The sequence below is a fragment of the Protopterus annectens genome, chromosome 1.part1, assembly GCF_019279795.1.
Source record: "Protopterus annectens isolate FY-2018-M chromosome 1.part1, PAN1.0, whole genome shotgun sequence".
Classification (NCBI taxonomy): Eukaryota; Metazoa; Chordata; order Ceratodontiformes; family Protopteridae; genus Protopterus; species Protopterus annectens.
In genome coordinates, this window is record NC_056726.1 from 1,314,218,504 (window position 1) to 1,314,362,682 (window position 144,179).

Here is a 144,179-nt window from a genome sequence, read left to right on the forward strand (position 1 = left end):
GTTGTGCCCCCCATCCTGTGTAGAAATGTAGAAATAGTCAGGTGTGACCCCCCCAATCCTGTGTAGAAATGTAGTAACAGTCAGGTGTGCCCCCTTCCCCAATCCTGTGTAGAAATGTAGAAACAGTCATGTGTACCTCCCAACCCTACTTAGACATGTAGTAACAGTCAGGTGTGTCCCCCATCCTATATAGAAATGTAGTACTGGTCTGGTGTGTCCCCAATCCTATGTACATACGTTGCAATAGTCAGATGTGCCCCCCCCCCATATCCTATGTAGTAGACATGTAGTAACAGTCAGGTGTGCCCCCCAATCCTATGTAGAAATGTAGTAACATGTTTGTGTAGGTATAATGCCAGTGCAGCACAGATGCCCAGAGGTGGCCAAGGTAGCAGGATAGATTGTAACATGCATACAATTTGCAGGTATGTGTGTGTTAGGTTGGTGTGTGTTTCATATTGTGTGAGAGTGGTCAGTATGTATGCATGTTGAGGTATGACCTTGTGGCCATTGCCAAGTATTGCTGATAACAGGGCCAAGTCTTCACAACTGCAGTGCCAAAGACAATTTCCACCAGTATAACACATGCTAGCAGTAAGCCAGTGTAAATGTATGGTGGTAATATGTGTCACCATCTGAAAGATTGGCATGTTTTTTGGGCCAGCAGTACACAGGGGAAAGTACCCCAGACATACAGTATATAATGTGTAACTGTGAAATGGACACACCCTTGGAATTGTACATAGAGGTATGACTCACATTATCTGGGCCTGTATTAGGTTATACCGGTGTCGTCTGCCCGAACACTTGCAGATCACAAAGGTGGTAGGACTAATGTAATGGGAAACAGCTGATGTACCTGCCATTTCAGCATAACTGGAATGCCCCATGCATATCTGTGCATCAGATGCAAGTAGTGTCCGTAGCACACATGCACTCAGCTTACCCAAACACCACCCACAGGTACCTCTCTGGTCATATCCCTGCTGTTGGGAATGGGTACAATATGACCCCCACCTGTATATGGCAATAGCTTAAGAATGCAGCATGCAGTGCAGGTGTTCCATGTAGGTGTGTCCCTAGCTGTAGGTAGCACCCTGCCAGCATCCACACCACCTGATCAATGCTGATAGAAAGTACTGGCATGAACACCTAGCACACCTACCCTGTTACCCCAGGGGAATATACTGTATGGCGGTCTGGGACTGTAGGACTGACAAATGCAATGGCCTGCCATGGCCCGCATCATCACCAGATAGCCTATAGGCTTCTGCCAAAGGCCTTTGTCTCACATGTACTGCCAATGCATGTTATGTCATGGACACCCAAATAACAACATAACAAACTCCACATAAGCCATATTCAAGGCCATGTGAACAAACCACAGTAACATGTCCACCATGTCCCACTGCATGAACTGTGGACCAACACCAAAAAACAGCTGTGATAAGGTGATAACCGTAGGGAAAGTATCAGAGAATGTATGCATAATGTATGGAAGAGGATAGAATAATGGGGGGGGGGGGGGTGGGAGCATGGGCAGCATGGAATGTGCAAGGTCCGACACACAGCTGTGTGCACACACTATTCCTGGCTGCAAACACATAAATGGGTGGCTACAAACCTGCCCATACACCACAATAGGGGTAATGTCCTGACTCATGGCCCCTGCCTCTGGGTAACCTGTGTGAATCTGTACAGCTGTGATGTATTGCCACAGCAAGATAAGGCCATACTGTCATGTTGATGGATGAACACATATGGGATCCTCTGCCAGCACTATACCAAGGTGCTGAACCTGATACACAGACCCAGCAGCAAGTATCTGCAGCTCCCCCTCCAGAATGGCATAACTTTCCATGAATATGTAGGTGTCTGCCACAATACCGGACACAGCTGCATTCAGCCTTGTTCCCCAGGACATCACTGTGAGCAAGAATGTCCACCTGACAGTACTTTAGGACATAAAACATCACAGAGTATAACAGTACACATGTCTGAATATCTCTGCTAACACCAGTACCATGTAGCAGAAGTAGCACAGACACAATCACTTACAGTACACACTATCCCTTGCACAGTTTGTCCCCTTATTACCAAATGATCTATGGATACCCTGCAGACACAGTTTGCTACCTGTAGGTGTACAGCACAAAGGTCTGCACTGGAGTACAAACTTCCTGGAATGGATTCACACATTCAATACAGAACGGCATAGTGGGCATGCTCACACACAGAAATGAAGGCAATGTCAGACAACAACATATTGAAAGGTCATACTGGGCCATGCTCACAAACTTAAACAAATGAAGCCCACATCTGCAAACAACAGTGGAAAATACATATCTGACAGTTGCAGATGTTAGTGCATACTCTCCTCAGTATGCACCAGTCATGCTTTGTACATACATTGGATAGGAATACAGACATATATCCAAGGACAACACAGTATAATAAGCTAAATGTAGACATACATAGATATGTGGAAGAGAGTGACTGTGACAAAGAGCCAGCCATCATGAGGCCTGTCCCACTCAACACACAGCCAAATGACTACAACCACAGGATGTGTAAATCTCACTCACTGTAGAAAGTATCCACTGGTATCCATCAGCATTACAGACTATGTGGTGCAAGTGCTAGCTGTGCAACATGACTGTACAAGGCAGTCATCATCTAGCAGCTGTATACATGTACCTGTGGAATATAATCCTGCGTGTGCCTGCATGTGGTGTGTTAACCTCTAGATGAATTGGTTATGGCCCATGCACACATACTGCCCTCACCATAGCCCTACTATGACAAACCTGCTGATGTCATCCACTTTGAAATACACCTTTGGGAATGGCATAGCCCAGTAATCTCTCTGGTGCATCTTAAAACTTTGTAATGCTGTAGTGTGATACACTAGTTAGGTAGGAGTTCTAATCCCAGACATGGCAACTGTGTGTGTGTGTGTGTGTGTGTGTGTGTGTGTGTGTGTGTGTGTGTGTCTGTGTGTGTGTGTCTGTGTGTGTGTGCCTCTGCCTGTGGAGGGAGCAATGCCTTTTTAGGCTAATCACACTCACTGCAATTTAAATGCCCTTCTTTAGCAAGGAAGCTGATGTCATTCACTGTGAAATACACCTTTGGGAAAGGTGTAGCCCAGTAATCTCCATGGCACATCCCATAACTGTGAAATGCTGTAGTGTGATAAATTAGTTAGGTAGAAGTTCTAATCCCAGACATGGCAACTGTTTGTGTGTGTGTGTCTCAGTCTGTGTAGGGAGCAATGCTTTTTAGGCTAATCACACTCATTACAATTCAAATGCCCTACTTTGGCAAGACTGCTGATGTCATTCACTGTGAAATACACCTCTGGGAAAGAAGTAGCTTAGTAATCTCCATGGTGTGTCCTATAACTGCATAATGCTGTAGTGTGATAAACTAATTGGGTAGGAGTTCTAATCCCAGACATGGCAACTGTGTGTGTCTCTCTTTCAGTGTAGGGAGCCATGTTTTTTAGGCTAGTCCCACTCACTACACTTCAAATGCCCTACTTTGGCATGGCTGCTGATGTCATTCACTGTGAAATACACCTTTGGGAAAGGTGTAGCCTAGTAATCTCTGTGACGTGTCTGATAACTGAGTGATGCCATAGTGTGATATAGTATTTTGGTAGGGGTTCTACTCCCACACATGGCAAGTGTGGATGTTTGTTTGTGTAGGGAGCAATGCATTTTAGGCTAGTCACACTCACTACAGATCAAATGCCCTGCTTTGGCAAGGCTGCTGATGTCATTCACTGTGAAATACACCTTTGGGAAAGATGCAACCCTGTAATCTCTGTGGCATGTCCTATAACAGCGTAATGCTATAGAATGATATAGTACTCTGGTAGGGGATGTAGTCCCACACATGGCAAGTGTGGATGTTTGTGTGTGTGTTTCTTTGTTTGTGTAGGGAGCAATGCATTTTAGGCTAGTCACACTCACTACAGATCAAATGCCCTGCTTTGGCAAGGCTGCTATCATTCACTGTGAACTATACCTTTGGGAAAGCTGCAACCCAGTAATTTCTGTGGCATGTCTTATAACAGCGTAATGTTGTAGTGTGATATAATACTCTGGTAGGGGTTATATTCCCACACAACGCAAGTGTGGATGTTTGTGTGTGTGTTTCTATGTCTGTGTAGGGAGCAATGCTTTTTAGGCTAGTCACACTCATTACAATTCAAATGCCCTGTTTTGTCAAGCCTGCTGATGTCATTCAATGTGAAATACACCTTTGGGGAAGGAGTACTCCAATAATCTCTGTGGCGCATCCTATAACTGCATAGTGTAATTAACTAGTTAGGTAGGAGTTCTCATCCCAGACATAGCAGGTGTGTGTGTGTGTGTGTGTGTGTGTGTGTGTGTGTGTGTGTGTGTGTGTGTGTGTTTGTTATTCATTTCCTGTTTGGAGGTGGCTGTGAGTGTGTAACAACTGGACTCATTGTGAAGTGGGTTTTGCAAATGTATTATATGGCGGCCCTATTATATTTCACAAAGTCCACCTTACAAGGATAACAGATGTGAAATAGCTGAGAGGATGGGGTGCCAATCCATACCCCTACATGTGACACCAAGGCCTGGTGAACAAAGTTAGCAACTCTTGTATTACCCAGAGAACACTCTCCACCCATGTCTCATACACAAACACACTTGCCTAGGCAACAGCCACTATGCTGGTAGTGCCCTGCATATTGCCTACAGATAGTAACCATGGTGTGATCGGAGTGGACTACTGAGGGCATGGCACCCTGTCCATCAGTACAATAGGCACATACATGCAGCCAGTGTGCCTTCACTATTTTCCCTACTGGACACCTGCACCACCTGTGGTGCCATCAAATGTGACCCACAAAGGGCATACCATGCCTTAAATACATGCCCTGTATGGACAGATGCCACTGACACCAGGGAATACCTGTATCATGCTTTTAATGTATGTGCAGGGTCAACATGCTGTCCATTACCAGTTCCCGCTACATGAGGCTAGGACTGGCACATCTGATGATAACAATCTGTGTACACAACATGGGCCAGACACCCCAGGTACAGTTTCACATGTCACTGTACATGCATGTGGGATGTATGCACATCCCAGACACCATCAATGTCATGGACTAAAAACACATACATGGCAAGCAATGCACAGAAATGGCTACACACAACAGTTGCCCAGGTGACTGGATGGTGAATACAATACCCACCTGTGTGGGCCAATCCAGATACTACACCCCTGAGCCACACTGCAGACCATTGTCACTGATAACCTAGCCTTGTATAGCCTTCTGGCACAGTCAACCACTACACACCTGTGAAACAATGCACCCATGCATATCAGTACTGGCACCATGTGTCTGTGTGTGTGGTGTATGATGCTTTTGACCAGATTCACACTCACTACAACCTCCATTAGCATACTTAAGCATGCTGTCTGATGTCAGACACCTCCACATACCCTTTGCCCATATAACCTCTTGATAATCTCTGTGGTGCATGTGATACCTGCTCAGTACTGTATTGTGGCAAACTAACTAGTAAGGAGGTGTATTCCTGAGTCTGCCAAGTGTGTCAAAATGTGTGTGGGTCCCTGAGAGAGTGTGGCTGTGTTGATGCAGACACCTGTTCATGCAGACAGGCACATCTACTACACCTACCGTATCACTACCGTATCACTGTTGCAGATGTCACTCACCATCACATACATGTTTGGAGAGCTCCATAACATGTAAGCTATGTGGTGCATCCAATAACTGCATAGCCATGTGATAGCAAATCATAGTCAATCAGGGGTTTGATACCCTGTACTGGTAGGTGTGTGACACAAACATGCTTAGGTTTTACTCTCCCACCCCCTTCCTGACTTATCTTTGCCTCTGTCTGCCTCTCTCACTCCCACTTTGGTGGATGTGGAGACTTACACCTGCTTTACTTAGGCAGCAGCATGAGATTTGTAAGTGATGAGTATGATCTGCTGATGGCCTCTGCATGAATTGCAGCCCTCCTCTAGCTGATTACATGTGGAACAGCTATGATAACATTCACATAGCCAATTGCATGGAAACACACTCCAATATCTAGGAACATCATGTTAGTGTTGGATCTTTTCCTTTAATGTGAGCAGGACTTAGATCTGTTGTTTGGCAAACGCCATTACAGATGGATTGGGGATTTACCTCTAACATACACTGTGGAAACCAGTCAACACACAGGAGGGGGGTGTGCCTGACATGACTACAGAATGTAAGTGTTGCTATTCTGCATTTGGAGTAATGTTGGTTTAACAGGGTGTGTGGATATGGCTGGTCTACATGTTTTAATACCTGACATGACAGTGCTATGTTTCTGAGGAAACCCCCATCTGTAGGGTCATCTGCAGACTGGGCAGTGTGTGCTGCCTTTTGTTTCTTGTGTTGCTCACAGAGCAGCTATCTGTGAACTGTAGAAGCATAGTGTGAAGATTGCAGTCAGTACATGATGACAGACATGAGAGCTACTGACTTCATATCCCTCATAGGACATATGTCACAACAAACCCTGTTACAACAATAAATGTATGAGATTATCACAGCAACATGTCAATATTGGCTCTGTGTTTGTGCCTCCAGCCACAACTCTGTCAACCTTTGGACATATGTCATGAAGTCAGAGGTGCATATGTTCTGTACACCATAATATATTGACATCATATCTGAGAACAAGCCAGGGAGATATCAGATTGCTACACATGTCATGTAGAGTAGGGGTTATATTTGTGGACATAACCTGGGCATTCTGTGGTTGTGTGTACAGTACCGAGGTCTGTGTTCACATGGTAATTGTTGACAGTGTGTGTGTTGTGAATATGTACGTTGCCTGTGTACAGACTGTGGTAGATGTCATTGTTCTTGGTCCAGTTCTATCTGATGTTACATGCTGCTCCACTGTATATTACCCTATCAGTTTACATGTTTGTAGGGCCAAACACACACATGCCCCATTCCACAGGCAGGCATCGGACCACACTGTGTAGTGGCCCAGTATATGTAGGGTTAGTGTGTGAGTGGCACATATGAGGATGGTGTTGATCAGATAGTCCATATATTGTAATATTACACTAGCTACCATATGTGGTCTGTGGCTGTGTTTACATTGGTTGTGGTTTTGCACTTTCACACAGGTGTCCGTTACTCTGTGCTGTGACATGCCTGTAGAGCCTGCTATACATGCAGGTACATGTGTATTCCCCCATATGAAATATAGGCCAGTGTTGTGGCAGTCTGCCTGTAGCCTGCACAGTGCTTTGTTACATGCCTAGGAGCTTAGTGTACTTACCCAGTGTGATGTTATGTCCAAATACTTTCCAGATGTACTGCTGCCAGGCCACCACAACAGCCATGTATGTCAGACAAAGCAGTGGGATGCTGTACAGATGTATGTCACTAACTAGTGGGTAATATGTGGCCATGGCACCCCTGTACCAGTGGTTAGTATGTGTCAGGACAGATAGGGGTGTGTGAATGCATAACCTATGGGGGCAAATGTATGCCAATATTTACATGATATACCCATCTATATGGCTGGTAACATCCACATTGTCAGACTTAGTCCACATGTGTTGCACTAAGGGATTCTGTGTATAACCTCTGAACTGACCAGAGTGTGTCAGACTGTCCAAATTTATTGGCCATATCTCTGCTGTAGTCCACAGGATCATTACTGTGCTAGCAGTGGCATTGTACTATGATGTCCTTAGGATGTCTGTCAGTGGCCAATGGTGCACATGTTGAAAGCAGATGTGACCTCCCACACACACATCATGTCTGTGAAGACAACCCCTATCACAGTAGCAATAGTCTGCATATATACCTGCAATACATGCCTGACATCCCCTTGCACTAAAAGGTTGGGACTATTGGGGCTGAGGTAGGGCTCCACTCCATGTTCAGGACATATGGTGAACATATATGTATACATACCTATCCATATATCTATATAGATATGTACACATATACATATGGACATACATAGATGGATATGCACATGTACATATATATATATATATATATATATATATATATATATATATATATATATATATATATATATATAAACACTCAGATATATACATATATAGACAGCAATATATGTCGACACATATACAGATAGAGATACATATGCACATATACTTATGGATATCTACATATATATTGACAGTAATAGATATATCAGAGTAGATATCTATGCACATATAGTTATAAATATCTACATATATATCTACATAAATAGGCATATCTGTACACATAGGATGTGCATACGTATATAGCCATCTATACATATATCTATATATACATATATCTATATAAACTTATATATATATGTATATATATATATATATATATATATATATATATATATATATATATATATATATGTGTGTGTGTGTGTGTGTGCGTGTGTACATAAGAAGAGATGTACACATGGCCATATATATGTTACACGATACAGATGTGTATACAGACATATGTATGAATATACATATGTATGTACATGTAGACATATATCAACCTATTATATGTATATATCCATATTCCTGTCATGTGTAAACCTCATGGTTGTGTATACTTTCCCAGATGTATCTCACCGTATGTATCCGCTATGTGTACATTATGATAAAACAACATATGTGATGCAACAGTCATAGTAATAACAAGTACTACACAATTGTGGAAGGAAAGGTAATTGGTCATTACTAATCAATATGTGTATTGACAGATATATTGGAAAAACAACAGTTGTCTTCACAGTGGCCATGGCGTAGTGGTTAAGTGTTGTGACTTTAGTGTGCAGGGTCCTGGGCTCAAGGGCTGTTCATTTTGTTGCTGTCATATACAGAGTGCTTAAGGTAGTTTTGAGCAGCTTTAAGCATGTTTGTGTGGGTTTGTGCGATGGTAAGCGCTGCTAAGCTACTGTTAAACATATGGGTGCTTACACAGTGTAGGCTTTGCTTATCAGTGCACAAATCAGCTTAGATGTTATATTGCAGCAATGTTGATACCACTAAGCATGACTTAGCCCTGGTAACCAGTTCACACAACCCAGTCTGATAACATAGCAGGGTAATGGCATCTGTAATAAGTGTATGTAATGCCATGTACAATACATGTGCCTATGTGCTGTCATTACAGTAGCAAGGGGTGTGAGTGTCATGTGTGGGACACAGATGTATATGAGGCCTGTACAGCACTGTTATCCATGTGAATGTGTTACATACAGGGGTAGTAGCCCAGGGTACGTGCTGTCACACTGGCATGTAGTGTATCATGGCGGTACTACTGTTGACAGTGCTTACCCAGGTTAGAGTAGAGTGCTAAATGTAGTACTGACAACAGGCACACCTGCAGGCATAGCTAGACTCTGAGGCTTCCCTGATGTATCCCTGGTGTGTGAGCTGTGTCACGGTTTATAACCCCTACTGGGTAATGATCTGACATGTGAAATGTAACTGTTGACTACCGTCTGTACAGCACATAATAGCGATGGCTCCTGACATGTAGTTATGGCATACATATTGTTGTCAAACATCTATCTGTCAACACATTCATCCTACTGCATAGCTACTTGCCAAGCTGATGACTGTCGGTCCCTGTACAGATGTGCAGATGGCAGGTATCCAGCTGATATATGTACAGGCATCCTAAGCTTGATTGACACTGACATGTCTGCCCAGCTGTGTAAGAACTGGCACATATTGGAGATAACACCCTGTACGCACCACATGCCATGGGTACCTCCACTACACTACCACAGTCAACAGAACATGCTTGGGTACAGGTCTCCATCACAAACACTAACCATGTGTTGTAATGTATGTTGCATGCGTGTCAAGTTGATCACCTCAGTGGCCATGTGCAGGAGGCACCTGGAGGAATGGCTGATGCATGTCACTCTCACCCTGAGGATCACCACAGTAATGTCTGTTGACAGATTGCCTGCTGCCACATGGCAGGTGGCAGGATATCACTGTACACACAACCCCTACACAACTCAACTCTCCTTGGACAATAGCTAGATACCCAGCTATGATTACCTGCAGTGATGCACCCCAGTACTGACACATGTGTACGTGTGCATGATGGAGTATAGCAGTGTCTGTGTGTTAGCACACCTGTACGTGAGAATTCCATGAGGGCCTTCACTACCAACACAGCACCCTTTGCAATAGCCAGTTGTCACTGCTGCTGTATGGGACATTACACCTGTTAAGCTCCTCTCCATACCGGCTACATGAGCCTTGCAGTACCAGCACAACAGTGTTGTACAAATGGGTTGATAGGCATGGGATACCCATTGTGTTCTGGCAAGTGTGTATATATGTACATGTCCATTTATCTGTAGGGTACAGTATTCTGAGGCCACATATTCCTATTACAATACCCATTGCCACACAGTAGTACAGATAGTGTTATTGCTGCCCATAGCTGAGGCATGACAATGCAACACCCTACTATGCATGTGGCATGTGCCTTAGATGCATGTCCCTGTAGTACCACTGTTGGGATCTACAATGGGTTGTATTGCAGTCATGGCCAATGTATGATGGTGAGTATGTCAGAGTGTCATCATGGCTTTCAGGGAGTACAATATCCACTGGGGGATGTGGGTCCTGTGTACACTGTCATTATGCCAAGGTCCACCTGGTACATCTCCCATGTACCACGTTATGGTTACTACTGTCACCATCAACCATACAGGTAACTGATACCACAATCCAGGCTAGTTATGCATGTGCTGTGTGCAGCCTACCTCTAACACATTGGACACACGGTCAGGTTAGTTAGCAGCGATAGGCCCAGGTCTCTTGGATGTGTGTCTGCCTATTATTTGTCTGTTAATGTGTATATGAAGGTATGTCACACTATGTATTGTCCATGTACACCTGTTAAACCCCCATTAGCATACTGTACATGTCTGGGGATGATCTGCATGTAACATGTAACCTGAAACACACCTCACCTTAAATGCTGTCTGGTGTGTGCATTGGAAGCCACACACTTCAGTATCACTACATACCTAGGTAGGGGTCTAGTCCCAGTGTTGCCAAGTAAGCATGTGAGTGTATGCAGATGGGTCTACATCAGGTTGCAAATTATACATGCTCCAGCAGGTCACCTGTCTATGTGGCACAGGCAATAACTGTTATACAAACCTGTGACATGTGTTCAACTGTATCCCAGATATGTCACAGCCATGGTGTCACCACAGTGCCATACCCCGTTTTGGTATATAACTGCAGACCATCTTCGTGCTGACACATGTACACCTACAACACAAATGGATAACATTATAGAGACCACAATCAACCAGTGTTACTAACAGCTATAATGCATCATTGCTGGATGGCTACACTACCTGACATATATGCATTACAGTTTACTCCTTACAACATGTTACTCTGCAGTACTGTGGTACACTGTAGTACAGTCACCGTATGCATCAGAACCATATTAGCCTGTCCCTGCATTGATAGTATGGATGACAGGGATGTGGCACAGGTATCATCATATGCACAGGGTGTGTTGTTGGTTTGCCAGGGGCAGAGGGAGGGCCATACATTTGACACTGTGTGTGTGGGTGAGGGGTGTACTGAGGTGAACTGGGCATGCTGATGTGGTGTGTGTAGGTATGGGGTTGCCCTAGTTGTGTTTATATAGTGTGTGGGTATGAATGCACACAGTTCTGCCATGTGGCTGCCCTACACAGGTGTTTATGGACAGCTGCAGACCATACCTGGCAGGTTGTGCAGTTCACTACCACCAGTCATGGACATGTGGACTTTGCCTGCCATGGGTTCCATGGGCACATCCAGGTAAAGGCCTCAATGTGCTACTCTCACCTGACGATGACAAATGTCCACTGGAACCAGGTCTCTCCTGGGACTGGCCAGGACCACGTGTTCATGGCCTGCTGTGATGTTGCGTGGACAGTGCCCCCCTGCAGTGCCGGGGCTGGTACTGCAGCTTTGGGAGCCCCTTGGTGTCCTAGCACGTCCACACTGACTGCCAGCTGTTGTCACAGTTGGCCTATGTTCATGTGGCCATCACTGCCACTCCCACCACATATTGAAGCATGGACAGACCATGGTCAATGAGCGCCATCATCTCACTGGACCGTCTTTCCATGAACTCAGTTAATGCACAGATGGCACCAGTGAGTTCATGGGCATTGTCACTTGCAGATGTGAAAGCAGCCCTCTGCAGCCTCAGGCCCTGTCTGGTGTAATGTTCTATACATGCCTGTGCCACCATGACAGCCTGAAACATGCGCCTGCTTGTAACAGCAGTGTCGTGTCTGCCAGGGGCATGATGACCAGCAGCCCTACCACAAGCACCCGGGGACATCTGCCTATGTGTTGCCCTGCTGGATATCTGGCTATGCCTGCTGTGACTAGACACAGTAGGCATGGTTACCACACTTTTCTGTGCACTGCCAACAAATGCCAGCTGTCCCTCCACTATGGCCACTGGTGATGGGGTATGTATAGGCATTGAAACTGTGTGCGGGGTTGGGGTGGCTAAAAGGGGGATGTTAAATGTTGGTGCTGTTTCAGCCCCTGACAAGCCATCCTGTGCCTCAACAGTACTATCATCATCTTCGGTGTCTGTATGGAAACCAACATCAGGTTGCATGCAGGAAAGACCTTGACCCACCTCGCCACTTGTGGGGGAAAACAATAAATGTATTTTAAAACCTGTACAGCATTGCATAACAGTACACACAAGCACACACACACACACACACACACACACACACACACACACACACACACACACACACACACACACACCACCATAATACCTACCCGTCTGTGACTTTACAGACAGTCCCACGTATATTTCCATGTGTTCCCCATCCTGCATCACACTTGGTAACATACACACATTGAGACCACCCATTAACATATCAGTCCTCTAAATGCCTAGACAAGCGATCACAACACAAGATATGTTACTACATTACTTACCTGACCTGTGTGTAGTGGTTTTAGATGGCCTCACTGCTGTCATTCAGTGTTCACCCTGTGTATGGCCGGACATCATGAGCATGGCCTCTATATGTGTGGGCTACTATGTTCACTCCATAATATCACACACTGGAGTATCATGTGTATGTATTGCTCAGTACATGCCAGATATGCTGCTCTATCAGCCTATCATGTGACAACTGTAATATATGGCTACACTCCCTGGTGTTGACTAGTACTTCCCCAATGCATCTGTAGTGCTGCATAAGTGGGTTGTTGGTCACCTTTCTGCTGAATGCGATATTAAGGGTATACCTGGTGTCTACCTTTCCTCTCAATGCTTGTTCCATGCTACAGACCTTATTATACTATCAGCTGTCCTGTGATTACATACATGACAAGTATTTCTGTTGTGTAATGTAGCAGTCCATGTCCATGTACTGCACGATCCCAAAGGGAGGTACTGCTGTATGAACAACCCCACAATCACACATGTGCATACATGGCCACCCACACAAACACACACACATGCATGCATGCATCCTACATGCATCTACCTCCCTCCACTTCACCAGAGTGACCCTACAGACAAACTAACTACTTACCAGGATGTACACAAACACATACAGGTGAGGTTGCACAATGATAGTACACACAGTCCTCCTATTACCCATCTGTCAACATGCATAACATATGGTACACAACAGCATGCAGTGCAGCTATAGCAATCCATGCTAGCAACAGTATACATGTGTGTGTGATGCATGTGCTGTGTCACTAGGTGATGCCCCTTCCCCTGGATACCAATGCACCCATGTACACAGTATTGCTGTGCACCTGTTCTGCACCCTGCCATGTACTGTGCCCCACACCTCACAGGTGTACAACCCATTGCTGAATGTGTAGTACTGTGTCAGTTATTTCAGCTTTAATGCACACAACCCCTATATTTTTCAGCAACACATACCTGGGATGATATGTAGACCAATGTCACCTGTGGATGCCTGACATCTGATTTACAGCTCTCAACATCAGCGGACCATGTATGACTAATCCAATACTATTACACTGACAACCATCAGAGCATACCGTGGCTATGGAAGGTGTACACACCCTTATCAATATGATGCATCCATCCATCCATCCTTGATCTGCCATGGGACCATATCACTGCATATCTTAACAGTACATGAGTCCGATATGTGACATATGTCCTGTAGTTCCACATGCAGTGTCTACGGAATGTGTTAGGTGTGCAGATGTTGACTGTGATGCATACACGCTGTGTAGGCATATGTGTGCACACCCTTAACATGACAGTTTGTTGCACCTATTGTTATGTGTACTACACACTACTCCTGGCAGGGGTATACTAGTGTGGGCCATCTGCATCTGTCAGTGTATGTTCAGTCTGCCCTACACATGTCCCCCTATTCTGCATGATTGCAAGGTCTACTCATGTGCACATCCCTTGCTGTTCACACACTGCTGTCACTATTGCTGTGGGGGTAGGATTACATCTGTCACAGTTCCTGACTATGTGCAGATACAGCCATTCTTAGCATCCTTAGGATCCCTGCTGCAGTGCACTGGTGTGTCATGCTGACCTCCCCACCTTCAACCTTTTTGCAGATGCTTGACAAGTAAGGCCTACACACGTGTGTGACTTTGTAGTGTCCCATACACTGAACACCACATGTTGCAGCCTAGTCCCAGCTGATAATGTGGACCACAGTAATACCTTATGCCATAGTGTAACTCTGCAAGAGTTGCCATTGTCTTACAGGTATCTACACTGGTGTTGCACTGTATATGGGTGTTGTTCCAAACATGTCCCTACTTTAGGCCATGTCTCCCACCATTATATTACTCCCTGTGGACACATTCCACAATGACAGGATGTTCGTTATCTTGCAGATGTCTGACATTCCCTTCCAATACCCCATCATGGTCACCACTGTGATGCCATGCATTTAACAGGAACAATAAACAGCATGCATTCTGGGTAGGTGTGTTAGATGTGTGCATGGAATATGCCATAGCAATTACATGCCCACTGTATTGGCAAGCATCTACATAAACCATACTCTCCAGCTATAGGCTGCTGCCTTGGTGGTATACCGGAGGGACCTACATAAGAGAGTGAGAGATGCAAGGTTAGTGGTCACACCTGTGGTATTGCTACAGGGTGGGTGCAGCATTACAATACATCAATGGTACATGTCCACAATACTAGCACATATGCACATCTGTTTATCACTGCTATGCAGCAACAAACTATATACATGACATGTCAGATATGCATGATCTACCTGTACAGATTCAGATGTATACGCAACAGTTGTTTACTGATGTGCCCTGTGGCCTTACCTGCATTCTCCTTGGCCGGTGTGTGGGTAGCACCCACCTCTACAAAGGTGTCCGCTGGTTGGCGGCTATGCGGATGGGCAGATGCCACGAGGTTGGCTAGGAACTCCTCCACACATGTCAGGGGGGATGGATGGATGGCATGGCCCCCCTCGTGATGAGGTGATTCCCCATGACTGCAGAAGCATGCTAACTGGCATTGCGAAGCAGGTCAGAACAATGATGCTGGACCTGCTCATAACTGCAATTGTGTAGTCTGACACCATTGACCCTGTGGACTAGGTCGTTCCACAGGGCGGTCTGCTCCTGCTGATCATGTGTGGCCTGGCCAAACAAGACAGGGTGGTGCTGTATGATGTGGTTCAGCAGAATGTCATTTTCAGCTGCTGAGTATGCCGGAAGCCTTCCATGGGACATCTTGGCTGAAAAACATAAAGATGGACACGGGTGTGAGCAAGTCATGCAGCAAGGTCACCACAGTTCTTAATGCACATCACTGTCATCCCACCAACATATCAGTTACAACAAACTGTACACACAACTCACTAGGTATGGCTACAGCATACCTACCAGTGGGGCAAATATTGTATTGTACCACACTTTGTGCAATGTGTTTGTAGCCATGTCTCCTGTGTGGACACTATCATTGCTGGCCTGTTACAGACTATTCACCTGCATGCCATTGTCAGGGCCACTATGGTTCCATATATGCCTGTGGTATGCTTGCTATGTGGTTGCTGCACATCTGACATTCTGTGTTATTGGGGTTATCTATGCATGCTGTTGGACATGTTCCGGGATAGTGTAGACTATTACTACCAACATATGTTTATTAACAGTAACACAATAGCATGTATATGTACTATTGGCCAGCAGAACCACCTCTCCAAACTCATCTGCCCATGTTACCAGGCCAAATCACATGTGTGACCCACCCTGGGGCCTCCTCATGTACTGGTTGAGCAATACCTTCAGATGGAACCAACTCAGAGGATGTTGTCCCCCCTGGAGGCACACACAGACATGTCCTTGTCCCCCGAGGTCAGGTCCAGGGTCTGTTCCATAATGGGCTCCACAGACACATGTGGGATGCACTACATCACCTTGAGGCATCCAGTACACATTCACAGGGGCCACATGCTCCTCCTGCTCAGCCTCCAGGCCAGGCACCTTCAAGACATGGACTGGTGTTGTGAGTAGCAGTGGGTGGGAGGCTTGTTCCCATTGTGTCCATATTGGGGTCCATGAGGCATCCACATCACAGACCACACACTCACCATCTAGTGTGTTTACTCACCACATGTGTCACATACCAGCCCTGTAGGCTATCCTCTATATATACCAACCCTGACCACCTCCACAACTATACCTGCCATACTTACCCATATTCCCACTCCATACTTCACAGAAAAGGGCAATGTGGTCCCAACAAGGGGTTCACATGTGACATACCCGTCCATGTTGTAGACGCTAACAGCTGTTGATATCCGTGTGTATTGCTATGTGTGCTGTATCCTCACACATAGCATGCAGCACTGTGGTGGTAATATAGGGGACATGGATTTACATACATATATTTTTGTGTGTGTGTTTGTATATATGTAGACATGTGCATATAGGTATATATCTATATATGTGTAGATATATTGCAGGTAACTCTATTACACAGCTATGACATTCATGCATGCTACAATACAGGTTAACCTGAGTATCCTGCAAGAGGTGGGCTGTGGAACCCACGTGTCCATCATTATGGCATTACTTCCACCACCAGCTATTGGCCACAGTAATATACATACTTCCCATTAAACAACAGACACTATGATGGCTTACATCTTATCAGTCAGTGCTGCTCTGCATGGTTGATGGGTATGGCCCACTACCCACAGGGACAGACTCTGTTGCCCTTAGCAGTTGTTCAGCTGAACATCATTACAACAACACCGGAAGGCACATATAAATCATTTCACATCATCTATCCCATTATTATGGGCTCCTGAGAGCACCCCAGCGCTACCAGGCTATACCTCGTATTGTGCTTTTTGGCCCCAAAACCCAGGCCGAACCACAAAGGGAGGGGGAGTGTCCATATTCATCAAGGACACCCACACCTCCAGGTTAGTAGCAACACATGAAGCATCGGAGACCATACAGGTGCAAATAACCATAGGCAAAACTGCTATACAACTGGTAGCATGTTACAGATCACCCTCCCAATCTCAGGAACCCCACTTAGCCTTCCTGAAGACATTGGAGGATATGAATGTATCACAAAATACCATCATACTGGGAGACTTCAACTACCCTAACATAGATTGGGTACATTATTCTAGCCCTAACACCCTAGCCCAAAGGTTCCTGGAATTCATAAATTCAAATGCACTGGAACAACTAGTCACCTCTCCCACTAGGGGAGATAATATACTAGACCTGATCATCACAAACATGGGGACAAAATGCTCCACACCAGAGGTATACCCCTCACTAGTGAGATCTGACCACAAACTAATCACCCTGGATATACATATCCCGCCTCCACCCCCAGCACAAAAGACCATAGTGAAAAACCTCTCAAAAGCAGGCTTCACTCTTCTTAAGACTGAGATGGTATCCTTTAAGCACACTGGGCCAGTGGATACCACATCCCACAATGCTGAATCCTTCACAAATGCTTTCTATGGACATCTCCAAGAATGCATGGATCATGCAATCCCAAATAAATCCAAGTCCCTCTCCACCAAAGGCAAGCGTCCTGTCTGGTGGACCTCAGCCATTAACAAATTGTATAACAAAAGAAGGAAGCTACTGCACGACAGAGCAAAATCCCATAAAGGGAAGACATCTCTGATCAACACTAGCAGAAAACTACATTCTCTCATAAAAACATCCAAGGCCAACTTTGAGAGAAAAATCGCTAAGGACACTAAATATAACCACAAAGCCTTCTTCAGCTATATTAGAAACCTGGGCGGAAACCCTCAGATATGCTCAGAGTTAGTTCACAACAACAAAAAATACACTGAACCCACAGATATTGCCAACATTCTGGCTGACAGGTTCAGTGCAAATTTCTCCCCTCCCTCACCCCCAAAAGAAGAAATACTTATCCCAGCTGAATGTAATCTCCCTGTCATCTCAGATGTCCAAGTGAGAGCCGCCCTCAGCAAAGCTAAAAACACAGCATCAATGGGACCTGACGGTATTCCGGGTTGCGTGCTACGTGAACTCCAAGAGGAGATAAACTCGCACATAAAAATGCTATTTAACCTTAGCCTTACTACAGGATATGTACCTGAACACTGGCGTACAGCAACACTGGTCCCACTCCACAAAAGGGGTACCTCTACAGACCCTGGGAACTACTGCCCCATAAGCTTAGCCAGCCTGGTCTGCAAAGCTATGGAAAGAATCATTATGGAACTCATAAACAGAGACATTGGGGACCTACAGACACTTGATCCCACCCAGTTCAGCTTTGTAAAGGGCAGATCCTGCCTTTTGAACCTGGTTGACTTTTTCGAAACAGTCACTAGAGCCATTGATGAGGGCAAAGCAGTTCATACAGCCTACCTGGACTTGGCTAAGGCCTTCGACACAATACCCCACTCAGGCATCATAGATAAGCTCAACAGCTTAAATGTAAACCCTTATGTCACTAAATGGGTTGCAAACTGGCTAAAGGACAAAACCCATAAAGTTAAAATCGCTGGAGCAATGTCAGACTCAAAGCCAGTCACAAGTGGTGTCCCACAGGGATCCGTCCTGGGTCCCCTCTTGTTCGGCATTTATTTCTCAGATGTTAAAGCAAACATGGGAGGGTTGTGGCTGACAAAGTTTGCAGATGACTGCAAACTAGGCACCATAGTCGATACACCAGCGGACACATACATCCTACAAAAAGGCCTCACAGAAATGGATAACTGGTGCTGGAGTCATGGCCTTAAATTAAATTACAAAAAATGTATAGTCATCCCCTTTGGGAAAAACAAAGTACCCAGAAATTATCACATAGACAGCAACCCACTGAGTACGGAAAAAGTAATCAGAGACCTAGGGACCCAAGTCAACAGCGACCTCTCATTTGACACCCACATTGCCAAAGTGGTTAGAAAGACATTCTACCTTGCACACCTTATCATGAAGGGATTCACATCCAGATCCAAGGATGTCATTGTACCCCTATACTCCTCCCTCATCAGACCCATGATTGAGTACAATGCCCCATTTGGTATGTACCTCACCCGGCATTTGCAACAGCTGGAGAGACCACAAAAGTACCTCACCAAGAGGATCAAGGGTCTCCAACATATGTCTTATTCTGCCAGACTAAAGAAACTCCAGCTCTATTCAGTAGCATACCGCCTGCTCAGAGGTGATCTGTGCCTGACATACAAGGCCATGTCCAATCAGGAACTGATGGACATGCTCCACCTCAAAAAATCCAAATCCATCAGAACCACGAGAGCTAAAAACTTAAACCTCGGCACAAGTATGAATAGGACATGCTGGAGGGATAGATTCATAACCCAGAGGCTTCCCATGCTCTGGAACAGAATCCCAGTTCATGTTAGGCAGAGCCCCTCACTAACTCTCTTCAAGAGAAATCTTGATGAGTGGATGGGCGATCGTAAGTTTATCCCAGGGGTCACATCTGTGTCATTACTAGACAGCGGCACAGCAAATTAATTCTATTATATAAGGGGACCTTCACTGTGTCACTACTAGACAGAGGCACAGTATTCTAAATCTATTCTGTGCATTTTTGTACCATTTCATGGGGTGGCGAAAGCCACATCACTATGGCTAGGCTTACAAATGCCCCAGGGCAGATAGCCTAGTACTAAACTATGAAACTAAGTACTATGGTCAATTACATGCATATATATACTTCACATACCTGTTCTGAGAATGAAGTCTCTTCTAGGTGGTTTGCTTGATTTTTTTTTTTATTTTGTGCCTTACACACACTCTCTCTCTCTCTCTCTCTATCTCAGTCTCTCTCTCTCTCTCTCTGTCTCAGTCTCTTTCCAGTAAATGGATTGAGCTAGTTTGAATAGATTGCAGCATTGCTTTTGTAGGTGATGCACATGATCAGGTGATGGCCTCTGCACCAGTCAGTGTCCTCCACTTACTACCGGCATCCAGCTTGCTGTGTAGTACTTCCAATTACCACTGTCATGGCAACCAACTACTATAAATCCCTACATCATGTGGGCGTGGTCCCTTTACCTTTCCTGTATGGTGGACATCCTTCCAGTGTGTGTGCAGCAGTGTTACAAACAGCAGGTAGCAATACCTCTTACAGGAGAACCTGCACACTCAGGCCAGCTACATATTTGTAGGAGGTCCCAGAACTACAGACAAAGTGTGAGTAGTGTTATTGTAAGCATTGTATAGCACTGGTGTTACAGGGTTTGTGTGTACATACTAGTTTAACTTGGAATGCGGTCTGTCTGCATAGCTCTCAGCTGTGGGCCTATCCACTTGATGGCCAAAGGTGTGCCTATTATGTTTTGTCTGTCCACCACACAGGTCTTGTGTCAGATATATCACTGGCAGTGTGTGTGTTGAGTGCTATCAGTACATGGCTACATCCATTTCTGTTTCTAACTTCATATTCCTGACTAAGGGTATGTTGCAGACTATCCTGTAACACCAGTGACTTGCTTAGTGTATGACAACAGTATTTCACATTTGGGCCTGTGTTCCAACCTCTGTCCTACACCTACATACCAGGCTTTGTACATATGACATGATGTTAGGGGTTGTTATGTAGTGGGCTGTGAGTATGTCATGCTGCCATTCCTGCCATCAGTCCACTGCTGTTGTGGCCCCCACACATATTGTGGGGTTGGGTTCATATATGTGTGGGCTTCACCTACACAATACATGTGTGCCCTTATGCACTCCAGAGGCTAGTGTATGCAACAGTGGTATATGGCCTGTATTATTCAGTCTATGGGGGGGTGCACCATAACTAACCTAGGCTGTTACAACATGTGGGGGTATCAGGGGTGTAAGCTGCCTTAAGGTATCTGGATGTACATTACCATGCAATTCACCTTGGGTAAATGCAGGCCTACTGCTTCCTGCCATACAGACTGTTCTGTTTGTCAGTGTGATTGTGATGGTGTCAGTTATGTCTTGTTATGTAACAGATACATCCCATTGTGTCAACTGAGGTCCTTAGCCCCTAGGGATTGTGTATGGAGTGTAGATAGAGGCTGCCAGACTATACATCTGCATTACTTAATGTTGATTGATTGGTATCCTGTGGCCCAGTCTGTCTTTACTATTGTACTACTTGAAGTCCTCGGCCTGGACAGCAACATATGTAAACCTTTCCAGACTACTGTTTCACAGTTGCATTACTCTGTTTATATGTTTCTCAGTGTCTAAACAGCTATATGACATGGCATACACAACTGTAATAGTACACAAATAAAGCTTTCCATGTATGTAAACCTGTGTGTGGTGTTATATCCTTTGACCTCTCTGTGGGTATATGTTGCAGGCAACAATTCAAAAACAGCCAACAGACAGAATCCTGGTGAATAAATCCAATTATTGGAGAATGAAATCCATCCAGTAAAGACAGCAAAAGCACCCAGACCGGTTTTGGCTTACACACAGCCTTCTTGAATGTAAAACAAATAAATCCAAAACTGTCATTTAAATACCCAACAAAAGAATGTGATTGGTTACGCTTAAAACTGCTCATTTAGTCCTGGTGGAAATAAACCACCTAATTTAATGGTCCATTTTTTCTCTTTGGAACTAAGTAGAGAATGCCAGCCAGTTTTGTTTTGTTTATTACCCTTAGTAGTGTCAATTGTGGTAAATAAAAAGTTAGCAGTTGGATGAACTACCTGATGTTCGAATAGAGCATTATGTACTCTGCCCTTCTTAATGTTACTGATGTGTTCTGAGATCCTAAGTCTTAATGGTCTGGACGTTTGTCCCACATAAAATGCCCCACATGTGCATGTAGCCAGGTAAATAACCCAATCTGTACTGCAATTAGCAAAAAACCTAATATCATACACTATAGGAGAATTTTTGCTAGAAAATTGCTTTGTTTTGCATATTTTGTTACAGTTAACACAATGACCACAGGGGTAACAGCCTAAAGGAATACTACCTGTAAGTGTAGTCTGAATCGGTTCCAAATTGCCATGCTCATGCGTATGTTTATAATGATTAAAGCAACTACTTAAATTCCTGCCTTTTCTAAAAGAAAAAAGGCATTTGTTGGGAATAATGTCAGATATTTCATGATCATATTGCAAGATGTTCCAATGCCTGTATATACTCTGTATGTGGTTGTCAGAATTCCTACCATAAGTGGTGGTGAACCTGATTGGTTGTGAAACCATGTTATCCTGTTCCTTGTAGGACAATAACTCATCCCTGCTCATTTTACCAACCTTATTACTGGCATCGAAAACATGGCCCATTTTGTAACCCCTACTTCTGAATCTATTGGTGAGATCTCTGCTTTGTTCCTGATATGAGGACTCATTGGAACAAATCCTTTTCATTCTGATAAATTGTGATTTGGGTATATTCTTGGCAATATGTGGTGGGTGGAAACTTGAAGCATGTAGGATCGTATTATATTCTGGATATTTTCTATAAACTTTAGTCCCTAAGGTATTATCAGGTAATCTGGTAACTAAAACATCCAAGAAAGTAATAACATTGATGTCATAATGTAATGTGAACTGAAGACCCCATTTATTATTGTTTAAATATGCCAAAAATTCAAACAATTCATCAAGTTCCCCTGTCCATACTGACCAACAGTCATCAAGGTAGCATCTCCAGATATCCAATTGATTCAGATAAATATTTTTGTGGTTGTTGTAAATAAAGTAGTTGCTTTAATCATTATAAACATACGCATGAGCATGGCAATTTGGAACCGATTCAGACTACACTTACAGGTAGTATTCCTTTAGGCTGTTACCCCTGTGGTCATTGTGTTAACTGTAACAAAATATGCAAAACAAAGCAATTTTCTAGCAAAAATTCTCCTATAGTGTATGATATTAGGTTTTTTGCTAATTGCAGTACAGATTGGGTTATTTACCTGGCTACATGCACATGTGGGGCATTTTATGTGGGACAAACATATATATATGTATCTGCATATATATGTCTATGTATCTTAGGAATGTTAATTGCTTCCACATTGTACATTCCCCATGGTAGCCAGACTGTACTGCATGATATGTTACTGATACCAGCCTGACATCATACAGGTGGGATGGAGTACTGTTAACATCTTGTGCCCATGTTGTGTCAGGTCCTGGTTATGGTATTGTATTGCAGGGCAGGCATGTTTGGCTGTGGGAGGTGGGATATCTATACGTGCAAGATGTATGTTGTTTGGGCCCCCTCACCCCCATTTACGGTGCCTGTGGGCATATATGTTTTTGTTATGTTCCCTTTTATATCTATAGATGTATTTCTGTATATACCTATATAGATATATATATATATATATATATATATATATATATATGTATATATATATATATATATATATATATATATATATATATATATATATATATAGATGTATATTTATGCTTACATATATATATATATATATATATATATATATATATATATATATATATATATATATATATATACATAGATGTAGACATATATATCTATAGATGTATGCATATGTATTTATATGTTTATATTTATATATATATATATATATTTATATTTATAGGTATATATTTCTCTATATATCTATATCTATATATAGCTATATCTATTTAGTTATTAATATCTATCTATATATATATATATACACACACACACACACACACACACACACACACACACACACACACACACACACACACACACACATCTACATGTTGACATACATTGCCTGTACTGTTGAATGACTGGGCTGGATGTTATGTTTGTGAAAACATCAGGGTTGTGTATGTCTGATATGGCTTAGTGGTAAATCACTTTGTCTATGGTGCGCAGGTTCCTGGGTTTGAGCCTTGCAAAGGCTGTTTATTTTGTTGCTGGGCAAAACAAGGGCTGTTGGATACAGGGTGATTAAGGCACTTTTAAGCAGTTGTAAGCAGGTTTGCATGGGTTTGTGCAGAGGTAAGCACTGCTAACTTCCGGTTACAGTTTCTTATACTCAGTTAGCTTTTAAACTGCTTAACCTGTGTAGGTATTTCTTACCCCCCACGCAAACAAGCTAAAACCCGTTTACTGCTGGTTAAAAGTCCTTACTCCTGCGCTAATTTCTTTAAAAGAAAAGAAAAAAAGGTTGATAGGAAAGTGGTTAAAATGGGGCACAAAGAGGGAAAGACAGTGAGGAAAATAGCTGGGGATGTGCAGGTGGGTGTAGGGAAGGTCCATAGCTGCCCATTTCTTCTACAGCTACAGCTGTGCATATATACTGCATTTGGAGGTAGATTCGGACACTCAAACCCCTGAGAGAAGGGTGAGGACAACAATAATATGTTGTGATGTCAATTATACCAGATTACATGTGTCCAGTGGACATGTGTGTGAAATGGACAGCTATGTATGGGGCGATATTTTTTTGGGGGAACAGATTGCCCCTTTTGTTCTGGTGAGAGAGGGATGTTGGGGAGGGATAGTAGGTATATTTGGGGAGGTAAGTTGGGTAGGTTAACAGACAAGACAAACAAGACACATACAGGGGTGGTATATGACACGTGGGGGTAAACATCTTGATGGGGAGGGGTCTTGGGAAATTGGAAGCTCATGAGCCCCCTAGTGGAAACAGTGGGACTAAGATCCCCACCCATGGGCAGTCACAACTGCACCTTCACAGCCCCAAAAGTGGCTGTGCTGGGGACTGAGTCAGAGAGCCAGGCGGACCCTCTGGTCATGACACGTGGCCCTTGAGCTGGTGTAGCAGATCTCCAAACTACCCGGATCTGGTGATATGTGACAGGTTCCTGTCCGCGCCCACTCCCAGGGGGGGGCCAGCTCCATACCCTGAGGCGGTTCCACCCAAAGGTGGTGCAGGACCAATGGACGAGAAAGTCCCGGGTTGGGCCCCAGATGTGCTGGTGCTCAGTGTCATGGCCAGCTGAGGTGGGACACGTGGGTCCGCTGGAACCCGCAATCCCATACGTGCTATAGTGTTTATGGTTTATCAACATATGTGGGTTAGTAATAGTTAACACATTCTGGGATTAGGTATAACAGCATACATAGATATTCCCATTAACCCAGACACCGGATATGGAACAGTTGCATAGCAAACAGAACACATGCATATATGGGACCACAGTGGTAATAACAACAGCATACAGGTACATTGCTGGCACCATGCCACCAATGTTGGGGTATTTCAACATAGCACATGCATAGAAACAGATTTAAATAATTCTCAAACAACAGGACATATGTCCCAACATTACAGTGGAGTCATCGTGTACCAGTTGAGGTGGGTATTTAGTGTATTGTTGGATATATGGTGGGGGGGAGAGAAAGATGTCAATTAACAACTAGTATATTCCTGAAGTTCACATTACTTTTCTAGTCAGTGCTGTTATCTGTACCTTACAAGTATTACTACACTACCCTATTTCCTTAGTTTGGACAGTGATATGGCTATCAACATCTATATACATGAACTGGTTTTACCTGCAGTATACACCTCTTACCTGGCATACCTGTGGAGGAATTGCTTGTTTACACTAACTAACTGTTTCTACACATACTCCCAGATTCCAGGTTGATGTTATGCCATACCTGTCCATCTTTTTTTGCATAGACTCTAGCCATGTCTTGACCACATGCAGGTGAACCCGGACATATGTAGACTATTGCCCTCTTCAACCTTTAGTGACTTACAACAGTCTTATACAGGATTTCCTAGACAGTTATATTATGTAGCACAGTGTGGGTGACAGTGATCAGTGATACCTTATTATTCAGAGCAACTGGAACACTCACAGTGCCATACAATACCAGAGTAAACAGTACCAGTACATTGGCATCAAGCTTTTATTTCTCTGTACAATATTCGTATCTGACGTACCTGTGGGAGCAATGTTTGTTAGGACTACCTGAATGTTGCCACACAAAGTACCAGATTTCACATTAGTATTATGCACATACATCACACTTTGTTACTGTACAAACTCTGCTCACAGCTCGACAACATGGGGGTGTAGATGGGACATACACGGCTTATTACTCTCATAACATTTTGGGGAGTTACTAGTGTGACAGGTTTGTTCTTATAGATGTGTGTCAATCAGTTGTATTTCCTGTTTGCTGCCTAAACATCTGGGATCATCCCACTGATTTCCCAGGGGGACAGGGTGACAGGCAGCAGATATGGGCTGATATACTGGACATTCTGGACTTATCTGTACAGTTGTGGGGTATGATTCTTTATGCAGCCTACTTCCACTCCCACAATTCAGACCATAGCTGTGTCTGCTAAAACTAAAACACTGTCCATCACAGTTGTGTGTACTATATAGATATTGCTGTATATCTCTTATCTAATTTCTGTCTTATACTTCTACTGTGGTTTTACATTCTGACCTTGTATTACAACACTCATATACAGGATTTCCTAGACAGTTATATTATGTAGCACAGTGTGGGTGACAGTGATGAGTAATACCTTATTATTCAGAGCTACTGCAACACTCACAATGCCATACAATACCAAAGTAAACAGTACCAGTACAGGGTATCATTATTTTATTTCTGGGCATAGTGTTCGTATCTGATGGACCTGTGGGAGCAATGTTTGCTAGCACTACCTGAATGTTGCCACACAAAGTACCAGATTCCACATTACTATTATGCAGTTACATCTCATTCTGTTACTGTACACACAGCTTGATAACATGGGGGTATAGATGGGATATACTTGGCTTTTTACTCTCATAACAGTTTGGGGAGTTGCTAGAGTGACAGGTTTGTTCTTATAGATGTGTGACAATCAGTTATATTTCTTGTTTGTTGCCTATACATCTGGGATCATCCCACTGATTTCCCAGGGGGGCAGAGTGACAGGCAGCAGATATGGGCCAATTTACTGGACATTATGGACATATCTGTACAGTTGTGGGGTAGGATTCTAACCATGGCTGTGTGTGCTAAAAATACAACAGTTCGCGTCTCAGTGTGTGTGTGCTATATGCATTTTGTTGTCTGTCTTTTCACTGTTTTCTGTCTATGTCTCTCTCAGTTGTACTAAATGACCTCTGGGGATTACACCAGTCATATACAGACATTCCTACACATTCTGTTTGTGTTGCACAGTGTGGGTAACAGTGCTTAACACAACAGTACTATGAAGTGATTGCAACTCTACATTACCATATGATACCAGAGTATACACATGCAGTCCAGCAGTTAGACCTTTATTGTCAGGCTATTATGCTTTTATTTACATACAAACTATATGAGACTCTTACTGCCATATACTCCAGTGAATGCAGTACTTGCCTTAAACAATCCAGGTTTTATACTGGCAATTAACTTACTAATACTTTTAGTAATACTTTTAGATTTATTTCCTATGACAGTACATGCAAGAGTATTACTAACCTGCCTCGCGTCGCAACCTCTCCAGGTGACATCCATGGGCCTCCTGGTTCGTGGCCCACTCACTTGCTGCTGTGAAGGACATAAGAGGAATATTTATCCATACCTACCCATAATATGCATGAGCTGGCAATTATTAAACAGGTAGTGGAGTTATACTTGCACACAGCTGGGACAACCCCTGCCATCCTAGCCTCTTGGATCCACTGATCCAAGAGATCCCCCTTTCACCACTTCAGGTCGGCATAGTGATGTCTGACCTGCTCACCCATTCTGGGTATGCCAGTGGCACTGGTGAGGTCATGGGTGAGATGGTCCCAGGCTTCTGCCTTATACTGGGAACCCTGGTATTGGCCCTGCATCAGTCTCTGCTCATGGTCTATGACAAGGAGTCCTGTCATGACTCTGGACTCATGGATGCCCCAGTGCTACACCCGAAAGCTCACTCTCTCTCCCCTTTCTGACATGGTGCCTACAAGGGGAAGCTACAACCAGCTATGATATGTATTCCTACCTGTTGGGTTTAAGTAGGGCCAAATTCCTGCATTTTGCCGTGATTGGACAATTTTGAAAAGGCTAAGCTATGGGCAAACCTGCTTACCTAAGGTTGGTATTGTTTAAAGGTGTATACCACTGGGCAAATTGAGTTAGCTGGCCTACACATTGCTTACACCTACTAAGCTGGCCTGTGCAATGCTTAGAGTTGCTTAAAATTGACTTTGCATTATATTTGCTTTTTGGCATTGATTTATTATTCATTACATCTTATATATATGTCTGGTATCCATGATTCATGTGTATATACACTGTATGGGGTCCTTGTGTTTTATAGGGGACTTCAACACCCTATTAAAATTACACCTCACATCTGGGCTTACTTCTGTACTCCAGTTAACATATCTATGTTATGTAGTAGTTATAGAACATATGACTGTATACTGATTCCTTTCACATGTTCAGTTTGATTTTACTATAGTGAGGATTTGTTTGGTGATACCTCATTCTTATGTACTGCTGTGATGGCTTGGTGGTTAACTACTGTGACTGTAGTGTATACGGTCTTGGGTTCAGGACCTCCAAGGCTGTTTAGTTTGCTGCTGGGAAGAACACCGGCTGTTGGATACAGAGTGATTAAGGCACTATTAAGCACTTGTAAGGGGGTTTGCATGGATTTGCGCGAGGGTAAGCAGCACTGCTAACTTTCAGTTAAAGATGCTTACAGCGAGTTAGTTTCCATATTGCTTAGCCCCATGCAAATGGGCTTATACCCACTTACTAGTGCTTACATATGCTTACTCTCACTTACTACTGCTTAATATTGCTTACACTTGCTTACTAGTGCTTACTCCCACTTACCACCGCACTAATTTAGACAGTAATGTCTAATGGTTCTTGGGAAGGTGGTGGATTTGGAAACTGTATGGATTTATCATTCATTACACATTTTACCTTCCATTTGTATCCCTGATTCCTGTGTACATATACTCTATGGGGCACTTGTGATTATCTGTGGGCTTTGCAACATTATGACACTGACACCTCACATCTACATTTAATGCAGTACTTTAGTTCACAAATATATGCTATTTAGTAGGTTATGCAACTAAAAATATTGGTCACAACGTGATTTGAAATGGAAAATGGAATGTGCTACAGTGGGACTTGAACACAGAATGACTGCTCGTAAGGTGAATGCTCTGCCCCCCACACTATTGCTATACTGCTTCATTTAAATATATCTTCCTTTTTATCCTCTTCTGCCATTTAAGGTGCATTAACCGTAGCTAAGTGATGGGCAAGCATTATTTCTCGTGTCCAAATGTCCAAAAATTAAATGTCTTGGAACATTAGGATCTCTGTTCCATGCATTGACTCTAAGTGTTCTTTCTACAACCACTGAAGCACTTAAATTCAGGAATGTAATGAGTTCTTTGACAGTAAAAGAAATGGGCTCCTTATCTTCTTTCCCCTGTGGTACTCCAACAAATCTCAGGTTATTCCACCCCTTCCTGTTCTCTTAACCATCCATTTTTGGCTTCATCCCATACATTTTGAGTTGTCAGTCAATCATGTTGTGAATGTATCCTTGACGTATGGGTCCCCGGTTCCAGTTGTTACCCCTCTGTTGATCCCTGATAATGATTCTTAATGTATGGGTCCCCATTTCCATCTGTTGCCTCTCTGTGATCCCTGATAATGGCCCTTGATGTTGTTGCTTCTCTGTGATCCCTGATAATGACCCTTGATCTATGGGTCCCAAGTTCCTATTGTTGCTTCTCTGTGATCCCTGATAATGCTTGTAGTTACAGATATTGTTTGGAGCTAGTTGTTTTAAGCACTACAGTGTCATTCAGGACTGTTTGAATCATGAATGGCATTGTTTTTAATGTAGCCTGCACATCATTAGGGTCCTCAGAGATACATACAGTTTTGGCAACCATCATATAACATTGCCCAGCTTTGTCAGATCATGTGTGACGTGAAACTTTTTATACTGTTTTGCTTCTGGGCTCTGTTTAGCATCAAAACCAACAATCACTAAGTTCTCCGAGATGAGTGAAACCTGATCCCCATAATTGCAGGTTGAGTAACTCAATAGTGTAACTCATTGAGAGCACTCATGTACACCATACTGACACATAGTGTTCCTGTGAACTCTCCTTGTCAGTTTGGTCACTTTTAAGAAATTACTGGATGAATGGTTTGGCTTTAGATTGTATAACTCTTATTACATAGTTTCAAACTAGAAACCCTTAAATTAGGTTTTGTATTTATTTCACCAGCTACATCGAATGCATTCAGAAATAGCTACGCCCGTGATTTCCTATAGCAAACGGTGATCAGGGAGTTCAACATCAGTGAGCTGAATTCGACCAGATATAATCCCACTTAATTTGCATTTGATGATGTATAGGGAAGCCAAAAAATGTTCCAATTTATTTGTTTAAGCAGTCCAAATCACAAACATCTATGTTGATAATACTCGAACAAGCACGTCTTTGTTTTTACAGAAAGGAAAAACTCATCATGATTCTAGAACAATGATTCTCCTTTTCTTAATTATGCAACCACAAATCACTTAAAATGTTCCAGATAAATTTGCATTCACTGTATGCAGAAATTATTCAATTTAAGATTTATACAATTTGTTAGCTCCCAAAATACTATGTTCACACAGTTCAGCATTCAGACATTATATGTAACTATTTTAAAGTAAATAGACAGTATAGTACCATGAATTGCCTTTCTGTTATATGCATGAAGTTAATTTCCATTCATCATCTATGATACATATTACATATCAAAAAAACTCAAAGTCAAAAGTAAGTTTGTTGTCATGTAGATTTACACAAGTGTAGATTAAATGAGATTCCATGCCATCAGCCCATCATGGGACAGAAAAAAAAGAAATCACGTATATAGAAAGACATAATTGAAAACAACATATAATAATTCTAGCACTGTCTTATAAATCAACTCTACACTTAAGTATATAGCTACATATATTACTAGAAACACACACTTCTTAAGATACTAAAAACACACATCTAACTGGAGAGGATCATAATGGAGCTCATAAACAAAGGACTTGCAGACATTGGACCCGACCCAGTTTGGCTTCGTCAAGGGAAGATCATGCCTTTTGAACTTGGTCGACTTCTTCGAAACAGTCACCAAGGCCATTGATTAGGGAAAGGCAGTCCATACAGCCTACCTTGACCTTGCAAAGGCTTTCGACACAATACCCCACTCGGGTATTGTAGAAAAACTTACCAGCTTAAATGTAAACCCATATATCACAAGATGGGTTGCAAACAGGCTTAAGGACAGAACCCACAGGGTTAGAGTTGCTGGCGCTATGTCAGACTCCAAGCCGGTCACAAGTGGTGTCCCACAGGGCTCGGTCCTTGGCCCCCTATTGTTCGGCATCTACTTCTCAGAAGTACAGGCCAACATGGGAGGACTTTGGCTGACAAAGTTTGCAGACGACTGCAAACTGGGCGCCATAGTGGAAAGTGCATCGGACACGGATATCCTTCAGAAGGGACTCACAGAAACAGATAGCTGGTGCCAGAGCCATGGCCTGAAGTTAAACGCCAAAAAATGTATAGTCATACCCTTCGGGAAAAACAAGGTAACCCCAAGCTACCATATAGGTGGCAATTCACTAAGCACAGAAGAGGTTATCAGGGACCTGGGGACCCAGGTTGACAGTGGCCTTTCTTTTGACACTCACGTTGCTAAAGTGGTTAGAAAGACCTTCTACATTGCCCACCTGATCATGAAGGATTCACATCCAGATCTAGTGAGGTCATTGTTCCCTGTACTCTTCACTTATCAGACCAATGATCGAGTACAATGCCCCATTCGGGATGTATCTCACCCGACATCTGCAGCAATTGGAGAGACCCCAAATGTTCCTCACCAAAAGGATAAAGGGACTCCAAAATCTGTCATATGCTGCCAGATTGAAGAAACTCCAGCTCTATTCAGTCGCATACCGTCTGCTCAGAGGTGACACGTGCCTGACATACAAGGCCATGTCCAACCCAGAATTAATGGACATGCTCCACCTCAAAAAATCCAAATCCACCAAAACCACTAGAGCAAGCGACTTAAACCTTAGCACGGACATAAATAGGACGTGCTGGAGGGATAGATTTATCACTCAGAGACTCCCTATGCTGTGGAATAAAATCCCAGTCCATGTGAGGCAGAGCACCTCGCTGGCTCTGTTCAAGAGAAATCTTGACCTGTGGATGGGAGATCGTAGGTTTACCCCGGGAATCATCTCTGTGTCACTGCTGGACAGAGGCACAACAAACTAATGGGCACAGTATTTTTTCATATAAGGGGTGGTGTAAGCCACAAAAATTTGGGCTAGGCTTATAAATGCCTTAGGGCAGATAGCCTAGTATAAACCTATGAAACCTATGAACCTATGAAGCAAAGTTCAGGTAACAGTATTGTACGTGAACCATGTACCACATTATAGGTAAACAAGCACACAGCAGTAGCAGCTGAAAAAAAATTGCATCTGGGTTAGTACTATAAATTAAATGATTGGCTGGGCTTAATAAATAATAGACAAAATAATACTGTACAGTGAATGGGAAGTCTCATTTTCCTGACCTGTCAGCGATCAGACCTAATGTTGGAATTAAGAAGTCTGATCACCTTTGGATAAAAATCATCTTTGAATTTAATTGTCCTGCATCGAATACTTTGGTGTCTTTTACCTGATATGAGGCTCACAAGCAGACTGCAGGATGAGTTGCATCTTTTAGCATTTTGTTGGCTCTCTTTAGGCTCCTCAATGTATAAAGGTCCTGGATTGTGGGCAGACTAGTGCCAGTTATCCTCTCGGCAACTCTCACCACTCTCTGCAGTGATTTCTTATCTGCGACTGAACAGCTCCCATACCATATCGAAAACTTGAATGTTAGGATGCTTTCGATTGCTGCTCTGTAGAAGGTAGAAAGTGCTGACAATGGTAGTTTCAACTTTTTGAGTCTTCTCAAAAAGTGACAACGTTGGTCTGCTTTTTTCACTATGTGACAGGTGTTTCCTGACCAAGAGACACCTTAATGTAAAGAAGTATAGACCTGTTTTTACTCATGTCGGTACAAATTATGTCATCTGCAAGGATTTTCTGACTGTTAGTAGGGAACTGACATCCCTCTTAGATAGTATAGCTTTTACTGGTGTTAGGAAGTATTTTTCACAAATCACCTATAGAAAGGATAGTTAGGTTACTGTGAATTAAAAGATTTTTTGGATAAATACCTACATGGAAAAATGTCCTGTTTTAAAAATAGAAATGTGTAGAGCATCCAAGCCTAGTTTTAGGCACACATGTATTCAGACAGGATAGCGGGCATTTGTCAAGATCAGGGAAGAGAATTTTTGCAGCAGATATTTTGCAATATTTGGCCAACACTAGGCAGCATTTTTTGCCAGGTCAAAAATTTAACAGTTCACAGATACCAACATTTGATGCATCTCTGATGGTTGTTAATGCTAAGAGCATTAATAACAAAGTTTTTTATTGGAAAATTTGCTACGTTCTCATAAGATTGTTGTTGTTATTGTTTGTGAAACATGGCTAAAGAACAATGACTGGAAACCAGTTCTGTCAGGGCATAAATGTTTTTACTGTAACAGACATTCTAACAAAAAATTAGGTGGATGTGTTATGATAGGGATTAAAGATAGTTATGAGACCTGTGATTATTACATGTCGAGTGATTACACCAGCACTATAGACTGTGTGACTGTGACAATAAAGACAACCCTGAAACATATAACAATTATTGGAGTGTATAGACCACCGAAGTCAAGTGCAGATGACCTAGAGGAATTCATACATTTCTTACATGAAACACAGGAGGGAAGAATAATATTAGCTGGGGACTTAAATTTACCAGAAACAGACTGGAATAATACTGATTCAACAACGTTAGTAAGGAAATTATTCACAACATATATTCAGGAACAATTTCTTCGGATTGTAAAAAAAAAACTACCAGGGGACTGGATATACTAGACATTGTTTGTGTTCCTAAAGAAATTAATGTTACTTCAAGTCAAGTTTTACCACCACTGATGTGCAGTGATCATGGGGTTATAAAGGTTAATTTGTTGCGAGATAATTCTGCCAAACTGAAATCTAATCCAGTGCACAGAAGGTTAATTACAGATCATATGGAAGCAAAACAGTCACTATGTAAAACTAACTGGAGTGAGGTGTTCAGTGGAAAAACTGCAGATGGAATGTGGAAAGTTTTGAAAGATAAATTGTTTGAGTGCAAAAAAATCAAAAGCATGTTTAACATCAGGATCTAGGCATACAACATCGGGGGGATATATTTGCATAAGAACAAGATATCTGATTAAGTTGAGAGAGAAAAAAATATAAGAAATGGAAGAGAGGTCGAACTACAACTTTGAAAACTTAAATAAAGCTAGACAAACAGATTAAGTATAGTGTGAGACAAGATGAAGAAAAAATTGAAGAAAATTTATATCAAGATATTAAGCATAATAGGAAACCTTTTTATATATCCATAAGATGTGGAAGGAGTAAAGACACACAAATTGATAAACTGTGTGCAGATTGTAAAATTTATTCTTGGACACAACAGATTATAGATATATTTACAAAATCTTATGCAAAGCAGTTTGGCTTCACAAAAGGGGTGATAAGTTGTCCTAGCAACATCCAGGTAACCCCAGATACTAGAATCAAATTAGATTATATTGAAAAAGAACTGAGCAAACTGTACCCAAGCAAAGCACAGGGAGGAGACAAAATTAATAACAATGACCTGAGACAGTTCAGCAAGACCTTATGGTACTATTATATTTATTATTCACTAGGTCATATAAATATGGGGAGGTTACTCAAGATTGGAGACATGCAATTATTAAACCTGTTTTTAAGGGAAAGGGGAATAGGATAAACCCAGAGTCATATAGATCCTAAGTCTACTTTCATGTTGTGGAAAAATAATGGAGAAGATAATATTGGATAAATTATTTCGGAACTGGATAGGTTGGAACTTGAAACAGTATATCAGCATGCATATGTTGAAAATAGATCTATGACCACCTGTAACAAGATGTTCTATAACAATATAATAACAGCTACGAATGAAAAATTGTGCTGTGATGTTATTTAAATAGATTTAACTTCAGCATTTGACAGGATCATACTCAATACACTGATCAATAAATTAGTAGAACTAGGTATTGTTGTACCTTGACAAGATGGATAGCTGCATGGCTTACAAATAGGACATGACAAGTATCATACAGCAACTGGACAAGTGAAATCCTTAGTTACAGTCAGGGTGTCCCACAGGGCTCCGTCCTAGGCCCTTACTTGTTTTGAATGTATCTTTCAGACCTCAATTTTTCATCTGAGGTATTGTACAGTCTTTATGCAGACGAACTTAAACTGGGTAAACTGATTACATGTCTTACAGATAAGGCATGCCTGCAATATAATTTAACTAAATTGACCATTTGGGCACAGGAGAATAATATGCTGATAAATACATCAAAACTAAGCATATGAGATTTGGGAGACATACATTGAAAGGTGAATATTTAATAGAGCACACAGTGATTGAAACTGTGGACTCATTTAAGCATCTGGGTATATGGGTAGATTCAGCTATAAGTTTTTCTAATCATATCAACCAAATGGTTAATGATAAGTATAGAACTATAGGCTGTATAAAAAGATTTATAAAGTATAGGAAATCAAAAATGATGAAGTCATTGTTTGTTAGTTACATTAGACCCAGTCTTGAGTATGGAATAACAATATGGAAACCCTATAAGAAAACAAGCCTGACTAAACTGGAAAGAGTACAACGGAAATAGACCAAGGGCATCCATGGATGCGAAAATTTAAGTTATTATGAAAGACTAAAATATCTGAACTTGTACAGTGTCTTTTACAGATATGTAAGAGGAGATCTTATTCAGGTATATAAGGCATTTAGAGACTACCTCTGGGAATCAGACCCAGGTTGACAGTAACCTCTCATTTGACACTCACATTGCCAAAGTGGTTAGGAAGACATTCTATATTGCCCACCTTATCATGAAGGGTTTCACATCTAGATCAAGTGAGGTCATTGTGCCCCTGTACTCATCTCTTATTAGGCCAATGATTGAGTACAATACCCCATTTGGGATGTATCTTACCCGACACCTGCAGCAGTTGGAAAGACCCCAAAAGTTCCTCACCAAGAGGATAAAGGGTCTTAAACATATGTCATATGCTGCCCGACTGAAAAAACTCCAGCTCTATTCAGTCGCATACCGCCTACTCAGAGGTGACCTGTGCCTAACGTACAAGGCCATGTCCAATCTGGAATTAATGGACATGCTCAACCTCAAAAAATCCAAATCCATCAGAGCCATGAGAGCAAGAGACTTAAACCTCAACACAGAAATAAATAGGATGTGCTGGAGGGAGGCTCCCTACACTCTGGAACAGAATCCCAATCCATGTTAGGCAGAGCCACTCACTAACTCTATTCAAGAGAGGTCTTGACGAGTGGATGGGAGATCGTAGGTTTACCCCGGGGGTCATCTCTGTGTCAGTACTAGACAGAGGCACATTAAACTAAACCCTAAATGGGCTTAGTATTCTCATCCTAAGGGGTGGTGAAAGCCACACACACTCTGGCTAGGCTTATAAATGCCCTAGGGCAGATAGCCTAGTACGAACCTATGAACCTATGAACCTATGAATGTTTGGGGTTATCAAAAAGTACTAGAGAATCATCAGACAACCTATATAGAAGATTCTATAGGAATGAGAAGTGAACTAATTGGTTCTCTTACAGAGTAGCTGTTGCATGGAACAGACTACCAAATTACATTTGAGCAAGTACTAGTTAAGATATTTTTAAGAACAGCCTGGACACTTATTATGAGAACAAGTGTTTTGGTATCTTGGCAAGCTATAAGGGCATTAATGCCCATACTTGAAATATTTGTATGCATGTATGTAAGAGATATTATCAGAGAAATGAACTCAGAGGAATTTGGTATTGCATTTCCTTGCCACCGTCACGCCATTGATCAGGAGAGGTGAATGGGGTGTTTGCCTCTTCCTGTAGTCTGCAATGATCTCTTTTGTTTTGCTTACAGTCAGATCAAGGTTGTTTCTTGCACACCAGACAATCAGTGTATTAACCTCTTCTCTGTATGCACTCTCGTCCTCACTCCTGATGAGACCCATAACTCTGGTGTCCTCAGCAAACTTGATGATATGATTTGTCCTGAAGTTTGCTGTGCAGTCATGGGTTAGGAAAGTAAACAAAAGGGGGCTGATAATGCAATCCTGAGGAACACCTGTGTTAAGTGTTATCTTCCTAGAGGCATTCTTGCCCACACTAACCTTCTGTGGCCTGTTAATCAAAAAGTCCAGGATCCAATTTCAGAGGTGTTTGCTGATGCCCAGATGTACTAGCTTATTTATCAGTTGCTTAGGGACAACTGTGTTAAATGCTGAGCTAAAGTCAATGAATAGCATTCTTACATAACTGTCCTTGCTTTCCAGATGCTCAAAAACAAGATGCAGTGCGACCACTATTATCAGCCATGGATCTGTTTTCTTTGTAGGCAAACTGCAGTGGATCAAAAGTTGGTGGTAGTTCTACAGCCAGGTGTTTCTTGACTAGCCTCACAAAACATTTCATAAGTGTAGATATTAGTGCAGCAGGCCTGAAGTTATTCAAGCTGGAGGGTGAGGCTTTTAATAAAATTCACTTAATATTCATTTTATATATATATATATATATATATATATATATATATATATATATATATATATATGTATATATATATGTATAGTTCCCCTTTAGAATCTCGAATTGCTGAAAGCTCAAAATTCACAAGCTCGAGCCCAGAATCTCGAGTTTTCAGCAACTCGAAATCCTAAAGTGGATGTAAAAGACATGCAAACATGTCTTTACAATGTTTTTGCAGGGGGGCAAGCCCCCCTAAACCACCACACCCCCCTACTTAAAAATACCAACTCCGAGATCGCACTACAACGTTGATGAGGGAAATCTCCCATTCCGCACTGTATACAGAAGCACACAACGGGAGAATTTCTGTTCCTCAACTATAGTGCGGTCACAGAGCTGGTATATTTCAGCAGGGAGAGTACAGGGGGACTCGGCCCACTGCATACATGTCAGTAAACTTCCTTTTTTTTGTTGTCTCCCCTTCACAAGTTCAAGTTACTGAAACTCGAGATTGTGAGCTCGAGCTTCTGAATTTCGAGCTTTCAGTAACTCGAGCTTGTGAAGGGGAACCATATATATATATATATATATATATATATATATATATTTATAAATATATATATATATATATATATATATATATATATATATATATATATATATAAAACCACTACTAAATACCAAACACTCACTCTACTGACGCCCAAAATCCCAAGACCAAACACTCAAAACACAATACCGAAAAACCAAACCTGCGAAATTCAAACTACCGAAAACTACACACAACATACACCACACACAGACACATGCACACACCTTCCCCCAAAACACAAACACACAAACCTAACCTACAGACAAGCAGGGGAACAAGTCCCCTTTCACTCCCCATGTGGGGGGGCTGCACCCCTCACACCCCCCCTACTCAAATATTCTAACTCCAAGGTCGCACTACCCAGACAAACACATGAATACACCACCGCACGCCTACATCCCCCTCGCACACACAGATCACACTCATTCATAACACACATTTACACTATAAACCTCTAAACAACACAGTTAAACAGAAATATTTACCTGCCCTTCCACCATACCGCAACATCAGCAGCGTGAATTTCAAACTCCCGATAGTCAGGATTTTGAAATTCGTGCTTCTGGTCTTTCGGTAGTTTGGGGTTTCGGCTATATGGTTTCGAATGTTTGAAATTCGGTATTTCATACTTTCAAGATTATGTATTGTTCCCATATATATATATATAGAAATGTCCACTTTCCATGACTGAAACTCAAAATACTGAATTTCATTTGACTGAGACCACAATACCTAATTTTCAAAATACTGAAAACTCATTTGATTGAATCTCATTATATTGAAAGCTTACAATCCTGAATTTTAAAATACTGAATTTTAAGCCATAGATATGCACACTTACAACACCAATGACTAACTCTTTCCAAAATGTAAAAACTACTTACTTACCCTCTTAATAAAAAATGGACAATATAAAACCAAATTATGTGGGGGCGGGCACCATATATATATATATATATATATATATATATATATATATATTTGTTTGTGTCTTTCGGCTTTTCCCGGTTAGGGTTCGCCACAGCGGAACTCCGGTCCGCTAATGATTGGCAGTAGAGTTTTACGTGCTGGCTTGTTGGGCCTATAAATATATATATATATATATATATATATATATATATATATATATATACATATATATCTATATATATATGGGTCTACTGTAAAAGACTGAAAATCAACTTGTTCAAAAATGAACACTGGATCCTCGGTTACACGAAAATGCACTTAAGCGAAAGTGCACTTCCGTGAAGCACGGTTCAATGAACCATTCAGGGAAACTGAAGCGTCGAAGCACACTACAGTGGGGAATAGGGAATTTACCTGTTCCCCACTGTAGTGCGATCTCGCAGTTGGTATATTTAAGTAGGAGGGGGTGTGGGGGCGAAGGCCCCCACTCAATGTAATGTCAGTAAGTGTTTTCTGTTTATTATTTTATCTTTTTATTGGTTCATTGAACTGAGTTTAGTGAAAGTGCACTTTCGCATAAGTGCACTTTCAGTTAACTGAGCGGTCTAGTGCTCTTTTTCGAATAAGTGCTATTCGATTAAAAGCAGTACACCCATATATAGATATATATATATATATATATATATATATATATATATATATATATATATTCTAACTCCAGGATCACACTACAGTGGGGAAGAGGGCATATACCTTTTACTTACCTTGCAGTACTGTGTACACTGCCACTACTGCCAGGAGCACATGAAACATCCACCATGTTACTATAGATACTTCCCATAAAAATGTAAAGAGACATACCCACATTTAGAAACACTACAACACTACTTTCTACGCTACTATCGGTATTCTGACAGTTGGCACTTTGTTACAGTAATGTGTTTTTATCACAAGCAAGTCACAGGTGAAGGGAAACACACCACATCTATAGCTTAAAACTCAGTATTTTGAAGTTCAAGATTGTAAGCTTTCAGTATAAAGAGATTCAGTCAAATGAGTTTTCAGTATTTTGAGTTTCAGTCACATGAAGTGGACCCATAGACAGATGGATCACCTTCATTTGCCTGAAAGCTCATTCGCCCGACACTCATTTTTCCCAGACCAAATGACTGAAAGCTCATTTGCCTGAAAGCTCATTTGCCCGAAAGCTCATTTGACTGACAAGTAGTATCAGCAAGAAAATGGAATATGCCCCCCTCCCCACTGTAGTGCGACCCTGGAGTTAGAATATATAGGTAGGGGGGGTGTGGGGGGGCACAGCCCCCCACAACAGGGGGTGTAGGGGGCGAAGCCCCCCACTTACTTTCCTGTTACTAAGCAATATTACATCAAAAGGTAACAATATCATACGAAATGAAGTGGGGGGCTTCGCCCCCCACACCCCCCATTGTGGGGGGTGCTGTGCCCCCCACACCCCCCACCTATATATTCTAACTCCAGGGTCGCACTACAGTGGGGAGGGGGGCATATTCCATTTTCTTGCTGATACTACTTGTCAGTCAAATGAGCTTTCGGGCAAATGAGCTTTCAGGCAAATGAGATTTCAGTCATTTGGTCTGGGAAAAATGAGTGTCGGGCAAATGAGCTTTCAGGCAAATGAAGGTGATCCAGACAGATATATAGATATAAATTACACATTTGGTGTTATTCTTAAAATGAGAAATAGAGTTGTACAGGGTCTGTGTTTGACCTATGCAGTATGTTTCCTTTATACCTGCTAGAATTAAACAATAGGATAGGCATGGAGAGATAGAAACAGGGTCACCATGGTCTAACTTAAGTCTTTAGGTTTATCAATATGCTTTCCAATAAGTTTCATGGCCACATCTCCAGATGACAGGACAGCTACATCTTTGCATTTCAACAGGTATATGATAAACTCAGGCAGTTAGTTAAGTGACCAACATATAGCTGTACTGATGTAGAATGTAGCAATTCAGTAAATGTGTTTCATATATTATGTAAATGTATGTTATGCAAATATATTTTTGTCTCTCCTCTCCCTTCATTTGTCAAAATACTTTATTTTACTGCTAGAGTCTGTTTGATATTTTATTTCTCCAAAGTCTTTTTTTCATTTTGTACAACATTTGCCCCAGCAGTGCTCGTGGCAGAACCATGGTCTCCAGACCTACACCAGATACTGCCATACCCTGCATGTTGTCTACCTTTATCCCAGTCTGCCTTCTTGGCAGGTACAGTGCAAAAGAGCCAAGAGGCCACCTCTTCTGCCCTGGTGATGCTTCATCAGCATTGAGAGTGCCCTTGTTCCCTTTGTTGGCACTACCAGGGCTCAGGAATGTGCTACACACAGATACTTATTCTGAGGCACAATTTTGCCAGGAGAATGTATTCTATTTTTTTACACGTTAACAATATCAACTTGACTATTCTTGCTAATTATATAGGTAGTTTCATCTGAGTCATTATTTAATGAATGACACTATTTTTACATATGGGTGTGTGTATCCTATTAAGGTTTGACAGAGCCTGAAACTGCTTAGTAATTTTACCTTCTTTTTGAATGAAACTGTATACGTTAGAAATCTGACACACCTGGCTGATTCAGGAACATTTTTGTTGTAGTTTATATTCTTGCATGCTACTGGAAGAAAAACAATGAATTTTAGCCAGAGGATGGCAGCAAATGTTAAACATATCCTCTAACACAATACTCACCATATGCAATTGTTTTACCATTATTTCTTTATTTTTTTTCTATAATAGTGTTTGTTTTGTTTTCCTTAGATACCCGTGCAATTTATATCATAAAATAATACAATCGACTAGTGAAATCTAATTCTAGAAACTTCTTACTCCATTTCATCTCCTAAACTCTGGTTTGTGCACTGTCCTTACAGAGGCTGGGTTTATCTGTCCAGCCAGCTCTATTTGCTAATAGGATTACATAAAATGTCCACTCTCTTTGCTGTTTCCATCAGTTACCTTTTCCCTGCCTGTTATCTTTCGTCTCTACTCTCTTTTGTTTAATCATAGATGTTCCCATCCATTGTAGCTGCTTTTCCCTTGTTTTCTTCATTATATTTTTAATTCTCTGAGCATTAAAAAACATTATATTCCTTTAAAAATCACATCAAAGCACCAGAAAGATAAACATTTGAGAAATAACCTGCTACTAGGATCACTAATTTCTAAAGCCCTTTCTCTTGAGACATCGTCCCATCTCATTCATAAAATTTTCATCAAAACTGCACATATAATTTCAGGGATAAACTTTATTGCACTGACTGTGCATTCTCCATTCTAGCACTTAAGCTATGGGACTCCATTTCTCTCTCATTCCAAGACATCCAAAAGTACTTGGACTTCAGAAAACATCTCAAGGAACACCTCTTCACTCAAACAGTGCAGCTGCACTCACTCAGGTCACGTTACATGAACCCTGCAGCTGTCTCACCCATCTCTTTATCCATGTTTCGTTCTTCCTCATATCATCTTGTCATCCCCTCAGTCACTGTCTCTCATTCATCCTACATCCCCTTTCTCTTTGCATCTCTCTCACAGTTTTTCTCCTTTCTACTTCTCTCCCCTCTGCATGCCTTTCTCCCCTTTTCTCTGTCTTCTCTTCATGGATTCTTTTCTTGAACCTATTCTAAACTGAGTCTTCTAATGTCTATATACCTCTATTTATAATGGTTTGCTCCTATCCCTGCCACATGAGCCAACTCAGTCATTATGGCTACATCTTATCCATAAAGCACTGCTAAGTATAATTCCATTTTTCCATCCATGTTTTGACATTGTTAACTTCTTCTTGGACTAAATGTTGTAGCATATTCTTGCATCTGTAAATATGTACTCTATATTTATTTGTTTTTTAGCATATCATTATATCTGTAAATATGCTTTGTATATTTCTTACATGATCCTATTCTCCTGGGGTGTGCCAGCAAATAGTCCATTGCTGTCAGTGCACTAGTCCAATAAACAAATATAAAAGTAAACAATTAAATATTCTTGTTTTTCAGAATAGCAGATCTTTGCATACTAGACCTTCCATAGTGGTAAGGATGTTTTCTGCAGGCTTAGTTCTGATGTTTAATAATAACATATGTACCCTTAATAAGATCTAAATTTATGAAGAGCATCAATAAACATCATACAATCTTGGTGCTTCTTTTAAACCATTGCAGCAGATAGATGTGACATCCACCTGCAATACTTAATGCTGTCATTATCAGACTCCTTTCACATGAAGACAGCCTCCCTATAAAGCTTATCATGTCTGACACAACAATCTGCTTATACGTTTTATTCTGATATATGCATTGTTTAGAAATTACTCTGTTCATGCTTCCTGACTATACTCACTTATCATCCTATTTTTCTGTTTATTGTCCTTCCTGGCACTGAAATGCATCACTTAACTATATGCTCATTATTCATATCAGTTATTTATTTCCTTGTTTATCCTTTGTTGACCATGTTAGTCTCACTAGGCTAGTAGCCTCTTTGGCAAGGTAGTATTTATATTACTAAGGGAAATTTTTACAGGGCTTCAGGGAACTTCCCCTACTCATCATTGTTGTGAGTGGGACTCATTTTGGAGGATAAATTCCTGTTTCCAAGTAGTTGGATTGGACACTCTAAATGGGCCACAGGTGTGACTGTGCATGTGAGTGTGTCATGTGGATGAACTACTGCAGCAGGGATAGCCACCCAGTGGTGTAAATCTTGGCTCTAGATGATTGTCACTGTTGAAGTAACACCCCAACCCCATATGCAAAAATAGGAAAACGGGGTTATTGATGGATGGGTGGATGGATGGAGGTGATCCAAAGAAACAGGGAGGCTGATGGACAGAAAGAGATGATGGAGTGGTGAAAGAAATGGAGGAGAAAGCAAATATTGAGACCAGAGAATGTGTGCAGAATTCTGAGGAGATATTTCAAAGAAATCTGTTTGATGGAGACGAGTCAGCAAGTGATGAATATATAATTATAACCCTCTAGTCAGGAGGGTCGCAGGATGATTTACTTAAAGAAATGGTAGAGCAGAGTGAACCAAAAATGAAGGATATGTTTCCTTGGGGGACATTATGGAGAAAATACAAAAGGAGGATGCAGAGGCAATCCTGAAAATAGTGGTGAGATGGAAAAGAAAACATATGCAGAAAAAGTAAAAGGAGGCAACAGTGGAATAGCAGAAAAGAATACAGAAGAAAATGAAAAACAGAAGTATATGGTAAGGATTGAAAGTAATGAAGACAAAGAAATGGACAAATATGAAGTATGGGTATCCAAGCACATGCGGTAACAGCATTTATTCTTAACTAAGAGACATTTTGTGACATTATATTCGAAGCTGTTTTTTCAATTGAACATTTTCTTGGAGAATATGAAAAAAGAAGGACTGTAACCCATGGAACACCCATGGAATCTTTATGTAATAAAGGCATTTAACATGGAAACTAAAAAGAAAATGGTACAGTGGTAATGTTGCCTCACAGCAAGAGGTTCTCCTGTTCGATTCACGGCTGGAGTGCCTTCTGTGTGGAGTCTGCATGTCCTCCCCGCAGTCGAGTGCCATCTGAAAGACATGCGTGAATAGGCATGCCTTCACTGAAGGTTGGGCATCGGGCTGGCAACTCGGCACCATAAAAAATCTACTGCCAGTCATTAGCGGACCGGAGTTCCGCTGTGGCAACCCCTAACCGGGAAAAGCCAAAAAGACAAACGTGCAATTTTAAACAGAGGTGGAAAGAGAGACTTTGAAAGGACATTTGAAAACTTTATGTAAAGAAGTACTGGACACTGCAAAAGTTTATGACAAAAGAGGTTTATGGACTGGTGGCTGGGATTGTAATATTGTGTTAAAAATGGAATGAGAAAAAAGTATACATACACCGACCGTGATAAATCTGGAGGGGAATAGGGATGTCATAAAATACTGAGGGCAACCCAAAACATAATTTTTTTGTTGATAAGAAGGACATTTGATAAGTAACTGTGACAAAAGCAAATGTGATATCTGTGGGGAAACAGTACATGATGCAAAAAATGTGAATTGAAATTTTATAATTGTAACAAAATTGGACATTTATGAATGAATTACAAAAATAAAAAGAGTAAGGAAAAAGAAAAAGAAAAGGAAAGAAAAATGAACAAAGAAAAGAAATTATATAGGTAGTAGATATAGAAGAAAAATTAGATGATAAAAATAATAAAGAGGAAATAGAATAAGGTTCTAAAATAAGTGATGAAGTAGACATACATTGGGAGGTGGTAAAGGAAAAAAGAACTCTATTGGTAAAAGGGTAAAAGAAAAAAAATTAAAGGGATATGTACAAAAAAAGAAAAGAAAAAAATGGATGAAAAAGAAAAGAGTATATATGTCTAATCACTGGGGGTTGGTATAATGTTCGACTCACAGACACAATGTACAGTGTTTGATTCTCACTATTGGTAAGGAAGCATGGGATGGCCTATTAAGAAAGTCAACCTAGTAATTAGCTATGAACTTATGAAACCATGAATGTAAGGAAAAGTGAAAATGAAAAGTTTAGCATGCTTTCTGTACATGTGAATAGTATTAAGAATATAGTAAGAAGAATAGGAATTTTGGACTGGTGTAATGCATGGGATTTAGCTGTAATTATATCAGAAGACACACAATTTTTTAACAAAATGAAGTAAGATTACAAACAGATAAACTATATGGTGAAAAGATAAACATCAAGTACGTAAAATTATAACATTATATGCTTATACTTTCTAAAGAAAGGGAAATCTTATTTCATGAGATTTTATACTATACAGTAGTACTATGTAGTAATAATTGTGAATATTATAATAACAGGATATTTTAATTGTGATTTTAAGAGGCAAGCGTAAAAAGAATGGAAGTGATATAAGAAAAATGTTAGAAGTTATAAGATATGGTAAGTTAAAATTTGGGACAAAAAGTTATGGACTTACAAAATGGGTATGTATAGAACTGAAATAGATTATTGTATAACATCAGAAGGTTTAGTTATAGGATAAGGGGAGATATCAAGAAAAATGCAAGAATTGCTATATAAGCAAAGCTATTTTATACAAGGAAAAAGAGAAGAAGCATTGAGTTACTTAAGCAGATTAGTAAAGGAAGATGGTAGTATAATATGAGAAACAAAAATGAAAAAGAAGAAATAGAAATAATTCAGGAAAATATTATGAACAGTGTAGTACATTATGTTTAAGAACTGTTTAAATAAAAAAAGAATGTACTGAAAAACATGGAAAGTAAAAAAAAGTTAACAGAAAAAGGGAATAAAGAGTTGGAAAGTAAATTTCTTTGAATGAGCTAGATAATGTATTAATTATGACAAGTAAACACATATTTGGCTGCAGAATCAGATGGAATATGGCATGAAATGTATAAAAATTTAAGGGATTGCAAAAATATTTTTAAAGATTTTGAATGAATGGTTAAATGTAGGTTTTATGTGTAAAAAAATATGTAGTGGAATACTTAAACTCATATGGAAGGAAAAAAGATAGAAGACAATTAAGAAACTCGAGACTGGTAGCATTGAATAATAATAATGATAAGATATTTATGAAAATAATACAAAAGAGATTTGAAACTAAAATGGAAATATTATGGAAGATATATATATATATATATATATATATATATATATATATATATATATATATATATATGGTTCCCATTCAGAAGCCTGAAACATCATAAGCCTGAAAATCAAAATCCTGAAACCAAAAGCCTGAAAATTCAGAATCCTGAAAACTCAAAATCCTGAAAGCCCAAAATCCTGAAAGACCAAAATCCTGAAACTCAAAATCCTGAAAACACAAAATAGACATACTGATGTCATTGTGGCTTTGCTATTGTTAGCCCTGTGGTGTTAGGTCATGCGTTGGGGTCAGGTAAGTGTGCAGTTGGTTTTATTTTAGGGTTAGGGGCGGTTTAAGTGAGTTAGGGTTAGGGCGCAGGTTAGGCATGTATGCAATAGTGACAAATATTGGGGTTAGGGGCGGTTTAAGTGAGTTAGGTTTAGGGCGCGGGTCAGGTGAGTGTGCGATAGTGACGGACCTTAGGGTTAGGGTTAGGGTCAGGGTCAGTTGGTAGATATTAGTGTCTTTATAGTGACATATTAGCATTATTTGTGTTTTCAGGATTTTGAGTTTCAGGATTTTGGTCTTTCAGGATTTTGGGCTTTCAGGATTTTGAGTTTTCAGGATTCTGAATTTTCAGGCTTTTGGTTTCAGGATTTTGATTTTCAGGCTTATGATGTTTCAGGCTTCTGAATGGGAACTATATATATATATATATATATATATATATATATATATATATATACAGAGAGAGAGAGTAGAAAGGGGAAGGGTTGTCAACAATATTAATGATAGAGAAACTGTGGATGATATTATGAATAGAAAAGAAGTGAAAATCATGATAAGAAAACCTTAATAAGGCATTTGACACTATTGGACATGAACTGTTATGGGTAATATTGAAAGAATATAATGCAAATTAGTACATTAGGAAATTATTTATGTGAGTGTGTAGTAATAATAAAGTAAAAATAGTTGGAAATACTTGGAAATAGCTGGTTAAGGAAAGGGGTACACATGTAGAGTACACATTTAGTGTGGTATATGACAGGGATGTCCAATGTGTTGTATGCTCTGCATTAGTTATGGATGTAACAGTATGTAAAATAAATTCCAAAATGAAGGTGGTGAGATATATAATATCTGAAAGGTTAAGAATTACAGTTCTGTTAACATATGCAGATGACATTATAATAATTGCAAAAAAATCAAATTTGGATAAAAGAAGTAATCATTTTTACAAATGAATGTCTACAGATGATAGAGATGGCTTTAAATAAAGAGAGAATTAAAGGTTTAGGTGATATAGTAAAGATCAAGGGTATATATTTTACAATGTATGAAACTTCTATGTTAGGTATACAATTTGGGAATAAAGATGTAAGTAGAACTCATTGAGAAAAATAAAAGAAATAAAGCAAACCTGTCTTTTCTGACTAACATATAAATTATTCAGAAAAAAAGTGTATGGGTTAAATTCAGTATTGATGAGAAAAATAGCATATTTAGCAAGTGTATTTATGTTGCCAACAGTATTTGAAAATATATTATTGCAGACATGTTTTCATTTATATGAGGTTCTAGATTAAACCCAATAAAAAGAGGGGTTTTGTATGTAAATAAAGAAGAAGGAGGTTTAGGGTTAATTAACCCAGTGGTATACACTGCTTTATTAAAATTGTACAAAGTGTTGATTGGATATTTAAAAAAGATGAGAGATTGGCAGTAACATTCTACAAATATAAGTATAATAAATTGTGGGGTATAGTAAAAAAGAGTAAAAGAGAAAAAAAGAGTATAAATAAAGAAATAAAATGCTACCAAGAAAAAAATGTTTTTGTGGAAAATAAAAACTGATGATATAGAAAAAGAAAAGCATGATATAAGAATGTATAAGATAAAACATTGCTATGTAAACCATTGGAAAATCTAACAAATGAAAACAAATAAAAGTATAAAAATAAGAAGCAAATTGATGTAATTATAAAGTAGAATGCCAAGATTTTTGTGGAGACTGGTAATAGATAAATAAACAGTAAAAGGAAATATGCCATAAAGAATAAAAGTGATAGAATATGTTTACATTGTCAAGAAGAAGAAATGTAACATAATATAAAACAGCTATTGGGAAAACTATCTAAAGAAGATATTTTTGAAAATATAAAAGAAGTGGATAAAGTAAATATGGATGTGATTAAATATGGACATTATAAGAATAGAAGTAAAAATATGTTAATGGAATAGATGAAAAGTTATTTTATGTTATAAGGGTTATATGGAGTGAAAGAATAAATGAAATTATGTTGATTTTAGCAACAGTATTGAGCAAAATCAGATGGTGGTGATGGAAGAAGGAATGAGGCCTAATAGGTATGAAAATGTAGTATGATCTTGTAAACATATTTGTATATTTGCATATTTATACATTGTAATTATTTGTAAATATGTAAAAGTTTTGTAAATAAGCATTATATTTGTATTTAAATAAAGGATCCCACTCATTTACATGTTGGGCCATAAGGAGACTTCTGATTTGATGAGATGGAGGATCCAGTAAGAGGTGTAGTGAACAATTTGCCCTACAAATATATTTGAAAAAAAAGTTTTGGAAGTTATAAATAATGTGGGTAGCATTTTACTGCATTTAATTGTAATGTAACAACAGGCTGGTGGTTTGGAGAATAATGTGTTAAAATGATTGAGGGAGATGAACCAGGAGATGATGTGCAATTCCTTGGTTTCAATTTAAAATTAGTGACTTACCAGCTGAAATTGAGACAGTTGCAGCAGTTGAAATATGGACAGATGTTAGGAAAGGAGGCTGGGGACCAGTTCATGGGTAGACATATGCATCAATTGTATCTAAGAATGTAAGCACTGTAAAACAAACAAATAAAGCAGTCATAAGACAGACGCCAGTCATTAAAATCAAATCTAAATCTGGTGACTCCATAGACAGACACATTAGTTGAGATAATGTTGATAAAACTGCTTGGCATAAGACCAGAAGAAATCAGGGCTTTTATTTATATAGGGAATGAAACTTTCTGTGAGTTGACTTTTGAAACCTTTGAGCTAGCAGCAATATTTTGACTAAGTGTGATGCTAAATATTTCTGTGACACCTTTGACAAATATGTTATAATCAGAACTTATAAAATGTTTAGAAGGAAAATGAAGCTCCAGTTTAGAACTGCGGACATTATGGAAAGTGAAATAAGAGTATTTATGAATATAAAGTGTAAAAAAAGTGTTTGCAATTAAGAAGTGTATTGATGATATGGGTTTATGAAATAGGACCTGGGAAACTAATGCATGTTTGGATAATATTGAGTGGAAATTAAGTCACACGTCAAATGCAGTAATTATAAATAATAAAAATGTATGCTTAAATATTGGTGCAACCAAAAACATATTTTTTGTGATTCAGATGACCAATTTAATTAATGAATGTTATAAGAGAAAGTGTAGACAGTGTAGGGAGTTAGGGCATGGAAAGAATAATTGTAAAATGCCTTTTAGAAGATGTGGGAGCATGGAACATTTTGGTTTGATTGCGAAATGGATGTGAATACTGATGGGGTGTGAATGAAGGTGAGGGAAGGAAGATGAACAAATTTTACAAAGTGATGCATTTTATGAAATTGCAGAAGATGGTATTTCTGAAATAGATAAGACACATAGAAGATTAATTTAATATTGAGGTTCAGATAGGTTTGAACATTTATCAAATAAAGAGAATGAAACAAGTGATGTTGAACTGAAGAGAAAAGAGTCTATAGGAAATAGAGTAAGAAAAAGAAAGATGAATTTGTATTAAGAAGGTACATAAAAGGAAAAGGGTTGTTTAAATACATTATCTTTAAATGTACATAGTTTACTTAATGAGGAAAGAAGATTCAGTGTTATGGTATGTTATAAAAATAACTGTGATATATTAGTTTTATTAGATATAACATTTAAATATACAACAAACAGTTCAGTTTGAAGCTTTCTGGGGAAATGAAGGATGTTGAAGTTTTGTAGAAGGTACATATTCTGGTGTTGCTTTGCTAAAAGAAGAATGTGCCAGTATTGTTGACATTATAGTTGTATTACCTGGGAGATGTATGACGGTTGATTTAAGAAAAGATAGCAAAGTTTGTTATATAAACTGAAACATTTACTCTGTGTAATTATCTCTTGGCTAGTGGGGGCTGGTTCTTTTGTGTTCTTGTAAAAAAAAAAGTTGTTGTTCTGGTCTTTGTCTTTGCACACAGTGCAGGCTGGAGAAGTTGTTTGACCGCAACTGAGCTACAAAATATAAGTATCTTTTGATTATTTTTACAGATTACTGTTTTTATAATTTAATATATATAAAGCACTTTGTCTATTCAGAATCTTCACAAATCCTTATCTGTTTAAAAAATGTCATTTGACTCTGTAGTGCTTTGCTGTCTTAGGCTATTGTATAAACTGAAACATCTACTCTGTGTAATTATCTCTTGGCTAGTGGGGGCTGGTTCTTTTGTGTTCTTGTAAAAAAAAGTTGTTGTTCTGGTCTTTGTCTTTGCACACAGTGCAGGCTGGAGAAGTTGTTTGACCGACTCTGCGCTACAAAATATAAGTATCTTTTGATTATTTTTACAGATTACTGTTTTTATAATTTAATATATATAAAGCACTTTGTCTATTCAGAATCTTCACAAATCCTTATCTGTTTAAAAAATTTCATTTGACTCTGTAGTGCTTTGCTGTCTTAGGCTATTGTATAAACTGAAACATCTACTCTGTGTAATTATCTCTTGGCTAGTGGGGGCTGGTTCTTTTGTGTTCTTGTAAAAAAAAAGTTGTTGTTCTGGTCTTTGTCTTTGCACACAGTGCAGGCTGGAGAAGTTGTTTGACCGCAACTGAGCTACAAAATATAAGTATCTTTTGATTATTTTTACAGATTACTGTTTTTATAATTTAATATATATAAAGCACTTTGTCTATTCAGAATCTTCACAAATCCTTATCTGTTTAAAAACTTTCATTTGACTTTGTAGTGCTTTGCTGTCTTAGGCTATTGTATAAACTGAAACATTTACTCTGTGTAATTATCTCTTGGCTAGTGGGGGCTGGTTCTTTTGTGTTCTTGTAAAAAAAGTTGTTGTTCTGGTTTTTGTCTTTGCACACAGTGCAGGCTGGAGAAGTTGTTTGACCGCAACTGAGCTACAAAATATAAGTATCTTTTGATTATTTTTACAGATTACTGTTTTTATAATTTAATATATATAAAGCACTTTGTCTATTCAGAATCTTCACAAATCCTTATCTGTTTAAAAACTTTCATTTGACTCTGTAGTGCTTTGCTGTCTTAGGCTATTGTATAAACTGAAACATTTACTCTGTGTAATTATCTCTTGGCTAGTGGGGCTGGTTCTTTTGTGTTCTTGTAAAAAAAAGTTGTTGTTCTGGTCTTTGTCTTTGCACACAGTGCAGGCTGGAGAAGTTGTTTGACCGCAACTGAGCTACAAAATATAAGTATCTTTTGATTATTTTTACAGATTACTGTTTTTATAATTTAATATATATAAAGCACTTTGTCTATTCAGAATCTTCACAAATCCTTATCTGTTTAAAAACTTTCATTTGACTCTGTAGTGCTTTGCTGTCTTAGGCTATTGTATAAACTGAAACATTTACTCTGTGTAATTATCTCTTGGCTAGTGGGGGCTGGTTCTTTTGTGTTCTTGTAAAAAGACAGTTGTTGTTCTGGTCTTTGTCTTTGCACACAGTGCAGGCTGGAGAAGTTGTTTGACCGCAACTGAGCTACAAAATATAAGTATCTTTTGATTATTTTTACAGGTTACTGTTTTTATAATTTAATATATATAAAGCACTTTGTCTATTCAGAATCTTCACAAATCCTTATCTGTTTAAAAACTTTCATTTGACTCTGTAGTGCTTTTATTTTGTCCCACTCTCCCTCCCTGTTGGTGTCTTGCTCTTATACTTGGTGGCTTTGCAGTTGCCCGCCCCTACTGTGACACACCTCCCAATCTAGTGTCATTAGCTCATTCTTCTTAATACAGAGAGAACATTTGATAAGGCCTTCTGTTCCTCATTTTTCCCTATTCAAAAAGTAAAACAAAACTTTTTTTTTCTTTTTCGCCTGAACCTTCTTGTGTTCTGACTGTCCTTCTCAAACATATTGGAAATATACAGTATATTTCAGAGCATTTGTTATAACTGTATTTGCTATAACTGATTTAAGTATTTTTTTCTGGGTTTTTGAATATTTACTGCTTAGCGACTGCATCTTAGCCTGTTTATACAGCTCTGCATTCTATTTAAACTGTTTTTGTGTTGATTAACTGTTTTGCACTCTTAAAAAGTTATTTGTTGCTTAATTTTACCTGTAGGCTAACACACTCAAGTGTGCTAGCCGCTTAAAAGCATTTATAGCATTTACTGTCTGTTTTTTTCTTTGTCTCTGTAAAAAAAAAAAAAAAAATCTCTTGTTTTCCCTCCTTACTGAACTAGAGTAGTCCAGTTTCAGAGTTGCTGATCCCTGGGCTTTGTTTTTAGTTCCTGTTACTGATCCATTGCCTTATTAGGAAGGAGGGAAGTTTCTTTGCTTACCAGTGGGAGTGGGAAGCACTGAGCAGCCTTTTTGTCCGAATTGGTGAAGTTTCAGCCAGAAACTAGTAGTCCATTGGTCGTTTTGGGCCAATTCCTAGCTCCTTTCAGCCCCCTGCTATAAAACACGCTAAACACGTGTTTTCCAGCTTGTACCAACTCAGCATAGATCTTCGTGGTGGCCTGCAGAGTGATCCAAGCAGCAGAGAGCTAAAAGAGTGACTTTCTACCAGATATAAGTATTTTTGTGGCTTTCCCACTGTTATTAAGCTAGCGACTGCATTTCGCCTGTTTTACTGCTACTTTAAGTGATTTCTGCATTTTACACTGTTTATTGCACTTTAAGTTACTAATTGTTGCAAATTGTTTCTGTAGGCTACACACTAAAGTGCGCTAGCCGATTTACAGCATTTATAGAATTTACTGTCTGTTTTTTTCCTTATCTCTGTAATAAAACAAAAAAATCTCTTGTTTTCCCGCCTTACTGAACTAGAGTAGTCCAGTTTCAGAGTTGCTGATCCCTGGGCTTTGTTTATAGTTCCTGTTACTGATCCATTGCCTTATTAGGGAGGAGGGAAATTTCTTTGCTTACCAGTGGGAGTGGGAGGCACTGAGCGGCCTTTCTGTCCGATTTGGTAAAGTTTCAGCCAGAAACTAGTAGTCCATTGGTCGTTTTGGGCCAATTCCTAGCTCCCTTCAGCCCCCTGCTATAAAACACGCTAAACGCGCGTTAGCGCGGAGTTGCCACTGTTGCACACAAGAGCAGCAGCAGTTAAACAAGGTTAACTATTCGGGCCATCTAAATTCCACTCTTCAAATTTTCCCTTAGAACTACCTTCCTCGAGCTGTACTGCTGATCTAACCAGCATATCCTATAACTGAAAAGTTCATCTCTACTTGATTCCCAAGTAGACTATTCTCTATCTGTAAAGCCTAGCACTTACTCCTACAGTACTTGCACCTTGATAAAGCACTCTTATTATAGATAGTACCCCACCAGCCTAAAACCCACTTCCCCCAGAGTCCTTTGAAAGTCTCTTTATCTACTACTTCTAGTATGTCGAGGGATCAGTTGCTAGTGTCCTCTCCAGCTCAACTGGTGAACCTGGGAATATTGAGGCAATGTTACAATTGCCTCATGTACACAGACAATCCTCTCCTCCTCCCACAAAACACAAATACATGCGAGAGATGCAACTATATGGCCAAACTGGAGGCTGAGCTCTCTCAACATAGGACTGGCAAGACCAGACAGGAGGAGAAGGTAACCACACACAATACATACCCAGTCACACATGGTACCATCACAACTTCAAATCATACACATACTCACACAAAGACATACTCGGAGGCTCTGATCAAAAATTTACCAAAACAGCAGAGGCCACCAAAGCAGACACCCAAACAACTACCACCTCATGACCCAACACATGCAACACATAGACCACACAGTCAGAGTGTCAAACAGTCACAGCCCTTAAGGCCAAACAAAATGCCAGACACACTTGTCATTGGTGATTCCATAGTCAGACACACTGACGTCCCGCTCACCAGACTGAGTAAGGAGAAGGTCACAGTAAGCTGCCTGTCGGGCGCTAGAATCCGCCACATAACGCAAGCACTCAGGTCTCTCAACAGCAGGTACAAGTACGACTCAGTCATTGTCCACGCTGGTGTCAAGTGACCTGAGACGTACCTCCTTGGACTACATGAGAAGGGACATCGAGGAGCTCTCTGATTATGTAGCCCAGGCAGGCATGACCCTGACCTTGAGCAGTATCCTACCTTCACCTAGAATGATGCCACAATACAGTGATAAGATGATCAGCTTTAATAATTGGCTTAAATTCTGGTGTCATTCAAAGGGGATCCAATGTCTGTCTGCCTGGGATGACATGCTGGACAAGCCACGCTGCTTCACAAGGGACGGCTTGCACCTGTCACCCTTGGGCTTCCGGATATTGGCAAAGGCTCTTGCCACCCCCATAGTGCCTTTTTTAGGCAAGGCTCAAATTCTAAACCTACCACCCTAGAACACCAAGAAGGAAAAAAACTAAGGGTAATGCTGCTCAATGCCAGAAGTCTCACTCTCAAGATGCACGCACTCGAGGCCCTTCTCAATATGGAGAACATCGATGTCTGTGCTGTGACAGAAACCTGGTTCAAGGCTCCTGAGAGCACCCCAGCACTAACAGGTTTCACCTCATATCATGCGTTCCGGCCCCAAAATCCGGACAACACCAAGAAAGGAGGGAGGTGTCCATATTCATAAAGGACACCCACACCTCAAGGTTGGTGGCAACGCACGATGCATCGGAGACCATCCAGGTGCAATTAACCATAGGCAAGACTGCTCTGCAATTTGTAGCATGTTACAGGCCACCCTCTCAAACTCAGGAACCTCACATGGCCTTCCTGAAAACATTGGAGGGATAAATGTATCTCCAAACACCATCATACTAGGTGACTTCAACTACCCTAATATAGACTGGGAACACTACTCAAGCCCGAACACTCTAACCCAAAGATTCCTGGAGTTCATAAACTCAAATGCCATGGAACAACTAGTCACCATCCCCACAAGAGGAGAAAACATACTTGATCTCATCATCACGAACATGGGATCAAAATGTTCAACACCGGAAGTATACCCCTCACTGGTGAGATCTCATCATAAACTAATCTCGCTGGAGGTCCTCATCCCGCCCCACCTGAAACAAAAAGACCTCAGTGAAAAACTTCTCAAAAGCTGATTTCACACTTCTAAAAACTAGTGTTGTCTCCTTTAAGGCCCCTGAGCCAGTGGTAAACATTACTCAAACCGCTGAATCACTGACAAATGCCTTCTACCAGCACCTACAGGACTGCATGGATCAGGCAATCCCAAACAAAACTAAGACTCTCTGTACCAAAGGCAAGCGTCCAGTCTGGTGGACCCCAGCCATAAACAAGCTCTACAACAAAAGGAGGAAGCTACTACAAGATAGAGCAAAATCCTTGAAAGGTAAGACACCTTTGATCATTATAAGTAAAAACTAAGAGCTCTCATAAAATCATCCAAGGCAAATTTTGAGAGAAAAATCGCCAAGGACTCTAAAGACAATCATAAGGCCTTCTTTAGCTATGTTAGAAACCTAGGAGGAAACTCCCAGATATGCTCAGAATTAGTTCAAAATGATGTGAAAATTACTGAACCTACACACATTGCTAACATACTGGCTGACAGGTTCAGTGCAAACTTCTCCCCTCCCCAAAGGAGAGATATCTATTCCAGAGGATTGTAGCCCCCAAACATCTCCAACGCCCAGGTGAGAACTGCCCTCACTAAGGCAAAAACACAGCATCCATGGGACCGGATGGTGTCCCCGGCTGTGTGCTTCATGAACTCAACGAGGAATTAAACCCACAGTTAGGACAGCTGTTTAATCTTAGCCTCACCTCAGGATACGTACCCAAGGAGTGGCGCCGGCGACTGTGGTCCCACTTCATAAGGGCGGTGCCTCCACAGACCCTGGAAATTACCACCCCATTAGCTTGACAAGCCTTATCTGCAAAGCCATGGAGAGGATCATAATGGAACTCATAAATAAAGACATAGGAAACTTGCAGACTTTGGATCCAACCCAGTTTGGCTTTGTCAAAGGCAGATCCTGCCTCTTAAACTTGGTTGACTTTTTTGAGACAGTCACCAAGGCCATTGATGAGGGAAAGGCAGTCCATACAGCCTACCTCGACCTGGCAAAGGCCTTCGACACAATACCCCACTCAGGTATCATCGAAAAACTCATCAGCTTGAATGTAAACCCATACATCACAAGATGGGTTGCAAACTGGCTAAGTGACAGAACCCACAGGGTCAGAGTTGCTGGAGCCATGTCAGACTCAAAGCCTGTCACAAGTGGTGTCCCACAGGGCTCAGTCCTGGGTCCACTCTTGTTCGGCATCTACTTTTCTGAAGTACAAGCAAACACAGGAGGGTTATGGCTGACAAAGTTTGCAGATGACTGCAAACTGGGCCATAGTCGAAAACACATCTGACACAGATATCTTCCAGAAGGGCCTCACAGAAGCGGATAACTGGTGCCAGAGCCATGGCCTGAAGTTAAACGCCAAAAAATGCATAGTCATACCCTTCGGGAAAAACAAGGTTACCCCTAGCTACCATATAGGTGGCAATCCACTGAGCACAGAAAAAGTCATCAGGGATCTGGGGACCCAAGTTGACAGTAGCCTTTCATTTGACACTCATGTTGCTAAAGCAGTTAGGAAAACCTTCTATATCGCCCACCTGATCATGAAGGGATTCACATCTAGATCAAGGGAGGTCATCGTCCCCCTGTACTCATCACTCATTATACCTATGATTGAGTACAATGCCCCGTTCAGAATGTATCTGACCAGACACCTGCTGCAGCTTGAAAGGCCCCAAAAGTTCCTCACCAAAAGGATAAAGGGTCTCAAAAATATGTCTTATGCTGCCCGACTGAAAGAACTCCAGCTCTATTCAGTCTCATACCGCTTGCTCAGAGGTGACCTGTGCCTGACATATAAGGCCATGTCAAACCCAGATTTGATGAATATGCTTCACCTCAAAAAATCTAGATCCCTCAGAACCACAAGGGCGGGAGACTTAAACCTTGACACGGTTATAAATAGAACGTGCTGGAGGGGCAGATTCATCACCCAGAGACTCCCTATGCTGTGGAACAAAATCCCGGTACATGTGAGGCAGAGCACCTCGCTGGCCTTGTTCAAGAGGAATCTTGACCAATGGATGGGAGATCGCAGATATACCCCAGGGATTACTTCAGTGTCACTGCTTGACAGAGACACAGAAAAATGATAGGCATAGTTTTTATTCAAACTAAAGGGGTGGCGAAAGCCACATAACTATGGGCTAGGCTTATAAATGCCCTTGGGCAGATAGCCTAGTATGAACCTATGAACCTATAATATATGCTGTCTAGCATGATACATTAGCAAGCAGAGTTCAGTTGATTTTGCTGGATTCATGCCACTTACCTATGTATTGATTGTTTTCTTTGCTCATCAGGAAGGTCTGGTCCTTCCCGCTCCATTCACACTTTGCTACACTCAAGCTCACTCTGCTCCCCTACCCTACCCCCATTCCCACTCACCCCCATTTCAATTGCATTTATTCACATCACAGCTCCTACGTTGGTTTAGACATGTGCTGAGGAGGGATGCTGAGTATATTGGGAAAAAGATGCTAAGGATGAAGCTACCAGGTAACAGGAAAAGAGGAAGGCCTAAGATAAGGTTTATGGATGTGGTGAGAGAGGACATGCAGGTGGTTGGTGTGACAGAGCAAGATGCAGAGGACAGGAAGAAATGGAAACAGGTGATCTGCTGTGGCGACCCCTAATGGGAACAGCCAAAAGATGATGATGACAGCTCCTCCCATCAATACAAGTCACCCAATCACATTCATCTACAAAGTGCTCCCAGTTTAAACTCATTCCTCAATATCTCTTTAGACTCATTGACTACATAGTAATTAGTCAAATAATCTTCTCTTTAAACACACCCATTTTGCCCAGAACTTTTTTCCTTCAAACATTACTTATATTTTACAATGACAACTTCTAATTTATTAGCACAACCCCCCTTTTTTCTCTTATGTCGCTTACCTCTAATACAATAATCCTCACCCTGTCACTTTCCTTTTATCTCCAACTACAACTAACTTCCCTCCAAAAAAACTATATTTTCTACAAGCCCACATCTACAATATCTACACAAACACAATCTCTTACCAGCTATTCTGAAGTATTCTCTAGCCTATTTGCAACAGACATAATTTTATGCATCAAAGTAAAAATCCTTCCCCTACAAGACACCAGCAAAACAAACTTTGCTTTAAATGATCAGTACAAAGCAAAAAAGGAAACACCAGCCCAATACTCTCCTCCCACATACATATTCTAACCTACACCAATGCGGAGACATACATCATAACCCAGGTCCCATTTTGCCCCCTCTTAAGCCCCCTAACTCCTATAAATCACTAAACTTTATGACAACCTTCAAAGTATCAGAAACAAAGTCCCAGAATTACATGCTTGGATATCTCACAACAAACCTGATATTATAACGGCTACTGAGACATGATTAAAACCCTATATTAAAGACACTGAATTCCTTCCTACAGGCTTTCCCTGTCTTAGATCAGATAGACCCTGTAAAAAGGTGGAGGTGTCCCTCTGATATACCCAAATACCTTTGCAATAGTCATATAGAGTAAGTCTAACCCACATTTTGTCCACACCCAAAATATTAATTTTGTTCCTAAAAATATTATTGCAAAAGCCTCTGTATTGTAATCCTATATATCCCTCCAGGCAATAACATTCCTATATTAGGAAAAATCCTTGCCTGCATAACTAATAATATAAAAAATGAAACAATCATTCTGTAAGGTGTTAACATTAACTGGCTTGGTATCGCCCATCAGCATCCTTCCACCAACATCAACCTGTATAACTTTACCCAGCTAATCACCAACATAACTAGACCAAGCAATAACTACCATCTCCGAGCTAAATAGAATTTCTTCCTCAGGGACACTACCTAATAGTATTAGTGACCATCTACCTGCCTTTATATTACCCCAACACTAAGCAAACACCAATATAAGCAAATTAGAGACTTATTAAATTTCTGCCTAACCACCCTTAACAAAACTTTACAAAGTATCAACTGGGATGTACTAAAATTGCTTCCTCTTGATGATGCTGTCAAACTTTTCAACTCAGCATTTCTCAGGATTCTAAATAATTTAGCCATCAAAGTCATTTAGTCATCAAAAATAAAAAAGAACACTACCTTAGTCTACAAAACCAACATAAGCAAAATCACCAAAAATTCTGGAGTGCAATTAATTCCTTATTATATCCAGGCTCAAATAATAATAATCCTTGTCCAGATCCAAATAAAACACCCACTGAAACAGCTTCACTGTTTAACTCATATTTCATTAGTACCATAGCTAACCTCACCACCAACTTTCCACAAACTAACCTCACCCCTGCAGATCCATCTTCACAAAATACCACTACTTCTTCACTACCCAGCTTTTTCTCTCACCTATACCAACCTCCATTATAAAAAACCTTTTTCTTAAACTCAAACCTGGCACCAATGCACCTGACAACTTACCTGCAGAATTCCTACAAATATCAGCCAGCTCTATTGCTTATCCCATTAGCATACTTGTTAACAGATCTATTCATGAGTCCCATGTACCTACAATCTGGAAATAAGTATATATTCTTTCCTTGGCAACAATTCTGACATTTCCAACTTCTGACCCATTGCTATCCTTTCACCCATCTCCAAAATATTAGAAAAATGAATTCACACTCAGCTTTTTATTTATCTGGTTCATAACCAAATCCTTTCTCCTACTCAGCTTGGTTTTTGGCCTGGTCACAGTACTACTACCACAGCTCTTATATCCTTCATGAATACAGTTAACTGGGCCTGAGATACTGGTAAAATTGTTTCTTAGCTCTTTCTTGACCTTTCTAAGGCCTTTGATACAGTCTCCCACCCCCTTCTTCTTACTAAACTTTCTAACTTAGGAATCTCACCCAAACTTTAAACTGGTTCTCAAGCTACTTCACAAATAGGCAACAATCCACCAAGTGGCAACATTCTTTATCACAATTTCTTAACATGACCAGAGGTGTTCCCCAAGGATCCATACTTGGCCCTTTTTTCCTTCAGAATTTTCATAAACAACATTCACACCACGCTTACTCAATGTACCATCATCCAATATGCGGATGACTCATCCATCATCTGCACCGCCGAGTCTATATCTGAACTTCAACAGCTCACCCAAGATGCCTTCACTTCTACTGAAACATGGATGACCAATAATTATCTCACCCTAAACCCCAACAAAACTAAACTCTTGCTATTACTCCTAAAAAATCCACCACCCTAAACAAGAATGAATTCACTTTTCACTCTCAAAAAATGCTATAATTGAAGTTGTTCCAAATACAAAACTACTAGGTGTCATCATAGATAAAAACCTAGCATTTGATCTGCATATTCACAGCAATATAAAAAACATCAAAAATTGGGCATCCTGTATAGACATAACTATTTCTTCAACCACTCAGCAAAACTGCCATAGCCTCTTCCTTTCTTCTACCATCTCTACTATATGGTGCCCCTCTCCTTACCAACACCCTGTCCTCTCTGAAATCCAACCTAGTCACATGCTATAATAAAACTACTAAACTTGTAACCAATGCAAAATTTTCATCACAGCATTGTTACTCATTATGCCAACTGTATTAGCTAGAACTTTCACATTATCTTACATATTTACAATTAACCACCACTGTGCACAGATTTATATACAAACCATCAAACTGCCCTGCCCATTCTTCTCTACTTACTTTGCACCATCCAAATAGCCCTCTCCAGTCCAAAAACCCACTACCCCTGAATGTTGAATGGGTCTGAAGAAGTGCATACACTTAGTGAACAAAAGTGCTAACGAAATAAATCTTTGAAGTTCTGCTGGTTTCTTCATTTTTGCAATCTGGCTTGGATTATAGTTTTCATTGTTTGTGATGCTTCTTAGTTTTTTTATTTCTAAACAATGGAATTCCCTACCTCCATCAGTTAGGACTGCTGGCAATCCTGCTTTCTTTAGAAAGTCCCCAAGACAACACCTTTTCTCTCTTTGGCAGTGCACATGTGCCAAAACAGCACATGCTAAAACGCGAGTCCCTCCTCTATACTAACTTACCTTCATTCTGTCACTACTCTTATATAACTCTTTCTATCTCTTAACTCCTACTTAACTAAACTTTTGACACTATCGACTATATTTACCACCTATAGTCAAGCTTATAACTTCATAAGTGTTAATCGCTTAACAATAATTATGATACTTATATTCTAGAAATTCAGACAAGACACATCCAAAAGCCACAGAAATAAAAATAAACTTTATTGCAGTAAAATGTAAGCACTTTCATTCTGAACTCTCAGAATTTCTTCAGACATTTAAAACACACCCGCATGCCAATTTAAATATTAAAACATAAATAATGTGATCCCAAATAAGATCATGTGACCTGCAAGAAAACCTCTATAATGTACATATTAAAAATCTTTAACACTTACAAAAAACAATTATCACATAATTTTACTAAACTCAAAAGGTATATCAGAACAACAAAATAAATAATTCCATCATGCTACAAAACATTCCATATTTAAAAGCAATTTTCTTTCATTTCACCTTGTTAATGCTCTTAATTTTAGCAATGGAACAATAGATACATAATCATTCAGTCCTGGCCAGCTATATGAATTAAAATAGATCTGGCAAAAAAAATCATGCTTCTCTAACATTAACTCCCATGAGCCTTCCCTAGGATTAGGTTTCATCTTCTCCACCACCATAAACCAAACCTGTGAAATTCAAAACTCAGTATGTGCCTGCACAGAGCATTAGTAGTTCTACTTTTACTAATGTCATACATATGTTCATATACTCTCTCCAGAAGTTTATGTTCAGTTTTCTCAATATAAAAACAATTCCAGGACTGGTAAATAGCAATATACACTAAACCAGTGTTTTCACAGTTATAGTTACCCTTCACGAGAAATGTTTTGCCCTGCAGCAAAAATCTCTCCCCCTCCAGGATAAACTTACAACACCTGCACCACCCACATTTAGTCATCACGGAGGCTCCTCCATGAACCACTCTAACCTGTTCAAATATATTTTTAAGTACCTATCCCTCCTATAAACAATTAATGTTTTTTTCAGTAATATTACTTTTCATGTTCAAATCATCATATTGTACTCTCCATTTCTTATATAGTGCACCCTTATAGCAAAGCTATCAGCATTAAAAGACATTACAAATGCCTCTGAAACAAAAGGCTGTATCATACTCACATTATTACATGCACCATCATGTCCAATAGTACCAAACGAAAGCTGTTTACCCATTAAAATATTTTATTTTATTTATTTATTTATTTTACATTTGTTGACTGGGATAGTCTGACTGGATGCATGTCCATTTTCAGTGGAGGCCTGGGGAGAAAAGCTCCAGGTAAACAGAAACATTAAAAACATGTTACAATTATAATTTTGATAAAGAGTACATAAGCAAACAATAATAAACATGTTCCACAGGTTAGAGTTAAACCCTGGTGAAAGCCAGGGGTAAATTAAACAGTAGCTGATTAATAGATTTTACATAATCTAGAAAAGAGTTAGCCAGGCTTGATACAATGGTATAGCCAGTTTAGTGCCAGATGTTGTTTGAGTCTAGTTTTAAATTGACCTAGGGAGGAGAGTAAAGTAATGCCAGCTGGAAGTGAGTTCCAGGATCTGCCTGCAGAGTTTGCAAAGAGAGAGTCACCAGCTGCATTGTTAAATTTGCTTGTCTGAATTAGTAGTCTGTTAGAGGATTTAAGCAGTCGTAGATTGTGATAGGGGGTGATAAGATTTTTAAGTGCAGGAGTATTATCCGGATTACAAAGGATTTTATAAGTCATGATCAGTTGGTTATACTGAATTAGACTGGGTAGTTCAAACCACTCAAGCTGGTTAAGATTGATGCAATGATGTGTCCTAAAAGGCAGCCCAGTGGCAAACTGGTGATGTGGTCATAGTAGGTTGAGAGTTTAAGTACAGTCTTATTTATATTAGAGAGTATAGGGGATGTGTACAGAAGTGTTGAGAGAAGGTGAGAGCGAGCTATGGCAATTTTAGCTGGATATATATAAATAAACAAATAAATAGGTAACAATTGACCAGTTTCATGTTTACAATGAACCTCAGAGATAAGCTCATGAATTAAACTTATTGGGTATCCCTTTCCTACAAAGATCATTCTAAATAGTTTGCACTCAACCAAAAAATCTTCATCACAGGAACACATATGTGATGCCCTAACCAGTTACTCCATTACAACTGTTCGCTTCTGTTTAAATGGGTGTGCGCTATTGAAATGTAGGAAGGAGCTTTAATAAGTAGGCCACCTATAAATGGTAGCCACATAGCAAGACCTATTCACATATTTTCTTAACATAACATCCAAATAAGCAATACCATCATTACCAATAGCATGAGAGAATCTCAAAAATTAAGTAATTGCATTGATGTATTCCAATCAGGTTGACCTTGCCATAAAATAAAAATATCATTCAAATACTGCAAGTATTTGAAACAATTAGAAAAACATGAGTTAAAGAAAAAATTATGCTCCCTTTGACACATAACCATGTTGGAAAACAATGAGCCACATTATGACCCCATGGTCACACCTTCCTTCTGCAAATATAACTGACCTTCAAAAAAATGTAAAATTATTAACCAGTCCAATTAAATTAGTTCCACGTATAAATTCACTTTATCCTGGTCAATTCCCTTTCTAACCAAGTAATCAGAAAACCAAGAAACCCCAATATCATGAGGATCACTGTGTAAAGATCATGTACATCTATTTTACAAAATTATTATTAATATCAAAATCCACATAATTTAAAATTTGCAAAAAGTGCCACAAATCCTTGAATAAATGTTTCTCCCCTTGCAACAAATCTTTCAAATTCCTATCCAAGAATACTGCACTAGGACTAGTAATTGACCCCCGCCCATCAACAAAAGGACTGAGTGGAGGGTTAGACCAGTCCTTGTGAATTTTTGGAATTCCAAAAATGCTGGGAATAACGAGAGAGGGAGTACATAAAAACTGATATTCCTCCATAGAAATTCTTCCATCAATATACAAGTCCTTCAACTGGACACCAATTTGATAATATGCAATATTTAGTTGGTTCCTACTAACCTTTTTCCTCTGCTCTTCCCTCCAATAATCTGAACATATGCATTCTGTAGTCATCATTGGACATTAACACCACCCCACCCCCATTATCAGGCTTCATTAGTCTGACATCTTGCCTCCTAATGAATTAGATAAATTCCTGTTCATCCCTGGTGTTGTTATTAACAAACTTAAACAACTTACCAAAAAACATATCTTTAATATCAATTTCACAAATCCTTTCAAACAGGACAAGAGTAGTGGGTTAAAAGTACTAGAAAGGGAAAACAGTGGAATAATCCACTCCATATTATTAAACATTAATAATAAATTTAACGTATGTAAAAAGAGTTTTAAATCCACAATAGTGTGTGCTAAACTCGCCCATTTCATAGGCACAAAAATTATACCTTTTGAGAGAAGATCCATACCTACTACATCAACAACAGTCTCTGTAAAGTTATATACTTTAAAATCCTTAGTGGTGTTAAAAACTATAACACAATTCTGTGCTGGAAAACATCCAAAATATTGGCAACAACCAGAACAGCATTTATTTCCTTCATACATTCTTCCGGTGCCTTTGTTGGATCAGTCTTGCATTCAATTGGTCCTCAGGAAGGGACTGGTTCAAACTGATGGAATGTTATTGGTTGGATGTCAAAGGTACGTACCACTCACCTGTATCCCATTGGGCATTCTGTTGCCTGTTCTTCAATCACTTGGATCTCCAAGGCACAGAAAAATCCGAGTGCAGATTTGCCTGGGGATTATTTACTATATATTAAAGGACAACCGCACCCTCAGACTCAAAAAACATATTTATTTAATCATGGTTTGGTGTTTCCTACATTCTAACAGCACTCTGGGACTATTTAGAGCTTTTTAGATATGTTTATATGCAATTTCTGACTCTGACCACATGGGGGCTGGCATTTTGAAATAATTCAAACTGTTTACTCTGCCTCTAAGTATTCCAGAATGCATTGTTTGTCTCCAAAAAATTGCATCAGATCTGCCACGTTTTCCCTTAAGCTGCTGTCACTTCATTGACTTAACAGGCATTCACTGCTGTCTTAAAGTCCCCTACTTTTGGTTAAAATGTTATCCTTTTTCAATGACTACTTCAAACACAAGCAGTGCAAATGCTACAGAACAGAACTGAAAAGTGCATTTTATTGCTTTTGTTTCTTAGAAATGCTAACTTGCTTTCTTTTGTGAAGGCTGAAATCTAGTTCTTCAAGGCATCTCCCCTCCCACTTCACACCTACCTTCCCTAGCTGTCAAAGAACTAAGGGTAATTTGACCCATTATCTGCATGTGATTGACAGCTCACAGCAGGTGACCAGAGTAATGTACTGTTTTCTTGTCAGCCTTTCCCTCCTTACAGTGGGACACTTTTTTGTTGCACTCCTGCTGTCAAATTTAGAACCAAGCTACATAGCACTGGGAATAATCACTGTTTTGCAAAGCATCAAACTCCCACTTATTTTTCCTTCCCATTTGGTTAAATAGCTAACAAATGACACACTATAAACATGAACTATTTCACAGACTTGCATGACAGCACCAACATGCTTTTTTAGACATAATTTAAAAAATGACGGTATTGCATACTTCTTGCAATCTGATGTAGTGTTGTCGATTAATTGTGACAGACATCTGCTTCTTATGTAAAAACATGCAATTAATGTATACGCATGGTTATTGCAAATTTATGCTCTTAGTTTTTTGCAGCTGTTATCGTGCTTCTGCCTGCACTTTGTCACATATCGGTAGGGCAATGTAAAGCAATATGACAATACAAAAACAAAGTTTACAAAATTTTGAAATTAAATCCAAAAATGAGACTCACCCACACTCACTCATTCACCCACACTCACTCACTCACCCACACTCACCCACTCACCTTACCACACTCACCCCACCACACTCACCCACTCACTTCACCACACTCACCCACACTCATCTCACTCACTCACCCACCACACTCACTCACACTCACTCACCACCCACCACACTCACTCACCACCCACCACTCACCACCCACCATCCACCACACTCACCCACCACACTCACCACACTCACTCACCGCACTCACTCACCACACCACACTCACTCTCACTAACCACACTCACCACTCACTCTCACTCAAGACACCTCACTCACGCTCACCCACACTCAACTCACTTATCCACACTCACTCACCACACTCACTTACCACACTCACCTTCATCCACCACACCTCACTCACTCACCCACATTCACTCACCACCCACCACCCTCACCACACTCACTCACCCACCCACACTCACTCACCCACCCACACTCACTCACCACCCTTACTCACTCACCCACCCACACTCACCCACCCACATTCAACTCACCCACCCACCCACACTCACCCACCCACACTCACTTACCACACTCACTCACCATACTCACCCTCACCCACCACACCTCACTCACTCACCCACATTCACTCACCCACACTCACTCACCACCCACTACCCTCACCACATTTACTCACTCACCACCCTCACTCATTCACCCACATTCACCTCACCCACTCACCCACCACACTCACCCACACCAACTCACTCACCCACAATCAACCACTCACCCACACTCAACCACTCATTCACCCACCACACTCACCCAGCCACACTCACCACCCACACCCACTCACTACACTCACTCACCACCCTCACTCACCAGCCACCTACACTCACTCACCACACACACTCACCACCCACCACACTCACCCACACCCACTCACCATACTCACCCACTCGCTCACTCACTACACTCGCTCACCACACACACTCACTCACCCACTCACTCACTCGCTCACCCACCCACACACCACACTCTCTCACCCACCACACTCACCCCCACACTCACTCAACTCATGCACTCACTCAACTCACACACTCACTCAACTTGCACACTCACTCAACTTGCACACTCACTCAACCCGCACACCACACTCAACCCGCTCAACCCGCACACCACACTCAACCCGCTCAACCCGCACACCACACTCACTCAACTCACACACCACACTCACTCAACTCACACACTCACCCTTTCACACACATAACCACAAGTTTGTTTGGCAACACCAAGAATGACCCCAGGCCTTCGTCCGAGGAATGCACGAGTAATTATGTACTTTGGCTGTGCAGACATCAGAAACAGAAACACATGCCTATACAGATCTTATACATCAAGCCGCTCCATTCAAATTGTACATGAAATGCACTCATTGAACAGTTTTCCACCTACAACATTATTAAAGTACTTTAATCCAACACTAGTGAGGCCTACTTTACACAGCCCAGTAAACCTGTCCACAGATTCAGCTTCTATAGCACAGTCCAATAAACTGTCTACTGTACATTAGTGTTAACACAGGAATTTCCAGTTCTTATCAGCATAACCACATACACAATCTTCCACCTCAGACCTTTCATGAAGGATGTTTTATTTTTAAACTTTAATCCTTCCCACTTTAGGGGTCTTACATAAATCACAGCAAAAAGGAGACCTATAAACTGCAATCACCCTGATCCAAATCCATCCAAACGTGGCTGCAAAACTAAAGGTGTTACGGTTTTGAGGGGAGGGTTAAGCAACCATGCCCACACCACCTGGGAACAATCAAATTTTTCCTGTCTTTATAACTACACAATTCCACAACCACAGGGAAAAAAATACCCAGCAAAGGAACACCAGTACCTAATGGAATTAAGTGACAATTCAACACTAAATCATAAATCACAAAACAGACTTTATCAATTCAGTATATGAAGAACGTACCAGTATAGTGTATTTAAAGTTACATCTAACTAACAGATTGTGCTGGGACAGCTTTAGAGATAAAAGTGGTTTTGTAAAATTCAGCAGATACTGGCAGAGTGCCCTTTATCACACAAACGTGCACACACTTGCCCCTTATCACACAGATGTGCACACACTTGCCCCTTATCACACAGACACAAAGTTTGTTTGGCAACAGCTAAAATAACCGAAGGGCTTCTTCCTTCTGATAGCAGTCTGTTAACTATAGGTTCATAGGTTGCTACTAAGCTATCGGCCCTAGGGTTATACAAGCCTAGCCATAACAATTCCCTGGCTATTAATTCCACACTATTTTCTACCCTGGACCCCTGTCTAGCAGGGTGAGTGACGTAATCCCCGGGGTTAATTTCTTTCTCCCATCCAATCATCAATGTTTCGTTTGAAGAGGGCCAAAGAGGCGGTCTGCTTGACATGTATGGGCAGTCTATTCCAGAGTCTGGGCAGTCTCTGAGTCAGAAACCTAGCCCTCCAGCATTTGTTTATTGTGATGACAAAGTTTAGATCCCTGGAGCGTGTAGCTCTGAGGGATTGGGATTTCTTTAAGTGTAGCATGTCCCAGAATGTTTTTTCCCAAAGGGGATAACTATACATTTCTTGGCACTGAGCTTGAGCCCATGGCTCTGGCACCAAGCATCTGTTTCTATAAGGCCCATTTCTAGAATATCCACAACATTTGGGGATTCAATAATGGCTCCCAGTTTGCAGTCATCTGTGAACTTTGTTAGCCAGAATCCCTTAGTGTTGGCCTGTACTTCAGAGAAGTAGATGCCAAACAAGAGCAGTCCCAGGACTGACCCCTGAGGTACTCTGACTTGTCAGAAGCTGGATATGGAGTGGGCTACTTTTACAGCGTGGGTTCTGTCAGTAAGCCAGTTGGCAACCCATCGAGTGACGTAGGGATTAATGCCCAGCTTAGTAAGCATTCATACACATACACACACACACACACACACACACACACACACACACACACACACACACACACACACACACACACACACACACACTTGCCCCTTGCTTGCATTCACACACACACTTGCCCCTTGCTTGTATTCATATACACACACACACACACACACACACACACACACACACACACACTTGCCCTTTGCTTGTATTCACACACACACACACACACACACACACACACACACACACACACACACACACACACACACACACACACACACACACACACACACACTTGCCCCTTGCTTGCATTCACACACACACACACACACACTTGCTTGCTTGCATTCACACACACACACTTGCCCCTTGCTTGCATTCACACACACACACTTGCCCCTTGCTTGCATTCACTCACGCATACACACACACACATACACACACATGCACACACTTGCCCCTTGCTTACATTCACGCACACACACACACTTGCCCCTTGCTTGTATTCACACACACACACACACACACACACACACACACACACACACACACACACACACACACACACACACTTGCCTTGCTTGCATACATACACACACACACACACACACACACACACACACACACACACACACACACACACACACACTTGCCCCTTGCTTGCATTCACACACACACACACACACACACACACACACACACACACACACACACACACACACACACACACACACACACACACACACACTTTCCCCTTGCTTGCATTCACACATGGACACACACACACACTTGCCCCTTGCTTGCATTCTCACACACACACACTTGCCCCTTGCTTGCATTCACACACACACACACACACACACACACACACACACACACACACACACACACACACACACACACACACACACACACACACACACACACTTGCCCCTTGCTTGCATTCACATACACACACACACACTTGTGGCTTTAAAACACAAGAACCAGTATGACGGTCATAGTCCATGATACCTCACTGGACTATAAGAAGAGGGACATGGAGCTATCTGAATACATGTGTCCCAGGTGGGTATGAATCTAGCCTTGAGTCACTTCCTACCTTCAGCAATGATTATACGACAGGACCAGCAAAAATGACCTACTTCAACAAATGGCTTAGTTTCTGGTGTCACAACAAGGGGATTCAATCTCTGACAGCTTGGGTAGACATAATCGACAAGCCACTCTGCTTTTTAAGAGATGGTTTGCACATATCACCACTTGGCTTCTGAATATTGACAAAAACATTGTCACCACAGTGCCTTTTTTAGGATATGCCAAGTTAAGCCCGCCAACATAATAAAAATCAGTCAGAAATACCTAAAGGTGCTGCTTCTCAATGCTAGTAGTTTAAATATAAAAAAAAATATTACCTGGAAGCACTCCTTACCCTAGAAAATTCACACACATATATGCAGTCACAGAAACATAGTTCAGAACCGTAGTAATCACTCTGGCTATTAAAGTCTACAGTGCCTTTCATACATTTTGATCCCCCTCAGCTCTGAATAAAACATATGGAGGAGGTGTTTCAATGTTTTTAAAGCACTAATACAATGCTATACTGGTCCAAAAATATGACTGAATTGAGCTGCTGCTTGCCCAGCTAACCACAGGTGTGAACCCCCATCATATCCTTGCATAACAGTGGTACTAAAAATAGACACAGGAATGTTTAGAAGAGATGCATTAAACACGTTATAAAGCTAAACAAGGAGCAACATTAAACCATACAGCCCTGAAATCAAGTTAGTATCTAATCATACTGCCTATGCTGATAAAGCAATTTCAATGTCCATAACTGAAAAATCTGTCACGGTACAATTAACACCACTAAAGCTACTGATGTGTTACAGTAAGACAATCTAGCAGACCTGAGTATACGGTCAGTTCTTACAAGACCAGTGTATTGCAAAATATCAATGCTAATAATACATATTAGTGGAAACAAATGGGTGCCGCTGATTTAATTATATAATATTATCCATTCATAACGAATGCTCCTGCTATGCTGACTCAGCAGAAAGTACAGTTGTGTACCTACCATAAATGTAGATGTTCGACTGTATTCACTTTTGCAGTCATTACTCTTGGGTTATTCTGCTGGCAGGCTACCCACAGTCGTCCTGAATTCCAAAGTCTTGGTCCGGCGTCGGTTGCTGTCGCCTCTTCCCTGACATCAGTGCGCCAGGGGTATAAAAGATGCAGCCAACAACATTTTCTTCAGGTTTTTCTTGCCCCAGATGTCAGGTGCCCCCAAAAGGGTAGGCTAAAAATTATGCCAATAAACATGCATGCACTAAGGTAATCATTTCCTTCATCTACAAGCAAATACACCACATAGGTTGTATAGAATAGAGAAGTACAGATAAGACTCAGCAAAATAAAGGGGGATGGTGGGAGGGTAACCTGGACTGCAACAGTGAATACACTTGAACATCTACAATTACACAACTGTACTATGTTCAACGTGTTTCACTGTTGCAGTCATTACTCTTCGGTTGAATCCCAAAGCTGAGGATGGGTGGCTGGGGCTAAATAGGATTAGGAGAGGCTATGAGGCCGTGCAGAACTCCAGTGGCAAAGCCTGCTCTGGATTTAGAGTAGAGAGGTAAGTGGTAGTGCTTTGTAAAGGTGTGCACCAAACTCCAAGTTGCAGCCTCTAAGATGTCTTTGGTTGGTACTCCTCTGAGGAAGGCTGCTGCTCTGGGTGAATGTGGCCTAATGTCCTTAGGCACTGATTTGCCATGTTGTGAATAGCAAAAACGAATGCAATGGCCTATCCATTTTGAAATAGTCTGTTTTGAGATAGCCTTTCCTTGTGATCCTGCAGCATATGCCACTAAAAGTTGCTCAGTCTTTCTGAAAGCTTTAGTTCTGTCCAAGTAGAAGCGTAGCTGTCTGTGTATGTCCAAAGAATGCAGAAGTCTCTCACCCTTGTTCTGTGGGTTTGGATAAAAGGTAGGCAAGTGAATGGTTTGGTTAAGGGCCACACTGGTCACCACCTTAGGCATAAATGTTGGGTTTGTCCTCAGAGAAACCCTGTCTGGATGGAAAATGATAAAAGGTTCCACAGCCATGAGTGCCTGTAAGTCCGAGACTCGTCTTGCAGAGGTTATTGCTAGGAGCAGTGCTGTTTTCCAGGATAAGAATTTTATATCAGCTGTTGAGGCTGGCTCAAAAGGAGGTAGTGTGAGTTTTTCCAAGACATAATTGAGGTCCCATGCAGGTATTGGTGCTCTCCTTCGAGGTGTTATGTTTTTGGCTCCTCTGAGGTACTGCCTTGATAAAGAATGAGAAAAGATAGGTGGTTCCATATTGTAATGGGCTGAAATGGCAGAGGCATAGATCTTAATTGATGAAAAGGATAGGCCTCTGTCCAGCATATCAGTTAAGTATTGTAAAATCTGAGGAATGTTTGGAAGAAATGTGTCAATTCCTTGTGCCTGGTTCCAAGCACAGAATCTCTTCCATTTTTCTGCATAAGATTTTTTGGTACTGGGCCTCCTGGCCTCCAAAATAACATCCATCACAGCTTTAGAGAGAGGAGTGTTCTGAATGGCTACATTATCCGCCATGCTGCCAGATTTAAGGTCCTGAGTTGGCTATGCAGGATCTGATTGTTTTGTTGGGTCAGTAAGTGAGGAATTTGAGGCAATGTCCAGGCTGGACCTTGAGACAAGTTCTTTAGGATTGGGTACCAGTGCTGGCGTGGCCAGTCTGGGGCAATCAGTATCATTTTTGGCTTCTCTTATCTGACCTTTAGGAGTACCTTGGGGAGGAAAGGCAGTGGAGGAAAGGCATATACTGTTAGGTTTTTCCAGCTGAAGGATAAGGCATCCACTTTCCATGCTTGCTTATGATAAGTCCTTGTGCAGAATCTCTGTAGTTGGCAGTTGTGAGGGCAGGCAAATAGATCTATGTCTGGGCATCCCCATTCCCTTGTTATGCTAAAGACTTGTGGATCCAGTTTTCACTCATGGGGATCCATGAGGTTTCTGCTTAGTTCATCTGCCAGAGTATTTATCTTTCCTGGCAGGAATTGTGCTTGCAGATGAACTTGATAAGTCAATGCTGTGTCCCACAAAGTCATGGCTTGTCTGCAGAGGGGGTAGGAATGTGTGCCTCCCTGCTTGTTTATGTACCACATGACTGTAGTATTGTCCGTCTTTATCAGTAGTTGTCCTGGATGAAGTAGATCCTTGAAAGCTGTCAGGGCATTATGAACAGCTAGCATCTCTTTTTGATTGATATGAAGATGCATCTGGCTTGCGAGCCATGTGCCCTGAATACATTTTTCTGCCATGTGGGCCCCCAGGCATAATCTGATACATCCGTTGTTAGTGTCTGCCTGGCTGTGGGTAAAGTGAAAGGCTGTCCCTTGTTGTGGTGACAGGCCTGTGCCCACCATCGAAACTCCTGTTGCAGGCAGGGAATGAGGGTAATTAATGTTTTCAGGCTGTGGCAATGTTGAGTCCAAACACTTTTTAGATACCATTGTAGTTTCCTCATATGCAGTCTGGCATATGGAGTTAGCAGAATGCAGGATGCCATGAAGCCCAAAGCCTACAGAATTTTTCTTGCAGATAACTGGGTCTTTGTTGGCAACATTTTGAAATAAGAAGTCAGTTGCCTTTGTTTGTCTGGCGTGAGATAAGCCATCTGGGTAGTTGTATTTAAGCTTGCACCCAGGAATATTATCTCTTGAGAGGGTACTAGTTCTGATTTCTTTTCATTTACTGTGTACCCTAATCTTTTTACAAACGCCAGATGCTTTAGTAGAATGTCCTTGTTCTTTGCATGAATAAGGCAGTCATCCAAGTAAGGATATATCTGAATTCCTCTTTGTCTGCAAAATGCAATTACTGGTACCAGGCATTTTGTGAAGTCCCTGGGCGCAGTAGATAAGCCAAAGGGCAGTGCAGAGAATTGGTAGTGCATTGAGCCAGCTATGAATCTGAGGTATCTTCTGCAAGATTGTCTGATTGGGACATGCAGGTATGACTCTTTTAGGTCCAAAGTTACAAGCCAAGCCTTCTTGCCCAGCATGGGCAGAAGCTGCTGCAGAGTCAACATTTTGAATTTTGGAACGTCCAGAAATGTGTTTAGAATAGACAGGTCCAGTATTGGTCTCCAGGCTTTGTCCTTTCTGGGTACCAAGAAAAGTCTCGAGTAAAATCCTTGTCCCTGTTCTTGCTGTGGTACTCGCTGAATGGCCCTCATGTCCATGAGGGATGAAACTTGCTTTTGTGCCTCTGCCCATTGATTGGCAGGTCTGGCATACCTTTTGCCCTTAGCAGGGTGTGAAAGTGGAACCTGTAGCCCTGAGACACTATATTCAAGACCCATTTGTCCTGGGTGATCACGTGCCAATTTTGTGAAAAAAGTGCTAGTTTTCCCCCTAAGGGGGCTGCCAAAAGATAAGTGCTTGGTGCTGGCGGAGGAAAGTCATTAGGACTGTTTCCTGTATGGCTGTGATTTGTCTTCTCCGCTTTTGGAGGTAGAAGCATCCCATTGTTTAGGCCTGTATGAGCCTTGGGGCTGGGATCTGCCTCTGGGGTATCTGTATCTGCCTCTTTGTGGCCTGTCTGACACTGGAAAGGACCAATTCTTTGTGGGCCAGTTCGTGCTAAATCTGGGTGGCTGCACCTGTAAGAAATCCTTAACCGTCTGCATAGATTTTGCTTTGTCCTCCATTTTCTTCAACACCTCTTCTGCTTTAACACCAAACAAAGTATCATGCTGTAATTGAGCATCTAATAATGTTGCTTTAACATGATCAGGCAGATTCTATTCCTTTAACCAAGCATGCCTCCTAATGACAGAACCCGCAACAGCGGCCCTGCAAGAGGCCTCCAGAGAATCAAAACCACATTGCAAAGTATGCCTTCCCACTTGTTCAGTTGCATGCAATAAATCCTGCATTTCCTTGTTTTCTGCACATTCAGAATTTGTTAATATTTTCTGTTTAAGCAGTGACATTACGTATTGCTGATATTTAAGCATATGAAATTGACAATTTAAAGCCTTCACAGCCAAGGTAGCAGAAGTGTAAACCTTTTTCCCCCATCTGTCCAGTGCCCTTGAATCCCTATCAGAGGGGACAGGGTTTTTTGCAGTGGAAGCCTTGACCCCTTTGGGACCCTGAGAAATAGTTTCTGGGTCGGCAGCAGGGTTTTTATTAAGAAATTTATGTGAATCTGGAACCCTGTAGTATCTGTCTGGCTTAACAGGTGCAGGGGGTAAAGAGTCAGGAGACAGGCCGGACTCTGAAAATGCATCTACAATGTCTAAAACAGGGGGGATAGCAAGAGGCCTGTGCTGAGGTAGTAAAAGAAAGTCTCTGAGCCTTTTCTTAGATTCTGAGTAGTCTTGGCTCTCCCAGTGGAAGTGCTCCCTCATGGTATGCAGGGTTTCCCCAAAAGAATAATCCTCAGGAGGAGAGGCTGAATGGATAGATTCTTCAGCAGCAGAATCCTCATAGGGAGGAAGAGAGTATTCCTGTTCAGAAGAGGAATCAGAGGAAATGGAAACATGATCTGAAGATTCATATTCTGTCTCTTGCCTAGGCCTCTTATCAGGAGGGAGATGGGAACCCCTGATCAAAGTAATTAGGTCTTCGGCCATTTTGAGCATCTGTTTTTTAGGCATGGAGGCCTGTCCATGGGCTTGCTGCACTTGTTTCTTTGTCTTTAGGGGTGCTTTAGTCTTTGCCTTTGAAGCTGTAGTTGGTTTTACATATAACTGTGTAGGCCTGAAAACAGCCTCAGAAGCCGATGCCTGCTCAGCGGCTCTGGACCCATCTGAGGGAATATTTTCCAAGTGTCCAATACCTTGAGTTTCCAGTAGCCTAGTCTGCTCCACGTGGGAGTCGGAAGCGGCCTGCTGCTCTGAGGTAGCGGGTGTCAGGGGCTGCGAAAGTGCCTCACTGAGAACCGGCGAACCAGCAACTGGCTTTGAAAAAGCCTTGTCGTCAGTTTTGGACCTCGGATGCCTGTCATTTTCCTTGCATTTCTTGTGAACTGCGGTAGTCGGATGGCTATCCGACGACATCGTGTAATTAAATCTTCGGCCAAAGTAATGAAATGCAAAATCGTACCGATGCTTAATAGTGCGTTGGTTAAATCTAGCACAAAACCTGCAATTAGCAACATTGTGATCAGGGCCTTGGCAAGGAATACAATAAGAATGAAAGTCCTTATGAGGTATTTGCTTCCCACAAGAAATACAATTATTAACTTTTTCTGACATCGGTCTGGAGCAAGAAAAAAGTTTCCCCAACAGGGTACTTAGCTTTAAATGAAGACTTCGGATCTGAAATTTGAACATGAAAATCTCAGGAGTCGGCCGACCGGCACTTGCGAACTGCTTCTGCTTCAGGCATCACGTGGCAAGAAAGACTGGAGAAAATGGTGTCTGCTGCATCTTTTATACCCCTGGTGCACTGACATCAGGGAAGAGGTGACAGCAACCGACACCAGACCAAGACTTTGGAATTCAGGCTGACTGCAGGTAGCCTGCCAGCAGGATAACCCAAGAGTAAAGACTGCAACAGTGAAACACGATGAACATCCCCTTCTGGACCTCGGCGGTTTCAGCTAAAACAGTTTCAGACCTACACCAACATTACACTTCATCGGATTTTTTAAATAGAAGTGTTATGTGTTGCAATACCAAGAACAGCTCACAGAGTTAAAATATCTACAGCAGTGCCTAACTTGGTTCAGAATACACCATGAAAGAGAAACTTTCTTCGGGTTGAAGGGGCATTTCAAAAATGTAGAGGATATTGGCACACACAAACATGGCCCACAGCATACACAGCAAAACAAGGGCATGTAAACATGATATTTGCCGACGAGAGAACATCGCAATTGCAGTCTAGCTCACTCTAACCTTTAAAACGGCTGCATGAAACACTAATGTACAGCAGAAAAAAATATATATATAAAAAAGCACAGCACACACAGATGATGAAATGAGCATTAATAACATGCTAAAATTAGAAAAAACAAACGAGCAGCAGTAGTGATAAATATACGAGCTATCACTATAAACCAACACTTGCATAAAAAAAAAAAGAAGAGACGGCTTATTCTGAGTATCAGTAATGAAGATAAATGCAGATAATACTCACCAAGCTGAATTCAGCATGCAGCATGGGACCTGACTAAAACAGAAGGCAGCATTCATACACGGGAACACATCGACTAGATAATTAACCGAGAACCAGCAGTATCAAATAAAATGTATAACCATACTGTCTTTCGGCTTTTCCTGGTTGGGGGTCACCACAGCGGAACTCCGGACCACTAATGATTGGCAGTAGAGTTTTACGTGCTGGCTTGCCGAGCCTAACGCACAACCTTCAATGAAGGAACGCCCATTCATGCATGACGACACACAGAAGACACTCTAACTGAGAATCGAACTGGCAACGTCTAACTGTGAGGCAACAACGCTACTGCAGCACCACCACCGCAGTACAAAATGTATAACCATAATACAATAATAATATACAAAATACATATAATTATATATCAGCAGCAAGCAAATACAACAGAAGGCTAATCTAGATAGACGGCAGCAGCATACACTAGTGAACCATGTGACACCCTCAAACAGAAGCATAAACTATATCAGGCAGCACAAAATAGGGCTAGAAGTGCATTAAAACAGGGGCTGTGTGTAGAATTACATTTTTAATTCACTAGAAGACTTATCTTACCAATGAAGCAAAAAATGCAGATGAAAATGCAGGCAATCCAAACTCTTCAGTAGTCCCTCAAACAAATGCAGTTGACAGGATACACGTACAATGAAAAGGAGTTCCACACACCACATGGATTTTATTAGGTTGAGTGGGCTGGGTAAGGCAGGTCTGACATCACAATGTGGGAGGAACACTGGCTCTTCTATACAGCATGCAAATCAGGTGGGGATTACATCACTTTGGGGGAGGAAACATCCCGATAGCTAGAGCAAGAGCAGATGGCAGATGTGACATCATAATTTCAGAGCCAGCTTCAGGTTTTTCAAGTTGGTTTGCAAAGTGAAACAAAAACAGTATAGAAAGCTAGGAAGCAGAACAGGGAAAACAGTTGAGTGGGTTATTTTTTAAAGCTGCAAGGGTGATTTTTTTAAGCTTTATCAAAGAACAGGGACTGGAAGAGTCAGCAGGTTGGGGAATATGCTTTAATATCCTGTTGTTTTCCTTTAATTTGTACCCTCATCATCCTCACCTCCTTGCATTTGGCTATCTCTTAACTCTACTTAACTAGACTTTTGGGACTGTCTGTTATATTTACCACCTATAGTCAAGCTTAGAACTTCATAAGCATTAATCACTTATCAATAATTATGATTCTTATATTCTAATTGTAACCACTATCCTTAATATTGTACTGTAATACTGTACCCTGACTCTAATTATAAACTGCAACCCTCCTATTGAATTGGACTGTTTCATATTAATCTACTTTACTGTATTATATATTATGTACTGTGTACTGTGAACATTATGTACTGTGTTATGCTTATATTGTGCATTGCTCATTTTAATGTGGAGCTTTTCTCCCCAGGCCTCCACTGAAAATAGGCTCACTATGACCTAGTGGACCTTCCCGCTAAACAAATGCAAATAAACAAAGAAAAAAATAAATATGCATCTACTGGGTCTATATCACATGAAAGAAAAATCCATTCAACGAATACGTAAAGATCAAAGCTTCACGGAAATCGAACACGGTATTGTGGGGGTCTCAGTACAGTGAGGATTAGGGTATTTGCCCTTTCTTCACTGTAGTGCAATCTCAGAGTTAGAATATATATTTAGCAGGGGGTGTGGGGGGTGCAGCCCCCCATAATACCGATTTCGATTTCCGTGACATTTCAATCATTACGTATTCGTTGAATGGATTTTTCGTTCATCTGATATAGACCCACATCTACTATAGGTATAAATAAGATAATTATTATTTGAAGATTTATATAAATTTGTTATTCAAGATATGGATACTATAATTGTAGGTGATTTGAACTGCAATTTAAGAAAAATAAAAAGTAAATAGATTAGGATGTACAGATATGTAAATAGATGATAAAATAGGAAATTTGCAGATTTGTGAAAAAAGGAGTACTTTGGAAACAGAAATAGATTATATGTTATATTCTGTGGGTTTAATGGAGAGATCTTGAAGAACCATTGGTGTTAACTTTTCAGATCATTGTGCTATAATGGCTGAATTTGTTAATGATGAAGAGTATATGAAAGATGTATATTTTCAGAAGCAAATTGAGGGTTTATCAAAAGAACATGACTATGTTATCATTTTATGGTACAATTGAAGCTTGGTGGCTTGCATATAAGGAGAAATATTAAAACAAGTTCATAAAATTAGAAAAAATAGTTTTGGAAAGAAGAAAAGGAAATATAAGGATATAATATTAAAGTATGGAGAATGTTTTAAAGTAAATGAAAAAGTAAGAACTGAAAGAGAAAAAGAAATATATAAGGCAAATATGAAGAAAGTTAGCTCATTGTTATATAAACAATGATATGTTTTACAGGGGAAAGTGAGGAAGTTTCACCTTTTTTGTGCAAAACAGTGAAGAAAAATTTAATATTTCTTAGATAAAGATGGATAGAAAGGAGACAAAAATGGTATAATAGATATAATTGAAAAATATACCACAGAGGTATACAATAGTTTAAAATATAACATATTTTCGGATTTGGTTAAGCTGAAAGAAAAAAAAAGCTTTTGAAAAAGAAAACTAAATCAAGATTAGGGGATTAAATAATGCTTTAAAATGTATAAAAAGATTAAGTGCTCCTGGGCCAGATAGGTTAGGGTATGAATTTTTAAAGAAATCAATGATAAAAATATATATTTTAAAAAATTTAAAATGTTTGGCTGGAACATGGAAAATGAGGTGAAATATTTTGTAAAGATTTAATATTTATTTTTAAAAAGAAAGGTGTGAAAAATAATACAAGAAATTGGAATTTAATAGCATTAAATAATGGTAATTAAAGTTTTTTTATGAATTTTATGCAAAAAAAGAATAAGTAACATTTTAAAAGATTCAGTGCAAGAAAAAATATATGAAATAGCAGGAAGAAATACAAAAGATTTATCAATTACAGTAAAACATGGTATTAATGGTATGAGCAATGTAACTAAGGACACTAAATTAGATATATGTGATGTAGAAAAAGCATATGACAATACTACAATAATTAGTTTGACATTTCAGAACAATATGGTATAGGTAACATAGTAGTAAATCTTATTGCATCTATATATAATAATTTGAATATAAAGGCAGTAATTAATAAAAGGTTTAGTAGAGAAACTAAGATTAAAAGAGGCTTGAAACAAAGCTGCCCTTTAAATTGTTTATTGTTTGCATAAATAGTGGATGCTGTAGGGCTAAAAGAAAGGTAGGTGAAGGTGCAATTTTGTTTAGAGGAGCATGGGGATATAGGTGGCAGAAGACACAGGCATAGGCAACATAGGATGTGACTACAAGTGCAGGCCCAGACAACATGGCAGTGTCTGACCCATAACTTTGAGTCATGACCAGTCACATGTACATGAGTACACAGACTAAACATTGATGTTCATGTGTTGCCACACAACAGCAGTACAGATTGGATCTAATGGCAATTACGCACTAGATGTACACACTGAGTACCACACATAATGCCATAATTGTATTATATAACATTGTGAACATATTTGAATCTGTCACAACAGGGATCACCAGCTCAGTGCACAATTGACATAGGTATGCATACAGACTCATACAGACTTGTATCAGTAATTGGCAAATGATAAAGGGTACACATCAGTGCTACACATTCCTATCTTTTCGCTATAATAAGTCGAAAAAAAAGATAAACAACACAGGACATAACAGAACTTTTAACATCACAAGTCAAATATATCACAGTAAAGGATGGATAAAGTCATGTAATACATGGAGTCAGCTATGTTTATTAACCTATCGGATTCACTCCAACACAGTCTAAAAGTCTTATGTATTTTATACATGCCTGTGATTTAGATATAATATCAAAAGGAAAGATTTGGATAAAAGAAGCTATTATGAAAATGGAATGTTGGATGAATTTAATGGGTTTGAAAATTAATAAGTTTAAAAGTAAGGGATATGGAGATAGTGGTAAGATTTTCAGGTCTGTATTTTAATAAAACATATGTTAACTTATTAGGAGTTCCATTTGGTAAAGAAGAAGTTGAGTTAGAACAATAGTGTATAATTTTAAGAGAAATCAGGCAGGTTATAGAAATGTGGAGATCTTTTAAGCTGATCTTACTAAAAATGTATATTTGATCCATAGTTATAGTTTTGGTAAGTGAGCCTATTTAAGAAATGTCTTTAACTTTGTTAGTTTAGAAAAAATTCATTGGAAATAATTTTTTTTTAATTTTATGGGGCAATAAATTAAATCCATTTAGAAGAGATATTGTATACAGTAATTATGAATAAGGGGATTTAGGTTTAAAAAACCCTGTTGTGTTTTGGCCTTATGACGCATATTTTGGATTATGTATAATATATTCAGAGAACAGGAAGATTGTCTTAGTAAAAATTTAAATTTGAAATTGAAAATATTATAGAATTTGAAAAGTAAGAGAGATTTAAGAGAAAAAGAAAAAAAAATGTATTTTGATTTTATTAGAAGATGAATGTTAATATGGAGTGACAAATTTTAAACCAGAAATGTATGGTATAAAGAGATTATGCATAATTAAAATCATATTATTATATGGAAAAATAAGTGAAGTTATATGTTACCATTAAAAAGAAACAAAAATATAAAAATGAATTAGAAATGAAAGACTGTACATAGAGGTTATCTATTCAAAAACTTCCTGTAAAGGCAGATTTAAAATACAAAAAGATGAAGGGCAGAAAATGTAAACTCTGTTGTGCTGATAAAACATTCCAACATTTTTTTTATCAAATGTGTAAGATCAATTAGGGAAATACGTGAAAAGGAATTTGGTAAAATAAGTTTAGAAAATGTAAATATAGACATAATAACTTGTGGATTATATGAAGGATATAGTCTAAATGAAGTATATAAATTAGATAAATACCTTGTCAGTGTATTATGGATATTATGGAACATCAGATGTGAAGAGGTTTTGTATAACAAATTATGGGATGCATCTGGGCTAATTAAAAAGATAATAAAATGGTTATTCCTCAGTTCCCTTTTTAAGCCATAAAACTGTTGACTCTTTCTTTCTCCTCATCCCTTCAGTTATGGTCCTAACACATAGTCCTTGCATTCTTGTTGAGGGAACATAAGATGTGGAAATACTTTACTATTTGGGGTAAGTTACTAATACAGGCAACCTCACATAACATACATGCTCAAAAAGGGTTACTGATAGTTTTTTTGTTCTGTTTTTTCTTCTTTGTGCGACTGTCGCTTATACCTCACTAGTCACTACCCTCTCACTCTCAACCAATCACACAACACATACCCCACCCACACCTCCTACCTCCTCTTCCCTCTCCATAACAATGTTATCATTACCATCTCCCAAACATTTACAAATATTGTTTACACACTTTTGTCTGTAATAATACTGACCTACAACTTAACTTCCTACCACTGTCAATTACAAAACACTCTCTCCTCTACTACTAATTCAAACCCTCAGCAACACCATTCATTATAACCCAATGTAGTAATCTCACTAATATTTTCAACACAACATTTATAGGAAACTTCTCACATAAATACCTACAACTTTCCACAAAAAAAAACATCTTTCAAATATACAAAAACTCTTTACTAAGTTCACCATATAAAACAAAACTTAAATGTACAACTTATGGAACCAAGCTTGCCTGAATTTAACTGCACTGATTTATTATTTAGCAAACTTGAAATAAGCCATAACAAATCTGTAATCATAATAGCTACATATATTCCCCAGGTAATAGTCCTAATTCAGTTGAGGATCTCTTACACTGGATTTCACTAACTGTCCCTCAGGAAACCATTATAACGGGTGACTTCAATACTGACTTGAACTCTTATAACTCTGATAAGCCCACTTACCATATAAACCTACACGGATTTACCCAGATCATACAGTCCCCAACAAAAATCAACAAAGTAACGAAAAGACAATCAATACTTGACTAGATCCTAACTAACAAACCAGCCCAAACCTACTAATTAGGCTGTCTCCCAGATAGCATTAGTGATCATCTCCCCACATATATAGTCAGACACTATACCCATCTCTTCAGAAATACAAGAAACCATCTAATATGCAACAGAAAACACTTCAATTCCCAAACTTTCTACTCCATCTTACAAAACTATGACTAGACTCCTGTAAAAACACTATCCTTAGACACTGCAGTGCACTACTTCAATACTACTTTCCTCAACAGATTAAACACATTAGCCCCATGCTATACATCCAGAGTAAAATCTAACACTGCTCCCTGGCTTACAAGGGACTCTAAAGATCTACTTAAATTATGAGACAAAGCATGGAAACTGTGGCACACTAACAAACCCAAGCTAAACTTGAACAATTCATACAACTCAGAAATAAATCTAAAACACATGTCAAACTAGACAAAAAATTACTATAATGTTCTTCAGAAAAAGCACCATAATAATCCTAAAAAAAATTTGGTCCACCCTAAATAACCTCCTACAACTAGGCCAATCTACTACAGCCCTTAATCACCCACCCTAACAATGACAGCATAGCAGACAATTTAACTCATTCTTCACAAATACCATATGCTCACTAACTAAAAAACACAGTAATAACCTTTCCACAATACCTACTCTACCCACTGACGCCATGGACACCTTTTCATTTAAACCTGTTAATACTGACACCATAAAAAGTTACTGTCTAAATTTAAGCTCACATATCTAGCAGCTGATAACCTCCCCTCAGAATTCCTACAAATCACAGCAGATGCCATCTCCTATCCTTTGTCCATTCACATTAACCGATCCATCACTAAGCAATATATACCTGTAATCTGGAAAGTATCCTGTGTAATTCCACTCCTCTACTGAAATCTCCATCTACAGACCCATATCTCTCCTATCACCCCTATCCAAAATCTTAGAAAAATGTATTCATACACAACTCCTAAACTACCTCTTATCCAATAACCTCCTTATTAGCACAGGGCCACAGTACCTCAACAGCCATACTTAGCTTCACCAGTACCATCAACCTTCACAGAAATGAAGGACATCCTGATTTCTCTACCTTCTTAGACCTATACAAAGCATTTGATACTGTTTCTTATCAAAAGCTACTCAATGAACTCTCTACTGTAAAACTGATCCCTTCTTCACTCTCATGGTTTCAAAGCTACTTAAATAACTGACAGCAAGCTGTCAAGTGGCAACAACACCTCTCTTCCATCTTACCTGTTACCATGGGTGTTCCCCAAGGCTCAATTCTAGGTCCCCTACTATTCACTATTTTTACTAACAAGTTGTCGAATACGCTGATGACTCAACTGTCCTCTGCACCACACCTACCCTAAAAGAACTCAAAGCAAAATCACAACAGTCATTCCTAGAAGTTGAAGCCTGGTTGTTAGACATTCGACTAATTCTGAATCCATCCAAAACAAAACTCATGTTATTTTACCCTATCACATGTCGTGCCCCTCCATCATTCCAAATACATTCTACCAATAATACCATAATATCAATGGCAGATCAAACAAAATTATTAGGTGTGCTAATAAGCAACAAATTAAGATTTGATCTGCACCTTTCCCAAACTATCAAAAAGACACACTCAAAATTAGGTGCCATGTACAGACTCAAGCCAGTCCTTACAGTCACTACTAGGCTGGCTATTGCCAGAACTCATATACTCACCACACTGCTATATGCCTCCCCAATATTTACCAATCTAAAGAAAACTGATCTGGTCAAACCTGAAACCTGCTACAATGAAATTGCTAAATTCACCAGTAAATGTCCCCACAGGTCTCGCCACTGTACTGTCTTACAACAACTCAATTGGCTAGAAATACCCCATCATTTAAACTGCACTCACCTTGTTATTGCCCACAAACTGGTACACCTACCTGACAAAACACCTACCCTTCAAACACTGGTCCAACTTTATGCCAACTCTAGAGTCCTCAGATCCTCAAATAAATCCATACTACAGACAACCAAACCTAACAACACAAATGGGGACTCCCTGTACTCTAATTATGTGTCTAAACTTTGGAACACAATACTGCAGGCTGTCATAACCACTGCTGACCCAACCAAATTTAAAAACCTACTAAGAACCTTCCTTAATAACAAATGGCTTTGTCCTGTTCTACCCCTGGCTAATTCATTTACATACAGTCCTTATCTAGCCAAACCAGTCTCTCTCTATACATATTCAAATACCTAATCTTATAGATTTATTTTCTATACTTCTTTCTCTTACCCCTGGCACTACATCTACCTCACCATAACTATCCACTGATCTCTTCACTTACCTCCTGTTCTGATGGCTACTTTTAAATAACCCCTGCTACCTTGACCCATAAGTAATATACTGCACTGAAGTCAATGCTGTAAGGACCATCAATCACTCTATATCTCATGTTACATTATTCTAACTCTACATTCATGCATATAATGTATTATGTTGTTGTGTATTTATGAAGGATGTTCAAACAAACATAATGTCTATATATGTCTGTTTTTTAAGAAACATGTTGTTATATAATAAAAGTACATAATGTTTAAATATCTATTCAGCTTTTTGTTATAATTTCCATCTTGTAAAATGCTTGTGGAGCTTTTCTCCCCAGGCCTCCACTGAATAATGGGATATGTCACAGTCAGACTTTCCCAGTAAACAAATGATAAATAAATAAATCAATAAATAAATCAATAATTAAATATAGTTTAAGCAATGGGAGAACATTATACACACACACACACACACACACAGATATAATATATATATAATCTATATATATCTGTCTACATATATATATATATATATATATTTATCTATATATATATATATATATATATATATATATATATATATATATATGGGTTCCCTATTTAATTTTGAAATACTGAAATCACGAATTTCAGTATTTCGAAATTATAATAGCAAAGTCTCGAAATCCCGGAACACCAGAATTGTGAAATTCAAAATCCCAAAGTACGGGGATTTTGAATTAGGGCTTCTAGTGTTGTGGTGTGTGAATGGCAAGATGTAAGTTTGGGTATGTATGTATGTGTATGTGTGTTGCTTAGGGGCTTTAGTGTATGTCAGTGTGTGTTTTGACTGTGATGTGTGTGTGCGAGGGTGTGTACAATGTGTGGGAGTGAGTTACCTGTGTGTGTCTGATTGTACGATCTCGGAGTTAGTATATATAAGTGGGGTGTGTGTGGGGGGCACAGCCCCCCACATACGGGGTGCAAGGGGGCTTGTCCCCTTGCTTATCTGTAGTGTAGGATATTATGTTTGAGTTGAGGGGAAAGTTGTGTGTATGTGTTTGTGTTTGCTGTATCTGTAGTGTACCGTTGGGATTTTGAATTTCGTGGTTTTAGGCTTTCGGTGTTTAGTGTGTTCGGCTATGTAATTTCGAAATGCTGAAATTTGGGATTTCAGTATTTCGAAATTACATAGTGAATCCATATATACACACACACACGCACACACACACACACACACACACACACATATATATATATATATATATATATATATATATATATATATATATATATATAGGGAAACAAGTGACACTTTATGAAAAGTTTATCAGTGGGTTTGCTTTAAAGAAATAAGCTGGAGGGATAACCTAATAAGGATGATTGTCCATGTGCAGGGTAGCCTTATTAGAGGAGTAGTTTACAAACTGTTTAAAATAAAGTGCCATGGAGAATTTAGAATTAAGAGTCCAGGAGATGATTGTGACCCCCCACTGACATTTTACAGTTGCCTTCTAAATTATTTATTCATAGGGATTATGTTACAAATCATCTAGCTTAAGTTAACAAAGCAACAAGGAATTGTTTAGCTTGACCAAAGCCTACTTGAGGTAAGAAAGAAAACAAACAGTCACCAGAAGCCCATTAGCTTCTTCAGTGAATCCATAATTCATCCACAACAGTCACAGTACCATGGCCAGATCTATTTTTATAAGATACTTTAACAAAATGTAATGTAACATAAACAATATTGCAACTTAATACCATGACATATATTTGTATCAGCAAAAAATGTCTATCTAATTGTCCCTTCTTGTGCAGCTAGCATCTTTGTGTTGACTATCCCATGTCCATTTCCTAAGCCAAACACCCATTTCATGATTTCTTGGAGGCTTCCATGATCTTGTAGTTGCTGACTCCTCAGGAAGCCTTTTGCATTTATTCAAAGCCACCACTCTTTCCATGAAAATAATGTGTGGGTGAAACTTTTTACCTTCAGTCTAGTTGCATTTCTTCACTGCATACTGTCCTCCCTGTGTTTTTATAAACTCAAGTGATGCCCCCCTTTCCTTTCTATCCACAAGTAACACCAGCTTTATTTCCCATAATTCTTCCCCTCTCTCTTGGCTCTCCAACTCTTTCCTATGCAAAAGACCTGTCTCTGTACACTGAAGAACAGTCTGGCCTACTTCTCCCTGTGTGTGTAGTAGAAATTCATACATTACTATAGCCACAGTAGCCTGGCCAGTGATTGTAAAGGGTAAAATTACACTCTCTAGTCTTGGTGTGTATTCCCTTAAGGGTACAGTGTGATTGAGGGAAGGTACTGGCAAGGTTAAATGGTCATAAGACTACATGGCATTAGAATATCTTTCTTATGTATGAAACTTACATTCATAGGATCAGAGGTTTGATTGTCAGTCTTATAACCTCCTGGCCTTCATGGAACTTAACTGCTGTAACCCCATGTTGATGTTATCCAACTGTATAAATATTTATATGCATATGTGTACAGATTTATTAAATTTATGGATTCATAGAGAGATAGATTACGCTGATATGTATTTTTAATATTAAGTCCTCTGCTTTGGAGTTAACTTTTCCTGCTCTGTGCTCAAGGTATGAAGCTTCAGTCAGATACACATCAGAAAGTTATTTATAGATCAGAGAGAAACCTTCCTAAATAATCTATAAGAAAAAAAAAAACAATAAAATTGCATTTCTTGAAACTTTCAGAATAATACAGATTTTCCAACCCTATGATTTTTTTTAAGTGAAGAATCATTGTATTCTTTCAAGTTGTTTTAGGTTCCTTACTTGAAGGCTAGAAAAAGCATGCATTCACTGCATTTAGTAATAGATCAAATCAATGAGTTATAAGGTACAATTGTGGATTATAAATGGGGTGATTTGAGTGGCCACTTGTGGCCCACAGCTCCAGGAATCCGCATGTCCGGCCACTTGGTATCTGTAATCCAGTAATTTTATGTTATAAAACTGCTAACTCATTTCAGTTAGCTTATGCACTAAACAAAACAATCATTACCAAAGTAACCATTTTTATTAAAACTAAAAATGAAGTGTTAAATGACAAAGCAAGAACTTAGTATTGTGAACTCAGGCTGCTTTATGTATTTATTTTTAAGTAATGAAACATCTCCTTACTTTAAATAAATACATAAATATATTAATAAATAAATAAAAGCATGTGAAGCTCCTATCCAAAACAGACACATTTTCTGCTCTTTGCCTTTCTGTGACTCATTGGGCTGGAGCAAAGCTGAAATCTTGGTCCAGAAATACTAAACAGTGAAGTGCATGGTGACACTGCAATTACAATGTAAAACAAGAGCAATAAGTCACAATAGCGTGAGGTAAGATATCTTTTTTTTAAATCCTAGCAGACAACTAGATCTGGATAGTTAGTAGAGTACTTTGATATGGATGGCCAACAACTGACTCTTTTTATGTGTAGAACGTGTAGTCTGAGAGCCAGTGATGACATCTGACAGTAGTCATTGTGCATTACATATAGGAAGGGAGTATTATAGGTTACTTATTACAACCGAGAAACCGCAGTTGCGCGAATACAGAAACGTCGACAATATATTAAGCGAACCGCAAAAACACAGAACGTCCTGAAGCACAAAATTTGAAACGCTGAATCATCATAGTTGGCCCTTCTCCGGTATAGCTCCTTAAGGTAAGTGTGCAATATTTACAGACCTTAGGGTTAGGGTGCTGGTTAAGGTAAGTGCATACATAGTAATACATGTAAGCTTTAGTTTAGCGTTAGAAGTAGGGTTTTGTTAAGTGTATGTATGTGGATTATTTATTTTGTTTGGGTATAGCTCCTTAACATAGTTGTGCAATAGTTATGGACTAGAGGGTTAGCGTGCGGGTTAAGGTAAATGCATACATAGTAATATATGTAAGCTTTAGTTTAGGGTTAGAAGTAGGGTTTTGTTAAGTGTATGTATGTGGATTATTTATTTTGTTTGGGTAGGTAGTACGTAGCGGGCAGTGGGGTTGGTCAACTATGCCGATTTGACATTTTGAATTTCGCAGTTCAGGGCGTTTGGTGTTTTCGCAGTTCGCTCAATATGTGTCAACGTTTCCGTATTTGCGTATGTGAGGTTTCACGGTTATAATATAGACCCATATTATAACAGTAAGGCATGTTTCAGACATGGCAGTACAACACAGAGGGGAAACCGCAGACATCACCTGTGAAATGCGCATATTCTAATTGAGACATAACAGACACTGCACCGAAAGGAGTATGGTAAGTCAGAGGTCTACTCAAGTGGGTAGAAGAATGTGAGAGAAACTAAGGTTGCTTGTGAAACAAAGACATGACACATATATTTAACATGAAATAAGAAGAATATTGAAAGATATACTAAGGCAGGGGACTGGGAGGGGAACTCAACAGGAAATAAGTAGATGACAGTGGCTATAGCTAAACATTCTGTATCATATAAATTGTATAATTTCCAAAAATATTTATGGTCATTTGCAAAAGACCAGTGATAGATTTAGAGTAATAATTTATTACCTATATCGGAACAAAATTATTTCACTTCATCCATTCATCCAGCTACAATGGAATAGAGGCACACACACATGTGAAGAATGCAGGCTTGTTATATTATTATAAAATGGATTCCCAAGCCATACTCCAAGTCATTACTGCTTCAGAAACAACTTGGTGGCTCATGTTATAATTGTAGGGGAATAAGGGAAGAAATCCCAGTCCGATTACAAAGGTTAATGATACTAGACTAGCATTAGTGCTTTTAGGAACAGAGAAGAGAGACAAAAGAGGCAATATAATTGCTTATTTGAGTCTCCAACCCTAATGCTGTTTGTCACAATCTGCCATTACAGCCTAACGGAGGTACTAAGACACCTTTGACATCTATTGCTATTGGAAGACAGTGCTGGGGCAAAGTTCATTTTATCTTACCATTCCAAAAATGTTATAACGTGCATGTTTGTTGTTTATTTTTCATGTAGCAGGATCCATGCCAATCCGTAGGTATGTTTTGATGGCCAATGTAGCATCCAAATGTTGATGTGTAAGAGGCTGAGGTTATCCTAGGACATGATGCAAACCTACATACTGATGTAAACACTATTTATTTATTTATTGTAATTTTGTTACTGTGTAGGTGGTCTATTTGAAAAAACTTTTTTCAGCTGTAAACAATAAAAAGAAGTAAACCAGCCAAACACAGCCAATTAAATAAAACTATTTATTTATAAAAAATGGTAAGCACTTTCATGCTGTAAATGCACTTTTTGTCCGGCCAAGATAACAGAACACAGATTTCATACTACATAAATAGTAAAAGCAATTAATTTAATGAGCTAATTTCCGTGCCTTAAGTGCAGTTCTTACAGGTACATTAATTTTCAGTGTAGGAGCTCTATGTGCTTCTAACCTAATAATCAAATCCATTTCTGCTGCTTCTACTTTATTAACCATATTGCCACCCCTCAAGTTACTAGTAAACAACTCTAAAAACCAAAAAAGAAAACTGTGCAGAATAAGAATCTACATGTTTAGCCAGAGCATTATTCAAATCTCTGTGCCTTATGTCCCTAATATGCTCCAAAATACATTCCTTGAGGAGGTGATTGGTTTTGCCAACAGGTAGGGTATTGACTACAGAGCCTTACTTGCTCTAATATTAAGGGTTCTGGTATTCAACAGCTTCTGTGTTACAGGCAACTTTTAAACTATTTCCCTAGCCTCTGCCAGAAGATGGTCTCCCATAATGTTGCCCATATCTTTCCCTTTCACAGGGATGGCAAAACAGACCATTAATCACTTGATACTCTCTTACTAACTGGCTTCTAGTTATGCAGATATATATATATATAAATGTGGATCCTCATGATGTAATCACTATCAAAACAATTACAATAGCATGTAAAACTGCATGTTGTTCTTTTAGGCATAAAATAGGAATTCAGCCCAAAGCACTGGACAGATCAGATTTAAAGATTGCATGGGCATGGAGTGGAAAAATGCAATAAATGTAATTTTCCTAGCTTTATCAGTAGGCAATGTCATGATTCCATATTGTTTATATCATGTCCAAAAGGATTTAATGCTTTATTTGTATAATTTTAAGAATGTGAATATCTACACATCCATATATGTTTTGTAACTTGTTTTAATTGTTATATGTCTGTAACTTGCTTCAAGTGACATGTATTTAAACAACTGCACTCACAGACTTAAAAACATATTTATTTCATCATGGTTTGGTGTTTCCTACATTTTAACACCATTGTGGGACTATTTACAGGTTTTTAAATATTTTTATACGTAATTTCTGCATCTGACCACATGGCGTCTGACATCTTGAAGTAATTTTGATTGTTTAGCCTTCCTCTAGGTATCCCACAATGCAGTGCTTGTCTGTAAAAAAATTATATCCGGCAGGCCTTTTTCTTCATAAAGCTCATGTCACTGCAATGGTTTTACATGCAAACACTGCTTTCAGTTTTAAGTAACATTTCACGCCGTTCAATAACTCCTTAAAATGCAAACAGTGCAAATGCACTTTGCAACAGACTTTCAAAGTGCTTTTTCTGCTGCTTCTTTATAGAATGGCTAAACTGCAGTCTTTTGTGAAGCATGAATTGTACTACTTTGACTCATCTCCCATCCCCCTTCACACTATCTTCCCTATCTGTCAAAGTGCTAAGGGTAATTTGAGCTGTTACCTGCTGTGATTGACAGCTCACATGTACTCTTTCCTTGTTATAGCCTTTACTTTCTGTATGGGTAAGGGAAGGACCAGGGAGCTGTGACATCTCAGCATGGGTGGGTTTTTAGGACAGTCATGGTGATGTCAATTTGGGGAGGGAATTGGCTAGAAAAGTATCTGTATTCATTAGCCTTGATGACATCAATTAATTGGAGACTGCAGCAAGCTTTTCCAGGGCAGGATAAAAGTGTTTTGAAGTGAAACCACTGTACAGTATAGTACTGTTTTAGTGGGGAGAAACAGTCAATTTAAAATATTGTAAATGCTGTACTGTTGTTTATTCATTGCAGGGACAGTAAATATGGAGGAAAAAGGACAGAGAAGTTGAGCATTTAATAACAGAACCCCATTGTTGTCCTTTAAGATCTTCAAAGTTCTTGAATATATTGCTGTTTGTTCTACCTTTCTGTTTACTACAATTGTTGCCTACGGGCTGGAGCCATGACTGAAAAGGGTTTGAGGACCAGCCTATTTATCCAGTTATCAAATGTAATAAATAAATAATGGAAAATAAGTACATTTTTGGAAGGCTGGTATGAATTCAGGTTGCTTTTCCTGAATGGCAGACTTTCAGACATGCTTTTTGGGAGCAATCAGATGGCCAGCTAGTGGAGATACACACTGGAACTTTGCTAGTGATGACATTTTCACAGAGTTCCATACTGGGTTCTGTTAAGTTCTCATTTATTTTAACACTATATGGTGGTTGCCAGGAGATTCTGTTTTCACTATGTGACTATCATGGACATGTTTGTTCAAAATTGTCACTGTTATTTTTTCTCAAAAAATACAGATATGGATTTCTTAAAATTATTTATTTATTTATGTTTCGCGGTGGTGGTGCTGCGGTAACGTTGTCGCCTCACTGTAAGGCACTGTCCCATTCGATTCTCAGCTAGAGCGTCTTCTGTGTGGAGACATGCATGAATGGGCGTACCTTCGTTGAAGGTTGTGCATCAGGGCTGGTAACTCTGCACATAAAAATCAACTACCAATCATTAGTGGACTGGAGTTCCGCTGTGGTGACCCCTAACCGGGAAAAGCCGAAAGACACAAACAAACAAATTTATTTATTTATGTTTGTATTCCAGGAAAATCTGACTGGGAATTAAGACCTCCTTTCAGCAGAGGACCGGGAAAAAAAACCTGCATGATTATGTATACAAAGTTAGTATGACAATATGCAAAACATCTACAGTAAACTCTCAGTTAACCAGAACTCAAGCAACCAGGAAAAAAATCAATAATTTTCATGTGTTGCACTTTCTGCCCCCCCCCCCCCCAAAAAAAAATTATCTTACACTTTTAGAGTTTTAGAGTTTTAAAAGGGAAGATAGAAATAAATTCTCTCAATCCCCAACATAAGAACAAGCCAAACCAAACAAATAGCATAGGGTACGGCATTAGTCAGGCCTATTTTTAATAGTAACTCTCAAGCAACCAGAAACTACAGTTATCTGGCATCTACCAATCCCCATGGGCGCTGGTTAACTGAGAGTTTACTGTATTAAAGCAAAAGTATCTATGAGGTTATAACAGAAATAGAGCAAGAGTTCAACAGTAAATTAATTGCATTGTGCAATGCACATACATTAAAATGAATATTTTATGCAAAATTATACAAAGATAGTTTTGGTGGTTGATTGTACAGTAAAAATGCTTTATGGGAAACTTTTATACAAAGACATTATTGGAGATAGGCATTCAAGTAGTGAGGTGGTGATCAAAACTGTGTCCTCATGTAGGGCTGATACAAATGTGAAAGAATGTAGACAGAGAGATTACTGTGTAATGTAGGGGAGAACCTTGGATGAGGATAGGGAAGAAGGGTACTGTAAGATGAGATAGAGAAGGCTTTCTGCAAGTGATGAATTTATGAGGATTACATAACAGAAAATATGCAGAGGGAGGTATGTGGTGACCATAGAGATTGTGTTTGAGATAAGAAGTAGAAATAATCATGCTAGTAAGACAGGCTTTCACTACCAGTACCTAAGTATCCAAGAAGAGAAAGTATTGCTGAAACAAAGAAATCTATTTTTGAAAGGTGAAAAGCCCTCAGGCTTTTTACAACAATTGCTGATTCACACACATTCATCCACATGCAAATCAACAATTGCTGATTCACACACATTCATCCACATGTATACACATTTACAGAAATAAACACACTCACACAAGCATGGATGCACACACATGCATATAGTTATATCCATAGATTTATAGGTACATAAGTGTTTACTAGGCTAATGACCACAAGGGCCTTTTTAAGCCTAGCCATGCATCCCAAATCTCTGACAAGTTCTGATACCCTTGATAAGTATAAGCATGGGCTTCGGAGATGAACCATTTACAGGTTACCTGTGTCCATTAGAGACATAGGTGCCAAACCATGGCTGAATTTCCGGTTTCCCATCCAATTGCCCAAGTTGCACTTGAATTGGGTTAGGGAGGAACTCTGCTTCACATGGATGGTGAGCGAGTTCCATAGATGGGGCCATCTCTGGGATACATACCTATCTCTCCAGCAGGTCCTATTTATATCACAGGCAAGGCTTAAGTGTTTAGAATGGGTAATTCTGGTGCTGTTTGTTTTGTGGATATGCAGGTCCATCAGAGTGGGGTCTGACAATGCCCTGTATGACAGTCATAGATCTCCCTTCAAAAGCTTGTAGATGACAGAATACAGGGATAGGACCTTGAGGTGGTCTGCATAGGACATATTACTTACGCCCTGTATTCTTTTAGTGAGGAAGCTCTGTGGACATTCCAGTTGTCGGATATGCCTGGTTAGGTACATACCAAAGGGCAAATTGTACTAAATGATAGGTCTGATGAATGCCAAATAAGAGTGGAACAATGACTTCCTTGGACTTAGATGCCATACCTTTGTTTATAATTGTGCAACATAGATTGATTTCCTCACCACTGTAGACATGTGATGATTAAAGGCTAGATTACTATCTATGTGTGTCTCTAAGTCCCTGTCTTCTGGGTCAACTCTAAGGGATGTGTTTTCAATATGATAGTTACGAGGGATGGATGACTTCCCAAAGGATACTATTATGGACTTCCTGGCATTTATTTTTAGTCCATGGCTCTGACACCAGTTGTTTGTCTATGTCAGCCCCTCCTGGAGAACATTTGTGTTAGTGTGAGATTCAATGACAGCTCCTAATTTTATATTATCTGCAAATTTAGTCAGCCAGAGACCACTGACATTGGCCTTGACTACTTTGAAGTAAATGCCAAAAAGGAGCAGTCCAAGGACTGATCCCTGAGGAACTCCAGTTGTGACTGGCCTCTTTGTAGAGGTGGACTTCCAAATTCTAACTTCCTGGGTCCTGTCTGTGAGTGAGTTGGCTATACACCAGGTGACATATGGGTTTGTAGCTAACATCATGAGTTTGTCATCTCTGTCTTTGCTGCACTAAAGTGATCTGTACTAAACAAGGTAAAAGGAATATTTTACTGAATGGCTACTGTTTGTGTAAAACAAAGTTCATATACTGTATATGGTCATTTTATTTTAGCACAGTCATATGTCTGTGGTATACACTACCTATAAAGTGGCTATAACAGTTGGAATGAGAGGCTATCTGTGGATAAATTCAACTTATCCTGTTGGTGTTTACTCAGTTTAAAAAGTATGGCTTTGTAGGACTAGTGTGCATTTGTGTGAATAATGCCAGAATACCTTACTCTGTGTATTTGTGTGAAGCATACTTGAAATTCATTACTGTGTCTGTCATTATTGTTTTTATTTATGTTTTTGTTGTACACACCTGAGTGGAATACACTCAATGAAGAACCCATCATTTTTTAGTACAGGGGATGTCTATAGATGAGAACGACAGACCTTGCTGAGTGATCAAGTTAAACAGTCATTAGTCTGCCTTTGCATGACTAATGTGCATTTGTGTAAAGCATGTTGCAGTACTTTACTGTGGCTATCTTTTATCACAACTAGACATTTGATGTGCACACAGTAAAGTGGTTGTAGCTGATGGGTGTAGATATTAGTGGTTACAATGACAGATGTTTGAGTGGTCTTTTTTGTTCTGAAATGGTTTACTGGCTAATAGATTCTGTTTCATTTTTAGCTAGAAAAACATGAAAGACTATTCATATTTAAAACAAACAGAAACGGGTGTTGCTTTATTAATGAATAAATATCATTCAATTCAGTTTTGCAGGTAAGTTTACATTTAGAACAATTAGGAAGCTGAATCCAGAAGAGTGCATGCATTTCTCTATGCTCCAAAAAAGTGTGTGGAGGGACCTACAGTTTAAAAACCACTCAGGGTGCAAGATACACTACATGCAAGACTGACAAAGTGATGCAATGAATTCCTTAAGCTAGTTAAATATGCCTTTTAGAATTGCATAGACTACAGAATATAGTTTTCTGAATTTTGTGGAGACACACCGGTCAAAATGTATACTGTTGCTTAACATTGCTCCAGATATCTAATAACTGTTTTTTTTAATTGCCAATTTGTTTTTAATCATAATTTATGTGTATTTTACAAACTTAATAATGCTACTGTTTCTGAATTAAAGTTGAGATTATTACTTCTGCAACTTGTGCATCTTTGTAAATTTTTGTTGATAAGAAATTCAACATCATTTATTGAAGTAACTATGGCACACAATTTGGAGTCATGAGCATAGTTTATACTCAGGAACTATTTGCACTTTCATTTTAGAGAAGAATATTCTAAAAGGTATTTTTCTTGCTCTCTATTTTCTAGGTTACTACTCCCAGTTGGTTTTCCACCTTGGGGTTATTTAAGTGTAGGCAAAGTATGATTAATGTCCCTGCATTAAAATCTTAGCTGTGATTTCATGGCTTATTTTGCTATGGTTTTTCAATGGCTTGCCCTTCTATCTACCACCATGCCTCTTATCTTATTTTTATTTATAAATAGATCAGTCATGACCTTAACATAATAAAATAAATAGAAATAATAGAATTAAATATCAGTTTGCAGACTGACACCAGTGAAAATTATCAAGATTATAAATTAGAATACAGTGATGATAATAGTCATCTCAAGTGTTGTGTGAACTTTAAACAATGTGTGAATTCAGCAAAGGACATACAGGAAGTCCCTAATTTTAACTTTATACAGATTTATTCAGTATAGAGCTGTTGCCCCCCCCCCCCACACACACACACACACCTAAACCGGCACTCTTACTTTGATCTCTTTTGATAAAAAGGCATGAAGAATTAACTGGAGATTTGTTTCCATGTCTTTAGTGTACCATTTCCCTTCTTAACCAGTCTCTGCAGTTTCATCATAACCTTTCAAATTTCCTTTTGTATCTAAAGAACTTTTTTACTGCCATTTAATTATTTTTCAGAAAATTTAAATAACTGTTTCTTTTCATTCCCATGCTTTATTTCATGTTCTGTTTATTTCTCTAGATTAACTTTTCTTTCTAACCACCTTCGCATCCCTTCTTGAGTCCTCATTTTTTTAACTAACAGATTGCGACTGCCTTTTGACATACAGTCTCTTTAACCTCCTTGTTGAGCCTAGGTCTTCTCTCTGACCTCCCCCTTATATAGAACCCTTTCATAAACTACATAGCTGTCTTTACCCATAGCTCATTTGTCCCCGTACCTGTTTTTAGCTATTTTTCTACAGAAATTCACATATCTTGTAGTGTACACTTCTCTAGTGCACATGTTGATTTTGTTTGATTTTGACTCTCTTTCTTATTCTTTTCTCCCAGATTTGGATCCAAGAGATCTCCAGTGTGGAGATGAGAGCTTCCTTTCAGCCTTACTTTCATTACCTTTCCATTACCTGTTCATTGTGCTTTCATTCTGCAAGTAGTAATTAATATAACCCACCGCCGTAAATAGCACAAGTAACAAAAAACTGAGGGTAATGCTACTTAATGCCAGATGTCTAAACCTCAAAATGCACGCACTCAAGGCACTCCTCAGTATGGAGAAAATCGTTATATGTGCAGTAGTAGAAACCTGGTTTAAGGCTCCAGAGAGCACCTTGGCACTACCAGGCTACAACTCATATCATACATTTCGGCCACAAAACCCGGACCTAAATACAAAATACTGGGGCATATCCATATTCATCAAGGATACCCTCACCTCCAGGTTAGTGGCACAGCACAATGCTTCAGAGATCATCCATGTGCAACTAACAATGGGCAGAACTGCAATTCAAATTGTAGCTTGCTGCAGATCACCCACCATCTCCCAGGAGCTCCATTCTGCATTTCTGGAAACAGTGGGAAACATAAAGGTCCTAGCAAACACCCTGATACTGGGTGATTTAAATTCCCCAAACATTAACTGGGAGAACTACTCAATTACTAACTCCCTTTCCCAACAATTCCTGGAATTTATAAACTCAAACACCCTGGATCAACTGGTCAACACCCCCACCAGAGGTGACAACATATTAGACCTGGTCATCACCAACATGTGTGACCGGTGTTCCACTCTGGAGGTCAACCCCTTGCTTGTTAGATCTGACCATAAACTAATCACTCTGGATATCCACATTCCACCCCCACCCCCGGTCAAAGAAACCACCTTGAAAAACTTTTCAAAAGCAAACTTCACGTTACTTAAGACAGAGGTGGAAAGTTTCAAATCCCCCATGATAAAGGATAATGCTGCCCAAGCTGCAAAATCCTTTACTAATGCACTCTATGGGCACCTACAAGAATGCATGGATCGTGCTATCCCAAGCAAAACCAAGACTCACTCTTGCAAGAAAAGGAAACCAGTCTGGTGGACCCCTGCCATAAACAAGGTATACAACAGAAGGAGGAAACTAGTACAGAAAAGAGTAAAATCCCAAGAAGGGACAACATCCCTGATCAGTATCAGCAAGAAATTATGATCCCTCATAAAAATCATCCAAGGTTAGCTTCGAAAGAAAAATTGCCAAGGACTCCAAAGATAACCACAAGGCTTTCTTTAGCTATGCCAAGAATCTAAGTGGCAAATCTCAGATCTGCTCAGAGTTAGTGCAGAATGGCACCAAATACACTGAACTGACCAATATTGCCAACATCCTGGAAGACAGGTTCAGTGCAAAGTTCACCACCCTCTCAACCCCAAAAGGGCCCATAACCATACCAGAAGAATATAGTGCCCCTGAAATCACAGACATTCAGGTTAAAACAGCCCTCTCCAAAGCCAAAAACACAGCATCAATGGGACTGTATGGTGTCCCACGCTGCGGCCTACACAAGCTCAAAGATGAACTAACCCCTCACCTAAACACTATGTTCAAACTCAGTCACTCCACAGGCTATGTGCCCATACAGTGGTGCACAGCAACTATTATTCCACTCCACAAAGGTGGCGCCACAACAGACCCTGGGAACTATTGCTCTATAAGCCTGACTAGCTTGGTCTGCAAGGCTATGGAGCGCATCATCATGGATCTCATTAACAGAGACATTGGAAACCTCCAAACACTGGACCCTACCCAGTTCAGCTTTGTTAAGGGCAGATCATGCCTCCTAAACCTGGTGGACTTCGTTGAGACAGTTACCAAGGCTATAAATGAACCAAAGGTGGTCCACACAGCCTACCTAGACCTCACAAAGGCCTTCAACACCATTCCCCATTCTGGTATTATAGACAAGCTCACCAGCCTGAACATAAACCCCTACATCATGAGATGGGTTGCCAACTGGCTCATGGACAGAACCCACATGGTAAGAGTTGCGGGAGCTAGGTCAGACTCTGAACCGGTTACAAGTGGCATTCCCCAGGGCTCAGTCCTAGGACCCCTCCTGTTCGGCATATACTTCTCAGAGGTACAGGCAAGCACAGGAGGACTATGGCTGACCAAGTTTGCAGACGACTGCAAACTAGGGGCTATAATTGACTCTCTGGCTGACACAGACATCCTCAAAAAGGGTCTCACTGAGACAGATGCCTGGTATCAAAACCATGGCCTTAAGCTAAATGCCAAAATGTGCATAGTCATCCCCTTTGGAAAAAACAAAGTACCCACAAACTACCACATAGGTGGCACCCCCCTAAATACAGAAGACATAATAAGGGATCTGGGGACTCAAGTAGATAGTAATCTCTCCTTTGATAATCACATTGCCAGAGTGGTCAGAAAATCCTTCTATGTGGCCCACCTAATCACAAAAGGGTTTGCATCCAGATCAAAAGAGGTCATTGTGCCCCTCTATGCATCACTCATCAGACCCATCATAGAGTACAATGCCCCATTTGGGATGTACCTTACAAGACACCTGCAACAGCTGAAAAGACCACAGACGTACCTCACCAGTAGGATCACTGACCTCAAACAGATGCCCTATGCAACTTGACTGAAGAAACTCCAGCTGTACTCAGTTGCATACTGCCTACTCAGAGGTGATCTCTGCCTGACATACAAGGCCATGTCCAACCCAGAATTGATGGACATGCTCCACCTAAAGAAAACCATATCCCCTCGAGCCACAAGCTCTAGGGATCTAAACCTCACCACAGCAATAAATAGGACGTGCTGGAGGGATAGATTCCTATCCCAGAAACTTCCCATGCTCTGGAACAAGATTCCAGTCTACATTATGCAGAGCTCCTTACTAACACTCTTCAAGAGAAATCTTGATGAGTCGATGGGAAACAGAAAGTTTACCCTGGGGATCACTTCAGTGGCTGTGCTGGACAGAGGCACAGGGAACTAATCGAAGGGGGTGGCGAAAGCCAACACATTCTAGCTAGGCTTATAAATGCCTCTGGGCAGATAGCCTAGTACCTACCTATGAACCTATGAGCCTATATACTGTATCTAACCAGCACTTTATTTTCTGTTTAGGCTGACTACTAGGCTGATAACTTTTGGCGATTTTTGGGTCCCCTCCTTGCTTTACTTTTTTTTGTCTTCAAGTACCTCACAGATTATGCCCAGATTAATACAGATGGCTACCTATCTGACTATATGTCCATTAATGTCTTACCTGAACAATTGACATCTGGGAATCCCATGTCATAGAATATGCTGTCACTTACTCAGGTGTGTTGTACATCAACTGTGTCTGACCTCAGCTTCTGGTATCACATTCTGAATCACCAGCTTCTTAAGTACTGTCTTGCTATTACTCAGCAAAATCCACCATCCCCTCTTCCATGTTTTTTCCCTATCTTTAATTTTCTAGCCTTCATACACACTGTTCACCTTTTTTGATAAATAATTCATCTTTCTACTCTATAGTTTTTGCTTCTCTATCACCCATTTTCATCATCTGTCTTTACAGCTGCTTCCAGTGCCTTCCTGTGTTCTGCTACCACTATGTGTTACCTGAATCCTCTTTTTTCCCTTATTTGTTCCCTTTGAGGTGTTTCTGTCCCTGTCCACTCCTCTACCTCAATTTAAAAGATAAGTATACTGATATACCCTTCCATTTCAGATTTCAGCAAGCCTCTTTCAATCAAAACAGGGTGAATTCCATAGGTTCATAGTTTCATAGGTTCTCACAATCATACAAGGTGAATTCCATAGGTTCATAATTTCATAAGTTCTAACTAAGCTTTTTGCCAAGGTGACCATGGAGAAGTTTAACCCCATCACCAAGTACCGATTGAAGATAAACAATGTCCACTGTTAAGTACATTTATTCTCACATATTCTTGGTAAAAAGCTGCAGTCACACATCAAGTCATTCAGACTAATTTTTCATGATAACTAGAGAAGTATTCTGCTTTATATGTAAGGATAGCATATTCCACAAATGGGGAATGTGTCAGGTTAGGCATCTGTTACACCATTTGGTGGTACTGACATGGCAGTATAGGATTAGGTATCCAGGGCTGGTGTTTGTTTCATCTGGCTAACTTTAGGTGAAGGAGTTCAAGGAGTGCTGGGGCATTCACAGCATGAAAGGTTACAAAGAGATCACTTCTCAGGAGTCTGTATGACATGAAATAGCGAGACTGTGCTTTTAATCTCTCATGGTAGCAAAGTATACTGAGACCTGAGATCTTTTTGGTGAGAAAATGTTGAGGTCTCTCAAGCTGGTTTAGCTGCATAATGAGATACATGCCAAAAGGGCATTGTATTCAATGATTGACCTATTAAAGGAGGAATACAGCTGAACCATAAATTCTTTGATATACCACAAAAGATAAGTTATGCAAGACAGCATGGCAAACTTGTGTATCCACAATCAATTGTTACCAGCTTTCATGCCAGAAAAGTATATTCTGTTGAGGAGATATTCAGGATAGAGCCTTCTGGGACACAACTGGTGATGCTTTTGTGTCTAACCGTATGGATTCTGTCATTCAGGCAGTTACCCATTCAGTGAACTATGTATGGATTAATGTAGAGTTGGAAGAATTCATCAACAATCCCAGTATTGGGGGATAGTTTTAAAGAGGAAGCAGATTATTGGTTGAATGTTTGGAATATCGAATGTTTGTAATGCTGGCATAATCAATCAAAGAGGCATTTTATTGAAGAATGCCAGCATTATTTAGTCTGAGAATGTGGTACAGTGGGAACTGGGGATTTTCCGCACTGTATTATGAGCTTGGAGTTCATATAAATAATTAGCAGGGGGTGTGGGGTTTGCGGGGAAGCTTGATCGCCTGCAAAAAAACAAGTTTTTACTTTTTTTTGTTTCATTTTCAGTTAACTGATGTTGGAATATTTGTGTTTGATCATTTGCTATTCAAAAAGTTGGTTTTCAATTGAGTGTATAACACTCAATCAAAGGCCTTGGGAAATCCAGATAGGGAGTACAGAATGACTCAACTAGACTCAACAGGCAGGATCTGCTTTTAAAAAGCCAAACTGGTGTGGATCTATGGATATACGGTCACATGTACTGTTTATTAGATCAACCATAATACTTTCCATAGTGTTGCAAATAATACTAGTGAGGCTAATAGATCAGTAATCCTTAGGGTCAGTAGGCTGGGCACCTTTATTTATTTATTTTATTTATTTGCAGTTGGTTTATCAGGATAGTCCATTGGGCCAATAAGAACACATTTTCAATGGAGTCCTGGGGAGAAAAACTCCTATTACAAAAAAATTAGAGCAGTTTACAATTTCTATCATCTGTGAGGGCACCACAACATCTGTTGTCCACACATTGGGAATGTAATCTGGTGAAAGACTCAGGCTGAAGAGGTGATGAAGGGGTTTTCCTAGACTGGACTTAGTGCTTCTCAGCAGATATCCAGTGATATTGTCTGGATCCAATGAACTGGTATTTTTAAATTGGGAAAGTGCCAAAGGGACTTGAGCCAAAGAAAAGCTTTTCCAGTGTTTCCTTAATCACCCATTCAACCAGATTGTTATTTCCCTAGTATACTTTCTGAGCCAGAGTGACATTTACATCACATACCACTTGGCTACTTGCATAAGCTGAGCACCTCCTTTTTGCCCTCTCTACACTTCTGTAGTTCAAATTACCAAGTCTAGAATCTATCATGACCATTGTGGGTACTCTTAAGGTAGTGTGTGCTGAGCTATGTTCTTTATTTACTATTTCTGTGGCTGTATATGTACTGCAGTTGTTTAAAATTGTTTTTGTTGTACTTATATGTTAGTTTTTGTATGTGCATTTATCTACATAGGGAATTTAACACACTGATTCTCCCTTAAATATGGGCTGTGTCAAGTGGGCTACTGAGAGAATACTTTTAAGTTAATAAATAAATAATGTTATTAGTGCCCAGATGTACTATGGCATGTGAGCACCTCTTGTCATCTGTGAAGTGTCCTCAGCCCCATGATCCTTCTGATTGACTTACTCATAATCACCAACTCATTTTTCATCTCTCTCACTTCTTTTATCTTCATCTGCAGGCTCTAATACCCCTGTGATACATACAAATCAGTCTCTGCCTTCCCCTATCATCTGTATCATCTGTGGCATATTTTTTTCCTACTTTCTGTTCTGTCCAACTTGTTCCCTCCTTGTATCCTTAATTACAGTTCTAACTTTGTAGCTAATCTCTCATCCTTTCACTAAATGTGCTGTACTGTAAGCTCCCTCTCTTCCTACCTTTACTTGATTTGACACAGGTCAGTATTTCACAGTAATCCTCCTCAGCAGAGCTATATGATTTTTTAGCATCCTAATCCTTCTGAAGGATCTGTAACTATATTTTTCTGCTCTTCAAGCTGCACTGCCCTCTCACACTTCATGCATCTAACCCACCTCAGTCCATAACTTCTCATTCCAGTCTTTTTTTCCCCACGGTTTATTTAACTATCATTGATACTTTTAGCAGTATGAATGCCATATATTGAGTCTTTTAGATATTACATGCTCAATGTATTACACTCTGACAGGGCCAGTTTATGTTGCTGTGCTTCTGTAGACGTTTACTTTATACTTCTGAGAACAGTAGCAAATAAAATGTCACCATAAGGAATGTCTGCAGTGAGCAGCAAAAAAGAATATCATAAGTGTTACTGATCTTTCTGCCCTGATTCAAGCCTAGGTTAATTTCTAAAGAAGGCATCCATAAGGCTTAGCAGGAGAATTTGCTGAGAGACTGAAAGACTACTTATTTGTGAGAGAAGAATAGCAAAGCTAATTCATTGTCACACAACAGCAGTGACTGTGTTCGGAAAGGCCTCTTCATGACTGTTAAGTTCCCAGGGGGCAGGGAAGAAGCTTTCCAGTCTCTTTATACATCATTTCTATGGAGGATAACACATGCACTGAGAGCACCTCCAGTGAGAATAGAGAAGGACTTAATTATCTTTATGGATTTCAGTAATCTGATTCCACTTAAGCATAATTTTTAAGAAGAAATGTAGGACACTGTGATGTCCACATTCTGGGCCAGTAATCAAGGAGCCTGAATCCTCACCACTGACACTGGTGACAGATATTCATTGGAATACAAATGGATACACTCTTTGTTTCCAGATGCAGACCTCTCTGCATCAAGGACAGTTTCCCTTAAGAGCACATGGGACACACTCAGCCCAGGGTCTGTGTTTTTCTCTCTCTCTCTATCTCTCCCCAGGTCCCCAGTAAGGCTCCTCTTTGGCTCAGCTGTAGGGTTAAGTCCTCAGCCAAGTGTCCAAGCTGAGTCCTCCAGCACCCTCTCTGTGAAACTAGTGCTTTGTGTCCCTGCTCCAAGTAGCTGACACACACAGTCTTTGAGATTTAATTTCACACACACACCTGGTAAAGGCTGGCACAGATAACCCACTCTATCAACTTTGCCCAAACAATAAGGTAGATTCACTGCCGCCAGTCAGTTATTATAAGGATCTTAAAAGGGTATCCAATTATACTGAGTGAAATTAATATTAATACAAATGGTTATGTTGACCAAACATCAAGGCTTTCAGGAGTAGCCAAGTTATCACCTAATAGATATATGTAAATGTTCTCAAAGCTTAACTATTTTCTAAAAGGACTAGCCACAATGAAACGTTTAAATATATTTAAAAATAAATAATAAAATAACAAGAAAATACTAAATATCTATTTATAGTAAACACCAGAGTTTCAGCACAGGAAATATTAAAAATAACACAGGTGGACAGATTTATACAGTTACAGAAAAACAATACTTAACTAATCCCACTATATTTTCCTGAATAATCCAAATAATACTATTCTCTGGTCCACTTACTAGAGCAAAGCAAGATGAAGTAGGTGAGTGGTCTTCCTTCTTTGTCAGGTTCCATAAAACAGACTGCTCAGTCTGACTGAGATACTTCTAAATATAATATCTAAATATTATTTCTGGGATAGCTTATAGAATGACATCACATCTGATCATCTGACCATGAGAAGTTGAACAAAAAAAAAACACTTTATTCAGTTGCTTCTACAGTATTTGTGTTTCCTCCTCCTACTCTATTACTTCATCTTGCTTTTTCTGCTACTTGTTCTTTGAAGTGTTCAATTGCATCTTTTCTGCTGCATTTATTACTGTTTGTTTTCAGCATGTTTAAATTGTAAGTGTTATTCTAAGCCTCTTAGTTTTGGTTTAAGCACTTGGGCGTTAGGCCTACCCCTTAGCTCTCCCTGTCGTTTCTCCCTCAGAAGCTGACAAATATGGATGGAGAATTTCCTACAGTTTCTCCTGCCACCCTGGTTGATATGGGCATCCTGAGACAGTGTAACAACTGCCTCATGTACATGGACAACCATCTACTACTACCACCTAGGGACACAATTTGTGAGAGATGCAATTACATTAAGAACCTAGAGTCTATACTGTCTCCCTCACAAGCCAGTATATCTGGGACTGAAAAAGTTTTCAACACAATTACTATACCTCAAACACCACCCACAAGTACCCATCACAAACCCACAAATGCAGAGGTTCTCAACAAAAACAAACTCAAAAAAGGAGACCTCAGAGGCAAAAACACATGCAAATTCCACAACCCTACACACCACATACCATGCATAGTCCACACACCTGTGTCTCACAACCAATAAGGCCTAACTATAAACCCAACATATTATTCATAGGAGACTCCATTGTGAGAACACAGATGTGCCTGTCACCAGGCGGGATATGGAGTAAGTCATGGTTAGTTGTTTGTCAGGTGCCAGAATCCACCATATCACACACGCACTCAAGTCTTTCAACAACAGGTACTGTTATGACTATGTCATAGTCCATGTTGATGTGAATGACTTGAGACGTACCTCCCTGGACAATATGAAGAGATACATGATTGAACTCACTGAATATGTATCCCAGGCAGGTATGTCCCTAGTCTTAAGCAGCATTCTATCATCACCTAGAATGATGCCTCAGTACAAACAGAAAATGATTGATTTTAACAATTGGCTTAGTTTCTGGTGTCATTCCAGGGGCATCCAGTACCTGACAGCCTGGGAAAATACGATCGACAGAGCATGATGTTTTGCTAGAGATGGCCTTCATCTGTTTCACTTTGGCTTCAGGCTTCTGGCAAAAGCCCTTGCCTCTCCCATAGTGCATTTTTTAGGAAAAGTCATGAGGTCAATACTACCAACACAAAAATTTCAACAAAATGCAAATTAAAGGTCATGCTGCTAAACATTATGAGTCTAAACATGAAACTACACTCACTGTAAGCATTCTTAACCCTGGGAAGATGCTGACATTTATGCAGTCACAGAAACCTGGTTCAAAGCTGTGGAGAGCACCCCAGCCTTACCTGGTTACTCATCCTATCATACATTCAGACCATAAACTGTGGCCAGCAAAGCTAAAGGAGACGGAGTTTCAATATATATATATTAAAGACACAGACACCTCCAGACTGATCAAACAGTATGACACACAAGTGACACTCCAGGTACTGTTAACCATTGACAAGACCCCTATTCAAATCATAGCTAGCTGCAGGCCCCCAAATTTGACTCACGATGCATAGTCCACCTATCTGGACCTCTTCAAATTTATCAAGAGTCAACCCTTTACCCTGATACTGGATGACTTTAACTACCCAACCATAGATTGAAAAAACTATTCATGCCAGAACACAAATGCCCTGAGATTACTCTATTTTATCAATGCAAATGCCTTGGAACAGATAGTTGATACCCCCACAACAGGTGTTAATATTCTGAACTTGGTATTAACCAACATGAGTAACCACTGCAGCACCCCTACAGTATCATACTCCCTGGAAAGATCTGGCCATAAAGCAGTCACTTTCAAACTCATCATCTCCCCTGACCCCCCCCCCCCCCCTTAGCTAGGATCAACAAAACAACTTCTCTAAAGCTGATTACAACCTCCTGAGGGATGATATAAACAGCTTCACAGCCCCCTCCCCCTCTATAGGAACTGGCACCAATGTTCAAATCTACACCAAAGTACTATACAGGCATTTATATAGATGCATGGAACCAGGAATACCTGACAGAACAAAATCATCTTCTGCAAGGCAGAGTAAACCTGTCTGGTGGACATCTGCAATAAATAAACTATATAACAAAAGGAAAAAAATGCTGTCCAGGACCAAGAAGGAGTAGCTGCCCAGTTAGAAGCAATCTCTCCTTAGCCTGAACAAATAAATAAAAGCACTAGTGAAATCCTCTAAAGCCAGCTTCGAGTCCAAATTGACCACCTCTACTAGAGACAATCATAAGGCCTTCTTCACATATGTCTGCAATCTCAAAGGAACACCCAGATCTGTTCAGAATTGGTGGTCAAGGACACCACATACACAAATGCTGTAGAAATTGCCAACCATCTGGCTGTCAGATTCAGCAAAAACTTCACCCCTCTGTCCCCCCAATCAGTAAATCAGGGCATCCCCAGTACCTGCCCCATCCCCTTATCTCTAGGGAACAGGTCATCACTGCTCTCCCAAAGGCAAAAAATACAGCCTCTATGGGACCTGATAACATCACAGGCTGCATCCTACATGAACTTTCAACAACATTAGGCACCCTGTTCAGCCAAACCCTGAGTACTGGCTTTGTCCCAGCCAAGTGGAGGACAGCCACTATGAACCTTTTACACACAAGTGGAGACTCCACCAATCTGGGGAATTATAGACCCATCAGCCTAACTACCCTGATCTGCAAGGGCATGGAACGGATTATCATGGACCTCATTAACAAGGACATTGGCAACCTCCAAACATTCGGCCCCACACAGTTTGGCTTTGTCAAGGGGAGGTCATGTCTGTTAAATCTGGTTGACTTCTTTGAGACAGTCACCAAAGCCATGGATGAAGGGAAGATAGTGCACACCACCTACCTTGACCTGGCCAAAGCCTTTGACACTATTCTCCACTCGGGCATAATAGATAAACTCTCTCAACTAGGCATCAATCCTTATGTTACCAGATGGGAAGCAAACTGGTTCACTGATAGAACCCACATAGTCAAAATAGGGGAGGCCACCTCAAGCAGTAGACTCGTAATGAGCAGTGTACCCCAGGGATCGGTCGTGGGGCCTCTGTTATTTGGGATGTACTTCTCTCAGGTGCAGGCCAAATCCAGTGGGCTATGGCTGACCAAGATTTCAGATGACTGCAAGCTGGGCATGGTCATCAATTCCCCAAGTGATGTGGACATCCTCCAAGAGGGTCTCACCCAAGCAAATGACTGGTGCCAGAAACATGGCCTCAAGCTGAATGCCAATAAATGCATCATCATCCCCTTTGTGGAGAGTGACATCCTCATATATTATCATATTAATAAAAACATCCTAAGCACACAATTAGTTGTGAGGGATTTGGGCACCCATGTTGATAGCAACCTGACCTTTGACCACCATGTTGCTTCCATTGTATGGAAAGCTTTTTACATGGCCAACGTTATAAGTAAGGGTATCTCATCCAAGGACAAGGAGATCATGACATCCCTGTATTCTTCCTTATAAGGCCAATTATTGAGTACAACTCCCCCTTCGGCAGGCACCTGTCAAAGCACATGCAGCAGCTGGAGAGGCCACAGAAGTTCCTCACCAGCAGATCCCTGGGCCTCAAACAACTATCCTACACAGATAGGCTAAAAACCCTGTCCCTGTACTCAGTTTCATACAGACTCCTCAGAGGTGACCTCTGCCTGGCATACAAAGCAATCTCAGATGCATCCTTGATGGGACTACTGCATATCCACAAGTCAAGCCTGATTCAGTAACCCACACACATGACCTCAGCCTGGTGTGTGACATTAATAGGACTTGTTGGTGGGACAGATTTGTGGCCCAGAGACTCCCCATATATGCAATAGACTCCCTTTCTATGTCAAGCAGAGCACCTCATTATTCCTTTTTAAGCGCAACCTGGATAACTGGATGGGAAACAGAAAATACACCCCTGGGATTCCACCTGTGTCCCTGCTGGACAGGGGCTTTGGGTGCTGATTTGTCTAAACATGGGATAATCTCTTGGCTAGGATTATAAGGGCCTCAGAGCCAATAGCCTACTAACTTCCTATGATCCTGTGAACAGAGAGGGCTTTGAAAAAAAAATTCTAAAACATGGCAAACCAATCTTGTATAGCCTGTTAATTGCAAGCAGAAATATGACTGCCCTGACTTCTTTAGCCTTGAGAACTTTGAGAAAATATTTCCCATGAGTAGAAGCAGAGGAACAGTACACAGAGTATGTATTTCAGATAGTTCTGGATCAGCATATCCTTGTGTTTGCCATTTGAGGAGGAATTATAGAGAAGAACATTTGGGAGAAGCGAAAACATCACAAACTGTGTCACCACATTTTTTGAATATCACTCATTTGCTGTGAAGGGTTACTATTTCTGTGTCATTGAGATGTACCTGCTGAACCTGTGTGGTAGACAGTTACATTGTGCTGGAATGTAGATGTCTCATAAGTACCTGTGCATCTTAAAGGCCCCTCCTAGTCCTACACACCTTCTCTGAAAAGGCACAAAAATGAACCCCTCCTTATTTGTTGATGTAGTACACTGGTGTCATGCTATTTCAATGAATGGCGGTGGAATCTGAAGGAATCCAGTCCGGCAGTTCCTGGGATCAAACAATAACTGCCATCACTGGATCCCTCTTTAGGCCAAGGTCCTTGCTTCATGTAGCCAGGGACTACCAAAGGTATGATATATCCATTGTAGTTGTTATTCTAGTTTTTGGTTTATTAAAATGTTTGCCTCCTATGAGACTGACCAGAATTGCTTACCACAGCAAATGTTTCCTTATTGATCCACAAATACTAACTAAAACAACTTCAGGTTTTAGGCCTCAGATGACTAAATCTTAAAGGTCCATCCCAGACCACTCATGTTAGACTTTACATGTTTTATCATCACAGTAGCAGCTGCCACGAACCCCATATCACCATCATCATTAACCCCTTCTCTCCCATTGTTTTACATGCAGTTTGGGTGTCACATGAATCGTTAGCATCTTTCTTGTTTCAGTGCGATTCCTACCATTTTTGAGAGTCATGACTTTCTGTGATGGATCTTGTCTCTCACAATCTGTCTCTTTGCTAGACATCTTCATTTCCTTTTGCCTTCTTCCTGTCGCTCCCAAATCTTCATCAAATCATCTTCTGCTTTCCTGCATTGTATCTGCAATAAGCCCCAGAATCTTAGGGAAAACACTGGCCTGAGCTGGCTTGATTGATAAAAAGAGATGAACTCTGGGGAAGATGTTGGAGGTCCTTTCAAGAGGCACAAGTGCCAAATATGTCTTATGTGAAAGAAACAAAGCAGAAAAGTAAGAATTGAATTGTTTTCAAATAAGACTTTACACAGTTCACAGTGGTTGCAAGGGAATGAGAAGTCTGGGGTAGCGAATTTTATGTCAGACAAGATCTATTGTCACTGGGAGCAGACTGTTTAAATTGGGGAACAACGCTGTCCTTTGTAACCACAATAAGGTAGCTACTATTGATGTATACTTCCTGAATACTCTGTAGGAATAGTAAAGTGAAAGGCTTGGACAATGAACTGGGAGGAGGTGGATCTTTATATACAAGTAAGATTGTTTAAGCTCTAAAGAACACATTCTCCTCTAGACCACCTAGGAAGAATACATGACAAGCCAGGAAAATGGATATCAGAGATCAGCAGAGCAAATATTTCAGCTATTGATTTAATCCAGTGCCTAGATCAGACCTTGAAAGCTAAGAGTCTGCCTAGAATATGGGTGGTACATATCCTCATTTTCTCTCAACATATACCTGCTGGCACATATTTACAGAGAGGATGAGTTCAGTTCAGAGAGCAAACTAAGCAACAGAATGGGCTGGCTGCTGTAGTTTGTGTTAGAAAGTTCTGGTTCCAGAAGAATTATGTGAATAGAGTTTACCAGGGAAGGAAAATATATTTCTGTCACTTGTCTTAGTAAAATTTGGAAACTAGAAGAATGTGCTTTTACCTAGGAAAAGTTGGAAATGGTATATATAATATAGTCATTGTGTTTATTGAGCTTTAGATATCTATGATAGCACCTGTCAGTTTGGTTCATGATATATGTTCAGTAATGGTATTTTTATTAAATTCAGATTCACCAAGGCTTTCTAAATGCCTTTATCATCTATCTCCTTACCTCATTCAGGTTTGAGCCCACTCTGTTATCTTCTTCTCACCTGCACTCACCTACACTATTCTTCTTCTGATCTTCTGTGATTCCTAAGTGCAGCCTTATCTCAACTTGGCATCATCATCCTCACACCATTCACTTTTTTTCAGTCTCAGCATTTTGCAATAGACTCTGGAACATCACCTTCTCAAGCAGATAATTTATACCTTTTTAATTTCTTCCTTTTGTGTAAGAGGCCTGATGATCCTACCATCATTTGTACTTTTTATTTTTCTGTCTCTTATGGCACGTCCTTGGGTTCCTCTTTCTGTTTCTTCATGTTTTATTATGCACTAGAATTTTAGCTTTTGCTGGAGAGCTGGCCATTAACTTCCTATGTCTGACTATCACTACTCTATCACTATCAGCATTTCAGGGTAACTAAGAAGCAGCAGGAATGCTGCAGCATAACTATCTGCTCTGCATCTTTAATGCCCTCCTCCTCTAAAGTAGCATTGGTAAATCCACCATTGTGCTTATCTTTGAACCATGCATCAGTATATCTTCCATTAAACATCTTGCCCACAAATACTCTTCAACGCTATACACAAGAAAAATATCCAACCGAGAGAATCTGCTCTATTTATTGTTAAAACCACCAGTGCTATTAACTTAGTGCCTTCGTCCAAATCATAAGGACTTCAGTCACTGTACGGTTGACTGCAGGCAGCGACCTGGGTACAGCAATCCCTGCAGAATCTTAAACTTATAATGGCACAGTTTTACTGGTGCATCACATGTGCTTGTCTGAATATGTGCTAATGCTGTTGTCTGGCAGTTGGAGCAGAAGGTTAATGCTATGAGCTGTAGTTCCTGTGGAGCAGGGTTTGATTTTCTCAGTCCTGATTTGTCTGTTGTGGGACCATGAGCAAATCACTTAAGCAGACACTGCTTGGGGACAACTGGGAAATTCATCTAGGTACCTTAATATTCTCCTGGATTGCAAACCTAGTAACTACTTATGAACCTACTAATAGTCAAGGCAGGGGAGGACAGAACAGGGCAGGGCAGTCCTAATGTGACTTATTCAGGCACATCAAGTGGGGGTGTTCATGGCTGAGAATACAAAATAGTAACAGTCAGAGCACTGTTAATGTCACTAGTAGCTAGCACCATCACATAATGGGATAACTTCCTGAATGTGGCTCAGGTAACCTGGCTTTGTACCTGAGGTGCTTGCCAGGGGAAGATGGGCATGTCTATCCTGGGGTGGAGAGCATGCACCTTGCTGTTGATCATGGCAAGGCTGATAATGCAGAAGTGGGGTCCTGCCCTTTGGAAGGCAGCGGTATTTGCTTTGTTACCATGGAGGTGCGGCAACACACCAGCATGGCCCATAGCAGATCTGTGCCTTGAGAGTAAGTGTGTATAAAGGGGTAAGAATAAAGGGCGTACAAAATCCCTCCTTGGTAGCAATATCTCCCTGGCCTAGGGCACCTTGATCCCATCAGTGACCCTGCATGGCTCGGAGAAAGTCCTATAGAGGTTTGTCAGGCTCAGTAGACCTGGTCAAAAATGACAGGCTGTCACGACTAACTGATAGTCAGCTACAGAGCAGAGGGGATTAAAATAATAAGTCTCCACTACTAATAATAATTGACAGGGCAGTATTACTATGACTAGTGCATACATACCAAGTGAGGATGTGCATGTCTGTGTATGTAATCATACTAAAAGACCAGTACTAATGTGACTAATGCATATATACTGAGTGAGGATGTGGCTGAATATGTACTAATACTAACATTCAGCAGTGGTGGTGCTGCGGTAGCATTGTTGCCTCACAGTAAGACGTTGTCCTTTTCGATTCTCAGCTAGACCGTCTTCTGTGTGGAGACATGCATGAATGGGCGTACCTTCGTTGAACGTTGTGCATCAGAGCTGGCAACTCGGCACGTAAAAATCTACTGCCAATCATTAGCGGACCGGAGTTCCGCTGTGGCGACCCCTAACCGGAAAAAGCCAAAAGACACAACAACAACAACTAACATTCAGAGCAGTACTAATGTAATTAATGCATGCATAGCAAGTGAGGATGTGCCTGTCTGAGAATGTACTAATACTAATAGTCAGAGCAGTACTAATGTCACCAATACATGCATACTAAGTGAGGATGTGTCTGTCTGAGTATGCAGGAATACTAATAGTCAGAGCAGTAGTAATGTAACTACTGCAGCCATACCAAGTGACGATGTGCCTGTCTGAGAATGTACTAACACTAATAGTCAGAGCAATAGTAATGTCACCAATACATGCATACTAAGTGAGGATGTGCCTGTCTGAGTATGTAGGAATACTAATAGTCAGAGCAGTAGCAATGTAACTACTGCATCCATACCAAGTGAGGACATGACTGATTATGTACTAATACTAATAGTCAGTCAGAGCAGTGCTTATGTTACTAATGCATGCATTGCAAGTGAGGATGTGCCTGTCTGAGTATGTAGGAATACTAATAGTCAGAGCAGTAGTAATGTAACTACTGCAGCCATACCAAGTGACGATGTGCCTGTCTGAGAATGTACTAACACTAATAGTCAGAGCAATAGTAATGTCACCAATACATGCATACTAAGTGAGGATGTGCCTTTCTGAGTATGTAGGAATACTAATAGTCAGAGCAGTAGTAATGTAACTACTGCAGCCATACCAAGTGACGATGTGCCTGTCTGAGAATGTACTAACACTAATAGTCAGAGCAATAGTAATGTCACCAATACATGCATACTAAGTGAGGATGTGTCTGTCTGAGTATGCAGGAATACTAATAGTCAGAGCAGTAGTAATGTAACTACTGCAGCCATACCAAGTGACGATGTGCCTGTCTGAGAATGTACTAACACTAATAGTCAGAGCAATAGTAATGTCACCAATACATGCATACTAAGTGAGGATGTGTCTGTCTGAGTATGCAGGAATACTAATAGTCAGAGCAGTAGTAATGTAACTACTGCAGCCATACCAAGTGACAATGTGCCTGTCTGAGAATGTACTAAAACTAATAGTCAGAGCAATAGTAATGTCACCAATACATGCATACTAAGTGAGGATGTGCCTGTCTGAGTATGTAGGAATACTAATAGTCAGAGCAGTAGCAATGTAACTACTGCATCCATACCAAGTGAGGACATGACTGATTATGTACTAATACTAATAGTCAGTCAGAGCAGTGCTTATGTTACTAATGCATGCATTGCAAGTGAGGATGTGCCTCTCTGAGTATGTAAAAACAGTCACGGCACTATGAGTAACTGTAATGCATGCATATCAAGAAAAGATGCACTTGTCTGCATATTTCCTAATACTAATAGTCTAGGTGGTATGAATGTGACTAATGCACGCATGTTGTATGACCCTGTAAGACCATGAACTATAAGAAAGTCTCTTGTGTCCCTGTTTCTATCCCTCTTCCTGCTCTTGCTCTCTTCTTCTCCCCCCTTACTTCATCCTTCTTTCATTCTGTGTCTTCTCTGTATAATATAATATAATATAATATAATATAATATAATATAATATAATACAATACAATACAATATAATATAATATAATATAATATAATATAATATAATACAATATAATATAATATAATATAATACAATATAATATAATATAATATAATACAATATAATATAATATAATATAATATAATACAATATAATATAATATAATATAATACAATATAATACAATACAATATAATATAATATATAATACAATATGATATAATATAATATAATATAATATAATATAATATAATATAATATAATATAATATAATACAATATAATATAATATAATATAATATAATATGCTGGTTACTACCAAGCAATTTAAGGTCGCTTCTAGCCATCTGAAATTGACAGTTTTCTACTCAGCAAGTTGCCATTTCCTATTCTGAGTATTAGCTCAGGTAGAATTCATAATTGGTTGACAGTCTACTACCAACTAATGCATGACTGAGGTGCAATGCAATCTTATAAGGGACACACATTTCATAGTTGTATATTTCATATTTTGGTACATTACCAAATACATTTGCTGTCTGCTTATTAATGTATGCCCTGTATATACATGACAGACTTCCCATATGCAGATATTCACATTTTACTTTTCTATTTAGTTATTTTTCTTTCTGCAGTAAGCAGGATTCTTTTGTAGTAGACCCCAGCTGATTTAGACAGCCTGGTAATGATGCATGGATTAGTGATCTCATGTCAGAACTTAATGTTATGAAGACTAACATAAGACCATGGCAAGTTTAAAAAGCTAATGCCTAATGCACATACTGACTCACTGACTCACTTACTTACTCATTCACTCACTAACTAAGTGACTGACTCACTCACTCATTCACTGACTGACTGACTCTCACCCATTTACTGACTGAGTGACTCACTCATTCATGCACTTACTGACTCACTCAATCATTCACTCACTTATACACTGACTTACTGACTGGCTGGCTCACTCACTCACTCACTCACTCACTCACTCACTGACTGACTCACTCACTCTCACAGAAACAACATATATATATTTTTCTGAAAATATCTGTATTTGTGAAAAACATCAGCTTTCTACTGAAAATATCTGTATTTGTAAAAAAAAATCAGCTTTCCACCTGCTAAAATAAACTACAGTATAGCAAAAATGTTTTTACTTATTGCAAGCTTGTGAGTAACTGCTAATAAGACTCTTTTCACACATGACTAAAACACAACTATAAGGCAGTATGTTGCCAAAAGTGACAGCAGAAGTATGCAACAAAAAGGGATTAGTAAGTTAATAACTGCTATCTTTCAGTACATGCAGTTAGGATTTTTATGGCAGCTGCAAACATCATGCAAAAAAATTCTATGTTTCTTCTTATAATGGTCATAATAGTTTTATAGAGCTATGGCAAGGAATCTGGTACTCAGGGAGATGAGCTCACAGATTACAGTCAGACACACATAAAAATCCATGCACACGCAAGCACACACACACGCACACACACACACACACACACACACACACACACACACACACACACACACACACACACACACACACACACACACACACACACACACACGCGTGAGCACTGGTGGTATAGCTAAACATGAATATAGGTTCTTATTTCTTTGACCCATTGCTCCTACTACTATTGGGACTGTCTGGGTGGGTATCTTTCATACACATTGCTGTCATTTCTGCCTGCAAATACTGATATTTTATGTCTTTGTGTCTCTCTCTCTATGTGAGGCACTAAAATTGCTAGGTATAGCAATTTAGCAATTTTAATGATCAATGCTACTTTCCTTCATGGACTACTATATTTTATTAATTTATTTTTATTTAACATTTGTTTACCAGGAAAGTCTGACTGGGACAGAGCCCATTTTCAGCAAAGGTCCAGGGTAAACACTCCAGACATGTCTTTGGAATGTGTGAGGAAACCAGAGCACCCAGATGAAACCCATACAAATGCAGGGATGGCATGCAGACTCCACACAGAAGGCACCCCAGCCAAGAATTGAACTGAAGAACCACTGCACTGCCCAGTCACATTTTCTCACATTTTTTGAACTGTTGGTAATGGGTGATCCTATGTGATGTATACATCATCATACTATATAGTGCTTTGTGACTTATGTTTCCAGTGCTCCTCAGCTATTCTTTTATTGTAGTGTTTGCTCAATCCCCAGTGCAACAGTCTTGCCACATTATTGTGTGTTTCAGTGTATAGGCCCTCTGCCATGAGTGTATTACACCCAGAAACATGCTGTGCAACTGTTTTCAATTATTTTTACAGAAACTACATTTTCTTGTTTCTCCCACATGTTCAATGGACTTTGTAGACCAGCATGTACATAGTCTACTCTCCTGGGCTTCCATTATTAATCTTTCATACTTTGGTTTCATCTTAACTCTCCTTAACCATTCCTGCATCAAATCCTGATCAACATGAGGTGGTTCCAGGAGATATCTATACCTGCCTCTATATTTATGTTTTTTTTCACATTTCTTTCTTTCCTTTTCATCTGATCCTTTTTCTGATATTCTTTCTTTTGTTTTTGGCATATTCAGTTGCTGTCTGATTTTTGTCTACTTCTGGTGTGATTCCATTCCCACTTGACAGCAGAATGCTTCTGCTAAACTAAGTAGAAGTCATCTTAAACATCCTCACGGCATGTTTTACAACTTTTACTGTTTGGAGCTGATGAGGACAGCAGATATATATGCAATTCAATGACTGCAGACCTATACATGTAGCCAATTTCAAAGAGACCCATATCTCCTTCAGAACATGGAATATATATGTATATATAATTTTGGTGAACACTGATTTTTATATATCATTTGATAACCACAAAGTATTTTTCATGTTTTTCTGCCCACCTGATCCAATGACTTTTAACGCCAGTCAATCGCACCAAATCTGTAAGATAGAACAGTAAGAAAAAAGTGGTTTATAGCTTGGACTTTATTACTAGATGTCACGGCTGTTTTCATTATTAGTTTTAGTCTTCTAAAGAATTCTTTACTGAGTTTTATTCACATTTGTGCATGTTTTATTGCCAAACCTTCATCAGTTCCCAAATACTTATATACTCCTTCCTGCTCACTTTCCTTTCTATCATATTCCTATATCAGACTGATATGTTCTTGGTACTGCAACTTTCCTGTTTCAAATGCTGCGTTTACACATTATCAAGACCAAATGCCATTCTTATATCATCTGAAAAAGCAGCAGATGATGCAGGATGCAACTGAAGAAGATATCTCACAGGAAGATGTTCTGGAACTTTTCTGTAAATGCCTGCAAGAAACAGAGCGCAAAGCATGTGCTCTCAGTTTAGAAGAAAGAGTTGCTTGACTTACTAGAGCTAGAAAGACATATAAAGATCAATGAAAGAAACAGATTACAGAAAGTAAATAAGACCCAAAATGTTAGAAGTCTGATAAAACAGATGAACATAGTAATCAACATTATTAACCAAAATTAATGTGATATAACAGATTTATTATCATGGAGCTAAATTAATAACAGTCTTAACACGAAAACATTGAGCAATAAGGGAAAGGAAGGGAAGAAATAACATGCCATCATGGAAGCATCAAATAGAGAAAACTATGAAGCAGTTAAGACAAGAAGTATCACTGTTAGAGGAATATAGAAGAGGGATCAAATCAACAAAAATACTCAGAAAAACAGACATGGTAACAACAATGCACAGTATCAGAATGGACCAGGATCCATCACACACTCTTGCAAATAATAAACTAAAGATATCAGCACATTCATTTCAACTTCTGAATGGGTGAACTGCACAGTTTTAAGTCATCCACAAAAAGTTGATGAGAAGTCTTTAAGCAAGATTTTCCATGAGCCAAATTGTAAACAAGAGCTAATCTGTTAATTAAACAGATTAATGGGTTAACAGCAAGACAAAACTGGCAAAGGTACCAAGGTACTGGGAGCAAATAACCAGAGAGGGAAAGATAATAGAATGGGAAGAGGCCAAGAATTTAGTTGGATTGCAGGTTAGAAATTGACTTCCCTATAAAGGATTGATATCACAGTACAGGCAAACAGAAAGAAATAGTGGGGTCCTAAATGAAAGACCAGCACTGGTAGAGTTTTTAGTAGAATGTAGAACAGAAGCTGCTGTTAAAAAGGAATAATTAGTAGCGCATATAAAATATTGCATAATAACTATAAGAATTAATCAGAGGAGGTTAGAGAGGATTGGAAAGAGATATTGGATAAGCAATTCACAAAGAAACAGTGGGAGGATATATGTATTTCTCACAAATGTGCAAGAAAATCTAGAAGATTTTTGCTTAGAAATGTTTACATAGATATTTTTATACTCCAAGTAGACTCCAGACAATTTTTCCTCAGGTAGACAGCAGATGTTGGAGGTGTGACAGGGAATAAAGAGGTACATGGGAACATATTTTCTGTGAGTGTGGTGGGTTGGAGGACTTTAAAGATTCCCTGCGGGATACACTGTCAGAGATGTGGGGTGGGCAGATTGGTGTAATGAGGGAGATCATTTTTCTGAGCTATGATACAGAATCATATTTGCCTAGACATGGTAAGGTCTCTCTGTGTTTAATTATGATGGCTGACAAAAAAGCAATTTACCAGAAAATGGAAATCCAAATCTAAACCAACTATATTAGAAGAAGTGAATACAGTAACAGAGGTAAAACAACTGTAATTGAGAGCTTTAGAAAAGGGTAGGAGCAAAGACAAACAAATGTCAACTGTGGGAACAATACATACAGGGGAGGAATGAGGTTTAAAAAAGGCAGGACTTAAATGAGCTATGTAATGTTTGACTGAAAATGATTGGGTAGATTATAACTGATGTATAATGTTTGCAACTGGGAGTGTGTTAGCATGGTTTGTGATGTAAAATGCTTGCAACTAGGATTGTGTCAGTTTGGTTCATTTTCATTTATATAAATGTATGATTGCTTATGTCATAAGTGATGTTTTAATACAGATATTTCCTGTTTAAAAAAGGGTCAGGAATTGAATAATGTATGTAATGTTGCTTAGGTTATATGATATATACCAATAAATGTGAAGTATAATGTTTGTTAATGTTGATTTAATACAGTTTGATTACTTTTGTTTAAATGCAAATTTGCCTATGTCACAAGTGATAATTCAATAAAGGTCTTAAAAAAACAACAGTGGTAACAAAGAATCCCTCTGGAATATCCGCTATGAATTTTTATCCATGGGATAATAACTTGTCCTTTGTCATGGCTTAATTGCAAAGTGGTTTGCCACTGTTTCACAGTCACTGTAATGCAATTGATCAGTGCAGCATGTATCTTATAAATCTGTAAGCACTCCTAATTCATGAGTGTGAGATGCAGCCAAATGCATTTTGTAATCAATCCATGTCATACTTAGATTCTTCCTCTTTTTACAGTTCCCTATTATGGCCTTATTTAGCAACAAATGATTCATTGATCCATATGACTTTCTTTTGTTACCCGTTTGTTCCAGTGCCATGACTGAGTTTTCTTCTTAATGACTATAATCTCTGTAAGCATCAGATCCAGTAAATAGTTTCTCCATTGTTGGAAGGCAAGTTATTGGGCTATAGCTTTTAGGATGGCTTACAGCTTCACTCTTAAGGAGTACTATCATTTTTTCTGATTGTTAACCTGTCTCTTTGGGATGTGTATATAAATAATTCTTAATCAGGGCTAGATCTTTATATAAAGATGTTAATACTTTTAGCCAGAAATTAAGTACTCCATCTGGGTCTGGGATTTTCCATGTAAGAGCTTTTCTTAATTTTTTCTTAATTTTGTTTCAAATTCTCTGGCTGTTACTTCATATAGTTTCATATCCTGTAGATTTGAACTCCTTACTGTTTCTTAGAATAATAGGATCATACTGTAGGATGTTACTAGGCAAATGGCATCTTAAGTCTAGCTATTCATGCCTCCATTTTCCCGATTATCAGTGCCCACAGACTAGAATAGCTTTGGTATATGCCTGTACCTTAAGGCATCTAAAAAATGCCCCTGTCCATAAGGGCCTCAGATGACAAGCTAGGGGTGAATTTGTGATTTCCCATTGAATGATCCAAACAGCATTTGGTTAGGCATATGGAAGAGCTCTGCTTCATATGAACGAGAGCTGTGTTGCAGAGAATGGGTAGTCTTTGAGACATGTACCTGTCCCTCCTGCATCTTTTGTTGATGTCACAGACGAGGTTTAGATCTTTAGATCAGGTAATCCCAGTGTTGTTTGTTTTGCGAATGTGGATCAGATCCATCAGGGTATATCAGAGAATGCCTTGTAGATTAGAAATAGATGGTTCCTCAGTAGTCTGTTGGAGACCAAGTACAGGGACAGGGCTTTATGACAGTCTGCATAGGACACATCATTTACAGCTGTATTCTTTTACTAAGGAATTTCTGTGGCTGCTTCACCTGTTGTAAATGTCTGGTCAGCATACTTGTCAACTGTCCAGATTTTCACAGAATGTCTAAATTTTTTACTCATATTTTTAGTCTGTTCCTTATAAAAATTGTAGTTTTCTGGATTTTTGTGGCAAATCAGTGAGGACAGAATTCATTAAATAATGACAGGCATTTGAGTTAAAGACTTCATATCCTCCAGAAAGTGCAAGGTAACACAAGACCTTTTATTCTAGCAACTTTCTAAGTTTATAAGAGCAATATTTAAATTTTGTTCTTATTTTTGGGACTTTGTCTCCCCCATTATCTTTGGCTTTGTCCATATTTTTTGTGCCAAGAGGCTGAGAACTGTGCTGGACATGCTGAAGGGTGCATCATACTCAATTATTAGGCTAATGAGAGCTGAGTATAGTAGAACTTTGATTGCCTTAGATCTAGATGCCATGGCCTTACTTATAAGTTGCACTACATAGAAGGATTTTCCCACCACCATGGACACATTGTGATCAAAGTTTTGTCTGCTGTCAACCTGAGTTTCTAAGTACCTTACCACTGGGTCTACTTACTCTTAGGGGAGTGTTATCAATGTTGTAATTTGCACAGGTGGTCATCTTCCCAAAGGGTATAATTATGTATTATTTTGCACAAAGCTTTAGGCCATGGTTCTGGCACCACTTATTTGTCTGTATCAGGCCTGTCTTGGGGATATCTATATCTTTGGGGATTTATTGATTTCACCCAGGTTGCAGTCATTAGCAAATTGATCAGCCAGAGGCTCTCTACATTTGCCTTGAATTCAGAGAAGTATATTCCAAATAAGAGAGGTCCCAGTACCAGCCCTGTTGGATACTACTAGTAACAGGCCTCTTGGAGGAGGTGGATTCCTCCACTCTAACTTTATGTGTCCTATCTGTGAGCCACTAGGCTATCCATCGGGTGACATAGGGGATTATGCCCAAATGTGTGTTTGTCTATAATACCCAAGTGTGATATTGTGTCAAATGCCTTTTGCAGGTCAAGATAGGCAGTATGTACCATTTTGCCCTCATCCATGGCTCTAGTGACCTTCGCCGAGAAGTCCACCATGTTTAGTAGGCATGACCTGCCCCTTGATGAAACTGAACTGGAATTAATCCAGTGCTTGAAGATTTACTCTGTCTTTGTCTATCAGTTCCACAGTTATTCTTTTCATAGCCTTGCATATAAGACTGGACAAATGTATGGGTTTGTGGTTCCCTGAGTCTGTTGATGGCTCACCTTTGTGTAGAGGGATGACAGTTGCAGTCCTCCATTCCCTAGGATTGAAGCCTGTCTGGAGGCTGTGGTTGAACGGAGATTCTAATGGACCTACATACCTCTAAACCACACGGAATTCCTTGGAATTTCCCAGTTTTGAGGGCAAAACAATGGGGTGCTATGAATTCCTGAGTGGTGTCCTCAAATTTAAATCCTGATTTTATTTATTCTTTTTTATTTACAATTTTTCATTGCTGCTGATATCATCACGCATCATCAGCAGCATCAATGCCATCAACTTGCTGGGGCATGAGTGATGATGTCAGCATCATGAGACAGCACCTGACTACCTGATGGAGACTCAAAGAGCTTTAAAAAAAGTTATTTACCTCTGCAGCCCACCCATGACTTGTGGCACGACAGCCAACCAAAGACAACAAAGCATCATGAAGAGGACTAGGAGGACTACTGGAACCTGGAGATAATGAATGGCTAAGTGATATACGTGATGCATTTTGTAAAGAAAATAGCAGTGGCAGTGCTTGACAGAAAGTGTAGCGCAACTTCTCAAGGTAAGTGAAAAAGAAGAGGAGCCATGAGGTTAATTTTTCAGAGAGTTCATGCTGTCACTGTGTATAAAATTCAGGACAAGAGTACTGTGAACAATCTGCAAACAGTGCAAGGTGGAACAGTTCTACATGGATTTATACACCCTGGGAATTATTCACATTTATGACTGCTTTAGAAAGCACTGGCATTAGCTGACAGCATAAATAAGTAACATTGTGTAATGTGTGTGTCTGCTTTAGTGTATATAGGAGAGTCTGGAGAGTACTAACTGAGAATCCAGACAGAGTATTGGTTTTAGTTTTCCCTCACAGACTGTTTCATCCTTCACATATTTCTCTTTTAATTCTAACTGGATATTTTGTCAAGGCTTAAACTTGAGTAATTTGTTTCTTCTTTCCTGTTTTATATACCTGGTAAAAGTCCACCAGTCAAGGTTGAATGAAACCCCTGAACCTAACAGTGTCCTTTCTTAAATACACTAACTGGGACTCAGAGTCTTGTATTTTGTTGTATCTGCATTTCTGTCTGATAATGCCCATGACAAGTAAGTATGATAAGGTGTGTTTCGCTGACAACTGGAAAAGACATTGTTGAACTATATAGGATTTATTGCAATCTTGACAGGAGACTAGGGTAAATTTAGATATTTCTATTTTTACTGAAATTCATGATCCTAATGTTGAAATAGCCCAATAAGCTCCATAATTATACAAACTGAAACAAAGTATTAACCTACTTTCTTTTTTCTTTTGGCTGTTCCCATTAGGGGGTGCCACAGCGGACCATCTGTTTCCATTTATTCCAGTCCTCTACATCTGTCACACCAACCACCTGCATGTCCTCACTCACCACATCCATAAACCTTATCTTAGGCCTTCCTCTTTTCCTCTTACCTGGCAGCTTCATCCTTAGCATTCTTTTCCCAATATATCCCAGCATCCATCCTCAGCAGATGTCCAAACCAACCCCATCTCGCCTCTCTGGCTTTGTCTCCAAACCGTCCAACCAGGGCTGACCCTCTAACATACTTATTCCATTAACCTACTATTATTAAAGAAATCATGCATTGATTTATTTTTACCTCAAACAGAGGTGAAGAAAGCATCATTTGTTGTAATATTGAGATTGTTTAAGATGGGCAAGCAACAGAAAAGTTTTAAAAGACTGAGCTTGGACATTATTTTTTCTGAATCCTGTATAAAGCTAACCAACATTTATAGACATTCACTGTACTGACTTTACAATTTTTAAAATAAAGATAATGCTTTGAGACCCAGTTTTAATTTACTCACTGGCCCCTTCAAGGGGTTCAGCCATAGTGGTGCCATACCTCTCAACTTCTTAACACAAGTAATCTGGGTAAAGCCTTAAATAATGGGGAGACCAAGACCCAGACATAGGCACAGATTTTAAATATTGTTCATATAAACTTAGAATGTTGTTAGAATAACATGTTTTGTGTTAACTTGCTTTTACTGAGGGATATTTATTTATTTATGTATTTATTCACTTATTAACATTTAATTACTGGGAAATTCCAACTGTGTGGAAACCCATTTTCAGGAGGCCCAGTGAGAAAAGCTCCAAATTATTACAAACATTTTAAGAACAATAATTTTACAATCTTCAAATATAAAACAAAAACTTCTGCAGTTTATGTAATTATAACAATTTGGAGATAATATAAAAACATTGGTTAAGAACTGATAACAATTTATATGATGATCATTTCATATTTAGAAAAAACTTTTGACAGTTTAGAGAAATTAAAGGAAAGTTAGTCTAATAGAAACAGAAATTATAATATGAAGTGAGGGAGAAATAGGCTTATGCCATATTTAGATGGAAAGTCAGGGAAGAAACTTTGATACAGTAAGGAAGTAAGTGAAGAAGAGGAAGTAAGGAGGTATAAGGAATGAAAAGGTACTTGTTCTCATTTAGGGATACATTTTATTCTGGTTTTTGAGCAAGAACATAGCCAGATTTCAGCTAGGAAGTCTTTCAGATCAGTTTTGAAAGATGGGAGGGAGGGTATAGACCTGATGGATAGAGATAAGGAGTTCTACACCTTAGCAGCCTTGTACAAGTACAGACAACACCCAGAAGATTTGCTAGGTTTGTAGAGAAAAATGAGTTTTTGGTCACTGGATCACAATGACTAACTGGGAACATACTGTAGCTGTGTAGAATGTGCTTTAGTTGTATACAGCCTCAATTTTTTGTACAAGTTCAAATGTTAATATAAATAAAACAGTATTGTTCTGGTTGTGATTTATTATTGACTATTAGTGTGGCAGATAATTTTATTTCTATAAAAAATTGTATTTTAGTTTTATACAAGTTCAAATGTTAATATAATAAAATGCTATTGTTCTGGTTATATTCCCTGTTTAATATTTTGTATGTTCTTCAATTTGTGTTTAAATATTGTTATCCCACATTTCCACTGGAGTGGACATGGTTACATAAATATGTATGTACATTTTATGTTCAACAGCGTCCAGATTTTTGGCCAGTTGTACCTATTTTACATGGGCCTTTGTCTAGATTTTTGATGATTCCAAGTTGAGAGGTATGTGGACTTCACAGGTCATGTTTATCTATACCCATTGATGCAGTGTTTTTATCTCTGGAGAGTGCAGTGAGGAACTGTTCTTTAGTGATAATTGGGAGAGAAATGGTACTGGGTATTTCTTGGGGGGGATCTTGGGGTGACACAGGTGGAATTGGAGTTAAATTTATCAGCCAACAAATTTGCTATATCACCCAGTTCATTATAGGAAGTTCCATTTACTGTTAGTTCAGCACACTGTTGGGTGTGCCTTTTAAAGTTGTGGACATATCTGAAAAATGCCTTATGTCATTTAATGTTTTTTTAATTTTTCTCTGCATTTGGCATCTTTGTTATGTTCAACAAGGTCTTCATAAATATTTCACCAAAATGTATCTATTTCATCTTTTTTGGTGGGGTTCTATTTCTTTGTTTCCCAGTTCTCTATAAAATGTTTTTTGTCATCAGTGGATTGCTTGTTTTGTATTTTTCCTCTATATTTATCTGCATATCTTCTAACGTTACTGCCTGTTGTGATATCTTCAGTTTATTATTTGCAATAGTGTGTGATAGATCCTGATCTGTTCTGATACTGTGTGTTGTTTTTACCCTATTTTCTAAGTATTCTGTTGATCTGTTTCCTCTTCTATAGTCTTCTGACAGTGCTACTTTGTCTTATTTTTTTTTACATTTTCTTTATTCGATGTTTCCGTGATGGCATTTTATTTCTTCCCTTCATTCCCTTATTGCTCTGTGTTTTTGTGGTAAGACTTTATCTGTTATTAATTTAGCTGCACAGTAATAAATCCTATTTACTTGTATTATATTACATTCATTTATGTTAATAGTGTTGATTACTGTGCTCATCTGTTTTATCAGACTTCTAACATTTTGGGTCTAATTTACTTTCTGTAATCTATTTCCTTAATCGATCTGTATACGTCTTTCCATCTGTATTGTCAAACAACTCTTTTTTTCTAAATTGAGAGCACAATCTTTGTTCTCTTTTTCTTGTGGACATTTTACAGAAAGTTCCAGAACATCTTCCTGTGACATATCCTCTTTAGCTGCATCCTGCATCATCTACTGCTTCTTCATATGGGAAGTCATTGTCCCATCACTCCATGACAATACCTGTGTCAGAGTTGCCACTGTTTCCTGCTTTTTCCCTTGCTGTGGAACTCCAACTGAACTTTTGTGCTGGTTTCATACTGAAGTCTCTGGAACATCATCATGTGGCAAGTCATCATATCCTTTCCATTCACCTTTTTCTCTTGAGTTTGGAGACTCATTGTTCCATCATGCTGTAACATTACCTGAGTTTCTCTGCTAAATCCTTTTCTTTACAAGTAGTCCATAACTTTAGTTTCTGTTTATTAACTTCTCTATTACTATCTCCCTTTTTTACTTTGCTCCTTTGTTTTCTTACTTTTTGTATTCTGAAATTTTCCATATCTGGGTGTCTTTGACTTTGTAGTTCTCTTTAAATATCTTTGGAGCTGTTTTTGTATTGATTAGTTTTGCTTTCTCTTTTAAATAAATATTGCATCATATCAAAGCTCTTCTTCTTTGCCATGCCCGTATTTCTTTTTCAGATGTCTCCCATTCTACCTGTTTCTCCTTAATCTAGGGACTCATTGTTCCATCATGCTGTGACATTACTTGTATTAGACTTTCTACATTAAATCCTTCGATTCACATCAGATGTTTACTTGGTTCAATTATCGCCATATGCCGGTGCTATGAACCAGTGCAATAGTGCACACCCCCTCTGGCATTCAAGTGAAGAGTAAAAGTGATAGGCTTATTACAGTTACATCTATGCACCCCCCCCCCCCCAGGAAAAAAATGGATATCCTTCTAGTGGCACACCAACCAGGTGGCCAGAAGCAAGGCATCCCACCCCTCCTGCCCCAGCCATTCAGTTCCCATTTCTGTCTCCTGCCCCAACCCTCCTTTAACATAGTTTTATTAAAAAAAGAAAAGAAAAGCATTTATTCTTTTAAACTGTAGCAAACGGTTTGCTACAAATGTAGCAAACAGTTGCTATAGGTTATATCCTGACTGCAGAGAGCATGTTTTACTTTAAAAAAATATTTTTAAGCTGTAGCAAACTGCTTGCTACAAATTTAGTGAACAGTTACTACAATTTATACCATGCCTGCAATGAGTGCTACAGCACTCTGGTTTTAGTTAAAAAAAAACTGTAGCAAACTTTTTCTACAATGCAGCAAGGAGTTGCTTCAGTTTAGACCCCGCACAGCATGCCACAGCACTTGAGACTGACTGCATATGCAGTACCAGCTTTTAAAAGCCGATATTACATTAAAGAAAAATCAGGATCAGCTGACTGCACTCCCCAACACTATGCATCCAGCGATCTTGCCCCTCTTGTCCCGCCCTAGCTATGCTATGGCTTCGCAAGTATTCCACAACTTCAGTTTCTGTTTAACTTTTAACTTATGAACTGTCTATTCTATGTTTCCTCTTTATGTTCTTATTTTTCTAATGTGATATTTTCCATACATGTGTGTCATTGCCAATATTTCTCTTCAAATATCTTTGGAGCTGCTTTTTTACATTGATTGGTATGGCTTTCTCCTTTGCATAAATATTGCACCATAAAATATCTCTTTTTCTTTCCCATGTCCAGATTTGTTTTTTAAAACTTTTGGGGGGGAAACCCTCAGGGCTTTGTTCTTTATATTTTTACATTTCTTCTATAACTTCTTTTTATAGGTAGCACAAAGTTTCATTGTCTATGCAATATTTTTTATGGATATGTTGAATTAATGAATGCAAATTTGCATTGAAGCTTTTGACAGTTTTTCTTGTGCAAGTATTTTTCTTTCATCTAATTTCTCTCCAAATCTTTATGAATATCTTCTATCTGGAAATTCTGGGCTTCCGGCATGATACTAACAGCACATAGTTTCTTCCTTATCATGGCTGTTTTTTAGCTCGTCAAGTTTTGTGTTTTTTGAGGATGATTACTTGCTTTTTTAATCAGGGGGGCATGCTCTCCTTGACCCGGCCTAACCCTATCATAGGAATGTTTCTGTGTCTTGAGGATTCTGCACTGCCATTTTTTTCCAGTTCTGGCACCTTTATGAGGACCAGGATTGGGCACTGTTTTTATTGTGGGACTTGTGCACCCAGTGTCAGTGGCACAACAGGTAGCTCCCTTGCTGTGGGTTCAGTTCCTACACCAGATAGATTGAATGCTGGAGAGAAGCATAAGGGAGATGCTGTACTTCACATGACATTAAACTGAAGCCCCATCTGCTTGCTTTGGTGGTAACTCAGGTGGATGCAAAAGATCCCATGGCACTTATCAAAAAGAGTTGGAGTCCTTTATTTATATATACAAAAACTTACTTACAACATATTTACAAATTTACAAGTATTTACAAATGTACAGACATATAGATGCTCAAATATATTTAAACATGTTCATAATTTCCTTTACAGACATACTAAATCTTCATAACCACCATCTGGTTTACTTAATATTGTTGCTAAAATCCCTTTACCATTAAACACAATTTCATTCATTCTTTCATTCCATATAACCCATAAAACATCTTTTTACTCTTACCAGAAAACTCAAAATGAATATGGCTCCCTGGATCACCAAAAAGACTAAAACAAGATAGCACAAAGAAATAAAGATTGGCAGGATTGGAGGGCCACAAAACCTGCAGCTACTAGAGAACAATGCCAAAAACCTAGAAATAAAACTAAAAAACTATTCTCCTGGAGAAAAAGAACTATTTCCTACATTTACAAAACAGACCAACACAATCTCAAAAAATTTTGGGCTGGAATAAATAAATTAATCCACCCTGGTAAACCCTCCACCCCACCACCTACCTCCACAAATGAAATCACAGATATCCCAGACTCATTCAATAAATACTTCATACTTTCAACACCAACCCACTATCACTAACACCAATATTCACATGTCTGTACTTAAGCCCAACACTACCTTCCAATTTCAACCCATCCCTACTAATTATGTCAAAAAATTGCTAACTAAGCTTAAATCTACTACCCTAGCAGCTGACAGCATCCCCTCCAAATACCTCCAGCTGGCAGCTAATGAGCTTGCCTACCCAATTTCTATTCTGCTTAACAGATCAATATCTGAAAGCACCATCCCATCAATCTGGAAAACTTCCCACATCATTCCTTACTAACTATTGCCCTATTATCATTCTTTTCCCTCTAGCAAAAAATCTTGAAAAATGCATACAACACCAACTTATGTCATACCTGCTCAATAACCAACTACTCTGTCTCACATCCAGCATGGATTCTGACCTGCCCACAGTACAACCACATCCCCTTCTCTCCTTTACAAATCACATCAACCAAAACAGACACCTTGGTAAACTTACATCTGTCATATTCTTAGACTTGTCAAAAGTCTTTGATATGGTCAACCAACCTAAACTACTCCAATCCTTCACTAATCTTGGCCTTAGCAACCACACACTAGCCTGGTTCCAGAATTATCTACAAGGTAGACAACAACCAGTTTGATGGGACAATAACCTATTGTCACTGCTACCTATTGCCACTGGGGTCTCACAAGGGTCCATTTTAGGTCCCCTACTATTCTCCTTCTTCATTAATGATCTTCACTGCATCTGCCAAGAAGCAATCATTATACAATGTGCTGATGACTCAACTTTAGTCTGCTCAGCCAATAACCCACATGAACTGCTCACGCTCACCCAAAAAAACCTTTCAAACTACTGAAACCAGGTTTCTTAACAAAAACCTCCTAATTAATCCAAATAATACATAAACTCCATAGAAATGAAAGAAAAAACTGCAACAATTCCTTTCCAAATACTGTTAGCAACATAAATACACTTGCTAAGTATGATATTTTTCTATCAGTACTGAATTTATCAAATAAACCTTTTTCTGAATGATAATTTCTATGTCCTCCAGAAAACACAGGTTTGTTTTATTTCTTCTGTTGTTTTTTCTCATTGAATTCTACTTGCACCTTTATTCACAAATTTTATATCTAACACAGAAGTCTCATTCATCATGGAATATATATCCCCTGTCTTTATGACATCACTCAAACCTTTACTTTTCTCTTGATACCCATCACCTCTGGACACTCATTTGTGCAAATTATTATTTTCTAACCAGATTTTCCTTTTTGAAATTATTATAATGTCATCCAGATATGTTAACAGAAATGGAACTCTTAACCTTTCAGGTGTTATATACCTCACCTCCTTCATTTTGCAATTTATTTCACATACTATCACATTCATAACTAATGCAAAGAGTATACAACTCATTGGTCATCCCTTTCTTATACCACTCTTCATATGCACCTCTTAACTTAATCAGCCATTTACAAGTATTTTTACTTTACTACTATATGCTGACATACATCATTTCCTAACTTTCTCAATTATATTATATTCTTTCATTATCACTCATATGATTTCATGTCCAATTGTATCAAATGCCTTATTAAGGTCACCTATCATGATTTTCACTTCTTCTTTTATATTCATAATATCATTCAGAATGTCTATAACTATCATTAACAATTCTTGACAACCCTTCCCATTTAAACTACTCTTCCATAATATTTTCAATTTTTGTTTCAAATCTCTTTTGTATTATTTTCCTAAATATTTTATATTATTATTCAATACTATCAGTCTCCAGTTTTTAGGTGCCATCTACATTCCTTCTTCCATATGAATTTAAGTATTCCACTACATAATTTGTTATACATAAAACAATCATTTAACTATTCATTAAAAATCTTTGAAAAATATTTTTTTTGCCAATCCCTTAAATTTTTATGCATTTCATACCATATTCCATCTGGTTCTGCTCCGCATCTATATTTACTTGTCCTAATACTAGCTCATTTAAAGAAATCTTCTTTCCAATTATTTTATTCTGTTTTTCTGTTAATATTTTTACTTTCCGTGTTTATTTTCACTACTTTCTTTTTTCTTTAAGCATTTCTCAGTCAAACTGTTCTGCACCATTCATAATCTTTTCCCAAGTTTTTTCGGTTTCTCCATTTACATTCTTTATTTTGGTCACTCCTTTACTAATCTGCTTAAGTAACTCAATATTTCTTCTCTTTTTCCTTGTAAAAATGCGTTTGCTTATATAACATTTTTTTGTATTTTTTTCCTGATTTTTTTTCATATAAATCTTTTTGTCAAAGTACTTCTATCATTATCTAAATCTTCCAATGCACTGTTATATGTTTGTTTATATTATTTCTCAACTTTTCTCAAATCATATTGCCACTGTAAAAGCATTTTTTATATTTTTTCCTCAAATATCATTCACCATTCAGACCAAATTTTATAAAAATATTCTCATAGCAATCTTACCATAACTGTATCACTTCATTCTATGCTTTATCATTTATCCTTTTTATTCCTTTCACTATTTTTGTATATTCCTTGTTTTCCTTTATCTCTATGAGACAAAACAAATCCTACGCATATATGGTGAGGTTCATGGAATTGAGAAACATATAATCAAACAAAAAAACAGCACTTTGTTCCATTGGCATAAATATTCTTTAATAAAAGAAATCTTTAGAGCAAACAAACAGATTTCAGCATGTGTCTTCATCAGTGCAACTGGCTCACAAAAAATTTAGATACAACTTAGTCCACGCATTTAAATACAAAAATATTCATTAACTCATTCACTCCAATGGAGCTCAGGAAGTTTGCAGTGTAACTCCCAATGGACAGAGCCTAAGCCTTTTGACAGAATGAAATTATGTCCTGACATTTCAAACAAATGATCATATCTCTGGAAGCATAGGGGTTATGAAAGAAGTGTAAATGGCAAACTGTTCAGAACAAACTATTTTTATAGTGGTAGTATTCTTTTGGTTTTGGGTCTTAAATAAAATTTTATAAGCCACAGTAAACATAGTAACTATTACATTTGTAATATTTTGTAAACAACGTACAATATATCAGAGCAATGACTCAAGTTACAGAAATACTGTCAGCAGCATTTTATTCAGCTAAGGAGTTCTGTCTGTATAATTTGGTCATTTAGAAAAATGTGGAAGTTATATCTATATAAATTTATATCATAAAAACAACACTTAATATCTATTTACCTGTACTAGACAGAGGTCAAATATTAAAGCAATTGAGTTTGCCATTGTGTAAGCTGTAAGATGATGCCTTTCAAATCTTTGTGCATAGCATGTTTTTTGGAATTATTGAAGGAAATGTGAACAAGCAATATTTGACACCTAGATGCATCAGTAGGAGTTAACTGCAGATGCACCTGGAGGGGTCAGTCACTCGGATGTAATAAGTTAACATCCCACCCAAGTCCCTGGTTAAACCAATCTTTTTGGAATTATTGAAGGAAATGTGAACAAGCAATATTTGACACCTAGATGCATCAGTAGGAGTTAACTGCAGATGCACCTGGAGGGGTCAGTCACTCGGAGATAATAAGTTAACATCCCACCCAAGTCCCTGGTTAAACCAATCAAAATATCTCATTTAACCTGGGCAGAAACAAAGCAGCTTATTTGGCAATCCAACCCTGTTCCTACTTAACCAATGCATCCTGCCAACCAACTTATTTGGGCCAGTAAAAATAATTTTATCAATAGCAATACATCTAAATTTGGCTGTCAGATGTTTTAAAGTATGTTTAAATAGAGCATTAGACATCTACAATTTTTAATGTCACTAATATGTTCAAATACCCATGTTTTATATTGTCCGGTTGTTTTACTAAAATAAAAGGCAGAACAACCACAAACAGCTAATTAAATCACCCACTGAGAGGAGCAAGTATTAAAAGAAAGTACATCATAAACACAAGGTGTGTTAGCAGAGGAAAACTGTTTAGTTTTACAAATAACCTTACAACCTGAACAATTGCCCCCATTAATGGTACATTGTCAGTCAGATAAAACTGAACCTTCTTTCTTGTAGTGATTTAAATAGCTACCTATCATCTACCCATGTCTAAAAGAAAAAAAGACAGTAAGATGGAATCAGTTCAGATGTCTTATCAGATAATAAAATATCCCAATGTCTAGAAATAAGCTTCTGAAAAGCCCTACAATTGCTCCCCAAAGCAGTAGCAAATCTAATACAAGAGTTTGACCTCTGTTTGGTCTTATAATTTAATTACTCTAATCTACTGATATCTTGAGCAATTTTAAAAGCTGAATAAACATCCCTATATTTATAACCTCTATCAGAAAAATGCTTAAAATGGACCTGGGAATGATAATCAAATTGTTCAACACTGGAGAAAATTCTCTTAAGTCGGAGAAATTGAGACTTGGGAAAAAATTTTTGGTTCAGTAACCTAAGAAAAGCAATAAGATCATAAACAAATAGTTATCATTAGGTGCAACAGAACCTCCAGCGTATATATATATATATATATATATATATATATATATATATACATACATATATATATATATATATATATATATATATATATATATATGGATCTAGGATGTTTGCTCGAGTGAACAAATGTCCGAATCCATAATAACCGAACACACTTTAATGAAAGCGCTTTTATCAAAAAAGCGCTTTCGTTAAAGTGTGTTACAAAAAAAAAAATAAAACACATTTACATCCCCTCCTACTTTAATATTCCCCCTCCAAGACTGCACTACAGTGGGGAAAAGGGAAATTTCCCTTCCCCGCACCATAGTACAGCCTCAACAACAGGCATACATATGCGAAAGTGCTTCTTCGGTGAAAAGCACTTTCATGTAAGTATGCCCGGCCATATGGGTTTCGGTCATTTGCTCACTCGAGCAAACATCCTAGATCTATATATATATATATATATATATATATATATATAGATATATATATATATATATATATATATATATATATATATATATATATATATATATATATATATATATATATGTCAATGTCATCTTGGTGAGATTTTGTAAAAACAGGTTTCACCACATGAAGGCACTCACCAAGACTTCAGGATGAATTTTGTTCCAGCAATACTGCTCTCTTTTTCTTGCTGATTTCATTGTCTCTCCATTTGGACCTTGCACCAAACTGAGGAGAAAGTTATTTGATTAAAATCATGTTTATTGAAGCTCTGAGATGTCAGGTGTAGCCTCTAACTTTCATCTTCACCACACTGTAATGAACATTTCTTTACTGAGATTACAGCAAAAATATATATTTTATGTTCATTATTCCTGTGCAGATTGATTGATGTCTCTGATTCCCATAATGTGCTTGTTGTGGCACGAGATGTCTGATGTTGCCTGTTAGATTTCTAAAATAATCACTGAAATGCATAATGCAATTAGATTTGTCAATCCATATGAATCAGAATGCTGTTCATTTTAGCTCTTTAAATTCAATAAAATCACGTGTTGTCCTGACTGTTGGTTATAGCTCCATATTCATACATCATATTAATACAGCTATATACTCTAACAATATGTACACATTTCGAACATCACAGTTGTGCGGTTCTACAAATATTTGTGACACTGTGTTCTTGAAAAAAATACCATAAATTCAAAGTGCAATTCATAAAAAGAAATTTAGCTTAATGTTTTCTGTCTCAGATGAGACATTTATTGTAAAAGGTGTAACAATTCCAACAGCAAAATATACAGACTGTAGTGTTCATGTTTTCCTGTCAGATAGAATAAAGACATTACCACAAACTGATGTGTCGTCAGCCGAGTTACTTTTCTTTTCCAAATTCAGTGCACAAAGGGTAAGCACATCACATACTGAGTTGCATCCTGATAGTTTTGAATTGGGCATATACAAACATTTAAATACATTGCATCATATATTACATCCCAATTTCCCAGATAAAAAAGATATCTATATTAAGCCATTTGATTATTTAAGTAAATTAGATGAGCGTGGTATGTCATAGGACATTATTATGTACAACCTTAAAGTAATTCAGTAGCATTTTCCTTTTCCATAGCTGCATTAGACCATTTATCCTATTAGACCAATTTCAGTCTCAGCTTGGAGATACAAAAATAAAACATTGCAAGTAGTTAGACAAAACAATGAGGTCTGAATATTTAAGTCACAATAGAAATAAAATGTAAAATGCTATAGATTTTACAGCTATATAGAATGATTACAAGGAGAATAGGGACAAAAAGCACAGCAAATATTGTGGTGTACATTAGGTGCAAGAAAAGAAGTGAGAGAGAGAGTGGGAAGTAAAGAGAGAGAGATAAATAGAGAGAGAAAGAGAGAGAGAGAAATACTGAAGGGGGAAGAAAGGCATGCACTTTGATATATATATATAATATGTAGAAGTGCACATGGATTATAAGTTAGAGTATGAAATTGTTAAACCTGACAGTATAACTACAGGGGAGCTGGTGAGAGAGTTGTTAAGATGTGCGAGGGGTAAGTCTATGTAAGTCAACATGCCCAGAGGAGAAGCATTTGCGTTCTACATCATTTGTGAGATAAACTTTGAACTGACAGTGAAAAGAGAAGTAAGAGGTGTTATCTTTGAAGTGGTAGGAAAGCGCTTCCCATAATGGTTGGCCTAGAATGGAGGCGGAATTACTAATGGAATGAAATCCAAGTTTTTTGTTGTTTGCAGAAGTGAGTGATTGAGACATCTGAGATTGTATGTTGGTTCTTCGCTTAATAACATAAAGACAAGGGGAGGGGAGCCAGACTTCTCCTTTAGGACCTCATAAGAGTGAGGACCATGAAAGGACTTGGTCCACTATTAAACTGGGAGCCATTTGGCTTTGTTTAGCATAATACAGTTGTTGTTGTTTGTCTTTTCCTGGTTAGGGGTCGCCACAGCAGAACTCTGGTCCACTAATGATTGACAGTAGATTTTATGGTGCTGAGTTGCCAGCCCGACACCCAACCTTCAGCAAAGGCACACCCATTCACGCATGTCTTTCGGAGGCCACTCGACCATGGGGAGGACATGCAGACTCCACACAGAAAGCACTCCAGCCGAGAATCGAACAGGAGAACCTTTTGCTGTGAGACAACAACTCTACCGCTGTACCACCGAGGCTTCGCATAATACAGTAGTGTTTGTTTATTGAGGAGAGAGTGGTAAATCTATATATACACTTAGAGATGATTTGAATAGTAGAAGTATTTCTTTTGGAAGCTGTTACAACCAGTAGGATCTCACATGACAGTTGTGTTACTAGGATGCCTTTACCTGTAGTATTTCTGGTTGGTGTAATGAGAAATATGTAGATTTTTGCAGTCAAAAGGAGAACACATAATGACTTTGACATTTCTGAAAGACATTAAATGACATTTTTTTTACTAAAATCATGAATTGTGACTGTAACTGACTGGCATTATTGTATGTCTTCCAAATGTGGAATGTTTAACATTTAAAGACACGGTCAGTTCCATTAGAGGTAAATAAATGTGCAACATCTTTAACAAATGAAAGTTCCTCAAGAGTCCCACTAGGCACATTAGTGACAGCAACATTTTAGGCATCAAAAAGATTAATTATTGGTCTTAAAAAGTGTCTTACATTTCTGTTGTGCACTTTGCCATCTGGATTCCTCACTACAAATGATCATGATTGCTCATGCTTCAACATGACAACTGCTGATTGCTAAAACAAACCTTACTGAACTTAGACAGCCTGTCTTTCCTGCAAATTTGAAAGTGTTCTAGCTTGTCTGTCATAATAATGGTTTTATGTGAACTGACTCTTTTTCAGTATCACTTGAATCTGAGCACTGTTCTCAGTAGTTAACACGCTGGCAGAAATAAGCAAGTTTTCAGTCTGCAACTTAAATGTAATTGTGCTTGTGCTGGTTCTGTGTCTTGCTGTAGGGTAGTTTTGTACTCCAGTAAAACAATGTAACAAGTTCTTCCATGTGACTGTTAGATTTACTCTAGACACAAAGTAGAACATTGGAACTCAATGTTCTCAGAAAAAAATTGTAATTTCTGTATAAACGTTTAAGGTCATTGAAATGACAACATCAGGAAAGTCATGAGGGTGTGGCCAAGATGCCAGCCTGATAGCAGCAGAAATCCAAAGCTCTGCTTAGATATCAATACCCTGACAGGAAATATACTTTAATTTTTAGAAAACTCTAAAAGTGTACTAAAAGTTAGATTAACATAGACTCTTTATTATTTTCTAAAACTTAATACATAGTCAAGAAAATGTTTTAATTATTCCTGTCAGGAAGTTTTCTACTGGAGATCTCAAGATGCAACTCGAAGAACCCACAGCAGGAGAGTGCAGTGAAGAAAGAACTACATCTTATAATAACAAACATCCAAGAACTGTCACTAAAAACATGAGCAACGTGAAGAACCCACACCAGGAGAGTGCAGTGAAGAAAGAACTACATCTTATAATAACAAACATCCAAGAACTGTCACTAAAAACATGAGCAACGTGAAGAACCCACACCAGGAGAGTGCAGTGAAGAAAGAACTACATCTTATAATAACAAACATCCAAGAACTGTCACTAAAAACATGAGCAACGTGAAGAACCCACACCAGGAGAGTGCAGTGAAGAAAGAACTACATCTTATAATAACAAACATCCAAGAACTGTCACTAAAAACATGAGCAACGTGAAGAACCCACACCAGGAGAGTGCAGTGAAGAAAGAACTACATCTTATAATAACAAACATCCAAGAACTGTCACTAAAAACATGAGCAACGTGAAGAACCCACACCAGGAGAGTGCAGTGAAGAAAGAACTACATCTTATAATAACAAACATCCAAGAACTGTCACTAAAAACATGAGCAACGTGAAGAACCCACACCAGGAGAGTGCAGTGAAGAAAGAACTACATCTTATAATAACAAACATCCAAGAACTGTCACTAAAAACATGAGCAACGTGAAGAACCCACACCAGGAGAGTGCAGTGAAGAAAGAACTACATCTTATAATAACAAACATCCAAGAACTGTCACTAAAAACATGAGCAACGTGAAGAACCCACACCAGGAGAGTGCAGTGAAGAAAGAACTACATCTTATAATAACAAACATCCAAGAACTGTCACTAAAAACATGAGCAACGTGAAGAACCCACACCAGGAGAGTGCAGTGAAGAAAGAACTACATCTTATAATAACAAACATCCAAGAACTGTCACTAAAAACATGAGCAACGTGAAGAACCCACACCAGGAGAGTGCAGTGAAGAAAGAACTACATCTTATAATAACAAACATCCAAGAACTGTCACTAAAAACATGAGCAACGTGAAGAACCCACACCAGGAGAGTGCAGTGAAGAAAGAACTACATCTTATAATAACAAACATCCAAGAACTGTCACTAAAAACATGAGCAACGTGAAGAACCCACACCAGGAGAGTGCAGTGAAGAAAGAACTACATCTTATAATAACAAACATCCAAGAACTGTCACTAAAAACATGAGCAACGTGAAGAACCCACACCAGGAGAGTGCAGTGAAGAAAGAACTACATCTTATAATAACAAACATCCAAGAACTGTCACTAAAAACATGAGCAACGTGAAGAACCCACACCAGGAGAGTGCAGTGAAGAAAGAACTACATCTTATAATAACAAACATCCAAGAACTGTCACTAAAAACATGAGCAACGTGAAGAACCCACACCAGGAGAGTGCAGTGAAGAAAGAACTACATCTTATAATAACAAACATCCAAGAACTGTCACTAAAAACATGAGCAACGTGAAGAACCCACACCAGGAGAGTGCAGTGAAGAAAGAACTACATCTTATAATAACAAACATCCAAGAACTGTCACTAAAAACATGAGCAACGTGAAGAACCCACACCAGGAGAGTGCAGTGAAGAAAGAACTACATCTTATAATAACAAACATCCAAGAACTGTCACTAAAAACATGAGCAACGTGAAGAACCCACACCAGGAGAGTGCAGTGAAGAAAGAACTACATCTTATAATAACAAACATCCAAGAACTGTCACTAAAAACATGAGCAACGTGAAGAACCCACACCAGGAGAGTGCAGTGAAGAAAGAACTACATCTTATAATAACAAACATCCAAGAACTGTCACTAAAAACATGAGCAACGTGAAGAACCCACACCAGGAGAGTGCAGTGAAGAAAGAACTACATCTTATAATAACAAACATCCAAGAACTGTCACTAAAAACATGAGCAACGTGAAGAACCCACACCAGGAGAGTGCAGTGAAGAAAGAACTACATCTTATAATAACAAACATCCAAGAACTGTCACTAAAAACATGAGCAACGTGAAGAACCCACACCAGGAGAGTGCAGTGAAGAAAGAACTACATCTTATAATAACAAACATCCAAGAACTGTCACTAAAAACATGAGCAACGTGAAGAACCCACACCAGGAGAGTGCAGTGAAGAAAGAACTACATCTTATAATAACAAACATCCAAGAACTGTCACTAAAAACATGAGCAACGTGAAGAACCCACACCAGGAGAGTGCAGTGAAGAAAGAACTACATCTTATAATAACAAACATCCAAGAACTGTCACTAAAAACATGAGCAACGTGAAGAACCCACACCAGGAGAGTGCAGTGAAGAAAGAACTACATCTTATAATAACAAACATCCAAGAACTGTCACTAAAAACATGAGCAACGTGAAGAACCCACACCAGGAGAGTGCAGTGAAGAAAGAACTACATCTTATAATAACAAACATCCAAGAACTGTCACTAAAAACATGAGCAACGTGAAGAACCCACACCAGGAGAGTGCAGTGAAGAAAGAACTACATCTTATAATAACAAACATCCAAGAACTGTCACTAAAAACATGAGCAACGTGAAGAACCCACACCAGGAGAGTGCAGTGAAGAAAGAACTACATCTTATAATAACAAACATCCAAGAACTGTCACTAAAAACATGAGCAACGTGAAGAACCCACACCAGGAGAGTGCAGTGAAGAAAGAACTACATCTTATAATAACAAACATCCAAGAACTGTCACTAAAAACATGAGCAACGTGAAGAACCCACACCAGGAGAGTGCAGTGAAGAAAGAACTACATCTTATAATAACAAACATCCAAGAACTGTCACTAAAAACATGAGCAACGTGAAGAACCCACACCAGGAGAGTGCAGTGAAGAAAGAACTACATCTTATAATAACAAACATCCAAGAACTGTCACTAAAAACATGAGCAACGTGAAGAACCCACACCAGGAGAGTGCAGTGAAGAAAGAACTACATCTTATAATAACAAACATCCAAGAACTGTCACTAAAAATGGACAAATTCGAAAACAAAATGGATAGTATCAAACAAGAACGCAGTAAACAACTGGAACGTCTAAATGGAACAGTAAAAAAACAATCTGAACAGATTCTTGCCTTAGAGGAAACAATAACTGACCTAGATACTAGCGTGACAGAAAATGAACATGAAAATGAATTTCTTCTGAAAGAAAACACCAGACTGATTGAGAAACTGGAGGACCTTGAAAGATCAAGGAGGAATAACATAAGAATGTAAGGAATTCCTGAGAAAGAAAAGGGTACTAACATGACTCAGTTCCTCAATAAATAGTTTCCATCAGCACTAAATATGCCCGAATCCCTCTCTTTTGGAATTGAGAGAGCTCATCGGTCCCTGGCAACTCCAGCTTCATCTCTAAGTCCATCTAACCCCAGGTCTATATTAGATATATTTCCTCGCAAGACAAGGACTTAGTGCTGAAATCAGCTTGGACTAATTCCCCTATCAAGATGGGTGAAAAAGTTATGCATTTTGACAATAACTACACCTCTACAGTCATATCCAGAAGAAAGGAGTGTGATCCTCTAATTAAGTCCTTGAAAAAAGCCAATATTAAAGCTCAAATTCTTTTTCCTGCAAGAATAAAAATCACCTTG